The sequence below is a fragment of the Scardinius erythrophthalmus genome, assembly GCF_964197995.2.
Source record: "Scardinius erythrophthalmus genome assembly, chromosome: 19".
Taxonomy (NCBI): Eukaryota; Metazoa; Chordata; class Actinopteri; order Cypriniformes; family Leuciscidae; genus Scardinius; species Scardinius erythrophthalmus.
This window is the reverse complement of record NC_138239.1, coordinates 8043434-8187612: the sequence shown is the minus strand read 5'-3', so window position 1 is coordinate 8187612 and position 144179 is coordinate 8043434. Positions and strand designations below refer to the sequence as shown.

The following is a 144179-nucleotide window of genomic DNA, read 5'->3' as shown; positions in this document are numbered from 1 at the left end:
CCGGGTCTCGCATCTCTCACGGAGGAGCGGGAATTTTTCTTAGCAATGGTAAAACGCACATCAACCGATCACTTGTTTAGCGTTCATGTAAACACTACATTCAAATTCACCAATCGGAATGAATTCAGTTAGATTGAAAGGTGTGCATGTAAACAATGAATGGCGACCGCAGAAAGCAAAAGCTGAATCCCGGACATTTTGAACGATCTCGCCCGCCGGACAAGTCTGGGAAAAGGAGGATGGTTACTTACTCAGCTTTCTCCTACTATTCAGCTTTCTCCACAGAACAAGAGCCTGCTAGCTTAGCTTCCAAAGAAAGACGGCTGACACTGTGTACATTCTGAGTGAGATCCCACCCTCTATGGGCGGGCTGAAAACATGCGGAACAACGCCATCTACTGGCTGTAGTCTTTAGCCTCTGGACAGAAAATCCTCCGATGACGCAAAATGACGATTTTTGCGTCATCGGAGGATTTTTTCCAGACAAAAAATACATAAATCTCTCATCTCAGGGGGATATGAGGGTGGAAAGCATGGTAATTCGAAAATACTACAGGTTTTCTACTAATACAAAGCTTAATGCTAAATCCTGAAGTAACCCTTTAAACTCAACTCAATTGCCAAATTGAGTGTTTATACGCCCTTTGTGTTGTGATTGGTGGGATTATAAGAACATGCTCCTCCCGAACTATCATTTGGAACTCAATTTAACGGTTTATACAGATCTCTCACTTTCTCTCTCTAAAACCTCTTGACTGGCTGTCTCATTCCCGGTAGGACCAGTCAAGGGTGAGAGCAACTCAACTGGGTCATTACCCTTTGGCCCACGACAGCACACACCAGACACAGATAAGTCTGGGCCAGCAGAAGCGTGAAATGCAGTTCAGATATCACTCATACAATGCAATCACACACTTTCTATCTCAGAGCGTTGGAAACAATTGATGGAAGAAAATGAAATATCTGTCATCATTTACTCACCCTCATGTAATTTTAAACCCGCATGAATTTCTCTTTTTCTTTGAAATTTTGCAGAACAACCATGCGTGTCCCAAAATCATTGTAAGAGTAATTAGAAACCGTAATTAAAATTCTAAATATATTAAAACACACACGCACACACATACACACACAAATAAATAAATAAAAATAAAATTAACCATTGTAAATGCTACAAGTGAATTTAAGCATTACAACATTATAAAGTACAGTATGAAAATGGATATTCATTATGAGATTTGCCAAATAATATTTGTGTTATTAAATTATTACTGTTTTTTGGTGAGGCCAAATCTAATAGAGGAAATGAGCATGCATATATCAGTTGATATGGATAAAAAAAAAACAAAAAAAATCTCTAATATAATATGGCCAATATCCAATGCTGATACTGTCACGGGCGAGTGAACGAAAGACGAGGATTCAAGTGCAGAGAAGATTTAATAAACAAACATAGACAAAATACAAAAACTCAGAACTCATATACCAACAGCACAGGAACATCAAAAACAGGTAACACGGACAACGAACCAGCACAGGACTACAAACACAAGGAAGCTAAATAGGGGAACAAACAAAGGAGGGTAATGAGACTAACAGGTGGGATAAATTAACCAATAATCAAATAACAAGCTGGGAGGGGCTAGACAATAGACACGATCACATGGCCCAACATAACAAACACCCATGTGCAGCACAGGACAGGACAGGCATGTGACATTACCCCCTCCCTACGGAGCGGCTACCAGACGCTCCAAGACCAGGGCGGGACGGGAGGGACAGACCAGGGCGGGACGGACAGACCAGGGCGGGACAGGGGAAACAAAATGTCTGGGACACCAGAGTGGTCCACAGGGTTCAGGAGACCAGGACGGGGCAGGCTGTGCAAACGGCCAGGGTGGAGACTTTCCTTCAGGCGGCCAGGGCGGAGCGGGAAATTCATCAGGCGGCCAGGGCGGAGACCTTCCCTCGGACGGCCAGGGCGGAGACTCTCCCTCGGGCGGCCAGGGCGGAGACCGTCCCTCGGGCGGCCAGGGCGGAGACTCTCCCTCGGGCGGCCAGGGCGGAGACTCTCCCTCGGGCGGCCAGGGCGGAGACTCTCCCTCGGGCGGCCAGGGCGGAGACTCTCCCTCGGGCGGCCAGGGCGGAGACTCTCCCTCGGGCGGCCAGGGCGGAGACTCTCCCTCGGGCGGCCAGGGCGGAGACCGTCCCTCGGGCGGCCAGGGCGGTGAAGACCCCTCGGGCGGCCACGGTGCAGGAACTGGAACAGACACCAACGGCTCAGGCACTGGAACTGGCACTACCGGCTCAGGCACTGGAACTGGCACCACTGGAACTGGCACTGGAACTGGAACCACCGGCTCAGGCACTGGAACTGCCACTACTGGAACTGGCACCGGAACTGGCACCACCGGCTCAGGAACTGGAACTAGCACCACCGGCTCGGGCACTGGAACTGGCCCCTCCGGCTCGGGCACTGGAACTGGCACCACCGGCTCGGGGACTGGAACTGGCACCACTGGAACTGGCACTGGAACTGCCACTACTGGAACTGGCACTGGAACTGGCACCACCGGCTCAGGAACTGGAACCACCGGCTCAGGCACTGGAACTGCCACTACTGGAACTGGCACTGGAACTGGCACCACCGGCTCAGGAACTGGAACCACCGGCTCAGGCACTGGAACTGGCCCCTCCGGCTCGGGCACTGGAACTGGCACCACCGGCTCGGGAACTGGAACTGGCACCACCGGCTCAGGAACAGACACCACCGGCCCAGGAACAGACACCACCGGTCCAAGTGTGTGCGTAGCCCACACACACCACATGGCTGTGGCCATAATGGCCAGTGTCGCGGTCACTGAGGGCTCAGGAACAGAGACCTCCGGTTCAGGAACAGGCACCACCGGCTCAGAAACAGACACAGAAACAGACACAAGCACAGGCACAGACTCAGGAACAGACACTGGCTCCGGCTCAGGAACAGACACTGGCTCCGGCTCAGGAACAGACACTGGCTCCGGCTCAGGAACAGACACTGGCTCCGGCTCAGGAACAGACACTGGCTCCGGCTCAGGAACAGACACTGGCTCCGGCTCAGGAACAGACACTGGCTCCGGCTCAGGAACAGACACTGGAGGTTTGAAGGGCGTCTCCAGGATCCGAGCTAAACGCTCTAAATAGCCGATCAGTGCCCCCCCGGCCATGAGAATGGGCATCTCCCGATCTATCTCCGACTGGGCAGACGTGGCTTGAACCATCTCTGGCTGGGCAGATGTGACCTGAACAGTCTCTGACTGGGCAGACTGGACGTGAACAGGCTCGGCGGCAGCCATCTTGTCCGAGGACACAGGCTCGGCAGGCGTGACGAGAACACTCGCGGCGGCGGCCATTTTGTCAAGGGATACAGACTCCGCAGACGTGACGTGAACAGTCTCTGGATCGGCAGACGTGACGTGACGTTGAAGTGGCGCCTTTCTCCTCCTCCTCCGTCTCCTGACCACCGGCTCCGAAACCACCGAACCACCTCCTCCGATCTGATCACCGTCAGACATGGTACTCTCCTCCTCCAAAGTTCTCTGAGCACACCTGGAAAAATATTCAAACAGGGAAATGGAGTTTCCCTTGTTCTCCCCCGGAGGAAAAATCTCGTTCTGCTGAATCCACATATTTTGGCTGGTTCGTTCTGTCACGGGCGAGTGAACGAAAGACGAGGATTCAAGTGCAGAGAAGATTTAATAAACAAACATAGACAAAATACAAAAACTCAGAACTCATATACCAACAGCACAGGAACATCAAAAACAGGTAACACGGACAACGAACCAGCACAGGACTACAAACACAAGGAAGCTAAATAGGGGAACAAACAAAGGAGGGTAATGAGACTAACAGGTGGGATAAATTAACCAATAATCAAATAACAAGCTGGGAGGGGCTAGACAATAGACACGATCACATGGCCCAACATAACAAACACCCATGTGCAGCACAGGACAGGACAGGCATGTGACAGATACATCCTTTTTTTCTTATTTTTTTATGTATCTGTCGCCCATGATTCATGCATTTGCTGAACATCTTGTTGTTTCCTATAAGTAACTACTGAACTTCAAAACAACAACAACAGTGTTTTCAGTGATGAGCGAAACAAGTCGATCAATTTCTCCATGTATCCGTGTAGAAATGCAGGTAAGTTGTTTGGTTGTCACTTTAAATTTAGATTTTCTATCATACACTGAGGTAAACTGGACATTGCAGATCACATTCAGTCAGACAATGCAAAATCACTTGAATGTTTTACATATGGAGACTGACATTTTATATGTAATAATGGACATGACATTTAAAGTGGTGACAGCTCATTATTATACATGCTGTTTTATAATAACATCATATTAATTGAGAGAATACATGTGGAGTTTGTTCTTTTTGTGCTCCTCCATGACCTGTTCTTCTCTGTTTATCAGAGTGTGTTAATACTGCCTGCTAATGTGTTGCATTTACATACATTCTGCAATAAAGACTGCAGACCTCAAAAACGGGCCTTTACACTCCGTACAGTTTTCTTTACAGATATCAGATTAGTTAATCAGCATCAAGCTGCTGCCAGATGCTGTGATACAAATTACAATCTTTATTTTCAATGTGTTGCCGGAAGAACGGTTTCAGCCCTCATCCTCAATAAAGCTTAATTTCGAAATGTTGGGTGATAATTTTACCAAGCACTACTGTATGATTTTATTTTGGGTGAATTATTCTTTTCATATTCCATCACTTACTTATTGATATATTTATTTTAGGATATTGTAATGTATGTATGTATATATATATATCAAAAGATATGTATTTTATACATACATATGCCAAAGTTTCTGTTTTTATGCCATTTTATTCCCACAATAACAGACTAGTGTAAAAATAGAAGTTCAAATAATGGCACAAAAGTCTTTCCAAACTGTTAATAGAAAAGACTAATTTACTTTAAAAGCTAATTTATCTAACTTCTACCTCCAGTCCCATCTGGTTACTCCTGTCGACTGACTGCTACCTCGGGCATTGAACCCTCTTTAGCAGTGTAGACTCAGAGAAAGTCCCTTCTCTGTGTCTGTCTCATCACACACATTAACCTGAGAGATAGTGCCAGCGAGGTCAGCGCCAACCAGACCTGATGGAACAGAAAGAGCCGAGCACAAGCTAAGCTCCATTTGCCAGTATCAACCCATCTGAGCCACTGACATGCTCAGAGGAAGTGATTCAGTAGCTTGCTTATGGCGGGTCTCCAGTGGTAATTAACTGCAGTAAATCTCCATATTGTCCAAAAGACGAGCGGTAAATGCCTATCTGTGATGAACAGTGCATGCTGCCATGTGGTGGGGTGTTCAGCGTAGGTGTTGTGGTTGCTTACAAGCTCAAGTCAAAAGATCCCACTTTCAAGTCTCAATCTGGTTTCTAGATATACAGATAATGACATCTCAAATTATGTATTGTGTTTAATATCATTCCATTGTGGAAATGTCTTTTTTTTTATGGTTAACTCTCTTGTCTTGCTAAGGCTAATTTCACAGATAGCGTTTTATGTACAATTACAGCATTTTTGACAATTGCAGCTTGTTTGCAAATGACACACATAGCTCAAATTATGTATTGTTTAAAATGATTCTATGGTGGAAATAACGGTTGTGGAAATGACTTTTTTTATGAAATGGCTAACTCTTTTGTCTTGCTAAGGCTAATTTCACAGCTAGCGTACAAACAATTACATCTTTGCATAATTTTACTAAATTACATCTTGAGTGGATGCAAAATGTTATCTAATTATATCTGATAAAGAGATATTTACTTTGTTGTTGTTTTTTCTTCACGTTTCATGTTGCAAATATATCAATTTATTCACTAGTGACACTAGTCTCCTTGGTAAACAAGTACACTCATTTTTGAAAAGTAAAAACTGCTGTACTTCTGTACAAAATAGTTTGGAGTTGTGGAAATGACGGCACAACTGCGTGACAGTCATGATTTTTAAAAGAAACCAATATTATTTTAACAGAATTCATATTGAAATGGTTCATTTTTTTTACTTGTTTAGATTATCATAGCTTTGACCATTATTCATTTTCAGTTTAAGATTACATGTCTGAGTCTGAGACAAGAGTAAAACAATAAAATCAATAAAGAATTTGTATATTCAGAGCTATACATAGGCATTTGAAGTGGAAATCAATTTAAATCCCTTTTACATCCTGACCAAAAATGTATGCACCTCTTGATAGAAATAACATTTATTTTCATCAAGAGGTGCATACATTTTTGGAAGCTCACGCCAATAAACACTTCATCAGAGAAGAGAAGAGATGTTGCTGGAAGCAATGGAGGGGAAGTTATTTTGATTAAAGATTACAAGGGCACATTAATACCGTAATAAATAAATAATAATAATAATGGTGCACGAACAAATAATTTATAAGAAATACTGAAATATTCCATTAAAAAAAAAAAAAAGAATTGTCCATTTTGATTTCATGGTGACTTAAAAAAAAAAAAATCAACCCATGAGACATTCAAGTGCCTTGAGTTTCAGAAACAATCAGAAATAGTGATGTTTGCCTTAGCAACCCCCATGGCATGTAAGGGAATAATCATTTGACAAATTTAATAATGGTCTGTCGCCTTGAACTGACACTTGACCTTGGCGTAGAAGGCAGAGGGTTGGAAATAAAAGATAGATGTCGTAAAATAATGTGACGATACAGTTATTAAGTTTGGTAGCGTTGTTGATGTGGACGGGGAGGTCTATGGGACCGTGAAATATCACATATGGTCAAAGATCAAAGCTGTGCTGATGGTTTAAGGAGCCGGTCATAAATCAATCTTTAAGAACATTCACGCCAGACGGCCCGCTCTGTTTTGATGTTGTTTCCCTTGGGGCCAAAAAGCTAATCAAATTGCTGACTGACTTTTGGAAAATAACACATGAGGATGGAAAAAGCTCGAATCAGAAGATTATGTAGCAGTTATTAATGGGTCAGTCAGGATAATTGCATTTGCTACCTCAATTGTGAATCTTACACTAGCAGACGGTGATGAAGGCCGTTACTGCACCAGTGATTGAGCAGGTTCAAACGCGGCCTGATTTAATGAACCACTTATCTGGTAAATCTAAATCCACTACGACCAATTACAGAGCTGCTGATTCACATGGAGTTTGAGTCATCTGACTTCTTCCAGTGAGATACACATTAAGAACATTGAGCTGGTCAGAATCTTCCTTTTTGTATCGGTTACATGACTGGAGGTGGTTGAATCCATGTTTATTTCAAGGTACAGATCACCGAAAAATTATAATTCTTTCATCAATTACTCACCCTCATGTCATTCCAAAACTGTATTTCTTTCTTCTTCGCCATTACAGTGAATGGCACATGGAGCTTTCAAGTCTCAAACTGCAAAAGCATTCATCCATTATTTTTTTTCTTAAACATTTTTAACAGCATTTAAAAAAATCTCAATCAAACTACAGTTTTATAGTTAACCTTTAAACGCAAGCCTTGGGTCTTTATCGACCCGGGATGTCATTCACTACCCTTCCCCTCATTAATTTTGGAAGACATCAGGTAACGAAATTCTTTTGTAATATAATTAAAATATCAGAAGAGTTTTATACTATCCTATAAGTCGATCCATCTGTATAAGATATAGATCCGGGTCGATAAAGAACCGAATATGTAATAATGATTCATGCATTTAAGTGTTAAATCTGAATCTGTTTATCAGTAAATGGTTTGAATATGAGCATGAATATTCATGAGTGTATATCCCTTACATCTGCGCACACTGTGTGTTTAATTCTGTTTGCTATCGAGGTGGTCGCAGTGATGTCCATTCAGAAGTGCTCTGGGCGATGTGAGCTGTATCTCTTATGAAGCCAGCCCACTGTAATGAGCTCATTAAAGTCATGAAATGTGGTTATGAGGCATGACCAAGTGGAAATTGAAGAACATCTCTCGCTCTCGGATTCTTGGCAAGCTCTCAAACAAGTGAGCAGATTCAAATGCTGTTCTTCACAGTGACCCAGTCAAAAGTTTGGAGATGTTTGCCCTGGAGCTGTTATGATGTGAAGCTTGAGAAAGCGACTTCATAAACAGCTCTGATGAGCCCTTGCATTTTCCAGGCATCAATGCCGGTAATCCTGTGTTCACAGAAAATGAGAGAGACACATTAGAGAGTGTGATTCAGAGAGAGGAAATGTGGAATGATACGCTGCACTTGACAGGGGGAAAACAGCCAAGGCCTGTATAAATCACACATTATAGCTTTAAAGTCGACTTTTGATGGTTAACAGGATTTTCTTGCTATTTTCCATTTTTACAGTGGTTCATTTAGCAGATGCTTTTATCCAAAGCAACTTTTAGAGTCAGCTAACTCTCATTAGAGTATTAGTTGAGTAGTGAAGTTCACAACGTAATATCGGGAGGAGCGAACCCATCTAATCTTTCAATTACCTGCCGGAGCACATAAGCAGCCGCTCACCTTGCTCTGTTATCAGCTGTTTTGGCATCCCTACACTTCCCCAACTCCACCAACATAATTTAGGCATCTTGCTACCATTATCATCATCCAAGCATTAGTAGTCCCACAGCGGGGTGTATCTGAGCTCGAGTTGAAGCTGCTTCCTTGAGCCCCTCCATTGCGGACAGCAAGCCAAATACGCTTAACCTTATTAGATTAAAGATTATATGGGCAAAGGAACTCGTGAATTAGTAGTAGTATAGGGGTAGGGTTAGTACACTCTAAAAGAATTTGGTTCTTTAAAGGTTCTTTACACGTAGTAACAGTTCTATTTAGTACCGTATCGTCCTGAAGAACCCTTTATATGCTAAAATGGTTCTTTGTGTTAGAGTTCAGGGTTCTTTATTCCCGCCTTTTTGTTTTTCAAACCTGTTGAGAGTATGTTGACAGTCTGTGTAGTTGAATAGCTGAGCTCCAGAAAATCAGTAATAAGGAGGTTTTGACAGTTACAGATTTGAAAAACAAAAAGGCGGGAATAAAGAACCCTTCATATGCTAAAATGGTTCTTTGTGTTAGAGTTCAGGGTTCTTTATTCCTGCCTTTTTGTTTTTCAAATCTGTAACTGTCAAAACCTCCTTATTACTGATTTTCTGGAGCTCAGCTATTCAACTACACAGACTGTCAACATACTCTCAACAGGTAAATGATTTCTTTCTGAAAAACACTTAAAACGTGTAGTGTGAGCTGCAGCTCTGTTCAGTTAAGGATACTCATCTTCTCTTCTACACAAAGTAAGTAACAGAGATATGGAATTTATGATCCATATTGTTAGATTTTTTTTAAATTGTGACTCTATGCCTAAACATACCCCGTCACAAAAAACATTAAAGCTATACCATGACTTAATATCACTTTTTCCTTTTAACATGGTAAAGGGCTCATTCTGTCCATTTTTGCTAATTTTGGCCTTCATGAACATAATTTTGTCTGAAATCATGTTGAAATACAGTCTCACAAGTGTCATTTCCACTGTATGACCTAAGAACTAAAAAGCACTGAACCTGAAAATCAGGATCCCTAAACCCCACAGTCGTGTTTCTCATCCACTTATCATGCCACAGCTCTGAGCTCAATTATTTACGCCAGTTTTATTCGTTGAAGTCCATTAGGTACATTTGTTGAATGCTAGCCTGCACTTATGACTAAATCTGTTCATATTTGTCATTATGCAACTAAGGCTTTTCTAAAGGCCCTAAATGAAGTCCATTTTCCACAAGGCCTATGCAGATCTCTTACTTTAAAAGCAGCCAAACTCAATATTAATGGATAGGTGAGCAGGCAAATTATTTTGGTCTTTGCATAGGATTTTTTAAAATCATGCTGTGGCATAAACAGTATGAAATAATACCCACCGTTTGACATGTTTCTGGATCAATGACAAATGAGTCCAAGATAAAGAAAAGTGTATTATTAGTTTTAGTGTATCTTAGTGTATTTTGAATACAAAGAGCATGATGCAAATGACCCTCCTACAAGGCTGTGTGTTGACTATAGCACTGAGACACATTTTCTGTTACTATTTGCCCATACTGATTATCTGGCAGTTTCAGACGCCTTTGACTTTTTAACATTTGAGCCATGATTTTGATCTCTTAGAACTTCAGCATGAAGAGGTTCTCGGGAGTTTAACCAGAGGTAGAGTATGCCCTTCTGTGAACACCCCCTTTCTGCAAAAGCGTTCAAGTGGCAATCACATCAAACGACTGCAATGAGTAATATTAATCAGATCGAATCTGAGACATCAATTATCACATAGCCTTAAACATTTCTTCTACTGAGCAAGGACCCTTTTATCAGACACACAAGGCTACAGTCAAGGTTGCAACTCCAAAATGCATAGGCCTATGTTAATATGTGGATTTAATGTAATGGAAGGTCTAATACTTTGGATTCTACCAGCATGTGTTGTATATTGCCATTTGGCCTGTAAGATAAGATAAGATATAATATAAATGAAACCACAAGACAACAAATGTTCATAAATGTAAACATTAATAAAACAGAAAGTGACAAGTGCTTAATAACAAGTAATTGTATTTATTGTAAATTCATTTAGTGATTGTAAAATCATTTTAAGTAATTAAATAAATAATGTTAATCTAAAGTAATTTTATACATATTTTTTTTTTAACAAAATATTTTAGTTTAATGTGAGTCAAACAATGGATCAGGCTCTGGCCCTCGAGGTCTACTTTCTTGAGTTTTACTCCAACCAATTGATCAAACTCACCTGCCTGTAACTTTCTATAGTCCTGAAGATTGGATTGATAGGATTAGAGCAAAACTCTGCAGGAAAGTGGATCTCAGGGTACGTTTACACAACAACAATGTACTAAAACGGAGAAGTTTTTCCTTTGCTTTTTTTGAAAACAGACGACAACGTTGTCAAAACCATCCCCGTTCACATGGATTCACGAAAATGACTAAAAACGCTGAGTTATGCATGCCAGGCCAGTAGTAACACTACACGCCTATAGACTGAAGACATAATACGCATGCGCTACCGGTTTTATAAACTCGTGTTTTTGTAGTTTACACAGAGACGATAACAGTATAATTTTCAAAAACTTGTACTCTAAAACTCGTTTTCAAAACTTAGCAGGTTTTTTTGGCCACCATAACATACAACATTTCAAACTATTAGCTACTTTTTAGAAGTTTTTATTTTTACTCTATGTTTAGAATATTGCATTGTTATTTTAGTATAATTAAGATACGATTACCCGAATTATAAATGAAATTTGGACGTACATCCGCCATCTTGTTCCTGTCATGTGACCTACCACTACCAGCGTCAGTTTCGTCGCTTCACTTCCATTCATAAATCCTTTCCTGTGGCCTCATGGGATTGTAAAGTGTCCATTGAATGCGCATTTCAGATTCTCGGCACAAGTAGTAGGTTATCCATGGACTACTGTTTTCCGAATACTATCTATTTGGGCATACTACTCTTTTAACATATCGTTTTTCGCATACTATATAGTAGGGAAGTATTCTATTTCAGACGCACTGGGAATGTCCAAAGATTTTGGCCGTGACTACAGCACAGAACATTACAATATATTAAAATAGTTCTGCACCGCGACTCGATTTGTTGAGCGAGATGAGGCACTTACATTTTTCCTGCATCTGTTTTGTTTTTCAACCCCTTGCCATTTTCCTCAACGTCATTTAGTCAAACCATCCCTATTAAAATCAATGGATTTGTGTGTAAAGCCTGAGGTTTGAACATTTTCATTGTATCTTAATGAATAAGACTAGTCTACCCTGAAATATATAAACTATAAGAAACATATTAATAGCCTAAGAGTGATTTAAGCTGAAGTTTTGTTGATGGTCCAGTGGCTTGTTCCTCCATGTCCACTTCAGGCTTTCATATTGAGATGAAAGCATATTAGAATGATTTATGAAGGATCATGTGACACTGAAGACAGGATTAATGGCTGCTGAAATTCAGCTTTGCCAAAATTATATAGTCATGGTCAGAACTATTGGCACCCTTGGTAAATATGATCAAAGGCTGTGAAAATAAATCGGAATTGTTGATCCTTTTGATCGTTCATTCAAAAAAATCAATTAAGTAAAATAATTGAAAGTGGGGGGAAATCACATTATGAAATAAATGTTTTTCTCCAAAACATGTTTAACCACAATTATATTCACATTCATATTCACATTTTTTAGCACACCAGGGTGACTAAGAACATGAAATTATCCAGCCATGACTTTTTTTTTCACAGTAGTATAAATATGAGATAACACATAGGCCAAATTCCCTTAATCATCCATCACAATGAGTAAATCCAAAGAATAGTTGAGCTTTACAAAATAGAAAGTGGCAGTAAGAAAATAGCTTTTGAAAATTGAAAAGACAGAATTTAAAATTCGCATTTCTGCCATCAGGGCAATAAATAAAAAGTTCCAATCAACTAAAGATGTAACAAAGATTTTTTGTGATGCTTTTTAAATAAAAGATTTTGGGCCAGATTTACTAAACAGGGTAAATTAGCGTGAGAGCGCAATAGGCTCTATGCACGAACGCTGCTGACGTATTTCCGGTAGGATCTCAGCCGGCGTCTTTACTTCCGCATAGCGCGTTCTATAGCGAAGTGTATAGCGGCAAAACTTTAATAAAATTAATTTTCTCAGAAACGGAGACAACGATTTTAGAAACTGATTCGCTAGTCGGATTTCGCGCGATATAAGAGAATACTCACCCTCAAAGTTGTCGATGTAGCTCGAAATTTATAATTTAAAGAACTTCTCTTTCTTACTCATATGTGTGACAGCTAACTGCCTCACAATATTGTTAACATCATTCACGTTAACCGCTGGAAGTTCTTGTAAACAGAGAGTGTAATTTGCCATTATCTCCACCTAATGCAAAAACGGCTTCCAACGCAGCACCGGATGTAACTGGGCGGGCTGAGACAAAACGCGGAAGCGATCGTGCATAGAGCCTATTCCATAAAAGCGCCGATGGGAGTGGAAAGTTCTGCATGTGATCTACTGATGACGTAGAAATTAAAGAACACAGATGCAGCCGAATAATTTCATGACCAACGCAATCGACCAAGAGCACCGCAAATTAGCGTCTGGTTTAAGACGTGCTTTTTTGGGCGGTAAATGGCGCAAATACCAGTAAATTGACGAGCGCAGATCTTAGTAAAAATCACCTTGCATGATTCATTTAAATACTCTCCTCCCATAATTTTGCATCTGAAAGGGAAACCTATACAAATGCATATGCAATAAATAACCCTGTCCCACGCCTTTTCAGCACTAATTCTTCACTGCGTCTCTTTAATAAATCCTGACTGTAGTTCTTTAACGCTAAAAAAAGTGCTTGAGCTGGCGCAAGCTGTCAGTAGATCTGGCCCTAAAAGGATTAACAATGCAGATTTATTTTCACAGGCCTCTTTGTTCATAATTACCAAGGGTGCCAATAATTCTGACCAGGACTGTATTGTAATAACATTTTACAATATTACTGTTTTTTTTGTTGTTGTTGTTGTTTTTTATCAAATAAATGCATTCATGCTTAGAGAAAAACTTTTTAAAACCCTTATAGACCCCAAACCTTAGAACTGTTTTGCACTGTACTGTATGTGAAGTTATATTATGTCAACTAGATTTTTTTTAAAGTGGTGTGTGCTTGTTCAAAACTCACTGCCACAGGGTTTGTAGGTGGTTGTCATGGCATTGCTTTGTGGTTGCTATGGTACTCTGGATGGTTGCTAGGGGGTTACTCACTGGCCCAAGTCCAAAGAACCGTTTCCATCAGATTTGAGATATAGCTTGATTCAACTTGTGTCTGCATCACTTTTTGCCATCTGTCTTTCATTTTTTTTTTTTTTGTAATTCATTTTAACATACCATAAACTTGCAATTTATTTTTCCCGTTTTGCCTCTAACTGTACCAAGAATTACCATAATTATCATCTTGAAAATGGGCATCTTACAGTTCATACATATTTAACACCAATGCAAACCGGCATAAACATCTATATAGTGGTTCCATTATTGAAGGTTAAATTGTTATTGCTGTTATCACTGTTATCAAAAACCATGATAAATGCAGTATTCATGAAACAGTAGGCGAACAATCCCTAAGGTACTGAATGCACTGAGATTCTCAAGTGTGCAACCAGTGGAAATTTTGCTATCTCATAATTACGCTGAAGCTGAGAGGCCATCAGATTGTCTAAGCTGGAAAAGAAAAGTCAGGAAACTGTGCCAAGAACATCTAACAGTTATATTTTTATAAATAAAACCGGCATGAGCATCTGAATGGGTGAAGTGGAAAATGAGCTACATTCTGGAGTGTTGATGTCATGCTTAAAGCACAAAGAAAAGACTCATTTGGTGGAGTTTGTGTGAATTTGTGCGTGCTGCAATTAAAAAAATCAGTCCTGAATGCATGAGCCTCAGTGAACTGCTGGATGCTGTAGGTCGATAAAGATCGGTGACCAATCGATTGGTGCATCCCTACAATTTCTGTCACTGACAACACTAGTGGAAAAGAGGTGGGAGGAACACTGCAAATGACAGTAACACTTTCCAGCCAAGAGTCTGCTAACATCACATCAGCGGACAAGAGTTTGTTTGGAAGACACAGAAGCCTATTAGAATTTGATAAAAGGCTTCAAATGAAGAGTATAATTACTGCAATGCTTGTGAAGTGTGTGATGTACGTCTGTGGCATTAAAGGTGTGAAATTGTCCGTAATGAGCAAGAATGGACGTCTTTTGTGGTCAGAAAGATTTAAAAGCTTGGTGAAAGCTTTAAAGACCCCATCAAAAAAAGGGAGTTGTGTGTTTTTCATGTTTGTCTATAGTTCTAAAAGTTAATAACTTATATCTGATAGCGTTTTCATTATGACACTTTTATGTCCCATGGCATGGGTCAACAGATTATTTTTATTAATTTTTTTATCATTAATTCGTTTTTTTTTTATGAATGATTTTTAATATATGATCAAATTAAATCTGCCTAAATCTGTGTAATTCTGTGTACAACACCTAGAATAAAGTCATTTTAATTTCATTCCATGTGTTCCTATACTATATAGAATGTGATTTTCATAGGTGTTAAAAAATAATTAATTTAGTCTTATACTACCGGGCTGTTAAATGCTTGGTTCTGATTGGCGGATGACCTCTCTCAAAGGTGCACAATTATTTTCATGGAAAAGCTGGAGTTAATTGGGAAAGGAAGACCTACACCAGACCTTAATTTTGTGCAGAAAGCCAAAGCTTTTTAAAGTACTTCAGTTCAACCACAGTAATTAAGCTATGCCCCTGGATGACCGCATCAATCAAGAAGCTAAAGCTTTACTGCAGGAATTGTTTGCTGTTTGCGTAAGTTATTTAAATTCTGTAATTCTGGCAATTATATGTTAAGCTTTACTTGAGAAAACAGTTATTTTGCAGAATTACTGTTCGAACAACATTGATTCCAACCACAGGTCGAGAGCTGTAGGGCCAACCACGCTACATGCTGTTTGCAGGAACATGCTTTCATGTCCTCGATTGGTCATCCCTACAGTTTTTGTCACTGCATCAGAGAGTAGGCTATCAGACAACACTAGAGGAAAAGATATGGGAAGAACAGAAAACACTGCAAATTACACTATGACAGTAACTGAGGGGTGAACACTTCAACATCACAGCAGCGGACAAGAGTTTGTTTGGAAGACACAGCAGCCTATTAGAATTTGATAAAAGGCTTCAAATGAAGAGTATAATTACTGCGATGTTTGTGAAGTGTGTGATGTACATCTGTGGCATTAAAGGTGTGAAATTGTCCGTAATGAGCAAGAATGGACGTCTTTTGTGGTCAGAAAGATTTAAAGATCCCATCAGAATTGGAGTTGTGTGTGCACCATGGGTGTCATAATCTTAACAAACACGTGTGCCATGTTTGTTAAGAATATGTAGTTCTAAAAGTTGACCAACTTTTAGCAGATAGCGTTTTCATTATGTCCCTCCCCTTGTTAACACCTGCTCAGGTGTGCATTTCCCATAAACCGGCGAAAATCGCTCGAAATTAACTAGTCTAACTAACATTAACTAGATGCTCTTTGCGAATGTCTGTATTAAAGTGTTGGGAGGTTGTAATTGTCATGTGCTTTCATATCAATTTGGTCGGAGCAATATGTGATGTAAAACTCTACTTCTACAAAATGATCAACAATGTGAATGTCCAGCAGGTGTGGGTTCCCTTTTTATGTTTTTATTCAATTAATGACGATGATGCTGTACATTTAATCATTATATATTCATTTGTAATTTAACAATACTGTCTTGTTGGATAAGCAACAAAAATCATCTATAATCTATTGTGTCCGCCATATTTTCTTGGTGAACGTGATTTCACCAACTACAACATGTTTCTGGATCAACATCTTTGTTAATCATGGAATTCCAATCAACCAATCAGATTTTAGGGACAAGTTTACAGTTTTTACCAAGTTTAGGCTTACAGGCAGGGTAATCTGTGTTATTCTATCATTTCCCTCTGATTTCAGGGATTAGTAATTGGTAGGGTTAGGTTTAGGGGTAGGGCTAAATTTTCAGCAAGTAATGTTGTTCCAGGATCAACAAAATATGTTGATCCAGGAACATGTCTTACTTTGCAATAAATCATGGTGACCTAATTTCCCACTCCAACTCAGAAACTGTGGTGGGGGGGGGGGGGGGGGGGGGGGCATGAGAAAAGACATTTTCCGCTTCATTCAAATGAACATCACTCACTCCATTTACTCTCCTTACTAGCTCTAAAAGTAGTACTCAACCTATGCAATGGCAAATCTGCAATGCAGTTTGTAAAGATGGATAAAAAGATTCAAAATCCATTGATTTGCATACATTTTTAGCTCCAGAGAGGCACTGAGTGCTGGAGAGACACAATGGCTTAGGGACTGATGAGGCAACGATCTCGTGACACACTGGCATCAGACACGTCCATCGTTCCCCTTTGCATCACCCACAGCTTCACCTACTGTGCCAAAGCCCCTTGTCTATTCCCTGTCCATCATACCTTCACATGCATGCACACATTCCCTTGGGGCAGTGCCACCAACACACTCAGTCAGGGTTCACTGCTTCCCTCTGACTGCACCGTCTGTCTGGCCCTGCTGGAGATGCACACACACACACACACACACACACACACACACACACACACACACACACACACACACACACACACACACACACACACACACACACACACACACACACACACACACACACTTATATACTTCAGTGCTCTTCTTTAAAATACATCATGCAGAGAGCTTTGAGCAACATACACTCTCTTATGACCTCAGCCAGCAGGAAGGAAGAGACACATGGGAGTGAGACTGGTCTGAAACTTCTCTATCTCTGTCTCTCACACTCACTCACATTCTTTTCTGTTTTCTACTTCCATTGGTGCAACAACAAATAATCGGTAATGAAAATAATCGACAATGGATTTCATTATTGATTAGTCTGTCTTTGTGATGTGTACAAGAACCTTCATCAGTGATTCCACTTTAGTGTAAAACACATGAAAAACATGAATGTACATTTAGTGTAATATTAATAGTAATAATAATATATTATGACCATTTTTATTTTGCAGAACAGCCATCCAAGTGAACACCAAGTGACTGAAGAGTAATACTGTAAGCAGCGCATATGGTGGTAAAATGGCACACTGACAAAACAAGTCAAATCAAGTCAAGTCACATCTATTTAGAACTTAATACAGATTGTTTTAAAGCAGCTTCACATTAATAAACATGAACGCTTTTTGGAAGGAGAGGCTTCGGGGGAACTGAACAGAGCGTTACAGACAGACTGAGAAGAGAGGTGTTACCCTAGTACCCTACAAGTTACCCTATTTAAAATGTAACAAGTAGTGTAAATATTTATATTACTTTATTAAAGTAACTGATTAATTTGATTACTGTTCATGATTTTCAAACATTTATACCATACAGGGTTAACCTTACATTAGTAGCCTACTCAACACTGACAACTGTCAGACTTTCAAAATCACTTGAATTAAGATTATAGTAATTAAAATTTAAAGCACAGCCACCACAAAATCAGACTTTAGCACCTATTTTTACTTTGAGATTGTTCTGAGGTTAAATACAGATTTCTGGATGAAATGATTTTTAGATTCCCAGCACTGAAATGCATTTTTAATCACTTGCCATGGTGGCAACTTTCAGACAGGTTGTAGCCTAAAGCTTTCAGCAGCAATGTGGACTGATGTAATTGGCAGAGGTGGTGCGCTGCAAATTTAAACAAGAGAACCAATCAAAAGTATCAGAATAGCATCGCTTTACTAAACAGCCTTTAAATGGCAGGAGGAATCGTGCACATCAACAACAGGCAAAGCAACAAATTAATATTATTCAACACATCCTAGCTTTTTACAGAAAATATTCAGATGTAACCCCCTATGTAATCGATAACTCCCCAACACCGGTGCTGCAACAATGTAAAATGCGTTAAAAAAAAAAAGTTTGAAAACCTAGGCTTAATTGATCCCAAAAACAAAATCAAGACTTTGAAAAAGGGGATAATAGGTTCTCTTTAACACCTTGCAAGGTTGACAATCAACATTTACTGAAGGTTAAGCATCATTACATCTTTTCACAGACCATTTGTTGAAAAGTGAAAGAAAGAAAAAAAACCTTTTAAAGTCCCATATTGTGGAAAATGCTACAAATGACAGAAATGTTGTAAAACACTGATGTATATACATTGCATAAACTTCTATTTGCACATTGAGATGTTTTGAAGGAGAGCATTGGGCGAGACATGAGCTGCGAGACATTCAGAGGCCACATCTTTTGAAGGATTCGATTAATATTATTATTATAATTTTTTCTTTACATTTGTATCATTAGATATTTGAGTAAGTTGAAAACAAATACATAAGTTTAAACATGTAATGTGGCAATTTTTTCTCAAAAAGATTTTGTCGCCACCAGCGCGCAATGAATTCTGCGGTAGGCAAGGCTGTGATGGATCCATCTGTTCTATCCTTCAGTGCATGGGAAACGAAGGATGCATTTGGAGGCCGCATTGGAAGGAGCCTTCAAATAGGGACAGCCTTCGTCGCGCCACTGTGACACAAGGCCTTCGAAGGATGCAGCCTCTGAATTGGGAAGCAGCTATGAAGTATCTGATTAAAGGCACTCTATGCAAGATTTGTACATTAATATAACAGCTTCGAAATAATTTAGATAGTAAACGAAATCGTAGTAGGGCGAATCATCCCGACAGCAAAGCATGGGTGGGACGCCGCTGGCAAAACCAGCAATATAAGTTTGAGAGGTGGAGCCCCGCCAAATCTCGCGAGAATCACGACTTGCTTTACGGCACAACGTCACATACATCAACAATATATGAAGAAGCCTCTATGGAAGACACTAGCACGCATTTCAGACGTGAATCATGACAGAGTTGACGAAGAAAACGAAGAAAGCGCGGTCGGAAGAGTGCAGAGACAGCTCTGTGTGAGTGGTATTTACAACAGTAACGTTAAATACAAGTACTCCACAGCGACTCTAGGGGTCGCTGTTTGAGAAAAACGGAAACTGCATAGTGTGTCTTTAACTGACAGTGGCAGATTACATCATCCCATCAGTGAGGAGGCATCCTCAAACATCTGGCTGTCGATTTGTCATGCAGATGCAAGCTGGAAAAAAATTAAAAAGAGAGCCAGAAGATCAAGCGCTTCATGGGATCTTGCACTCCCTAAGGAGAAGACTGATGCCTTCGGGAGAAAAAAGGCAGAGATGGTTCTGAGGTAGAGCTCTACTGTAGATTCAAACCATTCATTGGTAACATCTTTTTATAGTGTCATGTATTACCATAGCAGATGTCTGAGTCACTTACGCTTTAATTCACTATTTTTCACATCTCACTTTAGCTGACTACGTCAAGAGTCACGCCGCTCCAAATCCGTGTCAGCTCTCTGAGGCACAGCTACAGTTCCTTTGACGTCGCATCCTCAGGGAGACGCTTGTTAAACTCCAACAGCCAACAGGATTATTTCAGGTAAAGTAGCATTGGAGCTATTCACCCGAAAGTAAAGCCTTGCTCGACGTGGCGTTTAACATCTTCATGAGTAAGCCGTGCATGTGAGCTATGTGGGAAAAGGGCATCTGAGGAACATTATGACTTTTCAAAAGATTACAGGAGGGCCATCCGCTTCTCAAACAATCGCAGGACACATTTTCCAAAAAGACCATACAGAATACGCATATAACAAAGCATTATGCACAACGAGAAAGTGACGAGGAAAGCCGGGCAATGAAACTGCATCAGACAGAAAGGGAAAGTGAGTTAAAGTCATTCCCTCATGTAAAGCAAAGCAATATTGATCCAGTTGCCTCAGTGAGATTTATGGCACTAAAACCTTCCAGTAAAGTCAATAATCATACTACACATATGAACTGACAATAATCCATATCCATAAAGGTAAATTCCTCTCAACATGACACTTGCATTGTAAATTTGTTAGAACTCTGCCAATGGCAACATATTACAGAAAATTAGTTTGTTTACATGAATAAAACTCTCATTTAAAATCACATGAAGCATCTAGCTATTCATCTACACTTTCTTTAAGGATTATTAGGAACACCATACTAATACTGTGTTTGACCCCTTTTCGCCTTCAGAACTGCCTTAATTCTACGTAGCACTGATTCAACAAGGTGCTGAAAGCACCAACAACCATGCCACGCTCAAAATTGCTTAAATCACCTTTCTTTCCCATTCTGACATTCAGTTTGGAGTTCAGGAGATTGTCTTGACCAGGAACACACCCCTAAATGCATTGAAGCAACTGCCATGTGATCGGTTGATTAGATAATTGCATTAATGAGAAATTGAACAGGTGTTCCTAATAATCCTTTAGGTGAGTGTAAATCTAATTTCTACCTACAGTATCCAACTGAGATGCATCGCTCATGCTGCGTGCCTCTATTTTCAGAAAACAAATGAAAATCTATTATCCTGGTATCAGATATGAATTTCAGATCAAGTCATTGAAGAGTATCTATTACTCTGGTCAATTAAACAGAGCTTTCCTGAATTACTGTATTAGGTAGAACACACTGCAAAATGGACCTACATTTAAACACTGAACACAAACACTAATGATGAACAGTATGAGGTAAGGCTACTAAATAGCAGCCACAAACTACTATTTGTTAATACAATAAAGTAAGTTGGTATGAGCCATTACAGTTCTAAAAAAATATAGAAAATAACAAAATATGTGATAATAAGGAGATGCTGACATATAGCTTGACATCTCATCTGACAGCAGTAAGCAACGAGACAGTTTGCTATAAGCTTCGGAACAGAGCCATTGTTTCCTTCATAGCCTGACATACTGGTCTGACAAAGTTGGTGTGTCTGGATGCTGGTTGTATTCATCATGTATCCCCATGTAATAGAGTCGAGTCCCTGCTGGAGCTTCTGGAAGAGTAGAGCTGGAAGTTGGCCTAATCGGCTGGCATGGAACGCTGCTATCACCCCCAGTCATGTGCCTTCTACAGTCCCATAAAAAATGTTGCCGTTTAGTGAGAGAAGGGAATCCATTTGTGTGGCTCCAACTATTGTTCTCAAACTAATTATCACAATCACATTTACAGCAGGTATCAACACAGATTATCTCAAATGCATCTTCCATGTACGTCTGTTACATGCTATTCACAATGGTGATGCAGTGGTAAAGTCTTGTCTCTTGTCGTTTCCACTGTGTTATCGTCGATCATACTTATGGCACATCTATATTAAAAGATAAAGACACAGCACTTAACCCCATTAAGCCAGACACTCAATCCGTTGGGTGTCAGAAATCCCTCTTTGATAAAACTGCATCAAAGGAAATTGTCCTCAAATCCCTCTCTGGAAAAAAGCGAGTCAACGTTCTATGAGGTTTCTAAAAGTCAAGCTCACTTTTTCTGGCTAAATCGAGACCCAAGGTGACCCCAAGGTCTTTTACCAGTTGAAAGATATCTGCAAACAGCCTGAAGTTCAGGGTTATAAACTATTTTCTCTGGAAAAAGAACTATGTCACATCTAAGTTCAGATACTCTTATTTTGCAGCTCAATTTATGTTGTTTCTGTTGTCACTATTCCTGTGGTTTATGCTGCCTAAATATGCTATTGGAATTATCGTAAATACAAGTTTCCTAGTTAAAAATTGGACATGAACAGTCTCTCACGTCCTTTTTACCACTAGCTCGGGATACTTTTAATTCCAGAGTTGGTCGTGCCATAAACTTTAAACATGGCGGAGGAGAGAATGATTGCTGCTGTGATTGGTATTCGACCGAAATTCCAGAATCGTCAGCAAGCTGCGACGAATGTTTATATGGTTGTTAATAAATGGAACGCTAAATATAATTTTGGCTTTAATAAGATTTTCACAATAAATAAATTAGGCAAGAATGGTGTCCTCCATGATTCCTGTTATTTCCGACAACAAAGCACTTGAATGCGATAAGCTCGTAATCACAACTTCAGAAGTGGGAAGTAGGAAATTTCCGATAGCATGTGAAGGCAGCATTAGTTCCAGGTTTTCTTAGGAACCACATTGCTGTTTTTCTTGGGAACCAGTGTCTTGTCATTGCCTTTGTACACAAAGCTGTTAAATTGCATACATTGGTGTGTTTTACCATATGACTGTTACCTTCGATCCACTGTTCTTATTAGTTATTATTAACTATATATATAGTTTTATATAGGAATTTATTCCTTTGATGGCAACGCTGAATTGTTAGCATTAGTACTTCAGTCTTCAGTGTCACATGATCCTTCAGAAATCATTCTAATATGCTGATTTAGTATTACTATTAATGTTGAAAGCAGTTGTAACCCCCCCCCCCCCCCCCCCCCCCATATATATCTAATAAACTTCATCCAAAAATATGTTTGTGTGTGTGTGCGTGTGTGTCCAGATGGTGTAAAACAAAAATAACTTGCTCCTTTGATCCGTAGAGGTGAGACAGCTTACAAATAGAAAAGAAAAATAACCAGGAAATCTTACAGAATATTTAAAAGTTGGGTCAATGTGGGTTAAGGGACTTTGTTTTTGCATGGGATCCTGGATGCATTGGTGCAAATCAATGATCAGAGCCAATTTCCACAATGTCACGCCTGCCATTTTTGTACACACTCTTATCTTTCAACATTCTCAGGATGGCCGGTGCATTTAAGCTCTTTACTTCTCAAGTCTTTAGGCTTTAGAGATGAAGGGTTCAGTCTGAATGGACCATTGGCAAATGTGAAGGGTGGATATAGTAAAACCCCTGAAAAATGTACATGTAATGTGTCTGCGGGATGCTGGATTGGTGTTAGTTGGATTGGAATGAGTACGGCTGGTCATATGGAACTGACCCTGATGGGATGACAGGGAAATATGCAAAGCCATCCCATCACGAGAGAACACTGCATTCCTCCTGACACCAATCTCTTAGCTTCCCATGCAAAATAAACCATGGCCTGTTCCCAGCAGTTTAGGATTTTACAGTTTGTCAGTCTAATCTGACCCGGTTAAAACACGCTGATACAGCTGCCTGCCTTTAACCGCATGTTGGAAACCATTGTGCGTATACCAATCACTGTTGGTTTCAAGGTGATTTTTAGTGGCTATATAAAGTCAGTTCCCCTTAAGTTCACACAGGTGTCATATAAGAGTAACCAGTTATAGTTCATCACATTAACTATAAATATGTTCCTGTCCATGTTTTGACTTTATATATATATATATTTTATACTTTTGATCAATTTAATGCATCCTATAGCTAAATAAAAGTATTGATTATTTGATTGATTGATTGATTATTATTAACATCTTTCTGACTCCAAATGTTTGAAATACATTGTAATACCATGATATATCTTACCATTTTAAAAATATATAATTCTTTGTTTTTTATTTTATTTGTTTGCATTACGGTAATGAGAACTGTGGTGTAAATTTACTTAATTGTAATGAAATAAGGTTGCATAAGATGCAGCCAGAAAGGTCTACTTTTACATAAAAGTACAAGCATCCTTCCCAATCACACACGTTGATACGCATACAAACACATTGAATCACACACCCTCCATGAATCATCTGCTCAGCCTCCCCTGATTTTAGACAGAGCTTTTAGAGAATAATACACTTCCTTAGCCAACTTGATATTAAAAGCTCAATCATCCCTGCAGGCATATGTACATAGAGAAACCCCACTATGGCAGAGCTGTTTGCTATCCTTGGCATGTGCCTCTCTCACGACATGCATCCAGAAGCCCTCCCCTGCCATTACCAAAACAGACCCTCACTTGCTGGAGAACATTTGTCTCTGTTTCCTCTTTCAATTGTCACAAAATTGTCACAAATCTCAGATAAGCGAAACCTTCAGGGTGCATCTCACACAACCTTATTATCCAAATTTCCACCCCAATTCTCATTACGGTAAGGCAAAATCTATTTTTATTACTGTAATGTGAAAAATCTGTGATACATTATTTAAATTGTAAAATGGTAGCATTTCTATTGCCTGTGGTGTATGCTGATTTAAATAGAACAAAATAATTGTATTCTAATTTTTTTTTTCAGTAACAGTTAAAACAATAATAAAAAACACTGACACATGTCGGTCTGACACATTGTAAAATCTGCTTAATTGTCATGAAAATAATGTCATGGAATAAAAAGTCTAATATAGTATCTTTATATATTTGCATACTTTCAATACATAAATGGCACAAAAATGATATTACACTGTTTAAAAGTTTGAGGTCTATAAGATTTTGTATTTCTTTTTAAGAAGTCTCGCCTGCTCACCAAGGCTGCATTTATTTTATCTTTACAGTGCTAACAGTAATATTTTGAAATATTACAATTTAAAATAACTATGGTATATTTTAATATATTAAAATTTCATTTTAGGTCGATATAACAGCAAAGAGTTGTTGGTATTTAAATATTGGTATTACTTTTTTCTTTTTTTTTACATTGATGTTAAAATCGCATTGTCAGATTTGTGACATGATTACTTTTTATGTAATGCTAAAACATTGCTGTTCACTTTCAAAAGTTCTAGTGAGGCTTTCTTTTCCCAGAAAGAATCTGAAACATATATATTGGTTATATAATTTTGAGTTTTAAAATATTTTTAAATATAATTTAAATTGATTTTACACACTTAAAGCAATATCGTATCGCATATTGAATATCGCATTTTTCTTCAATATCTTGCAGCCCTAAATCATGTTGTACCCAAGTTTATTAGATCCATGTCGTACAGTGTGATTTGTAATGATCTTCTAGGATTGCCAAAATTGCAGAGTCTGTAGCAGGCATAAGGCAAACGGTGACCACGAACTAAGACTGAAAATTAAACAAGACAGAAACTAAACATGAATGTGCCAATAGCAGGGATGCCTTCAAGGTCTCCAAGTTAAGGACAATATTTTCTTTTTCTCGGTTCTCACTCTATCTTTCTTTCTTGAAATGGCATTTTGAAATAAACAAGACGAATACAATGCACGAATACAATACCAGTGAACCTTGACTTTTTTGTTAGTAGCGTTTCTCAAGCACACAACAGTGAGGCTGTCAGTTGTCCTTTGTGATAATTGTGTTCCAGCCCAACGCTCAGCCTCCCGTCCTCTGTGCCTCCGCACATGAGCCCTGCAGACTGCTTTGATCATTTCGTGTTGTGGCTGTTACACATGGGAGCATACCTTTATTTCATCACGTAAGCTGAGCGTTGATGACTGAATCTTTATTGTGAGGAATGACAGAATGAAAATAGGGTCTGAGCAATACAAAAGAACTTGGGCCTGAATGTGAATCTGATGAACGTTGCAATTCAAAGAATTTCAAGTTGCTGCGTTTTGGGGTTCAGTTGTCAGCGAGTTTTAATGGGTGATTATCTGTATCTCTACATGACTTGAAGTCAAATGAAGTACTGAGTGTTTCTTTTAGAGAGCATGGAGGTACTTCCTGGTACATTCGGCACAGTATCATTGGATTAAAGAGTTCACATTCTTTTCCCCATGTGGTCTACTTGTAATGTTAGTAAAGTGCATCATATTCTCATGGCAATTCGTAAATATTTCACTTTTTTCGCGAATTTGTATAAATTCGTATGATCTCGTTCACACATTTTTAAAGATCTCCATACACCCTGCTTACAACTGAGGGTTGTGGTGGTAGACCTTCAAGCTTAGTTTTTTCTAAAAATCATTCATTTTCATACGACAAAAAATGAAATTGTAACGTTTTTACGTAAAGTTTTGTCTTTTAGTTTCTAGCTTTTATTTTCCACCAAGGTTTAGCTGTTTAGCAAAGTTAACCCATTAGCCCCTAATGGTAGATTTATGTAACTACGCAATGTGGTTCTATACAGTATCTTTTTCTTCTCAAAATTAGCTGCATACTCTAACAAAATTAATATTTTTGCATGCAACATATAGCTAATACAACTTGCACCAATGCAAACCCTCTTTTTAGAGGGTTAAAAAGTAAAAAAAAAAAACTACTGTCAGGATTTACTAAAGACACTCAGTGAAAAATAGCACGGAAAAGGCGTGGACAGGGTTATTTTTGCGGCTGACCTTATCGCATATGCATTTGTAGGAGTTTCCCTTTCAGACTCAAAATTTAAGGGAGGAGAGTATTTAAATGATTCATGCAAGGTGATTTACTAAGGTTTGCGCTTGTCAATTTACTGGTATTTGCGCCATTATTTACCACCCAAAAAAGCATGACTTAAACCAGCCGCTAATCTGCGCTGCTCTTGGTAGATTGCATTGGTCATTATGTAAATTATTCGGCTGTGCCTGTGTTCTTTAATGTGTGCATCGTCAGTAGATCACACACAGAACTTTCCACTCCCATTGGCGCTTTTATGGAATTGCGCTCTCACACTAATTTGCCGTTTAGTAAATCTGGCTCTATATAACATGTTTTACCATGGCTGATTCTTTTTGGAGGGCTCTAAAAAGCATGATGTCATTAGTTTTCTAAAAACAGCATTATAAGATCACAAAACATTCTGTGTTGAAATGTGCCAGTTAAGCTGTTATCAGACTGAAATGATCAGATAAATTGATATGCAGAGCTTGCTGTACTTTATTGTGACTTGACGGGTTAAGTTTCTAATCTCCCAATAAGTATCACTGACATCTAAACATTGGGTGTGTGATATCACAAAATTGCAGAAGGTCAGAACAAGTCATTTTTTGGAGCTAAGTTTAAATTTGAACTTTTAAGTGGTCTGAGGAGGAAGTTTTGAAAGTTACAATGTGTTTTCATAGTGCGTCAAGTTCTTTTATCTCAAAAGATCAAGGAAGATTAGATTTCTCAAATAACCCCTTAAACCACAGGAGAGGAATAAACGTGGTTTCATTAAGCAGGTTAATTAAAATTATGTTCAGGTTCTGATGACTAAATCTGAATCAACTGTAGAAATTCGTAAAAGGCTGAAGAGAAAAGCCACCCGTTTCTGCATGAAAACTCTCTCTCTCTCTCTCTCAAGCTTCATTCACCTCCCCCTAATTTCACCTTTATTCTCTCTTGTTTTATCTATCTGTCTTACATGATCGACAGCGGGTTCTTGAGAATGGGGAGCTGGAACAGTGGAGGGGTTGAGCTGGAACAATAGAGAGAAAAGTGCAAATGTCAGTGAAACTGTCTGCTTCATTTACCCAGGACCAAAAAAGTGGCTTATTACAAAAAAATTGATTTATGATAAAGCTCTCAGGAGAACTTGAGGACCTACAATGAGAAAGGACTTCATCCAGCCGAGTCAAGCTTCCTATGGAACAAATTATCTCTCCATTGAAGAGACTCAACACAACTGTTTGTTGCTTTTGACCTAAAGCTAATAACTGATATAAAGGGCAGAAATTAAAGGGATAGTTCACCAAAAAATGAAAACCCTGTCATTTAACCACCTCATGAAATTCAAAACATCATTCTGTTTGACTCCTTTCATATATGAAACACAAATCAATTTATTTAGAAAAAAAATTAATTACACGCTGTCAAATTCAGTACACATTCAACATCACAGTAACAGTTGCCGATTTATTTTGCATCAGACATAACTTCATGAAAAACTATCAGAAAAACGACTCTCATTCTTTTCCTGTGTGTCATCATTCTGTATGACTCCTTTCATGAGTAGAACACAAATAAAGCTTATTTGAACAAATGTTAATTACACACTGTTAAATGAGTCAGAAGACAAAATAAACATCACAGTAACAGTTCTCGGTTCATTTTGAATCATGCATAACTTGCATGACTCCTTTTCTGTACATCATCATTCTCCTTTCATATGACGAACACAAATAACAAAAATGTTAATAACACATTTAACTCATATGACTGAGTTAGCAAATAGACTGAAGTCTCACAAACCTGAAATATACATAACGGTTCCCAGTTCATTTTGAATTGAGGATAACTGAAATATGACATGTTAAATGAGGGACTAAGTTTGATTCAAACTGCGAACTCACTAACAAGTTAGAGAATATTTTGTAGACTAAGCATCACGTCAACTTTGTCATAATTATGATCAAAGCATTACTTTTCTTTCTTAAGTGGTGAAAATCGGGAATACCATTAGTTCTATCAGAAAGACTCGGGAGGCAAGAGAACGTACTGTATGAATAAGATTTATTTAACAGTTTGTATGCAACACGAAATGTTAAAGTTCTTTGGTGTATGCCCCATCCGTGATCCAAACCTAGAGGGTAGAAGACACTTGCAGTTCCTGCCTGAAGATGAAGGCAGGGACGAAGCCTATACCCCAATGGATGGACAGGGACCGACCTGGTGGTGGTGGGGAGGATTGGGGTGAACGTAATGGGTGTTAACCGGGCTTAAATACTCCATATGTCTAGTGTTATTGGTTAAGATCTGTGGTTAATGCTTGACGTGATATTAGAGTCTTCCCGGTAGAACTTGCACTAGAGCTCCCATTTCTAAATGACTCATAAATGAATATGATGCGACACACATCAAGGTTGAAATGTGCAAATCACAGAATTTTGATTGTTGGATTAAGGCAAAAGAACCTCCATCATGTTTCAGGCTATGCTATGAGAAGTATGCCGCATTTTCTTAATAAGATCATCATACAAGGTCCTGAAATGCAGTGCAATACTGACCTTTCTAAAAGAATAAGGATATTCATGCTCATCCCAGAATATAGTAAAATACACGAAAAAAACATTATTTACATCATATATCATCTACAATGGATAGCAAGCTTCAAACCAAATTATTCCTTCAGAAGCGAGAACCCCCAGCAGGTTTAGCAGCTGGTCACAGATGTGAACCAACAGCATTCTTTGGCTTTCCCCAAACATAAGCCCTTCATGGTCGAGAAAAGATGACACAGGAGACCATATTGGGCAATGCGATTTTGTGCTTTGGATTTGAATATAAGCGATTTGCCGAATGGCAGCCCTGCCACAAATTCCCCAACTCCATGAAGTTGACAACAACAGTTTGAGATTTGAATGAGTTTAGGGTCACAAAACAGCTGATTCAGGAAATCTGAAAGTAACTGAAAACATTTTGAGCTTCTGTGCAGTGTTGGGGGTAATCAGATTACTTTTTCAAGTAACAAGTAACACATTACTTTTTAAATTTACAACAAAATATCAGAGTTTCTTTTTCAAAAGGTATAAATCGGAAGTGCAGATTTGTTGTGTGCGCTCAATTAAATTGCACAAAAACAGATTCAGTATTCCTCAAAATGAATAAAGAGAGTAAAATGCAAATTAAGAATATTATGCAAACCTGCAATAATTAAATATGTTAAATAGTAAAAATATACTTTATGTATTTAATCTCACTTTATTAACACTTCATTATGTCTTTGCTGCTGAGTCTGACCTAGGAGTAACACAATATTGTTAGGATTAACCTTTGAAAGTACATTTCCCCAACATTGCTTCTGGTGTGTTTAAGTTGTATGTGAGCTTCAACTTGAGACCAGCATTCTTACTTTTTCACTAATATAATTAGTTAATTTTTGCATGTGCTATAATTATTTCATGTGTTGTTTTGTAACTGCTACTGCACCTACAATTTAGCACAGCCCTTTGGCCTCTGTTCCTTCATGTGGTTTTGAAAACACATGTCAAAGTGTTAATTGTCACACCTCCTCTGTTGCTCACACGCGCTACTAATTGGCAGTCACTGTAACTGAGGTTAAAGGTATCAAATTTATGAAACATATTCAGAGTTTTATAGAAGGCATTTAGTAGATATCCATGAGCAGAACTGTGTATTTGGCTACGTTCACACTGCAGGCTGAAACGACCCAATTCCGATTTTTTTGCCCCTATGCGACCTGTATCTGATCTTTTCATGACAGTCTGAACGACACAGATCCGATCTTTTCAAATGCGACCCAGGCCACTTGGGTATGTGGTCCCAAATCCGATCTTTTGAAATGCGACTTCAGTCTGAACGGCCAGGTCGCATGTATCCGACCCGCACGTCATTGATACGCGAAAAACGTCATAATTCTGTAGTCGTCGGTTTGAAAACGGACTGCATATTCGTTGAGCTGAGGTAAATCTGCCGAACGGGTCGACCTCGACGAGCCCGTTAATTTAAAAAATAAATAAAAAAAGCCCACGGCCATTATACACGTTATGTTAACTTATTTGTCCTGAATCTGATATTAGATAGGTCAGCGGCTGCTGCGCGCGCTCGTGTGTGTGTGTGTGTGTGTGTGTGAGGGAATCACAGTTAGTTCAAGTTTAGCTACTTCCGCAAACAACAAGTGACGTCGTTGACCGTTGAGTACTCTTCTGCGCATGCGGGTCACTTCTGGGTCATTTCACGTTCACACAGGAGATCACAAAAGGTCGCATTTAATTGGAAATGTGAACGGCCTTGCAAAAAAATCGATTTTTTTCAAAAAATCGGAATTGAGCATTAAGCCCTGCAGTGTGAACGTAGCCTTTGTTTTTGCCTGTGAAATAATCAGTATTGCTTTTAGTTGGACAAATTACTGGTTACAAAATCTACATATTTCCACAATTTTTTCTTAATGTGTTCTGTGACATTTGTAGTTGTGAATCATTATTGTGGTAGCCTATCATACATTTAAGAAATATCACAATCACAAACATAATGGGCATTCTAATATCATAAAGGCTGTGCTTAAACCAGCAGCATGTGGCATTTATATAACAATTCAATAAACATGTTAATATTGAGTATTTATTTTAGACCCAATATTGCCAATTACTTTATCCATTTTTGCTACGCCAACAAAAATGAAACCAAACCATGATGGATTGGCAGCTAAATCTGCAACACAACGTAGTGGTGCTTCAGAACGAATCAGTGTGTTTGAACTAATCAGCTGAGTGAGTGATTCAATGACTCACAATGACTCAAACAGTCACTTGTTTCATTGATTAATGAATCAATGAATGTTCACTTAGAAAGACAGTCACTTGTTGTATGTTATCTGCAGATCCCCACCACTATTGCAGAGTGACAAACAGTAAAAGTCCTAGAGCTGTCTGCTGAATGAATGTGCAAGGAGAAAAGTGCTACCTGAAAGAGTGACGGTAGTCTAATGATGTTGCTATGCTAATTGTTCTGGGTTCTGGGCTTTAACAAAAAGGTTATAAGTTCAGTCCCAAATTGGTGTGAACCTTGGACTGAAGTTAATTAGATCGCAATCCTTCTCCATCACCACTGTGCCCTTCGCACTCATTTAACCCCAGTTACTCCAAGAAGACTGTCCTAGCAATCTGTCATTTTCACTGGATTAACAGCATTTGCTTAAATGACAATTAGCTAAATGCATGGTAGATAAGAGAATAATATGAAATCTAAAGCGGGTAAGGTAAAAGATAAAGGTAATCTATTTTTCTATTTGGTTAGAACTGATATTTAAGACATTCGACAAAGGCTTCTGTCTTCTGCTTCTTCCATTTTTCTCATTACTTGTTCTCATATTGTGTCAACATCATTAGAAAGTTTCTCATCAGTGTATATATACAACCCCCTGTGTGTGTGTGTGTGTGTGTGTGGCTAGAAAAATTTATTTAGTAATTAATCAATTAAAAGTATAATTTAGCTATTTTCACAATGGCAAGTAAAATATATCAAGAATCGTTGTTGTATTCTCACTAAGCAGTACGCCAACAAACTTTAAAAGCAGCAGAAAGTCTAGGCTTAGAACAGCTCTTGCATCCGGCTTTGATTTAAATGAATTTTGCAAACATAGCTGCTCCATTTTTCTTTGTGGATGTTTCCCACGTCCTTTTACCCTTTCTGCAGCATGATGAAGATAAAGTAAGACAGCGGAAGAAGAAAATTGCAAATTATTGCTGCAGAGTCACTGATGAACACACGGCTGCATGTCTGTTGTTATCCTAGTGGAGAAATATACACCCAAACACCATTAATGGGGGAATTATGCGTGCCAACAGCCAAGTCATTTAATGACTTATACAGCAGTATAACATCTCGGAGCATTTAAAATGAGACTCTGGAGAGCTGTTCATATTTATGGATGCGTGAACATCATAGACGTATACAGATCACATAAACGTAAAAATACTTGAGACATTATCCACCGTTCTATTTGAACTGTTGCACAAGCAAAGGTGACAGGCAGCTTAACTGAGTTGTATACTTTCATGCTCAACACAGACACAGTCAAAGTGACACAGATCCATCTTGCATATACAAGTTGTTGAAAAGTTGGAATGGTTGAAACAAATCTTTTGAGGCTAATGGCAGCAAAAAAAAGCCCAAAAGAGCTCACAATGAAAAACGATCTTCTGGAGCACCTCAGCCGGTGGTTTGAATATTTGTAGAAATAAAAATACTTTAATCTAAATCATGTAGTAAATTCATCATACAACTTTAAATAGCAGTAATGCAACAAGAAAATGTTTTATGGACAACAGCACAGTACTCTGCCTGGGGATCTTCAGCTCGGACTAATTTTGAACTACCTAGAGGAAAATTGTATTTCTTAAGACTTTCCCTTTATCTCAGGAGAATTAATATATTCCCATGTTCATTCTCCATCCTAATGTTTCTTTTAAGTATCGACTTTGTCTGTGATGTTTCTCCTAAAAAGGCTTTGGAGAAATTAAAATAGACTCAAATGAGACAATTGTTGACATACAGTAAGACTGTAGATAATTCGGCCAGGGATTTTTACATGGGACAAGCCCTTAGCCCCTGACCCCATGAGAAACAATTATCGTCCGAATAGGGTTGTAGACAAGGAATACGGACCCATTTCTATAATCTCCTGATTCTTCTGTGCCTGAATATAGTCTCCAGCGTACTTACTGTACCTGTGATTTCTCCCTCATGTGTCTTCAAGTGTGTGTTCTCCCCAGCGTCACCATACTCCATTACACTCAAGTGTGTGCTCCACCGGACTGCCAGCCACCTCCATCTGTAAGACAAAGACTTTCATTAACGTCATTCAACAACCATCCATCAACTGCCATAATCAATATCTACTTGCCTGTTTATCTTACCATCCTTCTCAGTGTATATTTCCTGACACCTGGGGCTTACGGAAACTGCCTATCTTAATTATTGACTTAAGATTTGAAAGTTAAATTACTATGGTTTCTAAACAGATATGAGAGGATTTTGAGTTAGGATGGTTGTGTAATACAGCCCCTGGTATAAATGCCATGTGATTAATCATTCTACAACAATGACATCATGACAAAGTTGATTGGCACCACAAGTTCCGAGTGCAATTATTTTAAGTCCAATTTCGCTTTTAAAATCCTTCCAATAAATAGTCAGGCACTGGTAAAATGGGTTATATTGTAATAATGTGTGATTCATATTGTATGTTGCTTGCAGTAAATAAATTGTCAGAATACATGCCCATCAGTGCAGAGTCTTTTGACTCCATAATGGTTTATTTATCAGCACAGACTAAATGGTGCGTGCTAACCAGCCAAATCTAGTCCCAGAATTAATACTGAAATGTATCATGATTTGAAATTTTTTAATCTCCTTATAAACATGTGTAACCCCAGTGAACAGGAACAGTTCTCTCTCTATATTGAGAAAAGTGGAGAGATTATTTTTAAGAAACTGACTCCTGAAATCCAGGGCTCATGTGATATTGCCAGTGCTGGGGCTGCATTTTTGTGTTAAACCTTGCTGTAGGCTACTGTACGAAAACTCAATGCAGCTCTCTAACACCTTGCCGTCAGACAGAATTTAAGTTTCGAAGCTGTATCCCGACCAGATAAAGGTAGTTTAACCTGTGAAGTCTATTTTACTGTGCATGGAAATGGAATTACTGCTATTCAGATTGATGAAACTATTAAAGAAGAACACAATGTTTTTAGGGTTTAGGCCAATTAGAGATAGCCTGGCAAGCCAGACCTACATCAAGATGTTGGGTCTGGCAACTCACCATAGACACGGCTCAATCCGAGGGGCGGGATAAACGGCTGTCTTTCAAATTCACTCTGCACGCAATAGGACAGCGCTTCAACCAACCAGAGCGTTTTCCAAACAGCGGAGCTAACGTTAGTTGATAGGTTCAACTTTTGCCATATCTGGCCGGCAAAACTACGAACACATCTTCCTTTTTTAAGAATGACTTAAGTGCTGTTCTTTGCTCTTTTCTCAAAGAAAAACTTAACTCCAAGTCCTCCAGAGTCGCGGCCAAAGCCGATTTGAAAGACTGTTCGCCAGAAGCATCAACTCTTCTTTGTTTTCAAGTAGTAGGGAATTGGCCTGGGCTTTAACCAATTGGCCTGACCCAATTTAGGTTTTTACAGCTCCGAAAGTCAACGGAAAGTTGCTAGACTACCCTGGCTGCAAAATACATTTTGCTGCCGCTAGGGTGCGTCTAGATTTCTAGGCTAAATTATAGATGTTTTTAGGTGTAATGTTTTACTTTCTAGGATTTGTGTGTGCATGTGTTCTTGTTTAACCAACAGTGAGAGGACCAAATGTCCCCACAAAGATAGTAAAATGTGAAAAGTTTGACATGATAGAAAACAGCTTATAAACCATACCAAGTGATGTTTTTTTTTTGTTTTTTTTAAATGTAAAAAAGCAGAAGGTTTGCTGTGAGGGGTAGGTTTAGGGGTAGGCTTAGTGTAAGGGGATAGAATTTACAGTTATACAGAATAACCATTATGTGTATGGAAAGTCTACATAAAGATATAAAAACAGGTTTGTGTGTGGTATTGGTAAACCCTAGCCTGGATGCCAGCCGAACTTAGCCCCGCCCACAACATTTTTAGGTCGGAATCTGACTAGAATCTGAGTATGACGACGTCAGGCTAGGTAAACCCTATGTTATGGGACAAAATGTACTTATAGAGCTCTAACTCGAATCCACTGTTAAAAACTAATCATTCACCCCCCACCATGATTTTCTCTCATTTAGATATACGCACCCGATCGTCACATCACAATTATTCTACTCAGTGTTAAGCATGATGATATGGTAGCATATCCCACTGCAGTATACCGCTTTTAAATTAACATTTATTTAAAGCAAAAGTTCCTCTTTGGCGAAATTACATTTCCTTAACTAAACCAGGGGTCGGCAATAGGCAATTGCTGGCAAGTAAGCAAAAAGCGAGAGATGTGTATTTAATTCAGATAACGTACATTGCACCTGCATACAGATCTACATTTTGAGTCACATCAGATCTACTGACTGACAGCTAACAGCTTCTTCTGCTCTATTTGTTGCGCTTAAAAAAAAAACTTGAGAAAAGCAAACTCCGCTCATGTTGGTCACTTCATGTGTTTTAAATCCTGAAGCTCAACACACAGTAGTCTTCATTAAAAGTAGCGAAACTACATTTTTATTACCAGTGTTGATGCCGCTCTCTCTCCCTTTGTGGTCTTATCTTGAAATTAGCTGAAAAGAATTATGTCCAAATTTACAGTACTCATAAAAGAGTAAAAGTACCCGTATGATCTACTTCGTCCGGGGAGATTCTGAAGTGTGCATATGATGGACACTTTTCTATCCCATAGGGCTAATCAAGATTATTTTGCTCAATATTGAAATCACTATTATTTAACACAATTATAGGTGGGTGATATGATCAGTCTTCTTTCATGATATGAAACGTCAGTGAAATTTCACAATTATCAATATAGCCTACTCAAGCCTACTAGGTTAATGTAAGTAAAAGTCCTCAAAGCTGTTACAGAAGACAAGTAAACAGTCGCCAATACAATAAGAACAAAGAAACTAAATTACAAACAAAACCGACAAAAAAATGCAACAGAACAAAAATACAAATTAAATAAAGGGGTTGATTATAATTTAACTTTTTTAACTAGTTAGTGTGTAATGTTGCTGTTTATGCATAAACAATATCTGCAAAGTTATGACGCTCAAAGTTCAAAGTAAAGGGAGATATTTTCTTTTACAGAAACTGCTTTTTAAGGACTACAACAAACGGCTGGTAGGGACTACACGAGCTTCCTGACATCACTAACCCTAAAATTTACATAAACCCCGCCCCCATAGATTACCATGAAAGAATATGCTAATCAATGACTAGAAGATAGTTAACTCCACATCAGCTACATAAATTCATCAACTAACCCCATTCAGAAATGCCTTGTTGTCCGCCCCCTGTGCTGGGAGCAGCAGCTCATTTGCATTTAAAGAGACACACACATAAACAGAGCGTTTTTTGCTCACCCTCAAAAAGTGACAATTTTAACATGCTATAAAAAAATATCTGTGGGGCATTTTGAGCTACGACTTCCCAAACACACTCTGGGGACATCAGAGACTTATTTTACATCTTGTGAAAAGGGTATTATACATTATAAATAAATAGTGCTTTAGGTTGTTCATGTACTAACAGTGATATTCAGATAAGTAATAGCACAACAGAAATTAAATAAAGTAATCAAATGTAAAATAACACTGCTGGATGCATTTTTAACGCTTAGGTCAAGGAAGATGAAGACGATGAAGCAATAACACAAGGTTTATCTCAGAGTAAACAGCCAACAGCATGCTAACATGAACATTTAAGAAGGAATACAAACAAGGATAATTAATCACATACAGCTGACACATATGAACTAATGATAACGGTAACCAAGGAGACAAATGAGTGGTGGGAATCTGAACAAAGAAGACACGTGACAAATGAAAAAAAAAATAAAGGTCCATGAAAATGAAACCAAACTGAACCGAATGGTGACAACATTATATATACACTAATACTTGTCAAAAGAACAGTTTATTCATTCAAGAGCAGTGAGCGATTTTATCACTTGTTGTTTGATTAACAATAATGACTGCAGCAGATTTATTAGGATGCTGTCATTTTAAGAGCTAATACACAGACCAAACATACTGTTACACACACGCTCTTTGTCAGTGTTTATATTCACTTGAGACATAACCGACTGTGTTTATGAGGATAATTGCCAAAACAGCATTTTGACATATTTGTATGTTGGCTATTTGACCGTTTAGGCACCATTTGAATGGTAGTGAAGCGACGTAACTGGCCCTGTCCAAAATGGCACCCTAAACATTCACAGTCTTCCTACAGTCTTCCTTTCCTAAGTAAGGCCGCTTTGACTGTCGGTAAAGGTCTGCTGCAAAGCTTGCAAATAGTGCGGCTCAGCAAAAGTGCGCATCTGGGTGCATATCAACCGCAAAGGGGGCGCTCACATTGTAAGTCCACAAGACAAAAAGTGCACATAAAGTGTGCCATTTGGGACAGGGCCACTGACGCTGCAGGTCACATGATAATGACAGCATGGCGAATGTAGTACGTCCAGATTACATTCATACTACACACACTCATACTATATAGAGCATACTTTTTTAGTGGTCGTGAAGTAATTACTTATTTAAAATAAGTACCTACTCAAAAGAGCATGTGATTCTTTTCCCATAAGCACCACCACACCCACTAATGCATACAGTATTCATCTACTTGTAATTAAGAGCATTCTGAAAGACTGCTTATGTGTTATCAACATGTCAATGTGTTATAAGCAACACAAGACTTTAACAGCCAATGACATTTATAGCTGGGGAGGCTGGACTGATTTTCTACTGTTTAGTGTTAATCACCATCTAAATCAGCCAGTTAAGAGCTACATTTAGCCTTAGATGTTTTATGAATATGGTCCCTGGATCACAGGTTTTATCAGCTGACAATTTTCACTGCACATTTAAGAGTGCAAGTTGTAACTATTATTAATAATGGAAAGCTGATGCTTATCAGTATGTCACAATATCACCCAGTTAGGACTTTGTTTTCTGTTTTGCACCATTTCATGCCACTAGTCTGTCATCATATTGTATTCTGTTTACTAATACAGCTGGGTTTTGACACAAATTTCACAATTCAATTCAGTTAAGATTCACAAGCTTGTGATTCTGGCAAATTTTCTCAAAGAAAAGAAATCTCTCAAATAATGCTATAAACAAGGCTATCGCCTACATGGGAGTCAATACTACATAATATATTAAAGGTTAAAATGAACTGATTTGAACACTTAAATTACACTCAAGGATTTTATTATATATATTTTTGTTATCTTACATAAGTTTTATAATAATAATAATAATAATAAAGTTTTAGTAGGACTAACTTTAAAATTACATTATTTTTTACTCGAAATCGTTTTTGAAATATAAACATGTAAATTGTGGCAGTCAACTTGACGGATTTTTTCAAACATGCATTAGCCTATTGAAGAACATTAAAAATTATCATTAAAATGTAATAGAGTGATTAGAAAAATGCACTTCTCTATAGTCACTGAATATGTTTTTTTGTGAGGTAAATGTGAAGTTTCGACATTGTTTACAAACTGCTTTAATGACGTCTTTCTGCGATTGAAACACTGATTGAGCTTTCATGAGACATGATACAGATTTCCATAAGTTTTACTGTATCTTTTAGCATACCTTATGATGTTCATACATGTTTATTCATGTTTATGTGTTGCAAATGCTATAACTAGTATTAAAGGGGAGGAGATGATCAGTTCACTTGCGCTTCGGGCTGCCGCTTCTCTTGAACTGAGGCGCTACAGCGATCTGTCACGCTCACGCCATACAGCGCCAAATAAAGCAATAAGCCCGGCGAAGCTGTGGTTTACAGTGAATTTAGAACAGCTAAGGGGCGTTCCGCGTCGTGCCTAAAACCTCCTTAGCTGTTCTAAATTCACTGTAAACACGGCTTCGAGGGGCTTATTGCTTTTATAAAACGGTTACTCCATAAAAATATTCATTATAATATTTATTTTATTCATAAAAAAAACACCAGCAACAAAAAAAATAACGTTTTATTACATGGCTTGGTTGAAATCCAATGTAGAATGAGGTCTGTTATTTCTTGATAACAGACCGCTGCGAAGTATAACAGACCGTTGCCATGAAAAACAGAGCGTTGCTAGGACGTGGAACGAACTATTTTCTTTAGCAGAAGCAATGCAATCGTTTTTAAATCAATAAACTCCTTTTTAAATCAATATTTTGTGTCAAATTATTTATTTATTTTGTAGGTAGCCATGTAATAAGCGGGATAATGTATAGCGAGGCGGTTTTATAGCGAATACCACAACCCCTTCAGGCTGGTTCAAGGCCCGTTCAGCCTGTCGGGGTTGTTATTCGCTATAACAACCGCCTCGCTATACATTATCCCTTACATAAACACTGATCTATATCATTATATAGATCAGTGGTTATAACACATTTATTCCTCCACAAAGCAATGTAGTTCCAGGTTGCCAAGCAACACATGGAGCCAATATTATCTGCCAGTTGCGCAATGCGCAGTAGGCTAATAGGCTACTATGCGGTCACAGGTGTATGTTTGTTGAGTAATATACGGCTTCGAACGCGGCTCAACCAATCAGAATCAAGGACCGGAACTATCCGTTTTATAAACGGCGGGCATTTACTTTTTAAAATTCCTAAGTAAAATAGGCAGAATTTGAAATCTGAGACTTTGTTTCAAATCAAAAGCAACAAAGCTTATTACGATTACTGGATGGAAGGAGCCCTACAATGTCCCGCTCTCATTCATCAACTGAAAAAAAGGATAGACTCGATTCTTGAAATTTGAAACCCCAATGGTCCAAAAGCAGTGCTTTGCAACTGAGACGGGGTGAATTTATGAATGAAAATGTGAAAGTTCTGTCACAAAACGATGTTGTTGCGTATCCACCCGCTTTTTTAAGTGGGTTTATATATGTGTGCCATTTGGGACAGGGCCACTGACGCTGCAGGTCACATGATAATGACAGCATGGCGAATAGTACGTCCAGATTACATTCATACTACACACACTCATACTATAGAGCATACTTTTGTAGTGGTCGCGAAGTAATTACTTATTTAAAATAAGTACCTACTCAAAAGAGCATGTGATTCTTTTATATATATATGTTTTGTGATTCTTTTATATGTTTCCTAGTGGGTAGGCCTATACTACTGCTTACCTGCTTATATAGGCCTTTAACGTAAAATATACGGCTTGTACTGTATAAAAACTATTACGTCTATGCTGCCCTACAAAGCAAAAAGGCAGTAACTACGCAGAGTGCAGAACTGAGAAAAATGACTTTAAAGTTATCCTGTCATCCAGCCTAAGTAGTTGTAGGTAGATTATTGGACATGTGGCTGTTTTGTTACTTTATGTTAGCTTATTCTTTGTACATATCAATCCTCACATTTAATTTGATATTTTACCCCTATTTTGCAGTTACTGTATTCTTGCTTTGTATTACTTACTAAAAACGTGGCACCATACCAAGGAAAAAAGCAGTAACTACAGATTCTCCAAAAACTATTTTGCCACAACTTGGGCTCTGGGTGTGTTAGATACACTGTATTTGAATTAATTGGAACCATTTGTTTTCCTGAACATGGATATACCAATCCCAAACTAATTTGACCATTTTAGGTCAATATTTTCCACCCGGAAGCTGTTCTGGTGCTGAAACGGCTGCTTAAAGTCGCACATTGCTAAGCTGTATCAAGGTCCAAATGGGGACCATTTATTTTAAAAAGGACCACATTATTATGTGTGAGTATTAGATTAATGTGTGTCTGGGGGTGTTTCTGTATCTGTAATGTAGTATCTGCTATACCTACAAATCACATTAATGTTAAAGCACTGCAAAACAACTTTTCTTTGGAGCAAAACAAAATCATTTTGCCTACGTGTTTCTAATTTGTGTGAAGTTAGAAGGGTGAAATCGCAAATGTTAAAACCGTCCCGTGAGTAGGCCTATGTCTCGATACCAAAATTCCAGTAGTCGGTACCGATACCATTCAAATTTTACGGTTCTCGGTACCAATTTCGGTACCACAGCAAAATCTGTTGAAATTTTTCTATTTTATTTAACTGTTTGGGAAAAAAAAATATTTATGACGGTGATCATAAGTAAATAATACATAAGCATTGAAGGCTACATGCTGTTTAAACATAAATATTGCTTATAAAAAAATCAAGTGAAAATTAAGCAACCCTCTATGCACACATTATTTTTAGTAGTAGTAGTAGTATTTTTAATACATGGAGACGTGGCTAAATCTACTGTACAGTAGCCTAATATAATTATTTCTGTCAATTTCTTCAAGTTAAACCGAACTTTTATTTTGACGGGTTGCCGTGAAGACCTTTGAGTTTCTGTGTGTGTATGATATGAAGATAGTTTTTCTCAAATTAAACGGTAAAATGCTCATGAAGTGACTCTCAGAGCGGCTCTGGATATGAATTTCATCATGCCATCATATCGTGAGGCAGCAGAGACTGAAAACAGCGCGAGCGTCACTCATGCTTGTGTGTGTGTGTGTGTGTGTGAGAGAGAGAGAGAGAGAGAGGTACCGTAAATACCGCGCATCTGCGCCATTCATTCACAGAGACAAGCAGAACATGCAGGGTTAATGTTTAAATTGTCTTTTTGCGGTTTAATATATTATACACAGACACTATATCGTGGTATATGCCGGCTACGTCAATATGCACTTAGATAAACATAGAAGCAACTGCAGCTCCTATTACAGAAATGCTGGTATCGTCACATTTAAAAAATTTCAGTACCGAAGTACCGGTACTTTTGACAACACTACCCGTGAAGATGCCGCGAAATCATCTGTGTGTGTTCACCATGGCAACAGTAACTTCACTGCGCAGCAACACGGTTATTTTTTTGTTAGGTAAAACATAACAAGAACACAGTAATGGATGTTACTGTACTCATGCTTTGTTTCACGAGGGCTTTTTGCAGTTACTGTACAAACGACTACCATTTTTCTCCAAAACGACACACATTTGAGATAAGATGTTTTGTCACATAACAAAGGATGCCTTGAATGTCATGAAAATGATAATAACTCATTTTTGACCAAAAATGCAGTTACTGCCTTTTTGCTTTGTAGGGCAGTATGGAGAGTCACCACAAAGAAGCGAAACCGCGCGCGCGTGTGTGTGTGGCCTACCGTTCGGTTCCTTAAAGCGCAGTTCCAGTGTGGAAAAGTAACACAAAAGCAACATCACTACAAACAAAAGTCACACACCGCCATCTGCTGGCCAACTAGCCTATATCAGGAGATTCAAAGTCACTGAAACCTTGTGCTAAATCTTTCTTTAAAAAATGTAAAAGTGAACAAGTGCATTAATGTCTTCGAGTGACTATTATTACCAGATGAGAAAATTACAAAGTGTAGCTGACAAAGCCATTTCTCTCTCCTCTCACACGGACCTCCCATCTGAATGAGATGACAAGACAATTACACCGCCAAGATTGATCTTTCAAAAGGCTCTTCACTTCTTCGGTAATTACATACTTGATATGACGTCTAATGAAGATATTGTCAAGTTTGCAATGTATTTAAGGGGAAAGGAAAGAAAGTAACCCCTCCGACTATTTCTTTTCTGTCTCACATAAGATGCTGCAGACATATATTATGTATGTAGCCTATGTCAAAGATGAATACACTATTTTGGTATACACTGCAAATTGTTGTTTGTAAGTATAGTATCTGCCATGTAGAATTAGGCCTATAGACTATAAGTTCACAACATCCATTAGATCTTGCTTCTGTGTGTAAGAGCATAACATTAAGCCTTGTTCTAATTAACTAACTCTAAATAATATTTTTGGGTTAAATAAAAAGTTACTAACATCAGACCAAATATATAGATCACAGTTATAAAACATCATCTATGTCTTCCTCGGGGCTACTGTACAAAAAGTAGATTTGTTGTGAATGTCCATTAAGACGCTGCTGTCTTGCATTAGCCTTGCATTCATTACACAACATAATTCAGAGGAGATTTTTTCCTCTCTTCTGCTTCTTTGATTTCACATATGGAATCGTCCAGGAGATTAATAAGCTTACACTGGATTTATGTGTGAAAATGTCAACTGCGACTGCAGACCTGACTGAACAAACAAGTCACATTTCCATATTTCATCAGTCTGTGGTGTAGCCTACCTGCCGTGGCATCAGGCATTATTGGGTTTTTATGTCTCTAGCTTCTGAAAAAAATAAATCTGATGCAGCATCTCACTGCTACAATCTCATTAGGAGTGAATGCAAATGTGCTTCCAACCAGTTAGAGCTTTTGAAGGTGGGAGTAGAGCATGTGCTGGATGGGCTCTAATGAAGTACGGCGTTGGAGAGGAGACACTTTCATTGATGGAACTGACTCATTCGCATGAAGAGCACTTTATGTCTTTATCTCATTAATCTTAACAAAAATACATGGGAAAATAACCACAATTTACCACATAAATACTCATACAAATCTGTCATGTTGGACAGGAGAAGAATGAGAGCTGGTGCGAAGAGTTAGTGCACTGTCAGGTAGATTAATGACCACGGATGAAAACAAAAGTTATGGTGTCAGCTAGACCCCCTTTTGCCTTCAGATCTGTCTTAATTCTTCATGGCACAGATTCAACAAGATGCTGGAAACATTTCTCAGAGATTTTGGTCCATATTGACATGGAAGAATAACGCAGTTGCTGCAGATTTGTCGGCTGCACATCCATGATGCGAATCTCCTGTTCCATCCCACCCCGAAAGTGCTCTTCTGGATTGAGATCTGGTGACTGCATTTGAGTTCATTTGAGTATAGTGAGTAACTCATTGTCATGTTCAAGAAACCATCTTGAGATGATCTGAGCTTTGTGACATGGTGCATTATCCTGCTGGAAGTAGCCATCAGGATGGACATGCAGCAACAATACTCAGGTAGGACATGGTCAGCAACAATCAGGTAGGCTGTGGTGTTTAAACGATGCTCAGTCGGTTCTAAGGGGTCCAAATTGTGCCAAAAATATCCCCACACCATTACAGCACCACCTCCATCAGCCTGAAACGTTGATACAGGACAGGATGGATCCTTGCTTTCATGCTGTTTACTGACCCTCTGAATAGTGCAGCAGAAATCAAGACTCATCAGACCAGGCAACGTTTCTCAGATCTTTATTGTCCAATCTTGGTGAAGCTGTATGAATTGTAGCTTTGGGTTCCTGTTCTTATCTGACAGGAGTGGCACCGGTGTGTCTTCTGCAGCTGTAGCTCATCTGCTTCAGGTTCGACGTGTTGTGCGTTCAGAGATGCTCTTCTGCAGACATTGGTTGTAACGTGTTTATTTGAGTTACTGTTGCCTTTATATCAGCCCACACCAGTCTGCATTCTCCAAGGCATTTTAGCCCACAGAACTGCCTCTCACTGGATATTTTATCCTTTTATACATGAAAATCCCAGTAGATCATCAGTTTCTGAAATATTTAGACCAGCCCATCTGGCACCAACAGCCATGCCATGTTCGAACTCACTTAAATCACCTTTCTTCCCCATGCAGATGCTCAGTCTGAACTTCAGCAGATCATCTTGACCATTTCTACATGCCTAAATGCATTGAGTTGCTACCATGAGATTATTTATAAATTATTATAGCCTATATAGACTATAATACATTTTAGTAAATATGTAACCATTATAACAATTATTTAAATTCTAAAAACAATAAAACAGTTTCATAATACTGAGTTATTTTCTAAGTCCCTGAAATAGTTCAAATTATAAATGCAGAAAAATTATAGTTGGAGAAAACTAGAATAAATAGGCTAATGGTATTTTACATTTGCTAGAAGTGACAAGTTTTTTTTTTTGTCAAAAATCAAATGATCAGTGTAGCTTATGTGACACTGCACTGAACTCTAGAATAGTGTAATTGTTGAATTAGGCTACACAAATTCATCAAGACCTACATACAGCATGCACTTAATTCCAAAGCATCTTCCCAATAAAATATAAACGACTAGGCCAACTTTCAGTTTATAGCATAGGTTTGTATAGACACTAAGCTAAATAGGCAGATGCATTTTCAAGGCTTATAGCGCCTCCTTTAGGAAGCATAGTGATTTACATACATCAAACTGTAGGCCTATAATTATCTTACAATTGTGAATATTAAAAAATATTCAAGATTAATTTAACCAATTGCAAAGAGGCTGGTGTCCTGGTGCTATTTGTTTTATGGATTAAGATTTACTTCAGAAATTAAATCGTAAAATAAAAGGCAATAACGAAACAAAGAAAAAAAAACGTGGGGTAAAATGTTTTTCCAAACCTGTATTACAAAAATATGCGAGGAACTGACAGCGTCATTCGTCGTTCACGGTTTCCATAGAAAGATGAAGAACGTTAACCTAGAAACGCATAGTTTACCATTGTACATATTTTCCCTCAAACCCACAGAGCAAACGAAAATGAGCGGAACCATTGTTTCTGGGTCTAGTGTTACCCGTGTCATTCCACTGCTGCGCTCTTACAGCAGGCGGCGCTGAGCAGTCGTGAAGTAGTTTGGTGCTGGAGAAGTGTGACAGGGCCATTACGAGAAGACCAAGAGGAACGACATGGCACTAAACTTGACTATCAACAGTAGCAACCCACCTCTAGGTACGTACAAATGCGACGTGTTCAATATATTACAAGCTACATTGCATTTAGCCGCTGAGCTCGCGCACCGGTTCAATGGACTGACACGCAGAACATCCTCGTGCCGTCGTGGCAGAATCTAAAATTAACAGTCTGCCATTCCCAATGTTCATTAGGCTTTACTTGCCTTTCACCGCTTTACATTTTAATAGAATCAAAGCTAGATCTTTTGCAGTAATAGTTTGGGTCTGTCTCCCTAAAAGTGATTCAGAACAATGGCTAATTTGTGCATGTTTTGTTTTCATTATTATGAGGGTAAGAGGGAGTTTTGTGGGTTTTGCAGTGATTACAGGGCAAACCCAAGGTTTTCTTGGTTATAGAGCCTTTCCACAATATAGCTAAGATATAGAAATGTTGTTTTAGCTGCAGAAAGGTATTTATTATTTGGTTAATGAATTGAAGTGCGCCATCCAGTGCTTGGAGAAGCTGTGTCACTGGCTGATGCAAGTCATTTGAAAGAGCTGTCTGAATTTGTTTACTCCACACCTGTCTTTGAGCAGCAGGATGATCTAACTCCTTCTGTTAGAAATCTTTGATTGTATATGTGTAGTAAGGTGAAATCTTTTTAATGGTCTCATGTGATGGATTAAAATTAGAAATGTTGAATCTTTGCAAAACCAGTGGAAAAAGTGATACACCAAAATTGGTGTGACTGGTTTTATGCAGTACAGTAAATGGGTGTCTCAGACATTTGTTGACAAACCTTAATTGTCAAACCTGATTTTCTTCATAAATTAAATTCCGAGAACGAACATGCATAAAGCAGGAAATTCCATGCATTAAATGCTTGCATAAATTAATGCAGATATGCAAGTCCTGAATTTAGGCAATAATATCCAGCTGCAGACCTGCAGTGCCAGCAGTTTCAGGATCAAGTTTTAAAAAGCTTAATTTTAAAATATCAAGAAATGTATATGAAGAAATGCTGTAAACAGTCAGTGCTTATTAATAGTAATTGTATCCATTTTGTATTTAACTAATGTAACCCTGTTTTAAAATGTTTTCCATTTAGTGTATTATTTATGTGATATTATTTCCTTCATGTTCATATTGTTACAAGCAGTACTAAAGATACAGAGTATAAATATATTGTATTTAATCATGCCAAATTCAAATAAACATTTAATACAAAGCCTTGAAGAAGTTGATTGTGCATTTGAAAACTAAAACTACATTTAGGCCTTAATAAAAAACGAAAACAATAATTTTAAAAATGTATAATTAAGCTCATAATTAAATAAATGTAAAATTCATCAAAAGAGATTTTTTTTGTCATGGCTTTACTGCAGAAAGACCTCCATGTCATCCCTGAAAGCAAAACTTCATTATATTAGGAATGTACGTGCACTGTAAAAAAAAAACCTGTAAAAAAACGGTATTATTCCGGCAGCTGGGGCGCCAGAAAATTACCGTAAAATAACGGGAAAAAACAATCTCGTTAAAATACAGTAATTTTCCATAATTAAATAACAGATTATATCTTTAATATTACATTAAATCTTATGTAATTATTGGGATTTTTAATGTTTTAAAAAGTCATATACACCTTTAAAACAATTAAATACTGTAAATTTAAGGTTTTATAAAATTATTTTATATAATAATGCTGTCTATCTACAGTAATTTTCTTTTAATATAGTTTTTATGTGTAAAATAACAATGAAAATATGTATAAAAATGCACACAAGTACATAAATTCAAATACAAATGTTTGTAAATTTACAGTTTTAATTTTTATTTGTACAGATCCAATTTCACAACATCTCTAATTAAGTTCTTAATAATAGCAAATGTACAGTCAATTTCTTTTAAATTAACTAAATGTATGAGTACAAATTACCTGCATATTTACAGTATTAGTAATTGAACAAACACTAAACATCAAGATAAGTGATTGATAGGAAATAGAAGCTTAGTATATAATTTAGAACATGTAAAAATATCCACAATAAAAAGCAATTACCGTATTCCTTTACAGTATAACTTATTTTAACATTTACAATTACATTTTATCCAAAGTGACTAACCAATTAAGATAATAATTAAAGATAATAAAAAGCAACAAGTGCAGTGACAAGTCCCAGTTAGTCTAGCACAGTACACATAGAAAGGTGTTTTTTTTTTTTTAACAAAGATTTAGTATTATTGGGTGAAGTGTTTATGAAAAAGATGGATCTTTAGCAGTTTCTTGAAAATGTGTTGCGTTGCGCCGGTCATTCCACCACCAGGAAACAGTCCAGGTAAATGTCAGTGAAAGTGGTTTTGTGTCTCTTTGGGATGATGGCACCACAAGGCGCCGTTCACTTGCAGAACACATGCTTCTGGAGACACATAGATCGGAAGCAGTGAGTTTAGGCATAGGGCTACCTTTAAAGACAACTCTTGCTGCAGCATCTGGATCAGTTGCAGAGGTTTGACTGACACTGGAAGAGCTGCCAGGAGAGCATTACAATAGCCCAGTCTGGATAGAACAAGAGAGTTGTGTAGCTCCGATAGGAAGGGCCTGATCCTCCTAATGATAAGGCAAATCAGCAGGATCACAGCAAGTATGTTTTGGCTGAAAGCTGAACCATAAGCAGTTCTGTCTTGGCAAGGCTGATTTAAAGGTGAAGGTCATTCATCCAGCAAGAATTTTCCATCAGGTAGGCTGAGATGCGAGCAGCAACCGTCAGATCATCTAGCTGGATTAAAAGATACGTGTCATTAAGATAGTAGTGATAGGAAAAGTCATGTTTCTAAATGAAAGAGCCCCACTAAGCAAAGTGATGTCCGAAAGACGTCTTTTCAATGTCTTTGTTACAAAAATCGAAGGTTGAAATGCCGTCCACTGAGGAGCCTGAATGAAAGTTATGACGTCTTTTTTTGACGTGTTCTGCACGTCCGATATAGATGTTCATCGAACCTTCGTACAAGGTTAAAACTAGTTCAGATGTGGCCATTGTGGACATATTTCAACATCATTTATGGTCTCATTTAGACATAATTACTTTGATTATTGCTGTCAGATGATCTTAGTGAGAATGAACAGAGGTTTAGATGTTGATATTCGTTTAATTTGAAGTGTCACCATTGTGGTGATCAATGTTTGCTTTAGTTGGGCTCTTGGTCCCCGTTCCTTTTATTTTAACTTTTCTTTGGCTGCTGTAACAGTGTGTTTGTGTAACACAATTGTTGTGGCAGAGAAAGCCTAGAAAAAGTTTGAGGTGTTATCAGCTCAATGTTGATGACTCCATAATCATCACAAAATGGGCCTTTAATATTGTGTTTAAAGTTTTGTGTTTATATTTGCCATTAATAACCAACAACCTTGTGGAACTGCATTATTGGTGCCAAAAACATTAAAATGATCACTTATTTGAAGGTGTATAAAAACCATGTGCACATGATGTTTTGAGCAAGAGTATCATACAGTCACACACAGACATCAAGATTGTGCATATGATTTCCAACAATGGTGACAATTTAAAAAAAAGCTTCATGCTGCAATGCATGATGGGTAGCTTTCATAGTACAAAACTCATCCTTAATTCCCAAGCTTTTTTTGGTTGTCACCGTTGTTGTGATTCAAATCCAAAATCTTGATGTCTGTGTGTGACTGTATGATACTCTTGCTCAAAACATAATGTGCACATGCTTTTTATACACCTTCAAATAAATACACCTTCACCAATAATGCAGTTCCACAAGGTTGGTGGTTATTAACGGCAAATATAAACACAAAACTTTAAACACAATATTAAAGGCCCATTTTTGTGATAATTATGTCATCATCAACATTGAACTGATAACACCTCATACTTTTTCTAGGCTTTCTCTGCCACAACAATTGTGTTACACAAACACACTGTTACAGCAGCCAAAGAAAAGTTAAAATAAAAGGAACGGGGACCAAGAGCCCAACTAAAGCAAACATTGATCACCACAATGGTGACACTTCAAATTAAACGAATATCAACATCTAAACCTCTGTTCATTCTCACTAAGATCATAAGACAGCAATAGTCAAAGTAATTATGTCTAAATGAGACCATAAATGATGTTGAAATATGTCCACAATGGCCACATCTGAACTAGTTTTAACCTTGTATGAAGGTTCGATGAACGTCTATATCGGACGTGCAGAACACGTCAAAAAAAGACGTCATAACTTTCATTCTGGCTCCTCAGTGGACGGCATTTCAACGTCTGATTTTTGTAACAAAGACATTGAAAAGAAGTCTTTCAGACATCATTTTGCTTAGTGGGTAGTTAAAAAAAAATGAAAAAAAGAAAGAAAGATGGGTGGAATCTAACACAATCGTAATCTTGCTGTAGCAAATCCAAACCTTGTGCATACTTTTAGTGCAATCATTTGGAATCAGAAGACTGTTATGAACATATGGAATCAGAACCGTTATGATTTTTATGTTTTAGTGAATTCTTCCCATACCTTGTTTGCCATGATCATCTGCTTTCCACGTGACCTGAAATCACACACACACACACACACACACACACACACACACACACACGTTATTTTAAAACTCAGTATTAGATTTACACATGTCAGAATATGTTCCATTGGGACAATGCAAAAACTCAAATGACTATGATCTTGAAGCTGAGCTGGAAAGGCTAACAGTAATATTTTGAGCTGCCATGTGATTTTAGCTAAGTTACATTTATAGAAAGTAATGTTAAATGAATATGATTTACTGTGACCTAGCTGCACACCTAGGTCCTAGGGGTTCATCATGTTGTATTCATATTCTAGTCTTCCTGTTCTAGGCTTTCCTGTATCATTAACAAGTACGTTAAGTTACAGTATTTCGATTTCTTAACGGTCTTAATAAAGTTAGTCATGTTAACTATTACGAAATAAACAAAAGAAACACGGTAGGCCTATTTTTAGTAAAACTGTGGCTATTAACGTTACAATGGTAAAAAATCAGCTAAAAACGTGTTTACTACAATTTTATTATAATAAAATAAAGTATGTTTTTTAAGAGAAAAGTTTTCAGCTTCCAGACAGTGTTTCAAAATATCCCGCCATTTATTGGTTTAATGTTACTGACTATCATAACGAAGATTTTATACACAATTATGGACTTTAATATGAATAACAAGTCTACAAAAGATTGTTTTAGGTCTTTAAGTTAACAAGTAGAGATGTGGGTTGGGTTCAACTGATCTTTCTTAACACAGATCGATAATTAAAAAACGCATGCTGCATTTTCAGTGTTTTGCCCTGACCCAGTTATAACTGAACATCATTTAAGAATGCTAACGTTAGCATGGAAACTGTCTAACCACTTAACACAAATGTAATATAAAATATCGTACACACATGTAGTATGAGACTCTTACCTCAGCCGTTGATCGGTCGGGATGAGGTCTGCTGTGACGACGAACCAGGCTCACTGAAAAAGGGCGCGTTATTTCTGGACTGACACCCAGACTACAAACAACTAATATGTGTTCAGCGCTCCTGCTCACGGCTGGCTGCTTCTGTCGAATACGATTATAGCTTTGAACCACTGTGATCACAATCCACGACTACTTCACGAGCGTAGACTGAAACTTCAAATCTCCCGCTTGCCCTTGACACAGATCGACGACAGAGACAGACCTGTAGCTAACTGTTGTGGGCGGGACTAGCAGCAACGAAACGTAATGGCGGATAATTTGAATCTGCGCGCGCGCGGGCACACACACACACACACACACACACATACATACAAACGCACACAAAGCCACGCAGATTTGGAAAAACGATTCATAAAAGACATAAAATATAGGCCTAAATGAAATTTACGGGCAAATACAAATGATGATCAAAATGAACATCTATTTGCAAGACAAAATTAAAAGACTATAAATAATTAAATAGGCTTGCCTAATGTGTGTACAAATCTTAAAACTCACTTTAACCCCCACATGCTTAATAATCTTTAAGGAAAACATGTTAAGTGACTGCTGATTTCTGCAGTTATACCTTATTTTCTTTGTTTTCTAATTCCACAGAAATAATCTGTAAAATATTACTTAATTTTTTATGTAAAATTACACATAACCATATAAAATTACAGAGAATTTCCTTTAAAAAACGTAAAATTAATGTAAAACCAAAATAAAAGCAATTACCTGTAAATTTAATAGTGGACCTTTAAATTAAAACAAATATCTGTAAAATAACAGGTATTCACTGTATAATGACAAAACGGCAAAATTCTGTAAAAAAATACAGACCGTTTCCTGTAAATTTACAGGTTTTTTTTACAGTGTGTAAAATGTCTCTACAAGGGAAAATGCACCACAGACATTTTTACATATTCTATTCATATGTTAGAGCTGCAAGATTCTGGATAAATTGAGAATCATGATTGAGAATTGTTTTTGTTGTTTCAAATATAGAACATGATTCTGAACAGACAACTAAATAAACTAACATTTACTAGAGATTCTGACAAAATGTTTACAGTTGCAGTCTGTTAAAAAAATGTTGAATTAATTTGAATTAATTGTTTAAAATCAGTTTAATCGGTTTGAATGAATGATTCAATGACAAATATGTTTTTTTTCCCGTTTTTTTTTTTTTTTCTTTGCGCAGTCACTTGTCGCCACAAAAATGATTTGCACATAATCTAGATGGACCAGTTTGGTCTGTCATCTCATAATGTAACCTTATTATGAAAGCAAATATGTTTCTGTTACAGTTGAGGTTGGGCTTTTTATTTTCTGCTCTCTCAACCCTTCACAATTAAATAAAATTTGCAAATTAATATTATTGTGACTGTTCAGAGAATTTGTTTGCATCAATTAAATTTTTTCTAATGCATTAGGTAATGTTGTACATAAAAGGAGGGCAACAATGCAGTATAAACAAGAAAGTTATTTTTGTGTGTGTGCATTTATGTGCAGAATTATATTTATGGGATTTGGAAATAATTTCAGCTTAGATTTGTGTGTGCACAGCAGGTACAGTATTAGATTTCTCTGTAATTCACCTCTCTGCCTGCAGGGGCACTGTTGACTGCTGAACATGTGAAGGGCAGCGTCAATCTCTCAGTGAAGGAGGGCAAAGACACCATGCTCCGTGTCTCTGAGTGAGTATATGGCCTGTATGAGACTACAAGTGCATGCTTTATGTATAATATAATAATTATAGTGTTTTATGGACACATTAGGAGGATACACCACGTACAAAATTTTTCTTGTATTTTTCTTTATACGCATCATTCTGTCTAATTTCCCATTTCTCTCATTCGGTGCCTCTCCTTCAGTGAGGTGCAGTTCAGTGACGTGAACTCCATCACCCGTTATCTTGCCCGAGTGGCTCCGGCATTGGGACTGTATGGTTCTAACATGATGGAGCAAACTGAGGTTAGATTTGGGAATCATAAACTACATTCCACTGGCTCTCTATAGCATATTACAATTTTTCATCAGTTAGCAAAGTTGTTGATTATGTTCTGTCTTTTGCAGGTTGATCACTGGCTTGAGTTCAGCGCCCGTCGTCTCTGTGGTCAGTCAGATCTGTCTTCTGCTCTGGCAGATCTGGATAAAGCTCTGGCACTAAGAACATTCCTGGTGGGTCACAGTGTGACACTGGCTGACCTCTGCATCTGGGCTGCTCTCAAAGGTCAGTCATCTGGCCAAGATATATATATATATATATATATATATATATATATATATATATATATATATATATATATTAGTGCTGGGCGGTTTGACCAAAAATCAACATCACGTTTTTTTTCTAAATTATACCGGTTTCACGGTTTTTACCGCTTTTTTTTTTTTTTTTCAAGCATGATGGGTGTTAACCACATTTTCTACTGAGTGAGAGAGGAAATACTGCAGTAGATTTACTTATAATGCCCTATTTTATTGTCATGAGTGAATATTATAGAAAAAATCCACACTAATAGTAATAATACAGGTTTGCAAGGCTGTTTACAAAGAGGTGCCAGCAGGACGCGCTTTAGGAGCGGCAGAAACAGTGGTTTCCCCGGTAACGGCTGTACACAAAGCAGCAACGCTCATAAACACTGCTTTATCAGGAAAGATAAAGAAAGATTCAATCGTAATAACAAAAAACTTTTCTAAAGACCGTCAGTTCACTTCAGATACGTTAATACAGTATAAAAACACGCGCGCCGCGAGAAAAAAGACACTCTCACCCCCACACGTCTCGTGCCCATTCTAGTCAATGCTTGTGTTTCAGATCGAAGCTTCCCAGAAGCGGCTCTCCGCGCCGCTTCGCTAAATATAGGCGCCTAGTCTATTTTGACGCACCGCGTGGAGGACGGAATAAAACCTTGTCGCAGCTGTAATGCGCCGCAGACGTGTGTTGTAAATGAGGGGTGAGACTGTGTCGCGCAGCGCCGCGTTCCGATTAAAAGCGACATACACCGGTATTGCGGTATATTAAAAATTCTTATTACATGGCTTGGCTGAATTCCAATATAGAATGCGGTCTGTTATTTCTTTATAACAGACCGCTGCGAAGTATAACAGACCGTTGCCATGAAAAACAGCGCGTTGCTATGGACGCGGAACGGACTATTTTCTTTAGCGGAAGCAATACAATCGTTTTTAAATCAATAACCCCTTTTTAAATCAATAATTCGCGGCAAATTATTTATTTATTTTGTAGGTAGCCATGTAATAAGCGGGATAATGTATAGTGAGCCGGTTGTTATAGTGAATAACAACCCCTTCAGGCTGATTCAAGATCCCTCCGCTTCGCGTCGGGATCCCGTTCAGCCTGTCGGGGTTGTTATTCACTATAACAACCGGCTCACTATACATTATCCCTTACATATCGTAACAAAAATAAACACCGGTATTCGGTATGAACCGGTAAACCTATGGAAGTAAAATAATGTCAAATGTTTTTGAAATAAAAAGCCTGTTGAATTGCACTACTTGAAAAAGTAGGCATTGCATTAACCATGCTTGCATTTTAATGCATTGTATTTTTAGGGCTTGCATTTTTATGGGCTGAAATTCAACATAGTTGAATATTTAAGCTGTGAATATTTCAATTAAAAACATTTCAAACACATTTTCATTATTAAAAATTCAATAACCCATATTCACCTTTCATATTTCACTTCAAAATATTCAAACTGTTTAAAAATACAACCTATAATATTCAACAGGCAATTTTCGGTCCATTTTATTTCGCTTTGCAAAATTCGCTTCCACAAATTCAGTGGTTCAAATTCGACAGTAAATTCAACGGAACTGCAGGAAAAGCAATAGACTACCGAGATACTCTCCATCTGCTGTTAGTCAACCTCACCAGCAGGGGGTGCAAAAGCGCTTGTTGTTGACGAAGACAGAGCAACAGTTAGAGCAAGCCATTCATTCATAAAATGAAAATGAGATGTGTCAGTATATATGCGGAAAAGATGATAAAGACACAAAAGCTGTGTTTATGTTTCATTCAATAACTTGTTACTTTCCCTGTGTAGCATGTCATCAGCTTTCTCTACATGAACAGGATTATAATCGGTTTCCCTCAATATACCTCACACTCGAGGATTCCCCTTCTGTCGGGACAAAATGCTTAACGTAGTTTATGGACTAATACAGTGATATAAAAGACCAAACTCGCACCTTATTGGGGATGTAGGCTATAGGCTACTATATAGGCTAGATGGACTAAGAATATGAACGTAACGTGCAAAGTTTCATGCTGAGCGTTTCGTGATATACTGGCATAAAATCAACACTTGATCAATACTAACACTTTCTCTTCTCTTTTCTCTCTCTCTCGCTCTCTCTCTACAGTATATATATATATATATATATATATATATATATATATATATATATATATATATATATATATATATATAGTATAGGCTATGCCTACGTGTATTGCATTAGCTTAAACTGGGAAGAGTCATAGCACTTGCATATTGTTGTCCACCTATTGTTAGTTTAACTGTAAATCGCTTTGGATAAAAGCGTCTGCTAAATAAATGACTAAATGTAGCCTAATAACTGTAAAATTGGCTTGACATTGGACATTCGCACATTTAGGGACCGTCTCAAAAGTTGCATAAAACATTGGCATACACGTTTCTAACTTCAATAGCAAACTTTAATTTATTTGAATAAATATCAAAAATCCAAAGGGTGCGCATTATGCCTGACACTACATGAACACTTTACAGTTGGTTTTATGACTGTAAGTCGTTCTATTCAAATGCTATTGAAGTTAGAAACGTGTATACCAAAGTAGTATACACTTTAGAGACGGTCCCTAAACGTCAACAACACAAGCTTTTGCACCCCCTGCTGGTGAGGTTGACTAACAGCAGATGGAGAGTATCTCGGTAGTCTATTGCTTTTCCTGCAGTTCCGTTGAATTTACTGTCGAATTTGAACCACTGAATTTGTGGAAGCGAATTTTGCAAAGCGAAATAAAATGGACCGAAAATTGCCTGTTGAATATTATAGGTTGTATTTTTAAACAGTTTGAATATTTTGGAAGTGAAATATGAAAGGTGAATATGGATTATTGAATTTTTAATAATGAAAATGTGTTTGAAATGTTTTTAATCGAAATATTCACAGCTTAAATATTCAACCATGCTGAATTTCAGCCCATAAAAATGCAAGCCCTAAAAATACAATGCATTAAAATGCAAGCATGATTAATGCAATGCCTATTTTTTTTCAAGTAGTGCAATTCAACAGGCTTTTTATTTCAAAAACATTTGACATTATTTTACTTCCATATAAACCGCCCAGCACTAATATATATATATATATATATATAAACTAAATATTGCATGTAAACTATGGGAGTCAGTTGTAGCCTATAGGCTTCATTAGCCTACTATAATATTGAGGGTAAAAATGAGCTGATTTGTATACAAACACTTAAAATACACTTTTATTTATTTTTTATAATAATAAAGTTATATGAAATTATATAAAAATTTTAATGGTGGCTGTCATAAAAAACTTTCCAGATTTATTCAAACATGCATTAAATATTGAAGAACATTAAAAATTGTAATGAATATGTAAGTTAATTTTTCTAGCTGACTAATGAGTTTATGGTCACTGGATATGATTTTTCTGAGGTAAATGAGATGTTACATGACATTGTTTACTAACGTCTTTCCACGGTTGAAACTCTGATTAAGCGATTCCATGTGACATGATACAGACTTCGATAAGTTGTGATTATTTTTTAACACACTTTCAGATGCTCATTCATGTTTATTTCGCGCTGTAACTGGTATTATTAAGGCAGAATAGAAGGTCATGTGCGCTCTGCGCTGCTGCTTCTCTTGAGCTGAGCTGCGCCAGAGCGATCTCACACCACAGCGCCAAAATGGTAGTTATGTTTTTGAATTTCGTAAGAAAATGGACGTAATTTGAAATCTGAGACTTTGTTTCACATCAGTAATAACAAAGCACAAAGATTATTGTGATTTATTTGATGGGATGCGCGCAAAAATGTTCCATTCATTCATCAACTGAAAACAGGATGACTAATCGATTCTTGGGATTTAAGAATCGATATCGTTTCGTAAAAATGAGAATTGATTAAAATCGAGAAATAGATATTTTTTTACCCAGCCCTAATATATATATATATATATATATATACAGGGTGGGCCATTTATATGGATGCACCGTATTAACATGGGAATGGTTGGTGATATTAAAGTCCTGTTTGTGGCACATTAGTATATGTGAGGGGGCAAACCCCTCAAGATGGGTGGTGACCATGTTGGCCATTTAGAAGTCGGCCATCTTGGATACAACTTTTGTTTTTTTCAATAGGAAGAGGGCCATGTGACACATCAAACTTATTGGTAATGTCACAAGAAAAACAATGGTGTGCTTGGTTTCAACGTAACTTTATTCGTTCATGAGTTATTTACAAGTTTCTGACCACTTATAAAATGTGTTCAATGTGCTGCCCATTGTGTTGGATTGTCAATGCAACCCTGTTCTCCCACTCTTCACACACTGAATGGCCCCCAAGGTCTCCCGATCTGACCCCCTTAGACTTTTATCTTTGGGGTCATCTGAAGGCAATTGTCTATGGTGTGAAGATACGACATGTGCAGCACCTGAAACTACGGATACTGGATGCCTGTGCTGGCATTTCTCCTGCGGTGTTGCTGTCAGTGTGTGAAGAGTGGGAGAACAGGGTTGCATTGACAATCCAACACAATGGGCAGCACATTGAACACATTTTATAAGTGGTCAGAAACTTGTAAATAACTCATGAACGAATAAAGTTACGTTGAAACCAAGCACACCATTGTTTTTCTTGTGACATTACCAATAAGTTTGATGTGTCACATGGCCCTCTTCCTATTGAAAAAACAAAAGTTGTATCCAAGATGGCCGACTTCTAAATGGCCACCATGGTCACCACCCATCTTGAGGAGTTTGCCCCCTCACATATACTAATGTGCCACAAACAGGACTTTAATATCACCAACCATTCCCATGTTATTACGGTGTATCCATATAAATGGCCCACCCTGTATATATATGCATGCATACATACATATAAATATACACACACACACACACACACACACACACACACACACATATATATATATATATATATATATATATATATATATATATATATATATATATATATATATATATATATATATATATATATATATATATATAATTCGCTTAGAGTCCAAAATCAAGACAACTTAACATTTGTGATCATTCTCAAAAGGAAATGGCGAGTCACAGGTGAAGCCAAGCTCCTATCCGCATCTGTGCCGCTGGTTTTCGTTCCTGAGCTCTCAGGTGCCGTTCAGCTCTGTGGGCAGTAAATGGGCCAGCAAGATGGCCACCAGCAAAGCCACTGTGAGTTTGTTACCAACCCAGGGATATGTTTTTGGCTTTCTGACAGACTACTGCAGTTTTATCTGTTCTTTTAAACAAAACAAAAATTTTGAAACAAGTCACATTTATATTTTCAGCTAAAATTTACTTTGCACATGGAACATGCCTTTAAATGTTAATAATGTTGTTCTTTTGCATGATTTTTTTTAGCCTGTGGACAAGGAAAAAAAGCAGGATGTGGGAAAGTTTGTGGAGCTCCCTGGTGCTGAGATGGGCAAAGTAATTGTGCGGTTTCCCCCTGAGGCTAGTGGGTAAGTTGCGTTAATCTATACAGTGAAGGTCTTTCACAATATACTAATGCTTTTTTTTTTTTTTTTAAGAAGTCTCTTTTGCTCACCAAGGCTTCATTTATAGGCTAGATGCACAAGATGTCACCTGTGACACTTCACACAGTGCATAGGCTAACTAATGTTAACAAATACAACTTTTGATTTAAATAATGTAGGCGATGGTGTAATGCTACTAGTAAATGGTGAAATTAACATTAATAAAGATTAATAAATACGGTAGAAGTGCAGTTTATTAATAGTTAATGTGATCTAGTTAATAAATGGAACCTTATTGTAAAGTGTTAACCCTAACCCTAACCGATTTGTTATACACCGATTCAGTGTTGGACAGATCAGTTGTTTTAACCATTCATTAAATGGAATCGGTTCAAAGGAGTCATTAGTTTGCGAATTATGATATGTGTCATTAGCGGACTTGTACGCGTTGTGTGATTATCCCGGCAGTTTAGGACATGGCACAAGATTTGTCAGCACAGAAAACATTTCATCATTGGATAGGTTTTGTGGCGCACCGCCACAAATTTGTCTGTGTGGGAAACACTGTTGTCTTTGAACTTCCGTTTTTGCAGTCGCTCTGTATATTTCTATGGCATTGCTGTCCAGCAGTAATTAGCTTTTGAAGTGGATTTACTTAATGTAAAGTTAACGAAAGTTATCATGAGGATTGTAATGTTCAAAGCAGATGTCTTAACAAATGTAAGTAGACCGGGAAGATTTTAAAACGAGCCGTGTATTCATAAATACGCAAGATCGCTGTGAAAATACAGACCGGAAGTCAAAAGACAACGATCGCAGCGCTGAAAGGGGCTGAAACAACATTATAAGTGTCATTTTTGAAAATAATGAATTTCTTTCAACAAAAAAGTACTTATCTCTAAATCTTTGAAAGGTAGTGTAGATTAGTGTCTCTCTAAATGATCTTTCCATCTCCTCAGATACCTGCACATCGGTCATGCCAAGGCAGCTCTACTCAACCAGCACTACCAGGTCAATTTCAAGGGCAAGCTCATCATGCGTTTTGATGACACAAACCCTGAAAAGGAGAAAGAAGACTTTGAGAAGGTATTTTGCCTCGTTTCATACACTACTATTGCCCATGTTCTCAATAAATGGCCCATATCCTCCCCCCTCACTAATTAACACTGTATTTTAGAACTGAACCTGCATGTTTGGCATGGGCACCAAGGCTCAATACATGTCTATACAAGCAACTTTACACTTTAAATGTAATAAATTATTATTATTAACTTCCAAATAATTATTTTTCGACACCCCTTGCTAAGCTAACACCTTTTTTTCTACAGGTCATCTTGGAAGACGTGGCCATGCTGCAGATCAAACCAGACCAGTTCACCTACACAAGCGATCACTTTCCCACTATCCTGAGTATGGGGGAGAAACTTCTACAGGAGGGCAAGGCTTACATAGATAACACTCCTCCAGACGTCATGAAACAAGAAAGGGAGCAAAGGGTCGAGTCTCAAAACCGCAGCAACTGTGAGCATCACCAGTACTGGTCTTATTATATGTCTTCATCACAGGAAATGTAATTTGAGGTATTATAATGAACATGTTGTTTCCGTCTCTCCTCAGCTGTGGAGAAGAATATGCAGATGTGGGAGGAGATGAAGAAAGGCACAGAGTTTGGCCAGACCTGCTGCATGAGAGCGAAGATTGACATGAATTCCAACAACGGCTGCATGCGTGACCCAACACTCTACCGCTGCAAGAATGCTCCTCATCCTCGCACCGGCTGCACTTACAAGTGAGTGGACATCATACTAGTGTTACTTGCATACTAGCTATTTTTTATCAGTCTTGGTCTTGTCAAATGTGTTTTTTTTTTTTTTTTTGCTTTTTTTTTATATTTAGTCAATCCATCCTTCTTTTTTTGTCAAGTTTTATTTGACTAATGCCCGGTTTCACCGACAGGGCTTAGATAAAGCCAGGATTAGGCCTTAGTTCAATTAGGGCATTTGAGTAGCTTTCATAAACGTGCCTTAGAAAAAAAACATTACTGGTGTGCATCTTGAGACAAAACAATGGCAAGGGTTGTGACATTCGTCTGTTACAGGACAACTTAGTTTGAATAAAATTTATATTTGTGTAGTGTTCAATGTTGTTATCAATAGAGATACGCGGATGGGGTATTAGTTCATCCGCAACCGCATCACATAATTCATCATCCGCACCAACGTTTTTTGACCAGATTTCAAAGCCGCTGATTGTTTTGCGGTCTATGGACGATGCAATGCTCTGCTGATGCGAGCCGTAAGAAAGCCCTTGTCTGTTCAAGAAAGGATGCAGCAAAGATATTTAATGCTAATGTATGAGGCATAGGCCTACGCTGCGTTTCATTCATTTATGATGAGATGTGCTCTAGTTCAACTTCGCAATGCAAGTGAACGCGGCGCATCGGAGCCTCCATGTCATGGTTATTATAGGCTATCGTCTCCTATATTTGCTTTTTATTTATTAAATACATGCAATTGGTTGATGAAACTAAGATGCAATTTGTACAAAACAAAATTCGCTTTAAAGAAAGGCTTTCTACAAAGCAAAACTTAATGAAGTGGTAAAAACCATGTCTCCCGATTGCAAATGTTCATTGCTAATGTTTATTATTGCAAATGTTTTTCATTTGTTTAATAAATCTCATAATGATGGCACATCACTATATCATAGCTTTTATTTCTATCTCAAATGATTGGCGGTCGGTCAAGGGGTACTTGGCAAAGAATCAAATACAGTGGGAAACGACGTAGACCATTAATAACACAGACTGTTAACAATTGTTTTAAATTAGTATTTAAACATTCTCTATGATAAAAAATGTTTGTAAAAAATATTTTAATAACACGGTTTTGGCGGTTATAGAGTTGTAATGACGGTGTTCAACTATAACCATCGGTCTCACGGTTATATACTAACCGTCACACCCCTACTAATCATGATCGTTGTCATTTAATGAATTTTCATCAAAATTATTGCACTCTCTCCTATAGACCATTTAGGACATAAACAATAACAAATGCTAAAATCTAAACACTTTAATTTCCAAAAGAAGGTTAGTTTTGGGCCAGAGGGAGGACCCAACTACCGAGCAACAAGGACCTAATTTTAATTTTGATATTTTAAATAGCAGGATTAAATAAATGATCGCAAATCCACTGTACATCAAGTGCATTACACCATTGTTTTGAATGCGCTCAACAACAAACCGGAAACGTCCAAGGAACAAAGACGTCACTTTCTTAGACCGACGAATAGCTGTTGAAATGGTCTATAAGCACAAATAAAGAGCGTCAATTCATACGCATGATTTATTTTGCTCATTGTATAATATTTTCTTCTGTTTTTTTTCCTTCTTTTTTATTGAAGAACATTAACGAATTTAACACTACTTGCAACATGTTACCAAATATGGCTAAATGACGCTTCCTCGTTGATGTTCCTCTTATATTTTCTTTTTTTCTCCTTCCATCCAGAGTGTACCCCACGTATGATTTTGCGTGCCCCATTGTGGACAGTGTTGAGGGGGTGACTCATGCCTTGCGTACCACTGAGTACCATGACAGAGACGAGCAGTTCTACTGGGTAATAAATGCTATTGGTCTGCGTAAACCGCACATCTGGGAGTACGCCAGACTCAATCTTAACAACACTTTGCTCTCCAAGAGGAAGCTCACCTGGTTTGTCGACCAGGGCTATGTGGATGGCTGGTGAGTATCATGAGAGTCCTCACTGTCTTTACTTTATAGAAAAAACACTTTTGGATTGTATGGTAAAATGTGTTTCTTGTTATCCCCATCTTTCCTTTCTGTAGGGATGACCCTCGTTTCCCCACAGTCAGAGGTGTGCTCCGTAGAGGAATGACTGTGGAGGGACTCAAACAATTCATTGCTGCTCAGGTATGTGTATTTCTTGCAATTAGAATGACTTTTGGCCAAGAATACAAAAGCCACAGAGTTGTTACAATGATTTTATCAAAGCAATGGCTGTTCTTTGCTGTGACACTGGTAAAATCACTCTTAATTGCACACTTTATAAAATAGCACAGACAGCCATTTTATGAAAGACATCATTGGTCCATAAATGTAGCTAGTATAGCTATTACAACTTAACTTTATAGTTATAGTGTTTCCCCACATCTGCAGTCTTTACAATTCAGATTTAATTCCTTAACCAATTTGATTCACATCCTTTTTTCTTTTCTGCCCATTCCACTGTGTTAAAGGGAGGCTCAAGATCTGTTGTCAATATGGAATGGGACAAGATCTGGGCGTTCAACAAGAAGGTAAATATTAAAATCACGTCCAGGGTCCATCATGGCTGCACCTAATCTCCAGCTGGTCCTTGTCATCCCATTCATTCACTAGTTAAATACCTTGAGCAGCTGGCTAACATCTCTACATTCTTTCAGCAATATTTTGTCAAGCAAAACTTTAATTTGAAACTAATTTTCAAAACTTTAGCCTCTAATCTCTCCAGTCCCTCAGTACGCACCAGATATTCCGTTCACCTTTTGTGCTTCACTCTGCTTTTTACGTTTGCACGTCACCCTCCCTCCCACTTTCTCATTCTCTGTGACCAACTTAAATGCACTTGCATTTACTTGTTTATTAAAGTAAAAAAAAATTGAGTAATTTCTTAATATTAATTAGTAATAATTAAAACAGGAGTTACTTGTTCTGTGTTGCTTTTAATTGTGATTTAATGTTTTTATTTCAAGTCTTATTGCCACCATCTTTCAAAAGCTACACACGTTTGTAATTATGCATCTGACCCATTATCTACACCTCATTTTCTGCATCAAGCATGACCTGAGCTCTTTAACACTCTGTTCATTAGCTGTAAGCTTCAGTCTTCACTTCTTTTCTTGATTTGGCACCATTCATTTTTTCACCCATTTTTTTTTTTTATTGAATACTTGACCCAAAAATGCAAATTGTTGTAATTTACTTTAGTTTTTATTCTTAGGTGAATTATTTATTTTAAAGGGCTAATTCACTCAAAAATTAAAGTTCTGTCATCAATTACTAGCCCTCATATCATTCCAAACCCAACCCCAGTACTTTCGTTCATTTTCAAAACACAAATTAAGTTTTTATTTTATTTTATGAAACCTGTTTCTGAAAGTCTATTCTAACAAAACCTTTGACCCTTCAAAAAGTTCATAAAGGCATTGTAAAAGTAATCCATATGAATCGAATGGTTTATTTTCACATAAAAACATTGATCAAAGCACATACAAAAATGATGTACAGAAGTTAAATAAAACCTCTTTAAAGAGTCCTATTATGCTTTTTCACTTTTTCAACTTTAGTTAGTGTGTAATGTTGCTGGTTGAGCATAAAACAGATCTGAAAGGTTACAAAGCTCGAAGTCCATTCCAAAGGGAGATATTTTATTTCATAGAATCCACTTTTCAAGAACTACAAAGAATGGCTCGTTTGGACTACAACATGATTTTTCCGGGCTTTATGAAGTCATAATGCTCCTCATTTAAATAAACCCCTCCCACGGAATACTTAGAAAAGCAGACGAGGCCTGGGTGATCTCCTGCAATGTTATAGAGACGCTGTTTTTTCCACATCTCATTTGTTTGAACTTCCAAAGGCTGACGCACTTAGAATGATTAAAATTTATTTTAAACGCTGTTCCTGAACATTATAATCCCGAAGTTTCCCTGTGCTCTGCACGTTATGGAGAATAGCTTCCAGAACCACAATGCAGGCTACACATAAAAGCTCATAAAAGCGGGACAATCTGTTGTTAATGAATCACAACTTATAAGTATGTCTTATTTGTAGTTGCGTTTTCTATTAACAGTTCTAATTATAAGGTTTATGTTGTTGCTATACGCTCTCCTGGTAGCCAACATTAGTGTTGATATAGTGTTGTTTACTATAGCTTTTGTAAGCTCTCGCTTTTGTAAGACTGTTCACCGCCCCTTAGGAAAATTTTACTTTTTTTGTGATCTATTACTGTTTGTATAACCATAGTTTTCTGACAAATGTCATGATTAAATAGTGGATAACATTGTATCAAGAAAAACATACCTCTCTGAAACGACCTGTGAAATCCGTGCTTGTTAAGTCTGTGCATGAAATCCGTTCTGGATGATTCTCATGTTTGTTGACATTGTCAGGGTCTGAATCGGGTTTGAGATTGATGCCATCCTTTATATTTACACTAGAGCAGAACTCGAGGTTAGGGAGGGGCGGGAAATTTACCGAAGCACTGAATGAAATCTGAGAATGAAAGCACTGCCAATCACAACACACTGGGCCAGCTAACCAATCACAGCACATTTCATATTTCGGAAGGAGAGGCTTCATCGAAAACGACACGTTCGGGACAGACTGGGGAGACGGGAGCAGTAATAATGTAAAATATGTGAAAAATAATTTTTTTAACAATCAAGCATGAAAGCATATTCTAGAACACCCCTAAAACAAAATCAAGACTTTGTGAAAGGGCATAATAGGACGCCTTTAATTTGTTCAGAGAAATTTTAGCCATTGCCTCTAGGGGGTCAACTTCTGGTTAGAGTTCCCTGATTTAGGTTTGCACAGGAGCGGTAATCGAGTGCTTGTGATATCATATCACATTGAAACACTTCCCGTTCTGTCTGTCTCTGAGCTCTGTATCCCCAGTTCTACATTAAACTGCATCTCACTCTTCTGTTTACAAGCTGCCAGTTAGCTGTAAAAAGGTACTCCTACTCCTCTTCCTCCTTCCTCTTGTTCCTCTTCCTCGTGTTTCCCCTGCCCCTGTATTGTCTGCTCCTCCTTTCCATCTAATTCTCTATTTCCTGATCTATGGCTTTCGCAAAAGTCTGGATTATTCATCTGGCAGATGGATTCTTCACTCAAAACTGAAAAATCTCTCATCATTTAGACGTTCCAAACCTTATGATTTTCTTTCTTCCATGAAAGACGCATATTTTGCAGTTTCCTGGCTGCTCTTTTAAGATATAACAAAAGTTTGACCTCACAATCTGATATACCTGCTGTCTTTTATGAAGTCAACATGACTATGAGAAATCAGATTGCGTCTCCTAGCTTTCTTTTTTGTCTGACTAGAATAATTACATGGGGGGAAAAAAGCCAAATATTGGCCAATATATCTGCTTTGTCGATATATCGATCAACCACTATTTACTTGTACGTTACTTGTTGCTGTTATCAATGTTGATCGTTAAGAACTGTAAAATTTTGGTGGTATTGTATCGCCGACTGAAATAATTGGTATTTTGGACAACCCTGGTCTGTAATAATCTGCACCTCGGATTTATTGAAGGCACAGATTTCTTCTCTTTTTTTCCTTCTGACTTCCTCTCATATGCTGCAGCTTCTCTCTGTGTTTATCGCTCATTTCCAGCCCTCATACAGCTTCTGGCAGATTCTATAGAAAGTAGAAAATATGAATATTTTCTATATGAAAATACATTAATTTTGAGAAATTCATGGTGTTCAAACTTATTTAGCTTTAGCGCGCTCCCCAGTGACTTCCCCATTTCAAACTTTTTGCTCTTAATTTCAACTCTTGTTGTGAACTCCCTCATTTCCCAGTCAGAGAACATTGATAGTTACTGTTGATGTTATAAACCTACTTAAATAAAGGCTCCAAGCAGTTTTGGGCAGTAATTATGCACCTGTGTGGCTATTACAGTCTGTTTGGTACAATGTTTGGCTTGCCCTGCTCTTCATATCACTCTTCTCTACCTGTCCTTGCTCATCCTGTTTCATTATTCGGTCTGACCACCATTCAGAGCAATGTGAGAGCAAAAAAGCTTGATTGACATATCTAAAGAGTCATTTGTTCCCTTCTCTCTTTCTCTCGCCTTCCCTGTATAGGTCATTGACCCAATAGCGCCAAGATACACTGCCCTACTAAGCTCGCAGGTTGTGCCAGTCTTCATTTCTGAAGCCAAGGAGGAAATGAAAGAGATTGCGAAGCATCCCAAGGTAATAGAATCTGCATGCACACACCCCTAAAGAACTTGTCAGTACCATTGAAAATATGCTCATTAATTCATATGTACTGTAGGTAGGTAGTGTATAAAGAAAGACAGGTATATAAATTGGGTCTTGTCATTTGAGTCACATCCTATTTTGTGTGGATTTGCAGAATGCAGATGTGGGAATGAAGCAGGTGTGGTACGGGCCAAAGGTCTTTATCGAGGGTGCTGACGCAGAAACGTTCACAGAGGGTGAGACCGTGACCTTCATCAACTGGGGAAACATCATCATCACCAAAATCCACAGGTAAAACGTAAAAAAAAAAAGACCCCTTACTTTGTGTGCTCTGACGCCAACTCTTGTTACAATTTAACATGATTGTTTTCTATTTTAATACATTTTAAAATTTAATTTATTCTTCTGGTAAAAAGGCTAAATTTTCAGCATCATCCTTCATTTGCATGATCCTTCAGAAATCATTCTAATATGCTGATTTGGTCGTCAAGAAACGTTTCTTATCATTATCTGTGTCTAAACCCGTTCATTTAACGGATCATTTTATGTGTCATTGCTAAATAAAATATTTCAAGGGCTGCCCCCTAATAGTTTACGAGAAGGGACTTAGTTGACCAAATGTTAATTAATCAGCTAGTCGCAGAAAAAAAAAATGGCAAAGTCACACAGTGCGCGACGGACTGATCATTAACATGACTGGTCCACGTGGTAATTATTTCGGTCAGGAAATTCAAACGTTCCCCTATCATTCATCGACCTCATACATGGCTTATCATTTGAAACATGTTAGTAGTAGCCTAATGTTAGCCACACGGCTGCTCGCTCTAAGGTTAATGGTAACAGATAAATGTGTGCTATTATTAGGTGCATATCCAAGTGTTCATGTGGAAGCTAAATTAGTACCGCGACATGTTTAACTTAACGTGCATGTCTCTCAATTGGCGCGTCCACTATACTGAGATGACGAGTCACCTTCTTCTTTGCAGCTGACACTGAACCTGAAAACTCTTGTTTATTAATAGATTATTAAAATATACAGTCAGTCTCCATTCTGTTTTTTTGTTGACCTTCATAATCACTACTTTTGCCAGTGCACGCGTCTTTGTGTGTTGTTAAAGGCTCATTAATATGGTTTAGTATTTCACGGTCATGTGGAACTACTAGTATATAAGTAATGGTACACAGGCCTATAATATTCTTTCTCAGCCCTATACATGTGCTTTTACATGTAGATTTACTTCCGATGTCTTCTGTCTTGGTGCCTGCAGGGACAGCAGTGGAGCGATCTCTTCTCTAGACGGTCGTCTGAACCTGGAGAACACTGATTATAAAAAGACCACTAAGATCACCTGGCTCACTGAATCCAGCCGTGCCCCCCTCCTGCCTGCTGTGTGCGTCAACTACCAGCACCTCATTACCAAACCAGTCTTGGGCAAGGATGATGATTTCAAGGATTACATCAACAAGAACAGCAAGGTGTGGTACTCAAGTCTGTTGTGGGGTGTTGTCTCTGTTTCTGTGGTTACATTTGTGCCACAGTTGAGCAGGTTTTTGGGGGTGTGAACAGCAAATAATAAAATAAAAATCACAATCTCTCGCTTCCAGTTCGTTTCTAGGCTACTTGCATGTATTATTTGAATAGAGAGTTCAAAAGGACAGCATTTATTTAAAATACAATGTCTTTACTGTGACTTTTGACCAATTTAATGTGTCCTTGCAGAATGAAAGTATTAAATTCTTTAAAAAGACCCCTAACTTTTGAACAGTAGTGTATAAACTGGTTAAAATCTGATGTGTATTATTATTATTATTTATTTATTTATTTATTTTTCAGATAGAGGAGAAGATGATAGGAGACCCTTGCCTGAAGGACTTGAAGAAAGGTGACATCATACAGCTGCAGAGACGGGGTTTCTATATCTGTGATCAGCCGTATGAGCCAATCAGGTTGCACCTCTAATCTGTTTAACACAGAATTATGAATCTTTTGTAACTATAAACATTTAAATATTTTTTTTCTGTTTTTATACTCCGTTTTAATTCTGTACTTTATTTGATCTATTCATTTAGCCCCCACAGCTGCAAGGAGAGTCCCTGTGTCCTGCTCTATATCCCAGACGGACACACAAAAGAGATGCCCACTGCTGGCTCCAAGGACAAGAGCAAGAGCCAGACAGCCGCTAAACCTGTGAGCACAGAATTGGATCCATTTGTTCTCCTAACAGGTCAGACATTGAACAAAATGATCACTCTTTTCATATTGTTCTTCCTCCAGGTGAAGGCTGAGTCTGCTCCTCTGAGCAAAGCCAAGCTGGCTCCTGTCTCCAGCCCTGCTCCATCAGCCACAGGAGACGCTTCCTCTCTATTCTCCAGCATTGTGGCTCAAGGAGACCTGGTCAGACAGCTCAAGACAGACAAGGCCCCTAAAGAGCAAGTGGATGCCGCATTAAAGCAGCTTTTGGCCTTGAAGTCTGAGTTTAAACAACTGACCGGACAGGACTACAAACCTGGTATGGCCCCACCTACTTCCACCCCAGCACCGAAGAGCTCTGCCCCCACCCCTGCTGCAGGAAGCCCAAGCCCTGCCTCCACCGGTTGTCCGTTCACTCGTGTTGCTGAGCAGGGCGAGGTGGTCCGAAAACTGAAGGCTGAAAAAGCACCCAAGGTCTGTTGGTCATTCAGTTGCTTATAAGGGTCTGCTTCATTTAGGGTGCTATCTTAAGGTTCGGTCAGGTGCGAAATTTTACAGGCCAAAAAGTCCATTGTTAAAGTCAACTTGAAATCACAATTGACAATTCTTGTTTTTTTTTTTTTGTTTTTTTTTTTTTGAATATTGCAGTATTTATTATAAAGGATTTATTTGTGTACCCTCGTAATCTTTAATCAAAATGACTTCCCCCTCCATCTTGCAATGACATCTCTTTTCTGGGTTCATGTTTTTTGGTGCAAGGGTGGAAAAATCTGTCACTCGCATGAGATCACAGCAATAGCAAACAATAATGATCCAACTATCTAATCAATTCACAATGGACAAAATTAAGTCCGCCCTACATATTATGTTTCATTCAAATATGTCACAATACGGAAGAAAAGAATATCGCAACCTCCGTTTCATGCTGACTTTAACAGTGTATTTTCACATAGAAGTCACTTTTAAATGAAGTAGATTTCTCTTCAGTCAACGTTGCAAATTCGCATCACCAACTTGAACGTGTGAAATGTTCTCCGCCCTCACGTCCTTATTGCACAGATTCCTATTGAAATTTCCTATAGGGATGTCCCGCGTGACGTCACGCCATTTGGAGCAGCCATTTTGACGGTATAGAAAATCCTAAACCGCTGGTCATAATACAGGTCGTCGTGAAATATTCACCAGAGAATGTCTAATATGGCTCTGTATTCACCTATTTTTCTATCATGCCCGAGCGATGCTGTGATACCGATAGCCTGTTAAGCTTGTGTATGCTTTTAATGAAGCTCCGGTGTAGCGTGATGGGAAGTGAATAAGGTAACTTAGCTGTAAATGTCACCGAACTCAATGTCAGGAAGTTTTTCTGCACATTTAATGTCTGTAAAAAGAACTTGTGGTGCTTCATAAGGATCTATGATTACTAATTCCTTTATCTTCCTCTTGTATATTTCTTTTTGTGATGACATATGACGTGAAGAGTTAACTTAGCTGACGGCCGCTGTGCTAATAATAGATAATGGTCAGTGTTCGTCGCTGAAGTGCGTGAGAACAAATGAATAACATCAGTGTGAACCACGAACATTTATTTATTTTAATAAAAAATTTAAATTTTAATCATTCTGTGTCATTTTCAATGTCAATCTTTTCATTATTTACATGTTTATGCCCAAAATGCTATAATATTCAAAGTAGTTGACTGTCATTCTCCTCTATCCTGTGTACATTAACGTTATTGATTAAATAGCCTAACGTTAGCCTATTTAACATCGTTACTAGGCACGATCGCGAGCATTCATTCAACTATTTTAAAAGACTGGAATAAACACCAGCACACACAAGCAATCTTTATAGTCAATTTAATTAAAAAATGTAAACCCAACAGGTAAGAAATGTCAGAAAGAGAAGAAAAAAAAACTGTTAATGGGAAGACGAGCATATGACTGCTGCAGCTTAGTGGATAAATATATTTAGCCTATTTATTATTCAGAATGCACAGTTGGAAAGAAAATATATTTATAGGAACATTACAGCAGGCTCAAGATAATTAATACAGTGACCATTATATACTATTATATTATTTTAATCAATTCGCAGTCATAAAACATGTGATAATCCGCATTCTCATGTATGTAGGTGCGCTGAAGTATTCCGTCAAAATGGCTGACACGCGGCTAGAGGTCACGTGACTGGGAGATCCCTATTGGATTTTACCCATGTTATTTTGCAGAGCAGAGATAAATGTGCCTGCATCTTAACAAGGTAGCTGGCTGTCTAAGAAGTATACAGTAAAGCAGCTCACAAGGCTTTAGATCAGACATCATGTTAGGAGTTTAGTCTTTCTATAACTGTACCATCTTTTTTTATTTTTTTTATTTTGGGGTTTCACTGTTGACCACGTCATCTTCATTTTACAGGAGCAAGTAGATGCTGCAGTAAAACAGCTCTTGGCTGCCAAAGCTGAGTTCAAACAGCTCACTGGTCAAGACTACAAACCAGGCATGGCTCCTCCCACATCATCTCCTCCACAGCCCGCCCCTTCATCTGACTCCTCCCCTGCTGCCTTATACGGGCACGTGTCTGAACAGGGGGAGCTGGTCAGAAAGCTGAAAGCTGAGAAAGCATCAAAAGTGAGACAATAATTACATCTTGCCTTAGATTATGGTGAAATTAATATTTCCTTCAGGATTTTGTTTTTGCACTGGGGCCACCCTAAACAGTCCTCAATACTTTTTTTTTCTAACATATCTTTTGTTTTATAGTACTCAATATCTGTTGCAGATATGCATCTTTAGCTAGCCACTAAAATAGTATTACAAAATGTTTTATAAATTGTAAATAATTGCTTTATATTATATATGATTATATATAAATATTTGTTAATTAATTTATATAAAGTTATATGATATAAATTATTTAATTATGCATGTTTAATATATATATATATATATATATAATATATATATATATATATATATTATTTTTTTTTCTTTTTTTTCTCTATGGCGATTTCAGGAAACATTGCGTTTAATTTGTAATTTACTTGTTGGTAAAGCACCATTATTTTTTTTCTCCTCCTCAGGAACAGGTTGATGCAGCAGTGAAGCAGCTTTTGGCTCTGAAGGCAGAATATAAGCAGGTGACAGGGCAGGACTACAAACCTGGAGTTCCCCCCGCTGGTGCTTCTCCATCAACTCCAGCTCAACCTGCCGCCACCACCCTTGCGGCGTCTGGCTCCTCTGACAGCTCTCCTAAGTCTATTCATGATCGAGTCACTCAACAAGGAGAACTTGTGAGGAAACTGAAAACAGACAAGGCACCCAAGGTTTTTGACTTATCTCAGCTTTGTTCATAGTTTTTAAAATATCTCATTTTTTAATGATTCTAAGTAGTATTCAACAACTGTTCATATTTTTACAGGATCAGGTAGATGCGGCTGTGAAGCAGTTGCTTAGTCTTAAAGCTGAGTACAAGCAGCAAACTGGACAGGAATACAAACCAGGCGCGCCTCCTTCCTCTGGTCCCGCCCCTGCACAGTCTAGCTCCACCCCACCTCAATCCAGCCTTTCCCCTCAGGCTCAAGCACTGTTTGCAGACATAGCCCAGCAGGGTGAGCAAGTGAGACGGCTTAAAGCAGAGAAAGCTCCTAAGGTCTGTTTGAATTTGTTTGCTAACAAGTTTAATAAATATTACATTTTTGAAGTGATTTTATTTTAGCTCTCCTGATATTGTAATTCATTTTTTTTAGGATCAAGTTGATAAAGCAGTGAAGACTCTGCTTGAGCTGAAGGGTCAGTATAAAGCCCTCACTGGAGAGGAGTACAAGCCTGTGACTACCCCAGGAAGCTCAGGGAACACAGGGGGGGAAGACAAGAACCGTAAGGAGCGGGAGAACAAATCTGAGAAGCAGGGAGGAGGAGGAGGAGGAGGACGTAAGCAGCAGAAGGGAGGAGAGAAACCTCAACAAGGTCAAGACTCTGGAGCAGGTGGAGCAGGAGAAGGCCAAGGGCCAAAGAAACAGACACGGTGAGAGGCAAAAACGCAAAGTAATCCGTACAGTGTCAAATGCCCTTTATTTATTTCCTTGAGACATGAGGGGCTTTCGCACCGGAGGAACCTTTTTATAGTTCCTAGAACTATTGGCGAAAGTACCCGGATGTCGGCGTGTTCGCACCGCAGGAACTAGGAACGATTTTAGTTCTAGGAACTCTTTTGGAGGAACTAATTTAGCTCCTACTTCAGAGTAGGGTCTTAAACCAGCACTATAGGAACTACCCGTGGTGTTAGTGTACGCTGATTGGCCGAACGCACATGAAACACCAGCACCTGCCATTTTTAAAACAGCTAAATGTTAACACAGATTATAGCCTATATATTTACTCCAGAAAAGAACTATACAAACATGGAAAACAATGATAGATGGGCCTCTAAACCTTTACGCTGAGGAGAAAATCCAACGCAACTTTGAGCGGACCAAGTCAAACATGATTATGTATTTCTGCTCAGCTAGCAACACTGGACATCAACCACATGGAATAGGCTAATAACTTTTCATATACTGTCTACTTTCTATGTATAACAGTTCTATCTAATAACATATTAGACAGGACTGTTAGACAGATCGTAAACTAATGAACACAGAGAATGCAAGCATTGTTTGCTCTGGCATTCTCAGCGCCGTCAAAATAAAGGTCCGCCGCGCCGTCAAATCCAAAGACACAGCAACAAGCTCGGCTTACGTCACTTTAGAGTTCCTCCTGGCGGTGCGAATGCAACAGGAAAACGTTCCAATGGGAACCATCAATTCTCGGGGAACCATCCTGGTGGTTAGTTCCTAGAACTAAGTTCCTAAAACTATCCGATGCAAAAGCCCCTATGGATAAATACTTAAATGGAGGCTTGAGAAAGTTCTGCAGTTGTTTTAGTACTGCCACAACTGGTTTTGTCCTCCAAGACTAAACCCAGAATACAGTCTCTTTTGTCTGAATTACTTTTTCAGACTACAAGCTGTGTTCATGGACACTTCACTAAAGGCTATTCAATGATGTATTAAGTATATTTTGCATTTACCAGCAGGATCTATAGATTCACTCACTTATTTTGTTTCTTGAATGTAGGCTGGGACTGGAGGCAAAGAAAGAGGAAAACTTGGCTGATTGGTACTCACAGGTACACTGTGCTCACATGATTTTGTAAACCGTAGAAGAACTATCTTTTCAAAGTTCTTTTTATTCAGCTGTTTAAAAATGTTTGTATTTGCTGTTTTCAGGTGATCACTAAGGCAGAGATGATCGAGTACTACGATGTCAGCGGCTGTTACGTGTTGAGGCCCTGGTCTTACGCTATCTGGGATGCCATCAAAGATTTCTTTGACCGGGAGATCAAGAAGCTGGGTGTGGAGAACTGCTACTTCCCCATGTTTGTCTCTCAAGCTGCCCTTGAGAAAGAGAAAACACACATTGCAGATTTTGCTCCAGAGGTGAGAAGCTGGAAAGAATGTAAGATAAGAAGTTCAGGGTCAGTTAATACTTTTGTTCAGCAAGGATGCATTAAATAGTTTGAGTCACAGTAAAGATAAAGATTTATAATGATAATCTGTCACTTTTTCTTTAGTCATTTCCTGTCGGTTTTGAGAATTTAATTCACAACCTTCGAGTCACCAGTCTGACTCTCTAAACATTAGGCCACGACTACCCCCTAAAATAGGGCTGTGACAGTGGCAGTTTTTAACCACCACGGTGGTAATGGGCCAACTACCGGCGGTGGTGCGGTGGTTGGGGGGTTGTTTTGAAATAAGAAAAACAAAGAAACAACACACTAAAGCCTGTAAAGCATTGAAATAAATATCAGTAAATACTGGTAACTTAAATAATATAATAAAGTTGAATCTATTTAAAAAAAAAAAAAACTAAAGAAACTTTCCTTTAATATTTCCACACAAAGACTTGTGATATAGCCTACCGCTCTGCGCTTTGAGAGGGATGTGGGACACGAGCAGGAAAGAGGCCATCGATCTCTTTTCTGATATATTCGTGTTTTCTACTTGTTGTAAAAGGTATGAAGAGAGAATTTTATCTTCCACATGGGCAAGGCATTTCGGCTATGTTTGATATTGCGCTGCCAGAGAAAGCCAAACTAAAATCACCCGTGCGTGTGAAACGCGCTTTACAAATAAACTTGACGCGCCTTACCAATTACCATATGTCTAATAACAAGCACAAACTGTGTTAAAAAGAATTTGTAATTTTGTAAGAATAAGTAAAAATGTAGGCTCTCTGTCCAACAGCGTTTTCTACTTTACCACAGTAAAGAATACGAAAATAATAGGCCTAATTAAAAGCGAACAAAGGAAGAAATGTTTATAATCCCCTTCGGAAATGGGTGAGACGCGAGTGATGATATGGGAGAAGAAACAAGAGCTTCCATGCAGGGATGAGTCACGATTTTTGAATATTCAATTTAATTATAGAATATCTAATAGGTTGTGCGATTATTCTCTAAAATAAAATCTCCATGTTTTCGCTGCTGATGCGGTGGTGACGTGTTCATGTATCAGAGGGTGACGCTGCCAGTAACGCACATAACAGCTGTCACAAAGAACCGGCAAAAGTAATGATTATGAATGTGTCAAATATAGCAAGGAGACATTTGAATTGTTTATTAATAAAGTGTTTTCTGTGTCAGTGTCGGGCTGCAAAGATGAAGTTGACGATGCTGACTCGTCATCTTCGCAGTGAACGCGCCTATAGAGAGAAATGCACACTTCATACGGAATACATAAGCATATGCTAGTCGGTTTATTTTCGTTTTGAATTGTTTTGTTTAAAAGTAGACAATTCAAGCTTTCTATATGGAATAACTAATGGAATATTGTTAAATTCGCTGATAATTGGGTGACCAGATCGCAAACCAGAATTCAAAGCCAACAAAGTTTAAATTTATGGGCTCACGCACAACTCTCTCATTCGTCATGCCTTCAAATGTTTCCATGGCTGAGATGTAACATTTAATTGCTAACCTATTATTTATTTTGTAAACAAAGCTTTGTGCTTCACTCGTGTCATAATATTCATGTTAAACAGCATTCACATACAAAAAAATTGTTTTGGCTGCTTACTCAGCCACCACGGTGGTGCGGTTGTCAAGTTTACCATCACAGCCCTACCCTAAAAATTTAAATAGTCAGCATATTAGAATGATTTCTGAGGGATCATGTGACACTGAAGACTTTAGCTTTGCCATTACAGAAATAAATGACATTTTAAAATATATTATTATTGCAAAAAGTTATTTTAAATTATTTTCTTTTAATTTGTGTTTTTAATCAAATAAGTGCATATTTTTTTAAATTATAATAATGGATGATTGGAACAAGATCATGTTATGGTGGATTGTATTTGGGGCTTTTGAGTGTGTGGATAATAAATATGTATAAATAGCCACTCAAAGATTTGTGCTTTTTATCTGCAAATGTCTTTAGGTTGCTTGGGTGACAAGATCAGGAAAGACAGAGCTGGCGGAGCCCATCGCTGTACGTCCCACTAGTGAGACAGGTGAGCAACTGCAGCTGTATCTGAAATGTACTGGATTCTTATCTTTGTATTATCTTTTTAATACATTTGCATTCTTCTTACATTGATGCAGTGATGTATCCTGCCTATGCCAAGTGGGTCCAGTCACACAGAGACCTGCCAATCAAACTCAACCAGTGGTGCAATGTCGTGGTCAGTTTCAGCCTCAGTCGTAACTTTAACTAACACGTCTCAATTAAAGGCCTGTGTATTTATTCAGTTTCTTGCCGTTCTCAGCGTTGGGAGTTTAAACACCCGCAGCCCTTCCTGAGGACCAGAGAGTTTCTGTGGCAGGAGGGACACACAGCGTTTGCCACCAAAGAGGAAGCTGTAGAGGAGGTTGGTTAAATGTGATGAGTCACACGTCACTCGCAACTTCATATTTCCATGCTGATCCTGAAATAGTTGTTGCATGTTTCTGACCCACTCTTTTAACCATCATGTGTCCAGGTGTTGCAGATTCTGGACCTGTATACACGGGTGTACGAGGAGCTGATGGCCATCCCTGTGGTCAAGGGCAGGAAAACAGAGAAGGAGAAGTTTGCAGGAGGAGATTACACCACCACTGTGGAGGCTTACATCTCAGCAAGCGGCAGAGCAATTCAGGTAAGCGTATATCGAAATTATTTTAATCCTAAGTGAAGAACTAAAAAGAACTTTGCCGTGAGCATATCAGGGCCTTTATTTTACATTCATTGTTTAGTAGGGCTGAGAATTGCCATAGATCTTCCAATTCAGTATTATAACTATATTTAGCTGCCATTGCAAAATGTACTGCAATACATTTATTTAATTTTTTAATGTATTTAGTATTTTATGCCTTTTGGTTATTGATGTCCATAATGTTTAATTCTGTTTAATTGCTTTAATTGTTTAATTATAAACAAAATTGAATGATAAAAGTACTGTTTAAAATAATAATAAAAATAAAAATTATGATGCATTTGTGCATAATAAAGTATTTTTTTCCAAATATTAAAAAAAAAATACAAGGAGTAAATAACAAAGAGACATTCCCCTCTGTTTACAATCCCTTAAGACTGAATGGATTGTTTACATATAAACATACATTTTCAAAATGCTTGTATAATGCGCCAAAGGTCAATACATACTAGAGCATGTGTCTGAGACTTGTATTTTTAAATTCAAACCTAATTATCATGCAGTGGCATCTTAAAAACACACATACGCTACAAAACACACAAGACACAAACGCAACATTCAAAGACAACTAGTGCATGTTGGAACACAGTGGAAGTCGGCCATACCTCTGCTGCAGAAAGTTACTTTTTTTTAATTGTATCAGCCATTATATCATCATCTCATAGCATTTAAAAATAGATTTTTCATTAGTTTGTCTCAAGAATGGCTTTTTTTCCTCCCAACTCTATTGTTTAGTAGTAGTGCTTGCTAAGACAAGAATCACTATTACGATTGGTTATATTTTGGGTTAGGGATATGAAACATTTTAAAAGCACTCGGAACACCTTAACAATGCTTTGGAGAACACCCGCAGCACCCTAACATTCAGAAAAATGTAAAAATATACCTGCAGGGTGTGTAAAAGAAGTATTGTAGCAGTATCAACGTACTGCAGTAAGATCTAAAACTCCTTATTGCTCTCTCAGGGTGCCACATCCCATCACCTGGGCCAGAACTTCTCCAGGATGTTTGATATTGTTTTTGAGGACCCTAAGAGACCAGGCGAGAAGCAGCTGGCCTACCAGAACTCATGGGGAATCACCACTCGAACCATCGGAGTCCTGACGATGGTTCATGGAGACAACATGGGCCTGGTGCTGCCACCCAGAGTAGCATGTCTACAGGTGTGCTGGAGATCCATCATTTCTTGTTTATAATGGATTATAGCATTGTATGCAAACTTACACTCTGGTTTGCAGGTCGTCATCATTCCTTGTGGCATCACAGCCACTCTGCCAGAAGCAGAGAAAGAGCTTCTGTTGGCCCAGTGCTCCAAGTATCTTTCCAGACTACAGGAGGCCAATATCAGAGTCAAGGCCGACCTGCGGGATAACTACTCACCTGGCTGGAAGTTCAATCATTGGGAGCTGAAGGTATGTAGGTTCTTCATCTCAGCATAATCAAGTGGGTGATAGGACCAAAATCTTATATAAACTTAGTTTTTTAGTCTATTTTGCTGGACATAAGGTTGCTATATCAACATTTTGGATTACAGTGAAATTTCACAATTCTTGACATCAATTTTGATACCTCAGAAATGAATGCCAGGTTAAAGTATACAATCAGTAGCACAACAACAACAAAAAAAAAAAAAAATAATAGGGGGGAAAAATGAAATAATGCTTTAAGTATTTCATGTAAATCTATCTAACAGTATTCAACTAATAGCTTACTATAGAGAAACTGAATAAAGCAATCAAATGTAAATAACACATGGCATAGTCTTCACTGTATTCATTGATTATACACAGATTTGTATTATAGCAACCAAAGTTATGAATAAGATGTTTCTTTTTTCTTTTGTAACATTGGCACAGACAGCAGCAGGTATATTAGGCCTAATTCACGGATCCTGTATACTGACAGGCATCTGATTTGTATGCTCCTTTAAGACATAACTGACTGTTTATGTGAATACTCACCGAGAGAGGCATTTTGACACATTTTTGTGTATTTGACCGTTTAGGCAAGTACCCAAAGTATACTTCGCTTGTCTGTGTTCTGCTCTATCTTTCACAGCTTAATACGCTTGTAATAACGCTCCTTAATATCAAACATCCTGAGTAGACTGTATTTTACTATAGTCACATAACATGATTTGACTCATTTGGATGCTACATTTGGTATCAGTACCAGTGGTATCAAAAACCAGGGATATTGGGTACCTACTGATAGGCGGCTGCTTTCAAACGCTCCCGTGTGTATCTGTGCAAGCGCTCTGAAATGAAATGTTGATCATTGTAGCCAATCACAGACATATCTGTTGAGTGTGGGAACGTAATGGCCAGTCAGAGGTGTTAAAGTTAGTCTTAGAAGTTCTGCACACTTCCAAATCCTTAAATTGTTACTTACAAAGTGAAAACACAATGTAAATAAGAGATTAATTGTGCTGTGTCGACAGCTTTTTTTGTTTATATTGTTTTTGTAGATATCAGTGAGCAGGTGCTGAATGTAGCCTAAATGATTGATGGTAATTATAAAGAGCGCTCTTTGTTCGCTTTCTGTTTACAACCCATATACATTTTGTTTCTCATGCTCCTCAATACACTGCAAAGTTTCTGGATTTGCAACTTAGTTCCAACAGTTTTTGCTATGATACCGAAATTGGTACAGAGAACCATGAAATTTTACTGGTATTGGTATCAACTATTGGAATTTTAGTATTGTGACAGCCCTAGGATGGGCGAAAACCACCACTTTAAAGAAAGGGAACAGAATGCAGCTCGTAATTTATCTCGATTATGGTGTTTTCATAATTTAAATTATGAAACTAAACTTCGATTAATCGCACACCATACCACCAATACTCTAAAGCTTTGTCTGACGTCCTGTTTTCTGAATGCAGGGTGTGCCCATAAGGTTGGAGGTTGGGCCGAAGGACTTAAAGCAGGGCCAGTTCGTAGCAGTAAGGAGAGACACGGGACAGAAAGTCATCGTGCCAGAGGCTGATGCCGTGAAGAGAATCCCAAACCTTCTAGAGGAGATCCAGAACAATCTCTTTAAACGGTACAAACAAACTCCTGCTTTCAAGTTCTTCACCTTGTATCACTACATTTGAGATCTGCTTTTCCAGAGGCAGAATGATGTACTATTTTCAACTTGTCACAGGGCCTCTGATGATTTGAATGAACACATGGTTGTGGCCGATACAATGGAACAATTCCAGAAAGATCTGGACCAGGGAAGGGTAAGTAAACTGTGTGGATCCAGAGCTTTGGATACTATTTATTTTGCATTAAAACCAGAAAGGTGCCTAATTTATGTCATTTCTTACAGATTGTACAGATTCCCTTCTGTGGAGGCATTGAGTGTGAGGACTGGATTAAGAAGATAACAGCCAAGTAAGAGACTAATCTATGCTTTTGGGTTGTTTTTCCTAGATAACCAGTATTTAGTTATTTAGTATTTTTTCTTTAAACATTTCAATGCCAAAATCTCTCAAATATGATGATCGTCTGCAATGGAATTATTTTCCCACAATATAAAGGTAGCTATATATTTTAATGTATAAAGACCCAAAAATATTACGTGTGATATAGAGACACAGCAGGTCCTTAAAAACTCTTAAATTAAGGTGCCAGTTGCATAAATTAGTCGTCACGTTTTTTTTCTTTAAGAATATTCATTTAAGAATGTCAGTCAGTTACATAAAAACATCCATTGGTCTAATTTGATACCAAAAAGTAGGATTCATTGCCCTTTAACTAACTGCTAGTTGGTCATAGTAGTACTAGTTTATGAAACGCCATATTTATCAAATTTAAGGCCATAAAAAGTCTTAAATATCTTAAATGGTGTAAGAAGTCTTAATTATAATTTCAAGAGGTCTTACATTTGGGGACAGAAAAACAGGAATGGCAATAATGCAGTGATTTAAATTCAAAGGGCAAAGATGTAATGAAATAAATGTGAGCGTTGCACATTTCAAAGTAAAAACGTGTACTGTGGCGCCTTTCTTTGGCTCGTGGTTTTAGAGAAATGCAATCAATGAATACTGCACATTTATGCCAAGCAATTTCTTGATTATCATCTACTGTTGCTGAATCATGACTGTTTACTTTATGCCATTTATATCTCTTAAAAATGGTTTGATGGCTGAAATGGTAGGTTTTATAGAACATTTTATCAGGCTATTTATTAGGCAAAGCATTTGTATTTGTATTAGACTATTTGAACTAAAGTTGAACAAATCATATTTTTTTGTCTTTTTATGGTTTAATATTTGACCATAGATCTTGCTCTACCTCGCTCAAATGGCATTCATTTTATTTGTGTAAAGTAATAAAATATATATTTTTTATTTTATTAATACATTTTATTGATTTAAATATTTTAATTTCTTGTATATTGTTACTACTAAAGGCGAAACTAATTCTAATTTTGTAAGTTGGTAGCATTCAAAGTTGACTGCTTTTTTATACAGTTATTGTTTATTTATTTCTTAATATCAAATTCTGTAATAGTGTTAAAAATTGATACATTACACGTTAATGCATTAACCAAAGATACACACACACTCTTTTTTTTTTTTTTTTCATGGACCTCAGGAAGCCCTATTTAAAAACCTCTGGTCTTGAACACTAGAATATAATTATATCAATTTAAAGAAAAAAGATAAGATAGAAGTGGTTACTCTTAACACATACACATTTTCCTGTGTCTCCAGGGATCAAGACCTGGAACCTGGTGCACCTTCAATGGGAGCCAAGAGTCTGTGTATCCCCTTCAACCCGCTGAAGACCCTGCAGGCCGGCCAGATGTGCGTCAGCGGCAAAGAGCCAGCTCAGTTCTACACGTTGTTCGGTCGCAGTTACTGAAACCGCCTGTCATCCCAAAATAGTGACTCCCCTTAACAAATGCACTAGTAGGATAACTGTAAGACATCTGTCATCATCTCTAACCACTCTAAATACTGCTTATTACTATATTTTGGAGGAACCCTCTATTTTTCTGGTCACAGATTTACTAGCTGTCAGGCAGAGTTTTAGGCTGAGATTTGATGTTCTATGCGATATTTGTTCCATACTAAACCTTTGCACATCTTTGTCCTAAATAAATTGCTGACAATTGTAAACAAAACATTATCTGTAATAAAGGGATTCTTAATTTCTATTGTTTTTGTGCTCTTTGTGACTTGTCTGGTATGTTTACATGGGGATCAGAAATTAAGGTGTTTTTGATTATGATGATGATTATGTAACACTCCATAAACCAAGGGATTTCACTCTTCTTTATGTACATAAACATTTACTACACTACAGTAGTGGCCAAAGGTGATGTCAGGAGGGGATAGTTTTTAATGTCCCTACAAGTTCAATTAAACCATCAAATTATGAGGAAAATATTATTTTTTATTATTTTCTTTTTTAAATATGAGGGAAGAACAAAACCGTAAACTTGGTTTATCCGTTTCAAATCCGTTCTCCCACCCCAATGATGAGAGATGTTGATGTAGTGGCTTAAAAGATGATGATTTTATTGTGTGTGTGGATAGAGCTTAACCAGCAGCATCAGCTTAAAGATACATTTTTGGTGTTTTTGCATTTTATTATGATAGGACAATATGTAGGACAGGAAACAAAGAGGAAGAGAGAGAGACATAAAAACTTCTCAAGCCTGGGTTAGAAATCAGGTCACTCAAAGTGCAACAGTGCTTTAAATCAATGTTCTAACCACAAAGCTATCCCAGACAGCTCACCAGCTTTGGTTTTGTACACATAAGAACCTAATTGTGAATGAAACATTGGGAGAACAGAATCCGATGGCAAACAATTCAGCTGTCGAAATCCGTTCCCCCATACTTATGATGAGAGATGTTGATGTAGTGATTTACAAGATGCTGATTCCTTCCTGTGTGTGCATGGAGCTAAACCGGCATCAGTTTGTAAACATTAGAACCTCATTGTGTAAGAAACATGGGGGGAACGGAATCCGATGGCAAAAAATCCAGCTGCCAGAATCCGTGGTGTGGATGGAGCTTAACCAGTATCAATTTGATAAACTTCTTCCTTAAACTTCCACATCATAATCCTTTCCAAACTTCATAACAATGCAGATTAAGTTAACTGGGCGATACTCATTATACTCTTCAGGACTGTTTTTATTTTATTTTGGAACTGGTATGATAATGTGTGAATCAACAGACCTCTGAAAAACGTCCACCCATGCAGGGGCTAGAAGGTAATTCATAGGCAAGAAGCAATTCATCACCTGTAAAGCAGTTTTTTCCAACGAGAAATATTTTTACGAACATCGTAAAGGTTATTTATAAAAAGGATAATTTTTTTTTTTTTTTTGTGGTTGTTGAATAAACATAATTTATTATACATGCTTTTTCACTCAAATGCAAATACTGAACATACAAAGAGAGAGAGAGAGAGAGAGAGAGAGAGAGAGAGAAGCAACTACCAAAGTAAAAAAGTGTTAGGAGGTAATAATATAAAACAAAGAAAAAGGTATAAAAATATTAAATAAATACTTTGCAAAGGTCACTAAAACTCTCACAAAGTCGTTATATATAACACATTCTTTATAGCTTTCTTAGTGACTCTAATAATGATAGGCAGCCGCAGTAGTGTCCATGTATATGAAGGACTAAAAATGACAGAACGAAAAATAAATAAATAAATAAATAAATAAAAGTAGAAATAAATAAATAAATGCAGAAATAATAGTAAAAATAAATACATTTTGGTAATATAAATGGCTATTTCTGTATTTTTACATGTATTTATTTATTTATTTATGCATTTCTATATGTATTTATTTATGTATTTATACATTTATTTATATATTTATGTATTTATATATTTATTTATTTATATATCTATATATGTATTTATTTATACATTTATTTATTCCTACATTTATTTATTTCTGTATTTCCACATTTCTACATTTATTTATTTCTGTATTTCCACATTTCTACATTTATTTTTCCCTGCGCATGTATGCTAATTGACCAATGGCTAAGCCACGCCCCCAAACGCGATGAGCCAATCACAGTACGCATAGCTAACCCAAGACACTTGGACGTTCTCTGCTTCCTCGTCCACTGCAATGCATTGCGGTTATCAGTTTTCATTCGTTTTTATGTTTTTTCTTGTCATTTTGGCTTAAAAAACAGCGTGTGTGTGTGATTTTGGTTGGGTGACAGTTGTAGGTTACAGTTTGACAAGAGTACAGTTTGACAAAAGCACAATGTTGTGTTTTACACAAATATAAGTAGGCTAAACACTTTGCAGTTTTAATTATGTCCTGTATGAACAAAATGGAGTATGTTTTTATGTTTCCACTGTTCGATCGCGCCCCGGCGCCCGCTCTCTGACACACACACACACACACACACACACACACACACACACATTCCAGCAATGCAATCTTGACATCGCAGCCTGTTCATTATTCTGCGCTCCCACCAAACGCGAATAGAGCGTCAAATTCGCGCGTATCCGCGTCTAGTTCGACGCTTGAACATTTTGAATCCAAAGCGAATAGGACGCGCGTTTGAAGCGAAATAGCACCAAACTATGACGTTTACACTGTGAACTGTAAATCTTTGTTCTGGAGCTGAGTTATCGGCCTTCTCAACAATAAAATTATTAATATAACCCTCCAATGCATATTTAAGGCCCTTTTGGTGACATCGAGATGATATATAATCTTTCTGTCTCCAAAAAATCATCAATTGCCTCCTGTGAAATGTCTCAGACTGTGACAGCTGCCAAAGCGCCTGTTACCGAATGTTGACTGAGTGAGTGGAGGGGGCGTGGCTTAGCCATTGGTCAATTAGCATACATGCGCAGGGAAAAATAAATGTAGAAATGTGGAAATACAGAAATAAATAAATGTAGAAATGTGGAAATACAGAAATAAATAAATGTAGAAATGTGGAAATACAGAAATAAATAAATGTAGGAATAAATAAATGTATAAATAAATACATATATAAATATATAAATAAATAAATATATAAATACATAAATATATAAATAAATGTATAAATACATAAATAAATACATATAGAAATGCATAAATAAATAAATAAATACATGTAAAAATACAGAAATAGCCATTTATATTACCAAAATGTATTTATTTTTACTATTATTTCTGCATTTATTTATTTATTTCTACTTTTATTTATTTATTTATTTATTTATTTTTCGTTCTGTCATTTTTAGTCCTTCATACTAGTAGACTTACCGCAGTCAACAAAATCATTAAGTTGGGTTTTATTTGTAAAATTGCATTTATGAGTGTGAAATTGGTTAAAAAAATACAAGTAATGAAGGCTATGAGAAAAATATAATAATGAGCCGAGATAATGTAAGTTACTGTGAATCTCGCGAGACTTTTGCAGTAGGACGGTTATCCCTCTAGTCACGAGCACGTGCTGGGCGTGATGTCAAACGTACAGGTGCGCACTTCACTCTCCGCCTGTTCGCGTGACGTCAGATTTGTGGAAGAAAATTGCGGAAATGCTACGTGGAATAACTATTATAGGCAATCAGCGTTTTATTACATCTATTGCTGTTTGTTTATGAGGGTAAGTGTGATTGTCGTTTTATTGGAGTATATTTGCGTCAGTTTAACCACAAGACGTTTGTTTACTATTAGAGAATGTATCACACAAAAGGTTATTTACTGTTAATCTGTTTACTGTTGGTCTGTTAATCTGACCTCTACATTGTTGAAAAGGCAAAGCAACGTTGATAAAAATACGATAAAGTGATAACTGATTGATAAAAAAATAAATAAAAAAATCATATATTTGTGTCAAAAAGCAACTTTTTGTAATGTAAGCTATGATTTTTAGTGGTTCTCAGCCTTCACAGAGCCCTCCTCTCAGACTGTATTATTGCTATAACATCATATAGCGCTTATAAGAAATGAAATTAATGTAAAAAAAATTTTTTTACATAACTTAATTACTGCTGTAAAAGATTAGTTATGTAAAACTGGAAAGTTAGAAAATACATAATAGTTTATATCTTTAAGGTTTTTACAACACATGGGATAGAAATACAAACTACATCTCAATTCAATTCAATACACTTTATTGTAAATTTGTCTTGGACTCTGGTGCCCACATACACATACACTGACCAAAAACATAACATACATTTTTTATGTGCTTGTGTATGGTTTATGGATATAAACCATACACAAGCACATACAAAATTTAAAATAAATAAAAAGTATTGCTTATTTAAAAGTCTAATCGACGTAGGTACAAAGGATTTCTTAAAACGATTGTATTTACACATAGGCAGCATATTGTTTGCCAGAAAGCAGCAACTCATAAATCGCTTATCTAAATAGTTGTATATTTTCGTTTACTTTTTGCACAATTTTTTGTACTGTTTTTATTAAAAATGTTAAACGTTTAATGAATGTTCTATAACCAACAAGATACAAGTACCTATGAAAGCTAGTTTTCCGCCACAGAATAAAAAAACAAAACAAAACAAAACATCTCCCCCATCATAATTCTGACTTTATGTCTCGCAATTGCGAGTTTATAACTTGCAATTCTGACCTTTGTTAAGAATTGTGAGATAAAAGTCAGAATTGCGAGACATAAACTAGCAATTGTGAGAAAAAAAAATGTATTTACCTTTTTTTCCACGATGGAACCACGTTTTCATAAATACCTCATATGCAATTGTCCTGTAGGGATTAATAAAGTGTAAATAAAATATAATGTTAATGTAAAATGTAATATTTTACTCCACAGACATTTGTTTCTCCCTGTCTTCAGATTCCTCGGTCCTCTTCCTGGAAAACGAAGCAAAGCAACTGAGGAAATGTCTTTGGAAGGAAGCATGTGTCATCTAACCTGCCTCTGAAATACAATGGGAACTCCCTGCAAACTGCACACTGCCAAAAGCGTAGCTTCAAAGACGACAACAACAGAAATCAGCACAATATAGAGGCAACCCTGCTGATCCTGCTACAGCTTGATCGAACAACTAGATGCAGACACAACTGTAAAAGTGTCACGGGTGTTATTGGATTGCGTTGTTGTGTGTAATGGGGGAATGTATGTTGGACCTCTATGGTGAAGATGATTTTCAAAGTTGTGAAGGGTTTGACGAATGGTCCACGTTCAGTTCTGCGGACTGGACAGAACCCCAGCAAGATGACAAAGGGGTGTCAGACTTGGGCGGATTACAGGACAAAACCAGGAAGGAGGAATTATCAACCATACCTGTGACAGAAACAGGAACTTTCCAGTTTCCTGAAAACGTACGTTCTGCAGTTTTGCATATTTAACTGTGGTTACATGACACTAAAATCATTTAGAGGTGACATACTTTCAAACCGTCATGTCTGTGCTAAGTGTTATTGTGATATTAACGCTGTTGTTTTACAGGCTGAAAATGGTGACAAGGTGAATCCCTGGTTCATTTTTAATGACTGCTTTCAAGTTGAGGAGGCAGAGAAAAATCGTATCATGATGGAAATCCCTACATTGTCCCAGCTACAGCAGAGCACATTAGACATGCCCTCTCAGTCTGCAGCAATATCAAGGTACACGTCTATTGCTTTCGCTTCTGTTCACTATGAGATCATGAAACCCAGTTGTAGTGAGATGCTTTGCGATTAGCCAAAGTCATTACAGCAGCCATCTTTACTTTTTTGTTGTTTTTTTATTTGGATCCATCTATTCATTTATTCACAAAATCAATTATAAATGTACATCATACAAACAATAACTTGAATATTACTCTTCTATGACTTGCCATAATCTTTAGATTAGGTTCCAATTCTCACTATTAACTACGACTTTTGCCTCAATAAAGTCCTAATTACTGCTTATTAATAGTTAGTAAGTTAGTTGTTTAGTTTAGGAACTGAGTTGGATTAAGGGATCTAGAATATGGTCATGCAGAATAAGGCATTAATAAGTGCTGTATAAGTACTAATAAACAGCCAATATCCTAGTAATATGCATGCTAATAAGCAAGTAGTTAATCGTGATAATTGGACCTTTAATGAAAGTGTTACCTATTTTATTATTATGAATATGTTTAAAAAAATACAGTGAAGCAGTTTTAAGGCGTTATAAATATTTGAAAACTTTTATCTGACAAATAAGATCATGTGGTGCAACCTAAAAAATAGAAATATTAAAAAACATAAAGCTGGAAATCGTATCGTATAGAGATTCAGATTGTAAAACTTTATGAATCTTTACAAAGTCCTGATATTTGTAAAAAAAAAAAAAAGTTTTATCTTAAATGTTTGGAAAATCATGATATTATTATTATTATTATTCATGCAGATGTATACACTCAATAAGCATGTATTCAAGCTGTATGGAAAATATCATTTTTAATTGTTAGTTGAAAAACATTTGGCAACATTTCTCAGTTTTGTTTAATTTAACCTGTATTACTAAAATAACTAAAACAAACTAAACTAAAACTTTCTTATCTTCTTGTACAGTGACCTTGAGCTTGGGAAAGGTGCTTTATAAATAAAACTTATTATTATAATTATGAAAAATGACAAAAACACAAAGCCAAATTACTAAAACTTGAACTAAAATTGAAGTAAAAACAGAAAATGTAACATTTAAATCTAATAGCATGTGTGTACATTGTCATCATTTGTGTCAATGCGCTCAAACTATTTTTGCACAGTAAAATGTTGTGAAAAATGTTGTTTTAAATGATGGAATGTCATTGTCAAAAGTCTCTTTCTCTCTTTCCCATCAAGCCAAGCTGCACATTTCTGGTGTCATCTACAGTCTGGGTCAAGAATTCTGAAACTGTCCGGTCCCAAACCTAAACTATACTCCCATGAAGGACTGCTGAAATCACTGCAGCTCAGACACCCCGTCCCACGCGCTGACTCACAGGTGCGTACAGAGTGACATGGCTATGGATTGGACGGTGTATTCAGCACATTGCTCGAGCCGCATCCTGTGTGCTACAGACATGACCTCATGTGGCTTGTTGAGGGGAGAGGCTGTGCTGTTACATATTCAGACTATTAAAATAAAGCAACTTTCATTTTTTATTTTCAGAACACAACTCTGTCTGATCTTGAACTAGAAAATCCAGAAGACCCTCCTGGAGCTCTTATTCAAACCAAGGTTGGTGAAATATCAGTATGATTGCAGTACAATCATTTTTCAAAGAAAGTGTTTGTTTGTTTCATTTCTAATATATTTTTAGATAACTGGTATCAAAATAGTTTAATAGTTTGCCAGGTCTTCTCAGGTAAATGTAAAACCTACTTAAAGAGGTTGTTTCACATTATTAAACAAGTCACAGTTCTCGTGCAATATGGGGAGGAAGATCTTTCTGAAGATGAAAAGCATGAAATGTCTTGATTTAGAGATCAGAGATTGTCAGATTAAGAGATTGAACCACAATAAGATGGCAGTCTACCAAAATTATGGACTGGTAAAAATAATGTACAGTAGGATATAAACTAAGAATGATTTTTACACTCCTTAAAGGAATAGTTCAATCAAAAATGAAAATTGTCATGAACACAAAATATATTTTGAGACGTTGTTTGGACATTCAATAGAAGTCAAAGTTAACCAAAATATTTTGGTTACCAACATTCTTCAGAATATATTTTCTATTCCACAAAAGAAAAAAAAAATCATGCAGGTTTGGAATGACATGAGGGTCAGTATGGTAATTGATAACAGAATTTTTATTTATTTTATTTTTATGTATTTTTTAAATTGGTTTCCTCCAAATTTGAGGTGTTAGGTGGTCTGTGATTTGATTTATTTATTTTTTAAAGTATTTTTTGAAAATGATTTAGAGGAAATGAATTAAAGGTAAAAAATGAACAGGTTCATTGACTTTTAAACTTTTTTTTTTTTTGTAGCTGATGCCATCATCACACTGTCAGAATTCTCCAGGATTCTTCTATCAGATCTCACGCCAGTGGCTCAACCAATACAGCATTAACCTGCGGCCCAACCAGCACAAGAAAGATCCTCTGCAGTAAACATCACATGTACACACACACACACACACACACACACACACACACACACACACACACACACACACACACACACACACACACACACACACACACACACACACACACACACATACACAGTACCTGGGTAAACTGTCTCTTTAAACAAAGTACAAACTTTTCCCTTTTTTCATTAATGTATACACAAACAAGCACAGGTAAAAGGTCTTCACGCACTTTCACAAATATATCCTGGTAAAGCCTGCTTGACAAAAGCACAGGGACGTACTACTATGCACACTAGCTCAGGAAGAATTTCCTAACTTACTTGACATACACACTTACTACTAACATAAAATAAGAGGCTGTTAACATAAGCATTAGAAAAGATCTAACAAGTGCCTAATAAGAACAAAATCAAACCTCAAGTATATGAAGTTAACAGCCATATCATTATTTATATATTCAATTGTCTGTTGCTGCCTAAGCTCATTGCTTACTGTTCTTAAATCTGTTATTTTTATTGAGAACTGATATCTTAAATGTTTGAATGTATTTGGTATATTTATATTGGAAATATTTAAACAAGAATAAATTAATATACAGCTCTAATAGTTTGTCCTGCACTTTAGATCAGTTTGCCTTTTATTATTTTTTATTTTTATTTTTTTTAAAAGGTCTGAAAAATGTAACTCAAATGTTTAATAAAAAAGAGAAATTTAAACTCTTACGGAATAATATTTATTTCTGGTTGGGTGTGTCAATGAGTCTTAAAAATAGATTATTACATTTTCTGGAAGTCCTAGTGGCGTTTTTAGACTCAGTACATCAAAGTAAACAGTAGTAAACAGATTAAACATTTTTGTCAGTCATAATTTTTGCATATGCTTTAACAAAAGTATATCTTATAACTCAGTCAGGGTGTTTTCATGTGTCAGGGGAGGCGCAGAGTAGGGTTGGGCGATATGACGATATCGATAGAGATTTTTCTATATTTTCTGTATGTAAATATATCCGTGCAGAGCAGGACTGCTTAAAAATGATAGAGCAGAAAATAAACATGGATGCATGAAAAGAAAAGTGGGATATGCTTGATGATTTATTAAAAAGCACAATAAATACTGTACAGTACTGAATTCAGTACTGACAGGGAATGACAACGTGACTTGAACGCTTAAATATACACATCTATGTATCAAAATGGCCGTCTTGTTGAGTATTCACATAAACACAGTCAGTTATGTCTAAAGTGAAAGTAGAAAGGTGAAATTATTATTATCTAATAATGGATACATACATGGTCTTAAGTAACAGCAGCCTCATATAGGCCTACCTGCTGCTGTCTATGTTAATCGAATAACAAAAGAATAGAAAACCATTCACTGCTCTTGACTGAATGTCTTACATAGCTTTATTATGAATCTGTTTAGCCTATATGTAATTCATAAAATATAAAAGGGCTTCCTGTATGTTATGTTAGAAGGGATGTCTTTGACTTTGTAAACTCCTGTGACTTACTATAGCTAATTTCAGTTTAGGGCTAATTCGATATCAAGCTTATTAATTATATCAACACAATTGATCACTTAATGTTCATCAGTTTGAACAGTTTGCCTGATTTAGTCGACTGACACATTTAGCTTTATGTGGCACTCCTGAGTCTGTCACACTTCCTGTCATTGTGCTTGTTTTCAAACTGAAAACAGAACTACTCTATATTTGGTCAAACCTAGCAAATAGGAAGTTCACTACTAGTTGAAAAGGTCACAGAAAATACAAGTTAACACATTTGATCTGAGCATCCGTTCTCACGCTCAAAGCATCAAGAACTATTCAGGGAGAACTGATTGATTACTCAATCTTACCATCTGTTATCATTTATTGCACAGGTCTCTTTGTATAGATGTGTATGTATTATTTTTGGAAACGTTTTGCATTGATTTGACTATAGAACATGAAAAGCTGATTATATGAACATCAGATGTGACAGAACCACATTTACCCTTAAATGCACCATAAAATGCTTTGAATAAAAGCATCTTCCAAACACACAAACTTCACTTTCGGTAGTTCTAGAGAGCAATGAATCACCAAACTGATACATTTGACCACCTTTCATTTATTTTTATTTATCAGCCACATGCCTTTGACTGTGTAACTACGTGTCTTTATGCAGGCACACAGTCCGTACGTGTCTATGATTCTCACCTGCAAGCGGACAAAACATCCTCTTTTTTTTTGCACATCAGCACCTTGCTCTAACCATTTCCTCTACAAGTGTCTGTGGCGTCTCGCATCATTTCACCAACAATTGCATAACGTTCTCCTGAATTCACACTTTGACATTGATATGATAAATATAAATAGGTCAGTGACCATGGAAAAATCTTTTCAAAATCTAGTTTTCAAGTTTTTAGAAAGGTCTCTTTGTTTATGGCAGGTTCATATTGATTTGAAACCTTTTATAGTTTCAAATGAATGACTCTGAAAATGTCATGTGGTGTAACCACATAATAAATAAGGTTAAAGTATTTAAATTATTTTATAAAACTTTTTAGAAATGTCATGCATAATCAACTTAAATTATAAGAGACATTGACACAGTCACAACAAGGGTCATTTCTATGATATAATTTCCTGCTTTATGTTAGTGACAACATTTGACTTTGGCAGAAAACAAGTTTTTTTTAAATATTAATAACTACTTAAGGTTTATTTAAGTAGTTAATAAAAACCTTACGCAACTACGCAACGAATTAAAGTTGGTAATTTGAATGAAAGAGGTTGGATTTATGCAAACACAACTATTTGAAAAGTCTGCTATACGTCACCAGAGAGAAGTTGTTTCACCGTAACAAATCAAGTAATGACATTTTGATAAAAAAAAAAAAAGTAAAAGTCAAAACATATTCAGGGATGAATCGTTCACAATAAGATCAATGAATTGTTACTGTAATGATATCAAAGGTATGGATGATTCATTTTAATATAACAAATATAACAGGAACATTTCATATTTAAATTCGGTAACACTATTTTAAGGTGACGTAGTTACCACATTTCACTCTATAGTAAGTACATGCAGTTAATTAATATTACTCAGTAAGTAAGTAGGCTACAATGTAACTGCGTCACCTTAAAATAAAGTGTAACCAAATTCTAAATTCTTTTCATTCTTTAAATGTTATACAGGCTTCAGGAAGAGGAAAATAAAGTCCCAGTTGAGAAAAAACAAACAAAATCACACTAAAGAAGAAGATCTTGAGCTGCTTCGTAACCCTTGCAGGCCTTTGTGGATCCTCTTAAGAACACTGTCGCTGGTGAGAACGTAGAAAACTGGATTTATGGCACTGTTGATGGTAGACAAACCCAGAGAGATCGTATAGGGTGTGTAGACACTTCTTTCAAAGTCACATTTCCCCTTCAAAGAGTGATTGATGGCACGTAGCAAAAGGATCACATGGTAAGGCGTGAAGCAGACCAGAAAGAACAAGACGACAGCCAAGGCCAGGTTACGAACTTTGACTTTGGTCCGAAGCTTCAGGCCCGTGCTAGCTTGCACGTTAACAAGGATGGCCAAGTTGCAGACTATTAAAATGCACAGCGGGATGAAGAACCCGATGAAGAAGCGGGCATAGTTGAGTGCCGTCACAACATCAGAGGGGTTGCTTGGCTCGAAGCACCGCTTCTCCTCCATTTTCTCCGAGTTGCCCTCAGTCATGATGAAAACCGGCACGTGTCCCACAAAAACGACTACCACAATCACAACAGTGATGATCACGGCATGCCTCATCTTTCTCAGACCCCGAGACTCCACGGCGTAGACCACCCCGACGAAGCGGTCCATGGAAATGCAGCACATCAAGAAGATACTGATGTACATGTTGTTGAAGAACACATAGCCGGTGACCTTACAGGCCAGAGAGCCCCATTCCCAGTGATGGCCTCTGTGGATGTAAATGGCCCAGAGCGGAAGTGTACCTAGATACATCAGGTCACATACTGACAGGCTGAAGAGGTAGATTCCTAGAACGTTCTTCCGACACACTTCGATGAGCGTGAAGAAGACTGTGATCAGGTTAGCAGGCAGACCTACTGTGATGACTATACTGTAGAGAGCCACAAGTGGAAGTGGGTTTTCTTCATCGTAAGGCGGCTCACAACCGTTTGTGCGGTTTTGGGGTGTTAACGTTGTACTGGTTATGTTCATGGTCACTGGGAGGCTGAGACTATCCAAAAAGATAGAAAAAAGAATAGTTAAATTGGCGTTCATTTAAAGAAACATGGGGTTAGCAGCAGTAGTATGCAATAGTATCTTAAACAGTGCTACCTTAAAGCTACACTGTGTAATTTTTTAAGTTGATTCTTAGCAAAAAACACTTTGTTCTTTCAAAATGATATGTACTCATTAATGTGTAATTACTTATACCAACTAATCAAGTATTCTCGTAAGCGTTGAATCTGCCATTTAGAATACATACGAGCGAGTCGCTCGAATGGCGGCAGCCATGTTGCGCCTCCATCTTGAAAATACATTAGCCAAAGAGGGACATACCTGGAAATTCAAGCTTCGCCTTTCGCGTTTTGACACTCAGTGGCACCGTGACGAATGCGAGGGGGAGATTACTCGCGACTGCCCGCAGATTTGAAATAATACGGCCACCGTAGGAGTTAAAACGCCCTCGGAATGGGAGAGGCTAGAAAGTAATATTCAGTTGGTAGTCATAAACAATTTCACCGCTAGATGGGAGAAAATCCTACACAGTGTAGCTTTAAAGGAGAACTCCGGTCAATTTTAACATTTTTTTGTAAATTTGGAGTGTTGTCAATACAGAGAACAACGACAAAACTCGGTGTTGCCTACACCGTGTTATCCTCTTTTTAAAATTTGCACCCTGTTGACTTTAATGGGGCAAGTTTTAAACCTGCTTTTAGCCTCTTAACATCCTTGATGTGTCATTACAAGTGCCCAGCCATGTGAGTGATTCCTTCAGAGTGAACACGGGTGAATCTGACTGCAGTAGATGTGAAAGATATTAATAACAAGTAATAAAAACTCAGTGAGTGTTTTAGTGCAATTTTCTGACGTCATGGGATCACAACACTAAGAGATAGTAAATCTTTTCCTGGATTTTTTTTGTGCGTTCCCGAGATTAGACCTTCCTTAACATAATGCCGAAAACCCGAAGTCTCTAGGTGGTCTGGTTGAGGAGTTGATAGAAGTGCAAGATTGGTGCGCACAGACAGAACAGAAATCATGAGTTAACAATCGCAATTTTGTCCGGTGGAAAATTGCGCTAAAAATGATGTTATTTCAGCCAGCGCACATACCTGTATTTACATCCTGTTTTCAGTCGAAGTCCATAGTAATCGATTGTCGAGTTCACACGCATAGGTTTAGTACCTATGATCATGCGCGTAAACTCGACAATCGATTACTATGGACTTCGACCGAAAACAGGAAGAAAATACAGGTATGTGCGCTGGCTGAAATAACATCATTTTTATTCATATCTTTCACATCGACTGCAGTCAGATTCACTCGTGTTCACTCTGAAGGAATCACTCACATTAGCTGTGCACTTGTAATGACACATCAAGGATGTTAAGAGGCTAAAAGCAGGTTTAAAACTTGCCCCATTGAAGTCAACAGGGTGCAAATTTTAAAAAGAGGATAACACGGTGTAGGCAACACCGATTTTTGTCGTTGTTCTCTGTACTGACAGCACTCCAAATTTACAAAAAAATGAGCTCAATGTTAAAATTGACCGGAGTTCTCCTTTAAGTATAATAAATACATTTTCGGAAGTATGTTATCGTTTCCACTCAGATTATTTCCCACAACAAAGTCAAATATTATAAAATACTATATAGGCTATATACAGGACATTTTTATATTAATCAATGTATTAATATATTGGACAAACTAAACTCACAATTTTTGAGATGGACATTTTAATCAGAGTTAAGGTGCGGTCACATTGTTCAGGGAATTTTCGCTGGTGAAATCCAGTCCAGAATCACGCAATTGCGAAATTTAAGTGAGGGGAAAAGATTTCCTCTCACGGATTCTGCAACAGGTCTTTGTCAAGAGATTCACCGCACTACTAGCAGAAAAGCTGCTTGGTTTGAAACTCTGCGAGTTGTGCGACATATGTCGCTACACTATTGACAATAGACAACAGACCTTTTATGCCTGCAAAATTTTGCTCAAATTTCACTAATGGGACCACACCATTTAGTTGAACTTACAGAAATAATTGAATGAATTATGAAGCCACTAATCGTCACGTGACCTACTGAAAATATGGCGACCACCATGAGGGACCCACACCATGGTAAATAAAACAGATTATTAGGCTACTGATAAATTATTAAAAAAAAAATTAAGTAGCCTACTATTCATTTCTAGATGTGTAGCTTTTAATGAGAAAAAAGAAAAAGAAAAAACACTACACCCAGCTTTAAACAATGCTGACTATTATCAAAGTCTTTTTATCCATCTTTTAACAAAATCATAAACATTCGATCCTGATAGAGAAAAGAATAGAAAGTATATAATATCAATATAATATTTTGAAATCATAACAAAAGTATGATGCCAAAATGCTCCATACGTAGCTCTTAAAATATAATATGCTGGATTAAAAAGCGTTATTTTGTAGCATTTTTTAAGCTTCAGAACAGTAGCTATCAGTAGTTTTATCAAATTCGATTTTACAATTCAACAACATGATGCATTGGTTGTTTCCCTTGAAGAGGTAAGTTGAATCCACAACTATTTTGCATAACGAATAAAACAGTTACCTCTTCCAGGTGATCGCAGAAACTCTACTCATTCTCAGTGTTCATATCATCAATCTCTTTTCCTATTTGTCAAATTATATTATATAATACAAGCCCGCACGCTCTTTTTCATCCCCACGAATGCGTTAGATCCGTCCAGCAACACAGCCAAAAGGAAATGAAGTGATAAGGATGAGCAAGTGTTCAGTTAAATGCAGTTACGTGTGAGATGCTGTCACTCACTTACTCTGTAGACAGTGGGTTAATAGTATGCAAATACCCGTTTTGACACCTTTGTATCAAATACGTTTGAGACAGCAAGCCACCTGAGTAACATTTTATTTTACATTTCCTTAAAAAGGCGACGTCAGTTGTGGACATTATTGTTATTATTATTTTTTTTCCTTCACATTATTTTATCTTTAAACACGTGGTGGCTGAACTTGCCTCGCTTTCCCTTACTGTAAGTAGCCTATTTATTTGGTTGCATTTGACCTAAGCGTGCTAAAACGTGGTCCTAAACACATCTGCGTTTACTGGGGTCATATCTGAATAAGGCGATCTCTGATTATTAAACATTTGATAAACACCCAAAAAAATTTCCTCGTGACTATATTTGGACTGCTTGCACACACAACTGCTCTTCAGTGTTAATAAGGTTCAATCACCCATTAGAACGTAAGACAAAAGGTTCCTCCAGAGGGCGCTGCAGGGATACAAATGTTGTTGTTGGTGTGTGTGTGTGTGTGTGTGTGTGTGTGTGTGTGTGTGTGTGTGTGTGTGTGTGTGTGTGTGTGTAAAATGTACAAAGAATTAAAATTATTTAATAATGTATTCACATAGGTCCAATCCGGTATGACTTTGTTTCGTCTGTGGAACACAACATTTTCATCACATTATTATTCCTTGCGACTTAGTGAAATTTGGACTAAAAATGGAAGGGAAAATGAAAATCTTGTTAATAATAATTTGATTGAATCTTCCAGTATACTGATACTCTAAAATAATAAAAAGTCATACATTCAACAATTACTTTTATATAATATAACATAATTCTTATAACCTTTTATATTATTTTTTGTGTTATGTTATTTTGTATGTCAAACCACATGCTTTTATAATTTGATTACAATCAATGTAACATATATTTAACTTTTTTGTTATATTAAAGAATTGAATCCATCAAGACTTTTAAACTGTTGCAAATCCGTCCTGGATGTGTTGCTGTGGTGACGCTTTACGGCATTTGAATCATGGCGGAGTCGCTGAACGGTGTACAGTTGAGCACGGTAAATATTTGATTTTAACCACTTCAGACACAAATGCAATCGCATGTCACGAGTTTTTCAATAGATTGTGCTTTTAGCAGGGAAAGATATATGCTGAATCTGTGCGGTAAACCTGTAGATTATGTTTTATTTACGATTTAATGATGAACATTTTGGTCAGATACCAGATTTTGTTGACATGATTGTTGTTTATCATCCAGCATGTAATAAACCAGCAGATTTTAACAGCGCTCTATTCTACATCATCGCATATTCTGTGGCATTTAGTACGTTTTTTGTCTCTTTAAATTTGTAACATGAGCTGTTAATATTTTGTGTTAAATAGTTGGTAGAAAATTATGGTATGTTTTTTAGTTACATTTGCGGGCTGATGCTTTTAAAAGTTTAATTTGTTTACGAAACGACGAAAATCATAAATAAAGATCCACTCTCACTTAAATTGAGTTGAATAAGACCTTTTGAGAGACAAAATTTTTACCAGGTCTTCGGCCTTGTGCAATTTTTTTTCCACCTTTTAATGCAGTTTTTTTTTTAAATATATTTTCATTATTTATAATCAGAATATTTGATAATAGTTTTTTATTTGATATTTGCTAGTACATAATGTAGTCTTGCATATTCTAACCATATTTAATATGTGGTTAACTAACTTATACTTCTTTAAAAACTTATACTCACTTATACTTATACCTATAATTATACACCCACACAAATAACATTTAGAAAAGTTTGGTTGTGAATGTTGAGCAAGATTTGAAACGCAAGTATGCGTCAGGAGTCAGGACTGACCCTTGGTTTTCCTTGAATGATCCTGTGGCAGACAGTGATGTTAACTCAATTATCAAGTTATATTATAATTAAAATATATTTCTTCCTGGTCTAAACAATAATAAAAAAAAATTTACAAGAGATTTTTGTAAAAGATTGGGAATACTGTGATCAGACTCATCATAATTGTTAGATTGTGCCAACAATAAAGAAAATCTTTAAACTAGTTGTCAAGCTTGACTTTCACCGTTTTACAGTGTTTTGGAGAGTGTTTTGATTGCTAAAATGTATTTTTTGAACACCCATATACAATTCTAAATTCCATATTTCATCATATGATCATTTAATGTTTTTCATTAGTTTATCATTTTGTTTATGCTCTTTCTCTTTCGCCAGCAGAAATGGCAGGAGGCTTCAAACAGAGGGGCTGCTATACTCAGCTATTTGGGGGAGCAGGTCCCCCTGATCTACTGCCTAGAGAGAGAGCCACAACCAGGAGAGGAGGAGCAAAAGGTTGAGGAACGCCTGCTGTATCCTCTGGAGTGCTTTCTTTTTGGGGAGGACCCCTGTGTGGGCTTGGAGAAGCTACAGCAACACAACAGCAGCTCATCAGCTCAGCAGTGTGGACGTGTCTTCAAAGAGGGCGAGACCGTCTACTCCTGCAGGTTAGAATGGAGACCGTTTAATAAAATACTTCACAGTTTATGCAGTCACTAGGGCTGAACGATACATCGAATTTTCATCGTCATCGCGTATGAACTCGCGCGATGAACACATCGCAACAGACAGCCTGACACGATGAATAACACCTGGTTCAGATTACAAGATTTTTGTGTGTTACGATAGTCACGGTGTCAGATTACTCGATTTTGACTCCTAAAATCTTGTCGTGTCATGGACAAGAAACATGTCAGACTCATAGACTGTAAAAAATGGTCAGACTACACGTTGCTTTCCGACCAGTCATCGCGTGCCGTCACACGCACACATTCACTCGCAAACATTCACTCGCACACACACACACACACACACTGTCCCTCGCTCGCTCACTCACTCACTCGGGCGCGCACACACACACACACACACGCTGTCCCTCGCTCATTCACTCGCGCTAAATAGCGTAATCCAGGCAGGTAATAAACGTTTGACCAATCACGCAAATAACCTATTAAAGCACTAAGACATGGGAACAGTAAATTCTATTTTAAAATGTCTATTAAAAAAAATATAAAAAATTCAGGAATTGTTGTTAGCTATAGGCTATAGCTAACATTCACATTTGAATATTTATCGCAAGTCATATCGTCATCGCAATATTAAACAATGTTATCGCACATCGCAGGTTTTCCTCATATCGTGCAGCCCTAGCAGTCACCATCAACTGAAAGTGACATGTGAAGGCCGAGTTTGGTAACCCATACCCGGAATTTGTCCTCTGCATATAACTTATTCAAGTTAGTGCACACACATTAGGAGTAGTGAGTGAACACGCTCACTGCAAACCGTGGACACACACCGGGAGCAGTGGGCAGCCATTTTGCTGTGACGCCTGGGTAACAAACTCCTATATGTGTTTGTAAGGAGTACATCAGCAAGACTGATTGATGGGCCGGTATTTCTGTGTTTGGGCATTGTTTCGATGCGCATTGTTCATTGGACAGCCTTGGTCAATGGACAATGCACACTTTGCTTATTCAAGTTAGTGGCGAGGCCAGAATTTTTAAAGTGAGTGGACCTTGGTGAAATAGGGTGGACCTCAATGCCTACTCTCAAATTACATCATTTTACAATTCATGGGATACAAATAATTAGACAATGAGTTAAATGTGATTTATTTTCAGCCAACAGTTTCATGAAAACAACAAAATCGAGGCTTAAAATAACCAATGAATAGAATAGGAACAATAGATGAAGGTAAATAATTATAGAGATGGTGTGTAAGGCTTGGCAAGGCTTCCCCTGGTCTTGGACTTGGATTTGGCATGGGATTTTCTCACTCAAAAACCACTGCCGGCTGCTGCTTCTGATTGCTTTTAGACTTGTAGGGAAAAGCTGATCATAACTGGCTGGTCTAGGATCAGTTTGCTCCGTAATAATAATAGCACATTGGCGATTTGGCAAATGGTCCTGTGCATATCAACTGTGTTTACACTCTGGAGAGCATCAAATGTTTATTTTTACAACATGCTTTTTTAGCATTGAGCAGTGTAGCTAATGACAGACATGTCTGTTGAGTTCTTGAATGCAATGGCCAATCAGAGGTGTTTAAGTTAGAATCCATCTAGTGTATATATCTATGCACCAGTCTGCGCAAACGTCACACAGCAGGAAGCGCCCGCGCCCTCAGATCACTTGGACGTGGCTGTGTTACAAGAGGTAAAAACAATATAAATACTGTTCGTTTTCTCACACAAACCGCTCGTTTCGTGTCTTAGGCCATCAATGTGTACTTACGATGGGGAATTGTTTAATTTGGACGATGGGGAATTGTTTAATTTGGACTCTGTGCATGCTCTTTGAGGGGGTGACCATAGACCTGCATGATATGACTGTCAGACAAGAACGGTTTGACCTAAAAATATCAAAATTGAAACTACTGCGGAAAAAAAGACACCTAAAGCTAAAACATACCAAAATTTAATTTCAAAGTGAACTATCCCTTTAACAGATGAGCCCAAGCCACTGTTACTAACTCTAAAATGTCACTTTAGAAATAGCAACAAGGAATGCTGAGTCGCTTCATTGAAGCTTCTTGTATTATTTAGAGTAATGAGAGAGAGAGATCGACTAAGCAAGTGCATTATCTGCTTCTAGCTGATATTCTTCAAGTCAATCTTATATTCATAATCATAAATTCGGTTTGAATGTCTGCTGAGGAAAGCAATATCTTTGTCCTTTTAACAGTTAAGGGGATTTCCCATGACAGCGCTAGTCAATGCATTTACAACCTTGTTTCAGTCACTTTCGCTATTAACGTCTTTGCTACTGACTTCCTCATAAAGATAGTTTTTGCAACCATCTAATGTTGTTATGTAACTTTTACTGAAGTCGAAATCAAAATCACTAACGGACCCTTTCTCAATATAAATCGCATATTTGAGGTATAAATAAAATTAGTTTTATTATAATATATAATATATCAATGAAGTGTCTATAATGAGTTTATGAGGAGCCCTGTTCAATGTATAGGTTGCATTCGACACTATTGCTTTCCTTGCCTTGAATCATCCTTATATGTATCTCCAGGGACTGTGCAATAGATCCCACCTGTGTACTCTGCATAGAATGCTTCCAGAAGAGTGTGCACAAAAGTCATCGCTACAAGGTACTCATCATCATCATTATTATTATTATTTTTTTTATGTTTATGATATAGTTTTTTTTTAAATGTAATTACAAATTACATCAAAATTAATATTTTTTTTATTCTTATATATTATGTTATGTATTTGTTATTATAATTATTATTATTTACATTGCGACCGCAGATGCATGCTTCAGCAGGAGGAGGTTTTTGCGATTGTGGAGACTTGGAGGCTTGGAAGACCGGACCCTGCTGCTCTCAACACGACCCTGGCACTTCAGTTGCTATGGAAACGGTACAGTTCATTCTCCTGAAGCTTATCGATGTAACGATTGTTGTAGATTTTTACCGTGAACAGTATTGTTGAACTAACTTCCTGCCTTGAGGTCAGAGGAGCTGTTCTGCCCCTGCGTTCGCTAACCCCCAACCCTCCCTCCCTCCCTCTGTGGGAAAACGGAGTGTGTGGGAAAGTGACACGCAGGAGGGCTGTGATGCAAAACCAGCTGGAAAAAAACAAACAGACTACAGGGGTAGAAGAATAAGTAAAGTCTTTCGTGAGAGAGTTTGTTGTACAAGTAAATAAATGTGTTAGAATGAAACTAATAGACTTGGTGTTTAAGGGTATAAATCCCAGTATTCCATCAAAAGCTTGGATGCTCTGATATGGGATGTAATCATGGCAGATTTCTAGCTGTGTGCCTGGATTTTGGCCTGGAAAGCAGATGGTCTGTTTCAGTGGTCAGATAATTCAATAGATCCGCCGTGATCAGATCAGGGTCTAGATCCACACTCACTCACCACATACTCACCTTTGTCGGAAAACAGCAGGTGGCTTTTTGTCTTTGACACCCTCAGGCGAGATCTAAACATGCACATAATGAACATGACAGATTGGCATTAAACCAAAACAACAATCATATCATATCCTGCTCAAAGGGTCTGCCATGTTTCGTGTCTTATCTTTTTGCTGCACAGTCAATTTATGAGCACTTTTGGTTCCTGAACTGTTTTATTGGAGTGACTGGCTTTTAGGAGATGTTACTGATTGTGATGTTCTGGTGGTGTTCAGAAAATTAAGGATGTTTAGAAGGTTACTGCATTACGCCTCTGGGAGCTTGACTTCTTGCCAGATATCAGACAAATATACAAATGAGAATAAACAACACTGATGTTATTTTTGTGATCTTCCCTCTGTGAGCCTGCTGTCCCAGTATTTAGCAGAATTCCCAAGCTGTTCTTTTCCACACCGTGAAAGTGAATGGGGACTACGACTAGAGCTATCAAGCTCCATAAACAAAAATAAAGGCATCATGAAAGTAGTCCACATGACTCGTGCACTGTATTTCAAATCTACTAAGGTCATGTGAGACAAAGGCCACAGTTTAAATCACTGAAAATCTTCTCATCCACTCGAGCTCTGAAATTCACATTTTCATCAAATTGACAGACAAGGGTGTCAGTACGTAGCTGAAAAAAGGAAATGAGCGAGGAAACTCATTTCTTATTTCGGCTACGTACTGACACACTTGCCTGTCAGTTTCTTCGATGCGGCGTAAGAATGATTTTGTCTTGGCCAGCGCTTGCCCTCTGACTTCAGGGAGAAACTGCTGTCTTTTCAGCGCTATGTGATCGGGTTAAGGAAAAAACATTCCCATCCCCTGGATCAGATAGGTGATGTGATCAAACACCTGTGCTTTTTGACATGCTAATGCTTTTAATGTACCGTATATACCCGACTATAAGACGACCCTGAATATAAGACTACCCCCCCATTTTCCAGACTTATTTTTGGGACAAAAAGAGATTTTTGTGGAAAAAATCTGGTTTTCAACAGAAAATAATTTTATTTGAAAATTGCAGTGATAATTCATTCTCTCTCTTCCAGCGCGCGCACGCACCTTTCTCTATCTCTCTCTTGCGCTCTCTCTCTCTCTCTCTCTCTCTCTCTCTCTCTCTCTCTCTCTCTCTCTCTCTCTCTCTCTCTCTCTCTCTCTCTCTCTCTCTCTCTCTGCGTCTCGCGCGGCAGAGAGGAGCAGCGTTTTAATTCAGTTAAACACAGAATGTTGCTTCTCTGATTTTACATGCAAGTATAGCCGAAATCATTTGTCTTAATGGGTCATGTTTCAGTCACTATTTCATATTTATTCAATTGTTCGTTCTCCCTTCCCCCCCGTGATTTTGTCTATATCGCGAATATAAGACGACCCCACATTTTTCAGCCTATTTTTAGGACAAAAACCTCGTCTTATATTCGGGTATATACGGTACATAAAAAGGTGAGAAATCCGTCATTGTAAAATCTACTGGAAATGACTATAGCTTATTGTTATGGTATGCCATAAAGTGTCTATTTCACTATTTATTTCACTATTAAGTGTTTATAATCACTCCACCCAAGTCTGAGAATATATTTCCCAGTATATGTATACGGTTAGAAGATGGCTGTGTCTCATGTGACCATTGTTATTTGTACATGCTGTAGGGTTGGGCGGTATTACGGTAATATCGGATACCGCGGGATCTTAAAATAGCACCGGTATCAGTTTCAATACCGTCATTACCGGCACTTATATAGCCTATAATATATATAATTTATTTATTGCCTAAAAAATGCTTATGTGTGGTTGCAGTTTGGCAATATTTCTGGTTCCAACCGAATGAGAAGGGAGAGGCGGTAAATACTGATGAGGCAATTTGTAAATTGTTCCATAAAAAGGTGACCGCGAGAGATGTAAACACCTCTAACCTAATGTCGCATCTCGGAAACTACCACCCACTCACTGCTGCCAGGATGCATTTTGTTCTCGAGTTCATTAAATAAGCGCATTAAGTTTCGTATTGGTTAAAATATTATAATGTTATTTTTTCCATCTTTCTTGATTATGAAAAGTGAACAGCACAAATAAGATGGGATGCATCGGGAGTCAGACGATTTGACCACTTCAATAAATTTCGTTTTGTAAAAGGCCTCTTTAAAACGAATTTCGTTTTGTATAAATTCTATCTTAATTTTAATAAATTTTTCATCAACCAATTGCCTATATATTTAATATAATCATGACATGATGGGCGATGGCATGCCGCGGTCACTTTAACCGAAACTTGGAGATGGTGATCGTCAATTTCTTTAAACAAAACAATTCAAAACGAAAAGAAATATAGGGTAGCCTCTGATTAATCCATGATGTGCATTTCTCTCTATGGCGTTCACAGAGATGGCGATCGTCAATTTCTCAAAACGAAAAGACAAAGGCCACTCTGATTATTTAATCCATGATGTGCATTTCTCTCTAGGCGCGTTCATACGGAGATGTGATCATCAATTTCAGCAAACGAAACCATACAAACCGAAAAGAAATAGACTAGCCTACTCTCTGTAATCCATGATGTGCATTTCTCTCTATCGTTCACTATGGAGATGGTGATCGTCAATTTCTTTAAACGAAACAATTCAAAACGAAAAGAAATATAGTCTGATTAATCAATGATGTGCATTTCTCTCTATATGCGCGCTCACTACAGAGATGGCGATCGTCAACTTCCACCTTTGCAGAAAAGTTTTATTAAAAATCAAATGGACACGCGTCACCGGATTACAAAGGCACTTCTTGCTTGTTGCACGCACACAGTATTATGTTGAATAATGGTGGGCTCGGGCTCATAATAACAATGCCGTCGGCCGGACTCAGACACAACGTGCACGGCTTGATTTTTTTTTTTTTTTTTTTTTTTTTTTTTTTTTTTTTGCCCGATCTGGCATTCAGTTTCTGAACTGTGTAGGCACAAACCAACAGTTTGGTGACGCCGTCTGAGCCCATTATGTCATAATTTTTAATTAGTCACGGTAATACCGTATACCCCGGTAAAATAGGGAGGGGGTTTGACGGTATCAAAATTCGAATACCGCCCAAGCCTAACATGCTGTGACTATACAAATCACAAGGAAAATGTTGGCGTTATTTTGTCACTGATTGGGAGCATTATGCTAGCTGGAGCCATTTACCTCCAGTCTTTGTGCTAAGCTAGGCTAGCGGTGAGTGCGTCAGACAGAGTTACGGCATGCACAGAGATGAAAAGTGTATGAATGGACTTATCTAACTCTGGGGGATGCAGTGAATAAGCTAAAGTCCTAAAAAGTCGGCGTGTTTCTTTAAGGGATGTAGAATATGGTCATGCAAAATAAGGCATTAATATGTGCTTTTTAAGTACTAATAAACAGCCAATGTCCTGGTAATATGCATGCTAATAACAACTAGTAATCGTGTGAATTGGACCTTAAACTAAAAGGTTACCGAAAATTATTTTTAAATAAAAGCATTTTCTTCCTCATCTTATAATCAGGGTCGTCTCATATTTGGAACAATACGGTAATAGATTTTTGTAGTTGTGAACAAAACCAATTGTTTACAAAAAGTTTAACCATTCTGTGAACAACTAAAAACGAAAGGACTCTCAGTGACAGTTGCCGTTATGTGTGTCACAGGAAGAGTGTGTGATGGATCCAGGTCTTCAAGGAAGGGCTCAGACGCTGTTCCACCTGTTGTTGCGGTACACGGCGGACATGCTGGTTTGGGAAGAGAACAATGAACTATCAGAAGAGCTGAAGCCAAAGTGAGACATGCAGTTACGTGCTCCAACTTCAGCAAAAAAAAAAGGTTAAAGGTTAATGTTATTTAATACTGTGTTTAGAGTGAAAGAAGACACCTACTTTTGTGTGCTCTACAACGATGAACATCACTCATATGACCACGTCATCTACACACTTCAGCGAGCAATCGCCTGTGACCAGAATCAGGCTCAAATCTACACTGCACTCATTGACAAGGAAGTGAGTTTTCTTAGCATCTGCTTTCCACATGCTCTTGTATTGTCAATGCACAGACTTTTCAATTGTGCCGTTATTATGATGTCAGGGGCGGAAAGCAGTGAAGAGAGGTACCCTCAGATCCTGTCAAGACGCCAGGGATAATATCAAGGTAAACATACATGTACACTCTATATACACTCATTTGGTTGTTTGTAGATGTAACGACTATTTCAAATTTGTTAACTCGTGTTTGAGTTTCCTGTGCAGCGTAACTCAGAGCACATTATCCAGAGACCTTTGCGGGTGGAGATTCTTCACACTGCTGTTATGGCCCATCAGACCTTCGCCCTCAGACTCGGCGCATGGTTCCAGAAGATCATTGGCTACTCAGGTAGACCATTTAGGACTCGTGCACTAAGGACGGGTTCTTATTCATAACTGTTCCATTTTTAAAACGATGTAATACTGTTCACAACAGTTACATTTACACGGCGTTCGTTTCATGGCTGCAGTAAGCCCTTCTGAATTTATAGTGCAAACATCGATTCAGCCCTTCTGAGGGTGTGTTCACACTTTTCACACTCTGGTGCGATTGCTCTGATAGTGCAGTTGGTGCACAACAAATGAACTCTGGTGCAGTTCGACTGAAATATGAACGCAACACGGACCAAAGACATGTAAACGAAACAACAACATGACATGAATTCTCAAGCATACAGTCGTTTTTTCTCTACATAGTCGCGATTTGGCCATCACAGTTCGGTACAGTCAAGTCATCTTCATTTATATAGCGCTTTTAACAATGTAGATTGTTTCAAAGCAGCTTTACAGAGATAAACGTATAATTTAAGGTAACAGAGATTGTTTTGGCTTTATAGCGGTTCTTTGATAAAGTTATTTTCCAGCTAAAGTTAGTTTTGATTGATTCGCTTTCGTCGCAACGATCATTTGTTATTAAATTAGGGGCCACTAAGACGACACCGTTCTCTCTACACAGACTTTAAACGCGGATGTACAGGTGTCAGAACCGCGTCTCTTTGCAGCGGATCTTTGTTTGTGTGTGTATAATGGAGGAATTCCTAGTATACTTTAAAATGTAATTTATATCTGTGAGGCAAAGCTGAGTTTTCATCAGCCACATTACTCTTCAGTGTCATTAGTGTCTTCAGTATCACATGATCTGTCAGAAATCATTTTCAGGATTTCTATATTCAGGATTCATTGAAGAATAAAAAGTAGCATTTTTGATTTCAGAATGATTTCTGATGGATCATGTGACTGAAGACTGGAGTAATGATGCTGAAAATTTAGCTTTGCCTCACAGAAATAAATTCTTTATTGAAGTATATTAAAATAGAAAACCATTATTTTAAAATTGTAATAATATTTCACAATAGTTTTTTTTTTCTGTATTTTTGATCGAATAAATGCAGGCTTGATGAGCATAAGAGACTTCTTTCAAAAAAATTAAAAATAGTAACCGGTACTGTATAACAATAATCTGTATGTATTTATACATTTTAATATATTTTTTTCCTTAAAAGAAAGGTAACCAGGGTTTTGAGACTGCTTATTTTTATAAAAATGTTGAGGTTTTGTCCTTGTCGTTGGTTCTGTAGTTGGCCTCAGGGAGGTGTTCTGCCAGGTTGCTTTGGAGCCGGACGCAGAAAACGATAAACTCTGCTTGATCAGTCGACTCATGCTGCATGATGCCAAACTTTATAAAGGTAAATATTGCAATCTCTACAACAGGGGTGTGTGATATACTGTATTGATGATAATCCTGATATTTAAAAAATTAAATATCCTTACGTTAATAAGGGTTGTCCCAAAATGCTGGTATTGGCGATAACAGTAGTATTTAAAATGAGTATACATATGATTATTTGACACGTAAATGGACAAAGACATCCTGTAGCTGAACAAAATGCAGATATAGAGACATTTTGACTGATCAAACATGAAGAGAATTTACACACCATTGCGACAGTAAATGGTTTATCTGTGTTCTTCAAGCCATCTCGAGTATTTTCATAAAGATAATGTATATTTATAATACAGTGCCAACAGTGCCTTTATCTCCATATAGAATACTATAAAATTACATAATTTCTGCCTCATTCTGTGATAAGAAGCCACATCAATTCACAGAAGGAAGTTATTTCAAACTGGTTTTCATTAAGTGTAATTGTTCCTTTTGAATGCAATGGTGTGATTCTTCAAAAAAAAGAAAAAAGGATACATTTGACCGATAGCATTATTATTATTATTATTATTATTATTTTAAATATTTCTATATTTTATTATATAATAATCTATAATAATTATCATTATTGTGAATTCTTTTGGCCATGATTATCATGTAGTGAAAAATCTGGTATCGTGACTGACAGCCCTACTCTACAATTAACGTTCAATAGCCTGAAAGCGTTTAAAATCTGGTTAGATCTTCTAAGTACTGTCTCTAAATCTTTTTTTTTTTTTACTCTCCTCAGGAGCCCGCAAGGTCGTCCATGAGTTAATTTTCACTAGTTTACTGATGGACACCGAATACAAGAGGCAGTTTGCCATGAAATTCACAGAGGTATCATTTTGCAGCTGCATATCATTTCACATATATTTTAATGTTTAAGTAATATTGTAGTTGTTGTTTTACACTTGTCACATGCTTGGCATTAGCAAAAACAGCTGAGATGAGGTCTAACGTGTGTACATCATGTCTCAGCACTACAAGCAGCTTCAGGAAGACTTCATCAGTGATGACCATCAGAGGAACATCTCCATCACAGCCTTGTCTGTGCAAATCTACACTGTTCCCACACTGGTATGATGAACGTCTATCTGAAAATTACAGCAGTCATGTATCTAAAATGTGCAGCGTTTTTCTGTATCCAGAGATCCATTGTGTTCTTTGCATTTATCGGTTTCCTACTCATAAATGCAATTAAAATGTAAAAAGTAATTACAAGGAAACTCAGTTTTGTATGTGTTAGCAACTTAGCATACAGAATGTGAGAATGCAGTCTGATCAGAAATCAGGCAGATCTTGTTCAACTATTGGACACAAGTTGTATGGACCATAATACATATTAAAATCTAAAACCTTTTTTTTTCTCTATAAAGAACCTTTTGTGCATTGAAAATTATAAAGGTTTGTCATGGAACCGTTCATGCTAATAATAACCCTCTGTTTTTAAGAGTGTGCTGTAAGTAAATGAAAGAAGAACATTCATTTAACTCTATTTAAAGGTCGAAGGCATTTAACATTGTCGTCTTTTTTTCAGGCCAGGCAGTTGATAGAGGAGGGCAACGTCATCAAGGTCATTATAGACACTGTAATGGAGATGATGCGGGAACATCTGGACAATAACCACCGCTTCCACTTCCAGGGCCACAACCCCGACAAGTTCTTCCGGGTTCAAGTTATCTTCCATGACCTCAGGTCTACACACAACCCTTGAATTACAGAACATAATAACAGCTCTGTTTAATTTTGATCAGTTGGCTCAATTCAGATTTTGACGTCATCAGGTACATTCTCATCAGTAAGCCCTCTGTGTGGACGGAGGCGATGAGGGTGAAGTTCCTCGAAGGTTTCTGCGTCTTTCTCCGCTTCCTCTGCTGTATGCAGGTGATGCTTTCTCCCATCAGAAGGTTATTTGCCTGAAAGTCTGTGGTTTGGTTAGATCTGTAGCTTAATTGAATCTCATTCTTTGGTGACAGGGGATGGAGGAGGTCAAGAGGCAGTTTGGTCAGCATGTTGAAGTGGAGCCGGAGTGGGAGGCGGGTTTTACCCTCCAGATGCAGCTGCGCCACATTCTTGCCATGTTCCAGGACTGGTGTTCATCTGACGTGAGTCACGGCTTGTCAGAGATCTTGCTTTTCTGTGCTGCTTTTTTAGGATAAGATACATAAAAGTAATTGATGATAGGGAATATTGTATGTAACATGATTATATAGTATGAATATATTCAATAAATACACTCCCAATTAAAACTATTTTACATTGTTCCTTTCAACCTATTTTGGCAGAACATCTGTGGACATGTATGACTGCCGTGAGCTCCAAAAACCCATTTGACTGCATTCCTTTTAAAAAACAAAACTAAAACAGTAATCTGTTTTCATTAATTAGATTTTTTGACATGCTTTTAATATTTTATATATATATATATATATATATATATATATATATATATATATATATATATATATATATATATATATATATATATATATATATATATATATATTCTAACATATACAGTTTGTATGCACACTAATGTATAAAAGTAAATGTAGTACAGCTAAAATATAATTTGATTTAAGTACCATTTACTACCATTCAAAACTTTGGGTTCAATAATATTTGTAAGGTTTTTGAAAGAGGAAACTAATAATTTTTAGGATTCTTTGATAAATAAAAAAGGATTTATTTGAAAAAGTTGTTGTAAATTTAAGAACTAGTGACCTGTTACAGATATAATAACCGTCCATTTCAAGATAACATACATTTAAATAAAATATACCTAACCATCTGGACAGTTTCATATTGAATAAAAATGTCATATGTAAAAAAAAAAAAGAAAGAAAGTCAAATATGTCAAGCCAATCACAATCAATTGCCCTCCAAAATCAGACAAGGTTTCTCTCTTGATTTTGACATTGCAGTGCAAACTGGTAATTATTGACATCATGAAAATCCAAACTGTTAATCACTTAAGACTCTACGGCCAACAAAGGAAGTGTGGATGGTCTTTTTTGTTTTTTAATTTTGTCGTCAGCACATTCACTCATAATTGACGAATATTTTCAAATGTTTCACTTTGTGCCACCAGCTGCAAAGTACAATGTGTGTGCAATCGTCAAGTCAAACTATTTCTAATTTTCTCTGTTACAAAAAAACACTGTGGTAAAACAGATTGTGCTTTATTACCATCGATTATGTTTTATAATCATACTCATGGAAAGAATCAATCATGTAAAAATCAACTTCACCGATTGACTCCCTGTAATGCTGAGACCAAGTGCTTGAATTCTCCACAGTTTACTTTTCAAGCCTTACTGTTGCTTGACTGATTATCTTACAAATTGTTTATCCACTAGTTAATGAATGACCTGAAAATGTGACACTGTGTGGACGTGTGCGTGTGTGTGGCCCTGGTAAACCTTACGTTGTGGTGACAAAATGTACCCACAAGGACTGCAATACTATAAATCTTTGACATTTTTGGTCCCCATGAGGAAAACAGCTTATAAATCATTCTAAATGATGTTTTTTGAAAATAAAAAAATACAGAAAGATTTAGTGAGGGGTGTGTTTAGGGGATCGAATACAGTTTGTACAGTATACAAATCATTATGTCTATGGAAAGTCCCCATAAAACATGGGCGTGTGTGTCCTTTACCCACAGGAGCGGGTTCTGCTGTTGGCGTTTCAGGAGTGTCACAGAGCTCTAATGTCCTGCACCAACCAGCCGTTCCGCAGCGAGCCGGCGGACAGCTACATGTGCAAGCAGATCCTCCACTCACGGCCGTACAAAGTCTCCCAGGAGCCCGTCTCCATCCACCTGCCCATCTCCAGACTACTGGCTGGTTAGCAGAATTGTTGAATTTCTGTATCAGAAGTCATAATTTGCGGGGTTTCTCACGGGTGATGTTTTGAAATGACACAGGAAGTCATGTCTGCGGTTTCTTCAAAAATTGCAGTGTTCTTGCATGAAAGAGATGATTTACTGTTTTTCAATGCAACCACATTCTTTTATTTTACATTGTTCCTTGTTCCTTGTTACATTGGTCCAAACTATTTTGGCAGAACATCTGTGGACATGTATGACTGTGCCTTGAGCTCCAAAAGCCCGTTTGACTGCATTCCTTTTAAAAAACAAAACTAAAACAATAATCTGTTTTCATTAATTAGATTTTGTGACATGCTTTTAATAGATTTTGTTTTATATACAGTATATATATTCAAATTTGTTTATATATTATATGTATGCACACTAATGTATAAAAGTAAATGTAGTACAGCTAAAATATAATTTGACTCTGATTTAACTACAATTTACTACCATTCAAAAGTTTGAGGTCAGTAAGATTTTTTTTTAGTCTCTTATGCTCAGCAGGGCTGTATTTATTTGATAAACAGTCATATTGTGAAATATAATTACAATTTAAAATAGTAGTTTTTTTAAACGTTTAATTTAAAATATATTAAAATAGAAAATAGTCATTTTAATTGTAATAATTTATTCCTGTGATGGTAAATCTTAATTTTCAGCATCATTACTCCAGTCTTTAGCGTCACATGATCCTTCAGAAATCATTCTGATATGGTGATTTTGTGCTCAAGAAACATTTCTTATTATTATCTATGTTGGGAATAGTTGTGCTGCTAAATATTTTTTAGATATTTATTTCAAGATTCTTTATTGAATAGAAAGTTTAAAAGAACACCATTTATTTATATAGAAATATTTAGAAATCTTTTTGTAAAATCTTTCATTTATTTATTTTGTCTTATTTATTTTTAAGGCTTTACTGTCACTTTTGATCAATTTAATGCATACTTGCTAAATAAAAATCAGTTTCTTTTAAAATAAAAAAACAACATCAAAAATGTAGAGACCCCAAACTTTTTAATGGTACTGTATTTCCATACATCATTTGAACTCATTGATCATTTTTTTGTTACTTCAGTAATCTCTGGCTGTTATCTAACCCCAGTCTGAATCTGCTCTCAGGTCTATATGTGCTGTTGTGCCAGACTGGAGCAATCCAGTACCTCCCTGATTTTGTGGATCCTGTAAGTATAGCATTAATTAATAAAATTAACCTGTAATGTGTGTAATTCTAGCACTATGGTTTATAAGTGTGTGTGTGTGTGTGTGTGTGTTTCAGGTGCAGCTGAACTTCACTGAGCTAGCGGATCAGCCCCTGCGCTGTGTTGTGTTGGCGGCTCAGGTCGGTGCCGATATGTGGCGCAGAAACGGCCTGTCACTCGTCAGCCAGGTGAGGGCGACACTAATTCCAAAAAATGTTTTAAAGCTTTTTCACACATCAGATGTCACTAAAAACATCAAAGTAGACAGTAAAGTATTTGTTAGTACAATAGCTAAATTCTCTGAAAAACCTGAATAACATGATCAAAATCTCAACATAACAAAATCTCCAAATAAAAACTGTTTGATCATCAACTGATATTTCAAACACATCCGTAGTTTCATTTTAACATCTTGTAAATTTGGATGTGGTGTGTAATGTCTCTTAATGATTTTTGATGCAGTCGACATTGTATTAAATTTGTAAGAAAATATACATGAACGTATGTATTGTATATTTGAGAAGTGAAAAGGACAAAAAACACACTATGTAACACAATTCAAATGCACAAATTTAAAGGGGTCATATGATGCTAATTAAACTTTTCCTTTAGTGTGTAATGTGTCTGTTTGTGCATGTATACGATCTACAAAGTTATAAAGCTCAGACTCCTACAAAAAGATTTATTCTATCTAACAGAGAACACTGATCCAGATCCACTGTGAAACATTCTGCTCAAATCATGCTTGCAAAGTTTGACTCTCTGACTCGGGGCTGAAAAGATACGGTAAAATCGATGACATTATTAACTGTGTGTTTACTGTTGCTTAAAGCTGAAGCTTGCGATTATGGTAAAGGGGCGTTACATTTCCGACACATGCTTGAGCTGTTTGGCCAATCACAACGCACAAGGTCAGCTGGCCAATCAGAGCGCATTGAGGATTTTCGGAAGAAGGGGCTTTGTAGAAATAGAGGAGCTGCAAAAATGTACAGTATGTCAAAACTAATAATTTTTTAAACATTATGGCGTCTTAACCTATCCCAATAATCTAAAATAATAAACTTTTAAAATAGCTTCATATAACCCCTTTAAATACACAGGTTGTGTTGTGTCATTTATGTATTCTAACTTTGGCTGATGTGTGTTGGCTCTGTTGTTAGGTGTATTACTATCAGGATGTTAAATGCAGGGATGAAATGTTTGATAAGGATGTTATGATGCTGCAGGTATGTGCATACAATCCTAAATGTATATTATAAAATAATAATGATAAAAAATATAATATAATTCTAAAATTAATACAAATATATTCATATTAATGACATTTTCTGGCCAACCACAGATCGCTGCTTCCAAAATGGACCCCAATCATTTCCTCATGCTTGTTCTTTTGAGATTTGAACTTTTCGATATTTTTAATGGCAACTGCTCCAGTAAAGATCAGGTGAGTAAGTTGAGATCAAAAATTAGATTTTTTTTTTTTTTACTCATAAATAATTGTTGATTTTGATTGGTTTCTGTGCCTTTTCATCACAAAGGAAGTACTGAAACAGTGGAATAGGTTAACAGAGCAGATGCTCTACCTGATAATCGTCATTGTTGGTAAGATCTCACAACATGACCTTTTATTCCCACCATAGTTAGTTATGGACATTTTTACAGTTTGCTGCCTCTAGTTGATGTGTTATCAGTTGTTTTATGTAAATGGTTTTATTGGAGACACTGCCTTTATTGTTTTACCTCATGTATAAATATTTTACATGCAAAATATGCAGGTGAGCGGTACGTGCCTGGAATAAGTCATGTGACTAAGGAGGATGTGACTATGAGGGAGGTTATCCATCTGCTCTGTATTGAACCCATGGCTCATAGCAGCCTGGTCAAAAGCCTGCCTGATAATGTAAGACATTTAGTGCATTTATACTGTATCTAGTGCATATATTTCATGTTATTATTTTAATTTATGTATTGATTTATTGCTAACATTTTACAAAAAGCTCCCATTAGTTAACAATTTTTAATGCATTAAATAACTTTAACAATTGTAACTGTTTTTTATTAGACTTATGTCAGTTTAAATGTTAATTAATATAAATAACAATAGCAGTTTCCATCCAAAGTTGCAAATTTAATGTGCAAAAATGGAATATCGCTTAAAACATTTTTGAAACAACGTTTCCATTCCATATGTTCAAGAGAAAAAAAATTAACTTCTTGGGAAATTAGTGCAAAATATCTGTAATGAAGATGGAAGTTGCTGCAGTCAGCTCTTTTTTTGAACATCATAGATGACTTGCGCCTCAGAGCACAGACGAAACACTATATACGCTGTCATCCTATCTTTCGTTCAGATGCCTGGTGTTTGGAAATACAATCTTGTGAGACATTTCTGGGGAGGAATTAAACCAAATCATTCTGATGAGACACTTTGGCGTTTCAGAATTATCAAACCAATATTTGAGATGCTGTGCAATGAAATTGGTCCGCTGGTTGGTCCAGTTTTCCAATCGCAGTTTATGCACGTTTTCTTGTCGGATAAAATATTTACAGGGTTCAAGCAAAAAAAAAAAATGACGTTTTGAAAATGTTTGGTTTAAATGTTGTGCTTTCAAGGTTTGAAATATGCTTGAATTTTGAAAATCATCCTTGAAAATGCTTGCTTTTTTTTCTGAGAACGCCTCAGTTAAAAAAAGAAAGAAAATAATTACTTTTGAAAATAGTCGTGGATCATTTGCGCATCATTGCATTGATATCACATGAGCATTTGCATCAGATGTAGTGTTGGGCGATGTGCTCTATAGTCAAATCGTCCTATAGGCGATACACAATATTATCGCTGTTTTTATTATTCATATTAACTTAAACAGTTAACTAAATTAATGAATAAACCTTATTGTAAACTGTTACCTATATTAGTTAAGATTTTTATTCAATTATTCAGCATTGCAGTAAAATTATGGTAGCCAGTTCTGACTGAGATTTATGTACATTAACTTACTAAATTACATTGTCTGAATGTGTGTGGTAGTTTATAAACTAAAAACTTTTATAAAATTTTAACTGTTCTAACTAAATGAATATTTTTTTAATGCAACACAGGAAAGCCACGAAACAGTGCTTGAAACGGTTATCTCCAAGGTTGCCACTTTCAAGTGAGTACATTTCACCAAATTTTTAGTTGGTTATATCAGTTATTACACTGTTATTACTAGTTGTTATACCAGTTGTTACACTGACTGCTCTAAAGTATATTCCAAACAGCACTCTCTAACATTTAACTCTTTGTTAAATGCTGTTTAGAAAACCAGGAGTGTCAGGCCATGGCTTGTATGAGCTGAAGAAGGAATATCTGAAAGAGTTTAACCCCTTCTTCTATCATTATTCCAGACCACAGCATAGTAAGGTATATGATGCGCCTGTTATCTCATTGTCTCATTCAGTAAAACACATTAGTCTTGAAACAGCAGGATGTTTTTTTGTTCATGTTAGGCAGAAGAGGCTCAGAAGAAAATGAATCGAGAGGGCAGTAATAAAGGTATGTAGATCTGTTTTGCACTGAAAACAACTGTACGCATGTAGTGCAGAATAAAAAATGAAATGGATTAAAAAAAAAGTGCTAAACAAAAATGCAACATTTGTTTATATACAAGTAAGATTTAAAAAAATATATATTAGCAAATATGTGATAATGAATATGAGCAGATCTTTTGAGTCATTGTTTTTACTATAATTGTGAATTTTTGCACCTGAATGCTGCATTGACCGATCAGAAGCCAGGACCGGAACTGCCCATTTATGATTTTTTTTTTTCAATAAGACTTTTCAACAAAAAATTTCACTTGTCGTTGATATCTGGTGTTCCTCTATTTTAGCCCTCTGCCCCCCAGTGCCCCCTCACTTTTGTCCAGCATTCTCAAAAATAGTGCATCTCCTCTGCTGTGACGTCTTCATCCATGTTCTGAGGAGAATTCTCCAGAAAGCAGTGGAGGACCGTTCCAACCGATGGACTGAACCCATGATCCAGAGGGTATGACTTTTTTTACAGCTTTTGTATTTCTAAGAACGTTGTTAATTACATGTAATATCATTGGCTGTTGCTGTTTTGACATGGGGATTTTTAACGTGCATGTATGACTTCAGGCACTGCACCTTGTAGGCCAGGCTCTACTGGAGGAAAAAACACAGTTGGAAAGCAGTGGTGCTGAAGAAGTGAACTTTGACTTTAGTCTAAAAGCACAAAGTAAGATGTTACCCTTCATCTTGGCCTAGCACAAAACCTAGTGTGATGCTTTGCATCTTTACATAGACAGCATCCTAACGGCACCGTTATACTATGAGATATGAGAGCGGCGTTAAAGGGATAGTTCACCCAAAAATGAAAATTCTGTCATCATTTACTCTCCCTCAAGTTTTTCCAAACCTGTATGAGTTTCTTAGGGAGTTTCTCAGGGGGTTTCATGAGGGAGAGTAAATGATGACAGAATTTTCATTTTTGGGTGAACTATCCCTTTAAGATGAATATGTAAATATTTCCTTTAAACGCACAACAAAATGGCAGTGGTGAGAAAACAGCAGTAAAGAAAGCATCTGATCATAGTGATGTGGATATGTTTGCACAAGCTCTGCAATTCGAGTCAAGTCATATTTTTTTATCTACCACTTCATACAAAAATATTGCTTTAATACTTTTACAGTATTAAACATGAATAAGCAGTGTCTGTGTCGCTTTTAATTAGAATTACAACTTTAATTTGCACTGTGTTCGTGCTTTTACGGACGTCTGACCATGACCGACTCAGAGCCTTAGAGCACAGAGCCTTTGCTAATTATATTGCGATATGAAAATAAAGCATACAGAAATTGTATCAAGTGTTTATTTAAAAAATAAATTTCCTGTACAGCTGTGATAATACAATACTAAGGGTACGTTTACATGACAGCAACTAAAAACATGATTTCATGATGCCAGTAGTTGGCTATGTAAAAAAACACCTGAACACGTAATACGCATGCGCATGATGTCACCGTTTTCACAAATCCACATTTTTGTAGTTTACATAGAGATTATAACAGTATCGTTTTCAAAAACTTGCACTTTGAAACCAGTTTTCTAAAGCTTTCGTTTTCAGGCCCCCAAAACACCATTGTCGTGTAAATGAACGACCAAATAAAAAGTTTTCTGTTTTTAGTTTCTGCACATGCAATGCATATATTTATTTAATTAAACTGCTGCCTTTCGCACTAAGCCAAATTACGGATTTACTGTTTGATTTTATTTCAGTATATTAATCGTTAGCCTTACAATGAAGGCCTTGCTGTATGTATTTGCTGATCGATATGGATGTGTTTGTATTTTCAGAAACTGGTTCTGAACATGGCAAGTCTTTGTTCCACTTCCTGAACAGAATGAAGTCGTTACCTTCTCTGGAAGCTCAGAATGACATGATCACGTGGAACTTGCAGGTATGAAGATGATGATTATTTAATGTGTATCTGATTGTTTGATTTATCGATTTGAAATGAAAGACCTGAATGTCTCCACTGCAAGATGTTTGAGGTGGTGAAGTGTCTTCGGGAGAAATCCGGTCCAGTTGCTTCATTTGCCGTAGATCACAGCAAGTCAGAAGAGGTATTGCGATTCACACAGATTCAAAAGTGGAAATGCTTCCGTGTCTTCGAGGGGTTTGAAGTGTGTTGTCTCTGCTCAGACCGTTCAGGATAAGGAGAAAGTGGAGCGGAAGAGAAAGGCTGAAGCTGCTAAAGCACACCGGCAGAAGATCATGGCTCAGATGTCGGCCATGCAGAAGAACTTCATAGAGTCCCACAAGATGCTTTACGACAACGTTCCTGAGAGCTCGAGTCAGAGCGACACCGCCACGTCTGTGGAGAGGTCAACACTTCCGCTCATCACTTTCTCTTATACCTTGTTATTCTTTTTCGCTTTTTGACTATCTTTTTTTTTTTTTTTTTTCATTATTGCACTGTTCACTTTTGTTTATTATTTTGAGAAGAGTTTATATATTACATTTATTAACATTAGTTAACTACATTGTTTACAAATACTTCTAAAGCATTTATTAATCTTAGTTAATTTATTAGTAAATGTAAAAAAAATCTAATGATTAAAATCAAATGTTGGACCTGAGCTAACATAACATATAACAGTATTTTTATTAACTTAAATTAACAAAGTGTAATAAATACTGTAACAAATGTATTCCTCATTATTAATGTTAGTTATCCATAAGGTCCCATTACTTTACATTAGTTAATTTTAGTTCACTAATGGGACCTTATTGTAAATATTTAACATTATTTTTAAGTTCTATTATAAAAATTTTTTTAATACATTTTTACGTTCTCTTTTATGTTTCTATTTTTGTTTCTTTCATTTTTAACTTTTGCTTTTTAGTTTTTTTTTCACTTTCTTTCTTTCTTTCACTTTTAGCCTTTTTCATTAGTGTGTCATTTAATCATCCTTTTCTTTCTTTCTTTCTTTCTTTCTTTCTTTCTTTCTTTCTTTCTTTCTTTGCTGCTTTTCTACCAATTGCTTGTATTTTTCCCCCTTTTACTCATTCTATTTGGACTCTTTAATTTGTTTCACTTTCTTTTCTACTTTTTCTCTTTCACTTTTTTCTTTCACTTTCTTTTGGCCTTTTTTATTGCACTCATTGCACTTACATTGTTTTTGATCATACTTTTTTAATTTCATTGGTTTCATCTCTTCTTCAACTCACTTTTATTTTTTCATTTGTTCTTGCTTTGCTTTACTTTACTTTACTTATTTTTTTCATACTTTTATTCACTTTTGTTTTGCTGTAGCTTTTCACAGTATTTTGCTCTTTCATTCTTATTTCTTATTAATTTTTGCATTCTTGCTCTTTCTTTTACTTATTTTTTTTCCATTGTTCTTCCCTGTCATTCTTTCAATCTTTCAGGATTTAATGTTTCACTAATTTAATTCTTTCTCTTTCTTTTTTGCTCTTTAGTTTTTGCTTGTTTTTTGCTTTCTCTTAGACTTTTTTAATTTATTTTGCTCTTTCACTTTCCTTTTCCCTTTATTCATTTTTGCACCATTCACTTTTATTATTACTTTTATATTATATTATCATATTTTCATTATTCATTTTTACTGTTTTGCTTTTTTATCCATAATTTTTCCTTTCGCATAATTCTTTTGTTCTTTTGTCCCCTAAAGCCTGCCTATCAGAATAGCCTATGCCTATCATCATTTGATATCATTTCTGCAAACACAAATGTGATCTAAATGAATTCCACGGTGTGTGTGCAGCTGTGGGATGGATGTGGATGAGAGCCGAGTGGCTGTGGGTCCTCAGCAGGGCTTTTGTTCCTCAGACTGGGAGGCTTTGACCTGTATCCTGTGTCAGGAGGAGCAGGAGGTTCAGGCTCAGGCAGCAGCCATGGTCCTCACTGCATGTGTGCAGAGATCTACAGTTCTCACCCAGAACCGTGCAAAGACGCTCACCACCAAAGGTACCTCTCGAGTACCTTTATTGCTATGAAGCTGCAAGCGTTGACACAATGCATGTATAAATTTCTTGACACGTTATGATGATTTAATGACACAATGATGAAAGGAATTATGCAAACATTGCTAATGTACTGTGATGCTGAATCAGACTGATTCCTCTTCTTTCTTTTTGTTTTTCTCTAACAGAAGGCTGCTACCCCGTGATTATGCCTGCTGATCTGGCTGTGGGCACACACACTGGCAGCTGTGGACATGTGATGCATGCCATCTGCTGGCAAAAGTGAGTCAGTGCTTAAATAGTTACTTAAAGGTGCTGGATGTAACTTTTTCACTCTACTAAAGCATAAAAATACCATAATATATTTGCAGATATTTAGGAAACATGCTGAACATGCACATACTTGTTTTTCTGAAAAACACTTCTACAGCCAGTTATTTTACTTTGAAATGTGCATTCTGTGTTGGAGTGTCTGTTTTTGTTTTGGTCTGTGTGATCTCGCCCACTGACAGTTCACCCAATAGTATTACGACACACCGGGATGCCAGTTAGGATCCCCATAAAAAGCCTCGGTATCCATCTAAAAATCTCTATGAACGAGAGCATATTAATACACGGATAAATCAACTCATTAACTTGCGTTTAAGTCTCCTCGGCTTTCATTGTCAAATGCGCTCGTTCCTGTTGCGTGTCCTCAAACTGGCAACCCGCGTGAGTGTCGAGTCTGAGGAGGGGGCGGGGAAAACGATGATCTCCGTTATTTTGAATTTGGATTACTGTACCATTTTCCATTTACTATTGTCGTTCTTACAGACTGCATCTTTAAAGTGTAACTTCGCCGATTTTCAAAAAGCCTTCAATTTGACTTTTAAAAGGCCTTCAGATACCATGTGAAGGTGATTAACAATTTATATACATATATATATATATATATATATATATATATATATATATATATATACATACATATATATTTTGAATATACTAATGCCTAACAATTACCTTATCCATATTTCATTCAGTTGCAAAACTCAAGTATATAAAAGTCTCTCTATATTTTAATGTTTTTAATCAAGTAATGATTCATAAAAAAGGACAACTAAAGTTGCTCACTCACTCTAAAATTAGATTTTAGTTGTCAGTATATACCTTAACATTACTAGAGTAATGATAGACACACAGGTACAGTAGGTCTTTGTTAGTGTCCAGATTAGCAGTAACAAACCCACCTTTATTGTCTTAATAGACTACTTGCACAACCACTTCCACGTTCTAGTTATTACAACTCGAGAGTTTCTGGTAACAGCGTTCAGCACACCTACATACATGAGAACGCAGATTATTTCTACGTTTTATGGCTGTCAATTGATTAAAACAATGAATCATTTTCTCTGCATTAACATGAATTATCTTGAACTTGCTGAAATGTTCTTATAAATATATTTGCTGTCCAACTGTGCATTCTGAATAATAAATAAATATATTTCCCAAAGTGTTTTTCTCTTTCTGATCATATTTCACACCTGTTGAGTTTACATTTTTAAATGAGTTTGACTGATAAAAAGGATTACTTGTGTGCGCTGGTGCTCTTTTTCCAGTCTTTTAAAATATTTTAATAAATTTAACAATAGATTAAAGATTAAAGATTTAATTACTCTTAAAGAGTAAAGCACACAACGTAGAGGAGACTGACAGTCAACTACTTTGAATATTAAGCATTTGGGGCATAGTCATTTAAATTACATAGAGCAAAATGATTGACAATGGAACAAAAAAAGACAGAATAGTGAATACAATATTTAATTCAAATAAATAAATGTTCGGACTGATCTTATTCATCAGGACTTTCACACTTCAGTGTCACGGTCACTAGTTTAGACTCTGACACCCTGTGGAGAAATAATCACGTATGTTTAACAGCCGCTGCTTTCTCAGATTAAAACTTCATGTTCCATTGAGTTTGGAAAATTCTTTAAGCGTTAATCATCAGAATATCTCTTCTCCTGTCTCTGAAAATGTCTCAGACAATCATTTTAGGTGGCGTTTAGTCAACTAGGTGACTACAGCACATTGAAAATATACATAACAAGAAATAAATGAGTTGTACTATTTCAAAACGGATACTAAAAAAGATATAGCACACCTTACATCGACATGCCTTTTTGTCTGTTTGCAGGTACTTTGAGGCTGTGCAGAACACCACTCGGAATCGGCTGCATGCAGAGCTGATCATAGACCTGGAGAACGGCGAGTACATGTGTCCGCTCTGCAAGTCCCTGTGTAACACGGTCATCCCGCTGATCCCTGTGGAGCCCAGCAGGATTAACTAGTACAGCACCTTTAATAACCTTATTACATTCAATATTTGGTGTTGATGAGTTGAGTTGAAATGTTCACTCTCTCTCTGTTTTCTGTCTGACAGTGAGAATGCTGAGTTAGTTGGTCAGCATCTCACTCTTGAGCGCTGGGTTCAGATTATTTCTTCTCGGATCAGAGGGCTGAGAGCCACATGGGAAGCGGGTGAGACTCTAAACTCATATGTCTTTTCAATTTCTTAATGTCATTGACACTTTCTTTTTAATTCGGATGGATTTGTGTGTTGGTGTATTTACAGACAATAACAGTGAGGCAGCAGCGGAGGAAGCAACAGCACTTTTTGACGAGTGTCAAGCTGATTTCAGATCCATTCTCAGTTTTGGAGTTCAAGAGCCGTGAGTTTCTAAACAGACTGATCTTTACTCAAGTCAATATGGCATAAAAAATTACCATATTTACTTAATATATGCTTCTGGTCCTTTTATTTATTTATTTATTTAACTTAATGAGAAATACATGATTTTGTTGGTTTTATATATGTTGGTCAGATAAATCTGCATATAAATTCAGTTTACCAAATGTAAATCAATTGAATGTGTGGAGAATCACATTATAGTGCAATGTAGATTTATTTTTAACAGCTTTCTCATAAAAAAAATATATATATGTGTGTGTGTGTGTGTGTGTGTGTGGTTGTATATGCATATACATAAATTAAAAAATAATACATAAATGATTGATTTCTGAACAATCATGTGACACTGAAGACTCAAGCTTTGCATCACAGAAATAAATGATATTTTAAAGTATATTCAAATAGAAAACCATTAATATTTTTTTTCAATAATATTTCACAATTTTACTTTTTTTTTAAAATAAATAAATATTTATTAATATTGACATATAACAAATTCATGTTGTCACTAAATATGATGATCTAAAATCCCCATTTCTGAGCAGGCCGAAGTTCTCTCGCAGCATCACAGAGATGTTGGGGGTCTGTGCGACTACAGTGCACAGAGTGGGTCTACAGACGCCCCCCAATGACCTGTGCCCGTACGTGCCTGTCATGTCCTGGAACACTTGTGCCTACACCATCCAGGCCATCGGTAATGCGCTCCTCCTTTAACGTCATAACTGGGGCCTTTGTTAGGCATTGTTGTTTGTAAAGCTGCGTAAAAACAGTGGCAACATTCACACCCATAACCATATTTCAGTTTCACTCTGAAATGATCAGTGCATCAGCAGTGTGAATGACACTTCCAACTGTGTTCTGCTGCTTTGTGAATGTAGGCATGGTGTATTGTGAAAAGTAGTATACAAGTAAACTCCATAGACTTCATAGATAACTGAGATGCATCCTTTCATTTTGACTTGTGCGTCTAATCTGATTTCTTTCTGTCTCTTTAGAGAACATGTTACAGGAAGAGGGAAAGGCTCTTTTTGGATCCCTCCAGAACAGACAGGTCTGGATTGGCTGTACTAATATCGATCATAGTGTGCACTATTTAATGTGCGATTGATTTCTAAAACTGTGTTGTTCTTCAGCTCTCTGGACTCAAAGCGCTGGTGCAGTTTTCAGCAGCTCAGAGGCTGAGGAGCAGTCAAGCTCTCATACAGAAGCATTTTGCTGATATGTTAGCAGGTATGTCACGTTTATGAGAGGATGGATATGTTTGGTGGTTTTGTTCATACAATGTTCATACAATAATTCTCTTTGCCTCTTTCTAGTCCTGGTACCTGTTCCAAATGTAGAAAACACACCATCAATATTAGAAGTGGATTTCTTTCATCTACTGGTGAGTTTTTGTTTTTTTTACTGGACCTTATAAATAGTCAATATGAATCCATATCCATCTGCTAAATAAATAAAATGCTAGAGGAAAGGCTAAATTATTTTTGCCTATGGATAGATAGATAGTAAACTTGTATTGAATTGTACATTATTTATTTATTTATATGATTGTGCATTTATATTAATTTGACAAAAGTGCTTATCCATCCATCGTCTAGATCTAAATAAATAAAATGCTAAATGACTGAAAGGCTACATTTTTGCCTGGAAAATGATAAACAAGCACAAAAAGAAGTCCCATAGACCTGCATTGACCCAAAGCATATCTATAGACTTAGGGAATGGCTCTTTTGCTCTGAGCCAGAAAATAACCAGACAAAATACCCTACCAACATGCTAAAAACCACACAGAACAACTTAGCAAACACGTCAACGCCCTGGCATTATGGAGGCGACTTCTGCACGGGCACGTACCATTAGCAACTTTAGAAAAATGCTCTTTTATGCACTTAGACTTCAAGCGATAATTCAGAGCAGCTAGTTATGTTAGTTCTAAGTGGTTGAACATTACCATTGAGTTGTTGGACTGTTATGTTGTGATGTTCTGCTCAGGTGGGGCTGGTTCTGTCCATCCCAGCGTTGTACCAGGAAGAGGCCGTAGACCTGCAGCCTTCGGCAGTCAGCACAGCGTTCAATCACCTCTACCTGCTGCACCTGGTCACTATGGCACACATGCTGCAGATCCTGCTGGCCTCACACGGTAAACACACACACTGCCGGATGCCAGTTGACACAAAAGAAAGACATTTTTGCAAAATCATTTGCACAGCACTGTTTCAGCAATATTGTGTGTATGTGTGTAGATTGTGCTGTGATAGGAATGGTGGAGGAGGGCGACGAGGCCCTGGCGGCAGCAGAACTCTTCTCTATTGTGTATCAACACACAGACGGGTGAGTTTATGCACGTCATGTAGGGGAAGACGCCCACTTCCTCTCTTGCTGTCTCTCATGGTCTCTCTCTTTCTCAGGTTGAGGCCTGGTGTATCTGGCTTCACTGTAGAGAGTGTAAAGAGAGGTGTCCTTCCCTTCCTGCGCTGTGCTGCACTGTTCTTTAATTGCCTTACAGGAGTGCCCCCTCCAGAGGAGCTGTCCAGTACTGCAGGTCACTGCACTTCATTAGTTGGATTTAAACGTGCCACACTGCTGTTTCCCTGAAAACATTAAAGGTGCTGGAAGCGATTTCTGAGAAACCTCGTTGAAAGTGGATCGGACCTGAGTGCCTAAACACATTTGTAGCCAATCAGCAGTAAGGGGTGTGTCTACTCATGACTCATGAGGGGGGAGGTGCTGTTGGTGAATTTGGGGGCGGAGCTATCAAGATAAGGGTGTGATCCTTTTGGGTTAGGGTGTGTTTGTTTCTGGTGATTTCAAATATCAACAGTATTTTTCAGAAATCGCTTACTGCACGCAAGTTTATCATTCAATGAATGAATTGAGCAGTGTGCAATATTGTTAACAGTGTGTGTGTACTGCGTACTGGAGCAAACTCCACAGTGCTGTATCAGTATAAATTGTATAAAACAATTATTTATCATAATTCATCTTTGCAGAATCACCTGATAGTCAGCTCGCTCTGCTGTGTAGTTACCTCTCCTTACCATCCAACCTGTTTCAACTGTTTCAAGACTACAGGGATGTCGTAACTACCTTATTAAAGAGGTAAAGATCAGATGATGCAAGCTCACTATTTTTTTTAAATATATGTATTAATGAGCCATGTCTACAAATATACAATATCACCTACATTTTTTGCTAATGAACTTCATTACTTGGTATAATAATAATAATTATAAAAATAAAATTATTATAATAATAAACAAAAGAACAATAATAATATATTATTGTTGCTGTTTAGTTGTTTATTATTATAAACAGCTTAACTTAATTATTATTAATAATACTAATAATAATGATAATAATAATAATAATAAACAGTATGTTGCTGCTGCTTTATTGATAATATTAAATAATAGTTTATAATATTTTAAAACGTATTTTATTGTTGTTTTGTTATTAATAATAATACTAATAATGATAAAAACAAACAACCAAAGTAATACAAGTATTATAATAGTTTTATCATTGCTGTTGTTAATTAATAATCATAGTACAAATAAAAAATGATTATATTTAACAATAATAATACATAGTTTATTATTAATAATAATTTAGAATGTTGTTTTGTTTATTATAAGCAAATAATAATTATAACAAATAATTACATTTTAAAAATACATTGAACAATTAAAATTATTATTGCTGTTTAGTTTTTGTTGATAATTAAAATAAGAATGATGATGATAATAGTTAATAATTGACAACAGTGAACATTCCTAATTCCATATATTTATCCATTGATTGAGTTTGATTTTAAACATTGCTCTGTGTCTGTGTCTCAGGTGGTGTGGGAATACAGCCATATCCAAAGCCCTCAAAGGAGAAATGCACATCATCAGGTTTGATGACACTCGAGTTCTCCTCCGACTGATAGTAAACTCCCTTCCTCTTTATTAAAGCACTCATTTCTTTGAATATCTCAACTGTTATTCAGGTATCCTCACAAGAGAAATAGGCTAATAGATCTTCCAGAGGACTATAGTGTGTTGCTCAACCAAGCTAGTCACTTTAAGTAAGTACTATTAATAAAGGAATGTCTATTTAGGGAATTGAATATTTTCTGCAGATTAATAGGATGTTTCCTATGTTGACTATATTTTTTTCTTCCATAGATGCCCAAACTCATCAGATGACGAGCGGAAGCACCCGACTCTGTGTCTGCTGTGTGGGGTCATGCTGTGTGCGCAGAGCTCATGCTGTCAGGTGCAGCTGAACGGAGAGGAAGTGGGAGCGTGTACGGCCCACGCCGCAGTCTGTGGGGCTGGAGTGGGAATGTTTCTCAGGTGAGAGGAACCTGTGCCTGTACCATGTGTATCTTATTTTACAAAACAAATGTCTGTTAAGTAGGGAAGTAACAGTGCACAGGAGTCACGGTTCGGTATGCACCTCGGTTCAAGGGTCACGGTTCGGTACAGTTCGACACCTCGCATCACTGCACTGTAGTAGTGAGACTTCCATTAGTCACAAACCAGCACAATGCCAAATTATTTTGTGTCATAACAGCAGAAAAAACTTTAAATACTCCATAATTTATGGTCATATGATAAGAGTAAGACATCATTCGTAACTGTAAAGTTTCAATCCCGCTTTCCTTTTCATTAAGCTTGTGGAGCGCATCACGAAAATGAATCGAAACTCAGCACTTCATGAGGACTTTCGGTCTCGTGGACTTAAATTGCGCGTGCTCGCGGAGTCTACGAGTCCGTAGGCCATCCCATTCAGCATTTTAACGCTCTGAAGTGTGCTCAGCAGCGCCCCCTTTGTACCCTTGAAGCGGCCGCATAGATGCAGGCTCCACACACTTTAACTACCCAGGAATCCTTGCGAAAGGCCAATCAGACAACGGATGGGAGGAGATTTCGCTCACGGACAATTGTTGACATGGCTGAGAAGAAAATATTACGTTTTTATGACCTAGATGTACAGTTTATACAAACATTATGGTCATCGGGCAGTGGTTGAATAATTGAATAATGCGATCGCATTATGATTCATTAAATAAAAAGAACCGAATGTCAGGGCTTTACGGAGTCATATATAAACACTATATCAGGGCCTGAAATTAACACCCGACCACACGCCAAATGCGGGTGAATTCTGCAATTGGCGGGTAACACTGTCAATCTACCTGCCACACTGGCAGGTAGCCAATAAGAATCGACCCTTCGCGGGGAGTTTGATTGACGGCTATCTGGCCAATCATAATCCGCCGAATCCGCCTTTTTTTTTTTGTCCGACAAAGCAGTCAGGAGAGTTCAACGTTGGATGATTTGAACTTGAAAAAACGGAGTGTACTGAGTAGACCTACTGACATCTTTCCGCAGTTAAAACTTCATTCATGTTTATTTTATGCTATAAATTAACTAGAAAGAAGAGATGATCGGTTCACAAGCAGGCACCACAGCGATCTGTAAAGACACATTACAGAGCCACAAAAACGGTATTGTCTAAATTTCTTTAAAAATGACCAAATTTTAACGTTGATACTTTGTTTAAAATCAAAAGTAACCAGGACTGTCTTGTCTGTCAGCGTGTTGTCAGTGTCCTCCTCTCTGCTGCGCGATGTGTTTTTCATTGCATGAGATCATGGTTTGGCGTGAGCGCGGTGTAGCTTGTCGGACATAGCAACAGTAACTAAAGCGGCTGGGTCTTTGCGTTTTTTTTTTTTTTTTTTTTTTTTTGCAACTGTTGTTATTTGACATTTAAACGAAGTCAGCCATACGCACCAAACGCGAATATGCGTCTAAATTCGCGCCTGACGCGCTATTCGCGTTCGGTGCGAACGCAACATAACGGTTCCTGAACGCTGTAACTAACAGCTGCCCAGCGATCAACACAGCCGCGTGTGATTTGTTTACATAGCCTACGAGCTGCACTCGGTCTATATCTGTATTCTAAGAGTTATTATTACTTGTATGGATCTCGTTAATAACTTGACAGCACTTAAATGTGTATTCTTACAAGTTAAAGAAAAAAATGTTTGTGCAGTTCCTTTTTTTTCACCTTTTATGAGGCAAAAAAAAAACAAAAAAAAACTGGCTGGTGGTCAAAAAAGTTAACTTAAGGCCCTGCACTATATGAATATTGAAACCTGTAAATTCATCTGAAACTCATGCACATTTTTATTATGTGTTTTATTATGTGTTTAAATTGTAATCTTAGTTCAAATGGTACATTATGTATTGTTATGTACAACTGTATATATCATTTAAATAAGTATGATGTATCTATTGTCTAATGCCCAGGTTGCATGCACAATATCAAAATATAGAACTGTAAAATTAGGCTGTGTAGTTGACATGGAGATAAGACGTCGGAGCGCAAAAATGTGATTTCTCCTGTCCAACAACAACCAGACTGTTATTTCCGGCGTGACGATCGAGTCTGTCCCAAAAATACTTCTCGATGCGCCCTCGTGGACTCGCGCCAAGGGCCCTATAGGTCTGCACTACATGACTCTGAGGAAGTCCTCAAGTCCAGAGTGTGCCTGTTTTGGGTTAGTACCATAGACTGTAAAAAATATGGACAAAGCGTCTGTGACGTCACCCATAGACTTTCTGAAGAACGGGTTTGAAGCCGTTTATGGGGGGTATGGGCGGCGCCATCTTGGAAAATCTTGGGAAATCCTAACCCCGCCCACCTTCTAACGCAGCGCGCGTCACCCCGCCCACCTTCACTCAGCTCGCATGCTACTCCGGTCATCTTTGTGTATATTTCAGGCAACGAAATATGTTATAAAACACCATACTAACTCTTTTCGTTTTCAGTTAAAGAAATCTTAAACATTATAGCCACACAAATGTGGTTCAGGCAACGCATATTGATTACATTCAATTGCACATAACGTTTGCCTATTTATGAAAAAAAAATATATATATATATAAAACACAAACCTGCCTCTTTTTATTTTAAATATAATATAAAAATATTAAACATTTTATGGTCCAGGCAATATGTGCATTTGTACTAAACAACAGATTTTGCAGTAAACAACATTAGGCTACATATCATCTTCGTTGTATTAAAATTTAAAATGACAAAAACTCAACCCAGTCTCTTTTTGTTAAATTTCAGTTTTATCAATGTTAGCCATTATAAAAGTATAAGTAAAAGGTATAAGAAGCTATACAAATAAAGCAAACAATTCAGTCAAACATATAAGTCAGCGCGAGTCTAACCATACATCGGTAAAGTTAAATAGCTTATAAAGTTATGAAACTTCCCCTCAGCCAAAACGATTGCCCAGGGAAAAAATATAGATTCACGAGACCAAAAATCGCCCATTAGATATACACAAGATGAATTATATCTCATGTTTAACCACTACAGAGACGCCAGAGTCCGCGGCATTGGCGGCAAACCTCAGAACGTCAAGCCGATGAAAGACTCTTCCAGGCGGGGTACATCGCGCCGAGCGCCCGGTCATCGCTGGATCAACTGGATAAAATTTTCATAAATCTTTAAATAAACCACAGATTTGAGCTTTAAACAACTACATTCTCGCCTGAAAAACTCTTAAAACTACATTTCATGATACAGAAACAGTAGTATAATATGTCAACTGTATTAAAAAATGGCGCTTCTTATGTTGTCATTCTCCGTGGCGCTGTCTTGTCAGCTGTCAATCAAGCTGTCAATCAAAGTTAACCACGCCCTTATTGTCATATATTTTATAACTAAATACGATCTAAACTAACGAGTTAGAAAAAAATTCACCCCCCTCACAGTTGTCAGGCACTCGGAACCTATCGAAAAATAAAATAAAAGTCCATGGGACCAACTTGTAAAAACATGAATTTATGCTGTGAAAACGGACATTTTAACATGGGGGCTATGGACATTTGCTCCCTTTTGGGACCTGCCCCTAGCGGATTTTCGATGTATTGCAGTTTTTCGCACTTCCGGGTAGGCTTCATTTTTCAGATCAGAATGTTGCCGCTTGGTTAGTACATAGATCGTATCATCTTCTTCTGCTCTTTTTCCTGTTGTGGCGGTCAGCAAACAGCGTTGCATTACCGTGTGCGCCCCCTTCTGGATTGGAGTGTGGATCTCCTGTGACTGACTGTAATCGTCGTCTGACTGTATGCACCGAACCGTGACACCCGTACCGTGACTGTTATACATACAAATAACTATTGCTAATAATTCTGTTTGTGTCTTTCTGAACAGGGTTAGAGAGTGTGAGATTGTCTTGATGGCCAGTAAGACACGGGGCAGTCCCTATCCAGCACCTTACCTAGATGATTATGGAGAAACAGACCCTCAGCTTGGGTAAAGTTCATTGTTGTGAATGAGTAGTTGACATATAATATGTTTTCTATAATGTGACTCCTTTTTTTTAATAATATTAAAATATTTCATTAGCATTTTAGTCAGAAATATTCAGATCAGATCAGAAATATTATAATTAGCATTTATCATTGTTTCTTGCTATATTTTATTAATGCACATATGATATACTACCTTTCAAAAATTTGGGCTTGGTAAGATTTAATGAAGTCTCTTATGCTCACCAAGGCTGCATTTTGATTTGATCAAAAATACAGTAAAACAATAATTATGTGAAATCACAATTTAAGATAACTTTTATTTGAATATATTTTAATATGTAATTTATTCCTGTGACGGTTAAGTTGAATTTTCAGCATCATTTCTCCAGTCTTCAGTGTCACACGATCCTTCAGAAATCATTCTAATATGCTGATTTGCATCAAGAAACATTTCCTATTATTATCAATGTTTATTTATTTTTTTTTTTTTTTTAGGATTCTTTAATGAATAGAAAGTTCATTAAAATGTCTTTACTGTCATTTTTTATCAAAAAATCTTATTGACCCCAAAACTTTTAAATGGTAGTAAAAAACTAAAATAATGTCTTCATAAATCTTCCCTTAGCTTTAGCTTTAACACAATATCATAATTTAGCATGTGTTTTGTCTGTATATTCTTTAATAGCACTAATGCTAATCTGTATTTCTGATATAATTCTTCCCTCATCTTTAGAAATACAGTATCATTTAGCATGTGCTTTGTCTTGTTTATTCTTAATTAGCACCAATGCTAATCTGTATTTCTGATATAATTCTTCCCCAAGCATTACAAACAATATCATAATTTAGCATGTGCTTTGTCTGTTTATTCTTAATTTGCACCAATGCTAATCTGTATTTCTGATATAATTCTTCCCTCATCTTTAGAAATACAGTATCATTTAGCATGTGCTTTGTCTTGTTTATTCTTAATTAGCACCAATGCTAATCTGTATTTCTGATATAATTCTTCCCCAAGCATTACACACAATATCATAATTTAGCATGTGTTTTGTCTGTATATTCTTTAATAGCACTAATGCTAATCTGTATTTCTGATATAATTATTCCCTCATCTTTAGAAATACAATATAATTTAGCATGTGCTTTAGCATGCTTATCTGTATTTCTGATATAAATCTTTAGTTACACAATATCTTCTTTTATCATGTGCTTTGTCTTGTTTATTCTTTATTAGCACTCATGCTAACACGTATTTGTTTGGACTTTGCTAGGCGTGGGAACCCACTCCACTTGTGTCCAGAGCGCTACCACAAGCTCCTTCACATGTGGCATCAGCACTGTGTCCTGGAGGAAATCGCCCGAAGCCTGGAGGTCCTCAACGTCATGTTCCCCTTTGAGTGGCAGATGCTTTGAGCTCCGATGCTTTAGCCTGCGCATGACATCAGCCTGACTGCAGGGAGTAATAAACACCCTCACATCTCTTAAATACTGCGGTCAGTGCATTATGGGCAGCCACACTTAACAGGCCCATACAAGATATTTACAAAGTATATTTGCTTTCTCAGCTCTTTATTTATTTGGCTTCGGTTGCGGATCTACACTCATTATAGCACTGCATCTTTTTCTTTTTGCTCGTTGTGGTGTTTTTGCATTTGTTTTCAGGTTGTAAAGATTAATTGAGGGGCTTGTGTCACTACGAAACTCAAACGTGCTTTTATACCTCTGTGAATTCTAGTCCTCTCACCCTGCCACCGCCTGTTTGCTCTTTCATCTGTGTGAGAAATGTATTCATGTGAATGTAATATATCTCTATACTGCTTTATTAAGCAAAGATGCCCTCAAAGTTAAAAATAATAGCCAGTGTTTCTGAGCGAGACGCTGTTTTGTAACTTATGTTCTCGGGTGAATCTCACAAAAACATGTCTGGGTCACATGTCACCCTGAAGTCAGAAGAAGAAATAAAGATTTATTTTGCATAAAGGCACCTGTGTTTAAGGCCACTTCAATTTTTCTATTTACCACAGTCTTTTTTATTTTTAATTCAATTATTGTCATTACAGTAAAAATTACTAAAATGCATTCAAATCATAATTCAGTATAAATATAATGAATGAATAAGAATTTAGAAAGTGAATGCTAATAATATGCAGCTACAGTTCATATACAGTTTTTTACAGTAATGAGAATGAGATTTGTTGCTGTAATGTGAATTTTGGAAGTAATAATCTAGATGCAAATGATTTTAAAGGTCCTAAAAATAGGCATTATTTAATTTAAGCACATTTTCTTATTTCTCTTGATTTCGAGGTGAATTATGAGCCAGGCATATTCTTGACGGATTTCATGAGATTCACTCATGCTATGGATGTCACATTGAAGATGTATATAAAACAATGTATAATTAGATTATGCTATTTTACTATAAGAATGCAGCTGTGAATTAATGAATAAACAAAAAAAGGTCAATAATCACATGTAACAATGCCTATTGGGTGAATTCAAATATATCACTTGTCAATATGTATTAAATCAAACACGTGTTTTTCTTGAGTGTCAGTCCAAGTTCAGCGTTTTCTTTTTCCCCACACTCATCGGTTGTTTCAAGCTGTAAGGTGCTTTTAAACTTCTTACTTACATGAAATAAACTCCTGAGTGACATCATGTCCATGCTGACTGATCTCTACCTTTACTTCACAATCACATTCTGTCCTTCTTATTCTTAACGCGACCGTTTTAACTCTATTGTGTCGAGGTTTCCCGTCTCCTCCGCTTCCAGTTATTTTAGCTGTTCACAAACTGTTAAATATCATTAGGGGTTCAAGCATGAAATGCTGAAACCCTATTGTAATTGTAAACTGATCGTGCAGGCCAAACCTTAAGGCCTAGAGACTTGAAACCTGGCCAGATGGTAGGCCTCAATTTGGGGAGAACCAATCAGAGTATGACCCCGATTGGCCCATAGGTGGCGCTACAGCAACCAAAAGTACAAACGCTCATATCTCTTAGACTGGTTGTCCTAGACTCAAGTGTCTTACGCCACTGTGATCCCTGGCTCAAGGTGGACAAAATGTATATATCCAGTTTCGATTTTAATAACTGTTTAACAATAACTGTTAAAATGCTTTAAACTCATATATTTCCTATGGTAAATTGCCTGTATTGGCTGTAAATGGTCTTTTACATCTATTATATCAGTGGTTACATGCTTGCTAAATAAAACTTAATAACTTTTGATGCTTTTGTGCTTAAAGGCCTTAACTGCTTGAACCCTGATAAATGCTGCTTGCAGCTTTAATTTTAATTTATTATGGTAATCATAAACAGTGGTTTGTGGTGAAAATTATTTTACCATTTACTGCATTTTTTTTATTCCTCCAGTTATAACAGCTATTGAATTGTATGTCTCGCACATTCACAGAAAATAGCTTTCACTTCCGCTTTGCTACATAAGGTGAATAGACTCTTGTTTATTCAGGTTTTAAAATTATATTTAAATAATTCACTAATAGTGAATAATGTGGGTATATCTATCAGATATTAAAAACACAAGCTAAATGTTTCTTTGGTGCATGCTTTGAGATTTCCTAAAGGCAAAAAAGTCTGCTTTTTATTTTTGAAATATGTAGTTCGTAGACATCAATGCAACTTTATGAATATATGATTTTTTTGTATTATTGTATTGAGTAGCACAGCTCAATTAAAGTAAAAACATAATTTAGAAAGGATGAATTAAATTGATCAAAAGTGTCAGTGAATACTTTTACAAAAGAGTATTAAATAAACCTGAATATCATGATTTGAACAAATATTATGCAGCACTATAGTTTTCAACATTGATAATAATAATAAATGTTCTTAAGCAGCAAATCAGCATACTAGAATGATTTCAAAGTATCATGTGACATTGAATAATTGAGTAATTACGCTGAAAATGTCAGCTTTGACATCACAAGAATAAATTACATTTTAAAATATATTAAATATATTTAATATTGTATTTATAATGTATTCTTGATATATACATACTTCAAGCACAGTGTTACCAAAACATTTCAAATGTTTCATCAAGTCAATGAACTGCACACGACCCTTGGTACCAACACTTTAAGGTTTTAATGATGAATTAATTAAATTTACATGTTGCATTAATTGACACTACATATTCATGATCATTTTAGGCATGGTTGTGCTTAAAATATACTTCTGAAAAATCTTTTAGAGGCTGTTTGTATCATGTTTTCACAAGTGATTACAATACCTGGCTTTAGGCACCAGACCAAGGCATGAAACAAGAATTCATGATGGCTTGTGAGTAAGCTGACATTTTTGATATCTTGGAAATATTGGAAAAAAAATAGCTTTATGGAAATATTGAAACTCCCTAATTAAAAACCTACAGTGAACAGTGTTTCCTCTAAACAGATCCAGTGACGCTCTTCGATAATCACAATTTATATGAGAATCTCTAAAACACAAACAAATGAAACTGTTGCATGTTCGATGAGAGGCAGTTAGAAGGTTTTAAGACTTTGAAGGCCCCGTGATAATGTGCCTTATGTTCTTTCACATTAAATCACAATAGAACTTCAGTATGTTGTGATTTCACTCTGTTCTTGCTTTACAATTCCATCTAAGTTTTCACCTAATCTTTAAGTCACATAGCATCAGAGTCCAGTCCTCTGTAGCTTATGTAATGTTTCTCAGCAGACGGAGCATTCTGGAGGGTTAACTGCTCGTGGGAAGAGGCTTTGGAGGCACATTATCTGGACCATAATGTGCTGTAGGTGGTCTATCAATGTTTGGATCTCCGTTGCTGGCTGTGTTGATCTGATTGAACTTGCCCAGGTGTTTGATGATGTTGAAATTAGTGCGAGCGGTTTCCACAAAGCTGTTCTCCAGGAGCCACCCGTCAGACTCGCACTCGGGGTCCCCCTGACGCAGCACGTTCTCCAGGGACGTTTGGAGGTAACGGACCCCAGTAAGAACCGAGAGCTGTCAGAGAAGGAATCGATGAGGTTGTTTTGACTGATAGCAGTCTGATACTTTTTCCTATAAAAAAAGTTGATTCAACTGAAACTATTGTATAATTCATTCTGTTTGAAGTGCTACATGAAGCTTCACATGCATTACATACTGAGGGATTGGAGAGAGTGGTGCATAGAGCAGATTATAAAAGGAGTGTTCAATCCCAGGATGGGATTAGGCCACAGAACCGGATCAGATTTTTAAAGCTAGGGTGGGCAATTTCGGAGAGGCTAGCAATAGCAAGCTAGCTTTTAAATCACAAGATCCTCTCCTTTCAGAGTGTCTCCAAAGCCATGCCTCCTTCAAAACACATGAACACGCACACTCTCTTAATTACGGTAATTCTGTCGTGAAAGCAGGAAAAACAGTGTTTTGGATCAGGAGGAGCTAAAAGTTGGCTGTTTGTTTGTGGCGCGGAAGGCGCTGATGATGTGTGTAGAGGTATGCAAATACATACGCTGATAGGCAGGTAGGACATCCTATCATTGCATTCGGACCGAATGCAATGATTGGATGAACATTTTTTGGACTGTCAACACTTAGCCAGTCAAATTCAAAGACTGGTGTCATGAATCCAACGTTTTGTAAAGGTGCGGTCACATTTTTGCGGGCGAAATCCAGTCATTTCAATAGTCATCCACGTGATCAGGAATTTTTTGTGAGGGCGAAACATTTCTGCACACAGATTTTGCACTCGAGTTGGTTATACAAATTCGCTGGCCAACAAAAAGCTGCTTGGTTTTTTAAAGTACCATATATACCCGAATATAAGACGAGGTTTTTGTCCTAAAAATAGGCTGAAAAATGGAGGGTCGTCTTATATTCGCGATATAGACAAAATCACGGGGGGAAAGGGAGAAAGAACAACTGAATAAATATGAAATAGTGACTGAAACATGACCCATTAAGACAAATGATTTCGGCTATACTTGCATGTAAAATTAGAGAAGCAACATTCTGTGTTTAACTGAATTAAAACGCTGCTTCTCTCTGCCGCGCGAGACGCAGAGAGAGCGAGAGAGAGAGCGAGAGGTGCGCGCGCGCGAGCGAGATGCAGAGCGAGGTGCGCTAGACGCAGAGAGAGAGAGAGAGAGAGAGAGGTGCGCGTGCGAGACGCAGAGCGCAAGAGAGAGAGAGAGAGAGAGAGAGAAAGGTGCGCGCGCGCGCTGGAAGAGAGAGAATGAATTATCTCTGCAATTTTCAAATAAAATTATTTTCTGTTGAAAACCAGATTTTTTCCACAAAAATCTCTTTTTGTCCCAAAAATAAGTCTGGAAAATGGGGGGGTCGTCTTATATTCAGGGTCGTCTTATAGTCGGGTATATACGGTATTAAGAGCAGGCGCGCTCAACTCGCAAAATAACTTATGGGTGCGAGTAATAAAAACGTTTATCAAAAATAAAGATGAAAAACCGCACTCTCAGGTTATATTTTCATACATTTATTATTATGTCCTCACAGACGCGTTTTGATGGCTTAGGCCGAAACGCGTCTGTGAGGACATAGTAATAATAAATGTATGAAAATATAACCTGAGAGTGCGGTTTTTCATCTTTATTTTTGGTTTTTTAAAGTGCCATCTTTGTGAGCAGTGTTTCATGCTTCTCTACACTTGGACCTTTTTGCACATGAAATTTCACTAATGTGACCGCACCTTATTGTATCAGTTAAGCCTAGTTATCTTACTGTATATTACTGTAGCCTGAATAGAGTACCCATTAAAAGGCAGATGGAATTGCTAGGTGGACTCATTTGACTGTGAGAGAATGATTGAATATAAGTTCTTTAAACTTTGCAAATGTTATAATATTGAATCCTTCCCTAATGTATTGCCAAAGCAATTGACACAACTAACCTCAAAGAGCCAGATGATCAGAACAGTGAGGCCGATAGAATGCATGATGTCTGCGTAATAATCTTGCAGAGCCTGACGACATCCTCTCATCCACAGGTTGAGCTCCTCTGTCTGGTAGTCGTAGTTGAAGTGGGCGGAGTTATTGGTGATTTGGTACTGAATGCACGGCCGAGGAGAATTGACATTGCAGCAGCTGAAGGGAACCCCGTCCATTAAGTATTTTCCCTCCACGTTGCTCCTTAGACGGCTAGAAAAACACAACAATTATAATTGTAAAATTGCACCAAAATCAGAAGACATTTTGATTTATTTCATTATTATTTTAGTGCCCCTATTATGATTTTTCAGATTTTACCTTTCATGTATTGTGTAATATAGCTGTTTGTGAATGTAAAAGGTCTTCAAAGATTCAAAGAGTTATTATCACCCAAAAGAAAGAACTGATTTTGCCAGAAACAAGTCATCAGTAATTCCAGTCTTACTTCTTACTCAGAATTACACAGGTTTGTGACAAATTTGCATAAATTCCAGTCTATGATCTTCATTGCCTGCCAGTGAACAACGTCTACTTTGACCCATCCTCAAACACTGTAGTTGTCGCTGAGACTGGAAGAGTTTGGTTTGTGTTGTGAGAAGATGCTTTTTTTCTACTCTCAAATTGTTTCTGTTTGTATCAGTATGAAGGGCTAAGGAAGACCTGGAGCTAAAATTCAGATATGGTAATAGTGTTTCGTTTCCACACTCTATAACCAGTAGACCAGTCACAACAGACTGGGTCATCAGACCAATCAGAGTAGAGTATGCTCTCGGAAAGGAGAGGTTTAGAAAGACTGAATCCTTGGTTGAACAGACACTGTGAGAAAACAGGTGATGCTGTTATTCATATTATGAGAAAATTAAATAGTTTTTTGACCTTGGATGTATGTGAACCTATTGTAGTAGACCTGCCAAACTAAATTAGGAACCTTTAAAATAGCATAATAGGGGCATTTCAACTAATATTACATATTAACTATTTATATATCTATTTGTTTCAGGCCCAACTTACTCTACCACTTCCCGTTGAGACATGTCCAAGTATCGGTTGCTGACCCACTGGATCTGGAACCAGTCTCTGTAGCCCTCGTTCCCACAGCACTGAAACTGAATCTGCAGCAGGTCCACTGTGTGCTTCAAGAAGCAGCGGCCTGGTGTGTCCGTGTCCTTGTAGTAACGCATAGCGTCACGTAGCCCCAACGTTAGCGATTCCTCCAGCTGTCCCAGCATGCTGTAGCACATCAAGGCACCCACGAGCACGCTCAGAGTAAAGAAAAATGTACAAATGATGTACGGGAGCATCACCAACTTCCAACGTAAGAACTTGTTGGTGTCCACACAGTCATAGCAGATCTTTCCTCCCAAAAAGTTAATCGCACAGGCTATAAGTCCCACGGAAATTAGCATGTTTGGCACGGATTGGAGCTGACGCTCGACCATTAGATCCTGCCGCTTGTTGATTTCCACTTTCAAAAAGATGCCCAAGCTAAAGAGGATGATTCCAGTTACAATGGAAATCCAGTTCAGCACCCACAAAACCTGGGCCAGTTTGTCTCTCTTGGTTTTGGTGAATCTAACCGGCAGCACAGCCATTTTACAGTATGTGTGCGGGAACTGGCTCAAAATTTCAGAGAACCCTACACTTTGTATAATTGATTTTGAGGAAGTCTAATGGAGTACAAAAATCAATTAGCCAAATTAGAAATTTGAGATGAAAGTCATTGAGGTGTATAAGGTTCTTACAGAAGATGACATGAATGGACTAATGCTTCTTAGGCTAACTTAGTGAGTGTCAATCAATAAAGGACCTTGAACTGCAATCGCCAAACAGCATTCATGCAGCTCATTCATTTAAATAATGAGAAGAACTAGATATAAGTAAAAAAAAAGAATTGGGCAAACCAAAGCCGTTTTATATTTTGATTTATCAAACTCCTTGGAGATGCCATGTGAGGTCCATTAGAAACGTGAAGCTGAAACGATTTCCATTTTGTTTTGCAAATGTATGCCTGAGAGGCAAAAAAAGAGAACACATACTTAGACAATATCAAGAAGAGCATTATTGCATACCTTTAAACGTCTCATAAAAATAGAAGGATAGAGATTGAGTCAAATTGAATAAAGATTTACCACATGAAGTATATATTCAGGTTACATTTTTGTGCAATAATTGTTATCTACGGCACAGTTACCATGCAAATATTTTCAGCCATATAACTCTTCAAAAAGCTAAGAATACTCCTGGCCTGAGTACTGAAAGCTCAAAATAGCAGGCGAAACAAAATAAGTTCACCTGACCGGACAGGCACAGGGGTTGTCCTCAGCCAGGAGTGGTGAGGGAGATGATCCCTGCACAAGGGTAGTAATGATCAGATAACTACTCACCCATCCATGTCTCTCCATCCCTCAATGGCATCCCGCCCTACTCCAAGTGATTTCTTTCCATCATATGTTCGCAGCTTTCGGTTAACAATCTGAATGCATTGTTTGCAAATGAATACTAATGTGTGTGTGTGTGTTAGTGTCTGCCGCAGACTCAGCTGTGACCTCTCTCGTAATTCTGTCTAATCAGTAATCAGCCCAGTTGGATTTGGAAGAGTACCTTCTGCCACCAGCACAAATCTCACTGACTGGAGTGTGTGTGTGTGTGTGTGTGTGTGTGTGTGTGTGTGTGTGTGTGTGTGTGTGTGTGTGTGTGCGTGTGTCTGTTTGTGTGTTAGAGAGTAAAGAATGAGAAAAGGGTTATTGAGCTACTAAAAGTCTCCAACTATGCTTGCATGTAGTTACATTTTTATATCCTTCTTTTTTTGTTTGTTAAATGACATTATTTACATATATTATTTATTATAGATTTATGGTAGCGCTGTCAAATCAATTAATCACGATTAATCACATCTAACAGAAAAGTTTGTAAATATTATATATATATATATAATATATATATATTATATATATAATATATATATATATCCAGTATATGTATGTATATACGGTATATATATATATATATATATATATATATATATATATATATATACATACATACATATGTGTGTGTGTGTGTGTGTGTGTGTGTGTGTGTGTGTGTGTGTGTGTGTGTGTGTGTGTGTGTGTGTGTGTGTGTGTGTGTGTGTGATTAATCACGATTAATCGATTTGATAGCACACATTTTATGGTATTTTATATATCCCATTTAAATACAAATATTATATATTTTCATATTACTTTATTTAGTAGTTTCTTTTAAAATAATATAGACCTGAAAGATATGGAGAAAAAAAATTGGGATTACTTTTGAATCTTTTCCCATAACACAGGCAATATATACATTATATGTACCAAAACACACATATGTGCACAAGATCCTTGTTTACTTTTCTAAAAATGTAAATTATTGATAAACAATATTGATAAATACAGAAAACAGAACACAACAGAACTGAACAAAGCAGTCTATTTATGGCTTAGAATATGTTATTCTATACATTAAAATTCCCTTTTAGAAGTGGGACTCCTGACTCTGAGGCTGTTTGCTTTGTTGTATACAATAGGCTTTCTTTATTTGGCCGACTCCTGTTTTATGCATATTTGATGTAATACCACATGTACTGACAGCAAATGAAATCCAAAGGATTATTCAGGCCTAAAGGGGATTGAGTCAGGGGAAAGCACATACTAACTAGTCAGCAGATCTGAATGCAGGACACTGGATGAAGGGTGCTTTATCTGGTGAGTACTGGTTACCACAATGTTTATGAGTTATGAGCTTGGACAATTTTTCACTTACTCCATAGATGAATAACTGTTAAAATACACAAGCTTTTATACTGACTATTTAGCATTTGAATATGCACAAGTTAAAAAAGCTTTTTTCTCCTTTCTATGAACATGGTTTAACCAAGGTCGACCTTTTAAAGCCAAGATTGGGTAGTTGATATCTTTAAGGTTTCTGTGTGGAAACACTTGGAAGGATCTTTATGGAAAAACAGGATGATGCTAAACACAGAGGTCTTGTGGAATAAAGCTTTAACAGACAACAATATCAAGGGCCTCATTGGCTGCTTACGGGGCCTTTGTGCTGAAGGTACTTCATTGTCTAATATTGTACCAGTGTCTCGGTCCAATATGGATCACAATGATGTGACACATTAATTGTTTGATGTGTTGTTTCCTATAGGTGAAGGGGATAGGAGTCAATGTTTGGCCCGTTTTAACTGCT

At 37.2% G+C, this 144179-nt stretch overlaps 5 protein-coding genes across 9 annotated transcripts; 3 read left to right on the top strand and 2 right to left on the bottom strand.

Annotated features, from left to right (window-relative positions):
- Nucleotides 1-45897: 45897 nt before the first annotated feature.
- Nucleotides 45898-82866, top strand: eprs1 (glutamyl-prolyl-tRNA synthetase 1). 2 transcript variants are annotated; one of them, XM_081347921.1, is made up of 34 exons: nt 45898-46081; nt 53121-53205; nt 53383-53482; nt 53585-53741; nt 58851-58984; nt 59174-59274; nt 60249-60375; nt 60618-60810; nt 60907-61078; nt 62802-63035; nt 63140-63224; nt 63551-63610; nt 67176-67286; nt 67450-67586; nt 68564-68771; nt 69130-69242; nt 69366-69483; nt 69571-69960; nt 71901-72113; nt 72566-72808; nt 72904-73134; nt 73232-73509; nt 74601-74652; nt 74753-74962; nt 76964-77036; nt 77128-77207; nt 77292-77393; nt 77505-77660; nt 78683-78880; nt 78956-79129; nt 80602-80762; nt 80865-80943; nt 81033-81097; nt 82423-82866. In XM_081347921.1, the coding sequence occupies exons 1-34, from the start codon at nt 46039-46041 to the stop codon at nt 82571-82573; spliced, it is 5034 nt and encodes a 1677-aa protein (XP_081204047.1). In that variant the 5' UTR covers nt 45898-46038; the 3' UTR covers nt 82574-82866. The 2 variants fall into 2 exon arrangements, with proteins under 2 accessions (XP_081204047.1, XP_081204046.1); XM_081347920.1 differs by having other exon boundaries at nt 69366-69960.
- A 3280-nt stretch (nt 82867-86146) lies between these two features.
- On the top strand, nt 86147-91445 carry LOC308707455 (uncharacterized protein). 2 transcript variants are annotated; one of them, XM_081393969.1, is made up of 6 exons: nt 86147-86304; nt 87520-88007; nt 88135-88292; nt 89484-89625; nt 89794-89862; nt 90618-91445. In XM_081393969.1, exons 2-6 carry the CDS (start codon nt 87792-87794, stop codon nt 90738-90740), a joined length of 708 nt encoding a protein of 235 aa, XP_081250095.1. In that variant the 5' UTR covers nt 86147-86304; nt 87520-87791; the 3' UTR covers nt 90741-91445. The 2 variants fall into 2 exon arrangements, with proteins under 2 accessions (XP_081250095.1, XP_081250096.1); XM_081393970.1 differs by having other exon boundaries at nt 86196-86304; nt 87496-88007.
- A 359-nt stretch (nt 91446-91804) lies between these two features.
- On the bottom strand, nt 91805-97647 carry gpr132a (G protein-coupled receptor 132a). 2 transcript variants are annotated; one of them, XM_081393968.1, is made up of 3 exons: nt 97524-97647; nt 95272-95413; nt 91805-94945 (listed from the first exon to the last, which is right to left on the bottom strand). In XM_081393968.1, exon 3 carries the CDS (start codon nt 94924-94926, stop codon nt 93958-93960), a length of 969 nt encoding a protein of 322 aa, XP_081250094.1. In that variant the 5' UTR covers nt 94927-94945; nt 95272-95413; nt 97524-97647; the 3' UTR covers nt 91805-93957. The 2 variants fall into 2 exon arrangements, with proteins under 2 accessions (XP_081250094.1, XP_081250093.1); XM_081393967.1 differs by lacking the exon at nt 95272-95413.
- A 1073-nt stretch (nt 97648-98720) lies between these two features.
- Nucleotides 98721-135709, top strand: ubr1 (ubiquitin protein ligase E3 component n-recognin 1). 2 transcript variants are annotated; one of them, XM_081394156.1, is made up of 47 exons: nt 98721-98791; nt 99959-100224; nt 102806-102884; nt 103048-103158; nt 107347-107474; nt 107553-107691; nt 107777-107839; nt 107938-108061; nt 109290-109397; nt 110166-110254; nt 110396-110494; nt 110955-111112; nt 111202-111301; nt 111394-111522; nt 113085-113265; nt 114414-114475; nt 114571-114681; nt 115654-115719; nt 115836-115937; nt 116032-116095; nt 116269-116393; nt 117593-117645; nt 117794-117896; nt 117983-118028; nt 118366-118520; nt 118634-118733; nt 119853-119956; nt 120042-120122; nt 120202-120383; nt 121785-121987; nt 122172-122265; nt 124160-124312; nt 124406-124503; nt 124598-124694; nt 125260-125408; nt 125710-125765; nt 125848-125944; nt 126031-126098; nt 126707-126854; nt 126958-127045; nt 127123-127256; nt 127705-127813; nt 128554-128610; nt 128706-128783; nt 128884-129054; nt 132941-133042; nt 134316-135709. In XM_081394156.1, the coding sequence occupies exons 1-47, from the start codon at nt 98756-98758 to the stop codon at nt 134455-134457; spliced, it is 5208 nt and encodes a 1735-aa protein (XP_081250282.1). In that variant the 5' UTR covers nt 98721-98755; the 3' UTR covers nt 134458-135709. The 2 variants fall into 2 exon arrangements, with proteins under 2 accessions (XP_081250282.1, XP_081250281.1); XM_081394155.1 differs by having other exon boundaries at nt 98736-98791; nt 107926-108061.
- A 2060-nt stretch (nt 135710-137769) lies between these two features.
- Nucleotides 137770-142530, bottom strand: prph2la (peripherin 2-like a; the record flags this gene model as incomplete). The annotated part of the gene is made up of 4 exons (XM_081394448.1): nt 142346-142530; nt 140973-141969; nt 139925-140171; nt 137770-138036 (listed from the first exon to the last, which is right to left on the bottom strand). The coding sequence occupies exons 2-4, from the start codon at nt 141551-141553 to the stop codon at nt 137770-137772; spliced, it is 1095 nt and encodes a 364-aa protein (XP_081250574.1). The 5' UTR covers nt 141554-141969; nt 142346-142530.
- Between the last annotated feature and the right edge of the window lie 1649 nt (nt 142531-144179).

Bases quoted from the DNA above. Each gene is read 5' to 3' on its own strand.
- eprs1 (XM_081347920.1), top strand. From the start codon at position 46,039: ATGGCACTAAACTTGACTATCAACAGTAGCAACCCACCTCTAG. The intron at 63,611-67,175 runs GTAAATATTAAA...TTCCCTGTATAG, and splicing joins TCTGGGCGTTCAACAAGAAG to GTCATTGACCCAATAGCGCC. The intron at 78,881-78,955 runs GTGTGCTGGAGA...TCTGGTTTGCAG, and splicing joins CCAGAGTAGCATGTCTACAG to GTCGTCATCATTCCTTGTGG.
- LOC308707455 (XM_081393969.1), top strand. From the start codon at position 87,792: ATGGGGGAATGTATGTTGGACCTCTATGGTGAAGATGATTTTCAAAGT. The intron at 88,293-89,483 runs GTACACGTCTAT...TTTCCCATCAAG, and splicing joins CAGTCTGCAGCAATATCAAG to CCAAGCTGCACATTTCTGGT. The intron at 89,863-90,617 runs GTTGGTGAAATA...TTTTTTTTGTAG, and splicing joins GAGCTCTTATTCAAACCAAG to CTGATGCCATCATCACACTG.
- gpr132a (XM_081393967.1), bottom strand. From the start codon at position 97,555: ATGAGTAGAGTTTCTGCGATCACCTGGAAGAG. The intron at 94,946-97,523 runs GTAACTGTTTTA...CTTTTTGGATAG, and splicing joins TCTGCGATCACCTGGAAGAG to TCTCAGCCTCCCAGTGACCA.
- ubr1 (XM_081394155.1), top strand. From the start codon at position 98,756: ATGGCGGAGTCGCTGAACGGTGTACAGTTGAGCACG. The intron at 100,225-102,805 runs GTTAGAATGGAG...ATGTATCTCCAG, and splicing joins GAGACCGTCTACTCCTGCAG to GGACTGTGCAATAGATCCCA. The intron at 124,504-124,597 runs GTGAGACTCTAA...GTGTATTTACAG, and splicing joins GAGAGCCACATGGGAAGCGG to ACAATAACAGTGAGGCAGCA.